The 125,913-nt window shown below is 36.0% G+C and overlaps 2 protein-coding genes across 3 annotated transcripts; both read right to left on the minus strand.

Moving 5' to 3' along the window:
• Positions 1-30,763: 30,763 nt before the first annotated feature.
• Positions 30,764-32,320, minus strand: LOC128862286 (transmembrane emp24 domain-containing protein B). Its single transcript, XM_054100829.1, has 4 exons — positions 31,968-32,320; positions 31,633-31,896; positions 31,286-31,453; positions 30,764-31,217 (listed from the first exon to the last, which is right to left on the minus strand). Exons 1-4 carry the CDS (start codon positions 32,193-32,195, stop codon positions 31,161-31,163), a joined length of 717 nt encoding a protein of 238 aa, XP_053956804.1. The 5' UTR covers positions 32,196-32,320; the 3' UTR covers positions 30,764-31,160.
• A 30,977-nt stretch (positions 32,321-63,297) lies between these two features.
• LOC128862287 (protein SCAI) lies at positions 63,298-108,315 on the minus strand. Of its 2 annotated transcripts, none has more exons than XM_054100830.1 (10): positions 107,042-108,315; positions 73,770-73,909; positions 73,520-73,702; positions 68,771-69,001; positions 68,556-68,678; positions 67,547-67,675; positions 66,889-67,202; positions 64,045-64,299; positions 63,777-63,980; positions 63,298-63,696 (listed from the first exon to the last, which is right to left on the minus strand). In XM_054100830.1, exons 2-10 carry the CDS (start codon positions 73,865-73,867, stop codon positions 63,452-63,454), a joined length of 1,782 nt encoding a protein of 593 aa, XP_053956805.1. In that variant the 5' UTR covers positions 73,868-73,909; positions 107,042-108,315; the 3' UTR covers positions 63,298-63,451. The 2 variants fall into 2 exon arrangements, with proteins under 2 accessions (XP_053956805.1, XP_053956806.1); XM_054100831.1 differs by lacking the exon at positions 107,042-108,315 and adding an exon at positions 74,008-74,174.
• Positions 108,316-125,913: the final 17,598 nt, after the last annotated feature.

The raw sequence follows: 125,913 nt of genomic DNA on the forward strand, positions 1-125,913 counted from the left end.
AAATGTTTTCCAAACTTTTGATATTTTTTGCGAGGAAATACACTTCCTGCATTTAGTAAGTAAAATATTAAAATCGCCTTTGCTTTACTTTTCTTTCGTTTTTGTTGAAAAATTATAAAATAAATTGCTTTTGAGGACTTACCTCTTGACTTGCTCTCGCCCACACTGACCGCTTCCATCGCACCTGGTGTGAGTGGTGGCGGTGCACTGTTCGTGCTGATGATGCCATGCTGGGAGACGGGCGAACAACCAGTCACCGGTTGCAGGCTATCCAAACGATAGCGTTGCCCCGTTGTGGCCGCTGAAACAGTGGTGATGCAATTGCCATTCAGCACTAAACCCGGCGTACTCGCCACCGAATTGCCGCCGGTATTGTGCACTAAGCCTATGCAGTTGCCACCGTTCGTCGTTTGGACATTAGGCAGTGTATCGCCGAGAGTATCACTCAGTCGCTGCGTTGAATAAATGTCACTAAATAATGAAAAGTAAAAATATTCTGAATTATGACAGAATTTATTTTTATATTGTATCATGAAGCAATAATTAAAGGTGATGTAAGTAGCCTAATTTTCACCCTGTGTTAGCCATCTTGAAGCTACTTAATAAATCCGTGTTGTCCTCTTGGAAAAGCTACTTTTTATTTCAGAGCAAATTCTAAAAAAAAAGTAGAAATTAAAACTTTTGCTGAAAAAGTTAGCAGGCAATACTGTTTTGCCTATTCCATTTTGCTTAGACTTTCGCATCTTTCAATTCTATTGAAAATTCTGTGAAAATCATTGTTTCAATGATGCCTTTTCAAAGAGGCATACAACTAAGCAACAAGTCGCTCAGGGACTTATATCGTTATGTTCAGGAAAAGTACTGCTTTCAGTACATTCTGACTTATCGATTAAATCAGGATGTACTGGAGCATTTTTTCGGGGCGATGCGTGCCAAAGGCGGGTTGTATGACAATCCTAGTCCTATGGAATTTAAATATAGATTACGAAGATATTTATTAGGTGAATGAATGCATATATTACTCATTTCTGAATAACTTAACGCTTTCTATTAACAGCACGAAATACTTCAATATTAGTTGATCGTGCCAATGTTGAGGCCGACGAAACTAACTGGCTCCGTCTCAATGATACTTCTTTAGAAACTTTACAAAGTTTGCTAACAGGAGATGAGATAGGTTCAGACGACTCTCTCTTCGCCAACGATTCATTAAATGAGGACGCTGACTTTGATAGCTTACACGAAGATGCCCTTGAATATATTGCCGGTTACATAATACGCAAATTAAAGTTGACCGATTGTTCATGCAATGAGCCTACATTTACTTGGGTTGACACTTTATCTAAGGGCGGATTAGTTAAACCAAGCACCGAGTTCTTGGACAAAACTAAAATGTTGGAATCAGCGTTTAACAAGTTCAACGGCAGGGAGCTTTACGGTGGGATATCATTTTTACAAAAATTGTTCACATTAAGTGAAAACGTGAGTTTACGCGATGATGTTAAACGATTTTTTTTAAATGCCAGATGCAATTTCGAATAAAGCATCTTAACCGGTGCAATAAACAAAAGAAGAGAACAATGAGCATTCGAAAAGATAATTATAAGTAAAGTATGCAATGCTTTGGACGTCTATTTGTGTTTCTGCGTATATATAAATTTATACTTTTTTAACATAGATTTTATACTTGTAACTTTGCAGGTAATCTCGTTAAAAAATCAAATGTATGATTAGCGGACGTGACGAAATAAAAGTGGTTTTTCCTCGTTAAGAGCTTCCACTATTCTCAAGTTGTTTTATTTATTACTTCAGTGTAGGTTTACAAGTGGCACATATAGATTCCAATCCGATGCATGGTCAAAATACATATATATATGACACAAATCCATGGGAATAGTTAAGTTAAAAATATAAATAATTAAGTACCACTTATAAAATAACATAAAATTATTCTATGGCTTACAACGACCTTTTTCAATTTTATACTACATTTTCAGAAAGGGGATAAACTTATGCCCTTTTTTCCCTTGCTTCCAAATTGCGTCAATGGATTAAGTAGCATCCGAAATCAGTTGTCAAACTTTACTTAACCTTGTATAATTGAATCATGATATTGTATAAAGTTTTTGTTTTGTTCTTATTATCAACGCCTACCTAAACGCACTCGAGGCTCCGAAAAACCCACTACGATCCTGCAACGCCGCTTTAGCCTTCTCAACGCTTTGTTTCAATTGTTCGAACGTGGACTGATGGAAGCGATATGTGGACCAATCGGGCGAACATTGCCCCAGCGTCAGACAATCCTCCGTCTTCACTTGTGCCAATGTGGGCGGTGAGACACGCTTTAGATCGAGTGCCGTTTGATACGAACATGAGTTTTCATACATGACGACGCCGTATGTCTGCGTAGTTTGGTCTGTGATCGCGTACCGGCAATGGTGGTGCTTCAACTGATCGGTGTGATGAAGCTGCTGTTGATGCTGATGCGACGATAGCTGAGACGAAGGCGGAACAACTGCTGTCCACTTGAGCCTATTCGTTTGAGAGAAAATAATACGAAATATATTTATTAAAAACCATGTAAAAATATATTGGGGTAATGTAATGGCTCGCACTCTTAAACCGGAGTTAAATCCCTATGAACTATGTATATTTAGAAGATAAAAATAAGCCTTAACTCAACGAACCTGTCATTAGCAAGGTCATGGCCGATCTTTCACATAATTTGTATTTGTACTTTGATTCTGCCTACTAATTTTGATCAAAAGTTGTGGCCGAAATTCATTATTACGAAAAGCTAGAAATGCTTTTGGCATTAAAAATGGTAGAAAATTATGCGAACAAATTCAATATAAAGGCAGCTAGCGACCTGCTGACTCAGAGTGTGATTTACGTAAATTATAGCCACTTTTTTATAGATGAAATAAAGTATTTACAGAATTGACACCTCTTTATCAGGCTATGAGAAAATACAAATAGAACAAGCGCGGCTGTGTAAAATTACGTTGAGAAAAACACGAGCCCCGTCAAATTGGGAAAGACCTCCCCAAGTCATCTGATACCAAAAATAGTTTCACAATTATACTCATACTCCTCATCTGATTTTGGAAAATATTGTTCGAACTGTGGTACTAAATTGCTCAAATACCATGTTTTATAAAAACGTAAGCTTCTGGAATCGGAAACCGGGCAAAACTAGGTATATCCTGTCATCAAATAAATAAAAAAACGAAGCGAAAGGGGGCTAGGTCAAGGATGATAGAATACATGTTTGGGCCTTCCGAATTCGGTGTATCGTCATGCCCTGAGAATATACAAACAAAGAGAAGGGGAATTACTTATTCGTGAAGTATTACACACACACACATTCTTGTCCCGGCGTCATCCGTACGAAAACGAAAATAAAGTTTATTGGGGGCCTAAATTAATTTGTGCTTTCACAATTTAACACCTGGTACTTCTTTTCCAATAGTTTATTTAGTTTAAATCTCACAAATCGCAATATTACCCAGCCATTCACTGAATTTTTAGAAGCATGTAATTTCTCCTCCTTTTGTTTGTTTTGTATTGGTAAGGGACATGTCGTCAGACTTGTCAAAACGACTAACGTCATCTTCAGTACTCCATTTGCTTGGACCAGAATGCAAACAATGCTTGTCATCAAATAACCAGTCAGCACCCTCCCGTCTCGGTACCCACATTTAGGGGAGTAAACATTTTAAAGTATCATAGTAAAGCACTTTGTTTATTTGTCAACGAGCATTAACACAGTCTTGAAATTCAACTGAGAGACCCTCTTACGATTATTTCCAATTGCTTGGACTGAGTAAGCAATTTAACAATTAAGTCTTCTTACAACAAGAGTCGACGAGTCTAAAGTCCTGTCGAATATTTTATTTCATCGATGTCGATAAGATAGTCGTTATAGGCCTCCTGAATAGATTCTACGTCTCCAAACCACCAATAAATTATCGGCAAATCCATTCCTTGAAGAAGGACAATTTTCTAGGTCATTACGCGCATCCGAGATAGTAAAGTTAAAATCAATTTTTTATCAAAATTAATGCCGAATGTTACTCAATTAAATGAGGAACTATTGCACGAGGGTTGTTATTTATATTTCTAGCCTAACAATGGGAAAATTAACATTGTTGGTTGAAAACGGTTTTATTGTTTTTCAACATTCTATTCTCCACTTTTACATGCGTATGAGCCAATTTTTGAAGAACTTTGCCCAGCCGCATTATTTAGACGTTTTTTTTAAATTATGTTAACAGTTTGAACACTTGTCCCTTGGGTTTCAGATCATCCGGTGTTTAAGAGAGTTATGGCTATTATATTTTCCACTTTTACATGCGTATGAGCCAATTTTTGAAGAACTTTGCCCAGCCGCATTATTTAGACGTTTTTTTTAAATTATGTTAACAGTTTGAACACCTGTCCCTTGGGTTTCAGATCATCCGGTGTTTAAGAGAGTTATGGCTATTATATTTTTGCTAATATTATAAGTGATCTTTCGACACCGACTTAGTGTCTCTAGTCAGCTTTGGCAAAGGAAAGAAATAGCGAGTAGCGAATAAATATCGGTAAAGTTATAAAGTAGGGTCGAGTGACTGTCAGTCATGTGACTTATTTAACATGATTCGATACCGATAACTATGGTTTGAGAACTGAGAATGGCAAACTGTGTTGACATTTCTCTTCAGTAAGGTTTGGCAAGTCATCATAAATCGTCTAACCTCAGAACAACGCTTCCAATTTGTAGAAATTTACTTTCAAAAAAAGAAATCTGTTCACGAAGTTCAGGGAGCGCTGGCGGCATCAGCGGTCCTTACTTCTTTCGAAATGAGGAAGAATATGCCGTTATGTTGAATAATGAGCGCTATCAATGACTGAATTTTTGCTTGAAAAAATTATTCAGCTAAACATCGACGACATTTGAATGCATTCCAACAATATTTCTGTTTTGTATTATACTTTTAAGTTCTCAAACTCTTAAAAAACCACCCATTATTATAAGAGCATACCATTGCTGGCGTATGTCAATGATATTGATATTATCTGGATCTAGAAACTGGATAATATCCTAGACAGACGGTGGCGTTAATCGGAACTAACGACTTCATTTCCGTTTTGCTTTTAAGATTAAAAATGCGTTTTTCATATTTGAGATGACAAGCAGAAAGAAAAGTTCAATCTGAACGGAAAGGAACGAGCAGGCACTCATAACCAAATGGGGAGAATGAAAAAATAAATAGTTATTTTTTAGTATCAGAGCAGCAAATACCAGCATTTGTCGCCTGCGATCTATCTTTTACTGACAAATTTAACCAATAATCAATTCAGGTGTTCACTAAAACTCGTAACAACTATCTGTTACATTACAATTTTAATAAAAATTAACGTCTGTCTAGGAGATGCGAAGCGAATGGGTTTGGTGGTGAACGAGGATAAAGCGAAATATATTATATATATGTATATAAACGAGGTGTGTTCAAAAAGTATCGCGAATTTTGTGTTTATTTATTTATTCATTAATATCTATTTTGTCGCCTTCAAAGTAATCCCCATGAGATATTATGCACTTGTGCCAACGTTTTTTCCAATCTTCGAAACACTTAAAAAAATCATTTTTTTATCTTGTTCAGCTCCTCCTTCGATGGCGTCTTTATCTCATCAATCGTAACGTAGCGTCGTCCTTTCATGGGCATCTTCAGTTTCGGGAACAAGAAAAAGTCACAGGGGGCCAGATCTGGGGAATACGGTGGCTTGGCATCATTAGTGTGTTGTTTTTGGCTAAAAAGTCGCGCACAAACAACGATGTGTGAGCAGGGGCGTTATCGTGATGCAAGAGCCAATGTTTGTTCTTCCATTAATCTGAGCTATTAGAAAAACCTTTTTCTTCATTTTCGTGTTTCACCGATATTCGAACCTACGTTCTCTCTGAACTCCGAATGGTAGTCACGCACCAAGCCATTCGGCCGCGCATATTTCACCATGGCTTAAATTCGAAATGGCCCAAATTGGCAGCTGTTTTCACTGGAATGACACTTTTTACCACAAATATGTCATACTGAACACCAGGCATTAGCATTAATTTTTATTTTCACATTCACATCTGGCCAAAAAGCATAGATTAATACTTTTCTTATGCCTAATTCCAATTCACACATAGTTTTATGTAAGTATATAGAAGGAATCTGTACGAAGCAGAGGCTTCAGTTGTTGCTCAACCTAACGAAAGTTTTTAATAACGTCTACATATGTTAGCACCCATAAACAGGGTCATGGGAAGGAAAGCCATCACTTGCTTGAATTAAATTGATTTTATTTATTAGAGAAGGATCCACTCTTCCGTTGCATATATATAATTATATTTCCATATGAGGTGAATAGCCTATGCTACAGCGTATACCATAAAAGGTTAATTACGTTAATCCATTTGGATTTCTTGCCGGTAGTTATTAAATAACTTACAATTCAAAGGCCAAAAAAGTGAACGTGAGTGCGGATTTGAACATAATCGGAATATTTAACACTTTCACAGGTTGTACCAGAGAGAAAAATTTAATGACCACCTTTGTTTTTTTTTTTTTTACTCCCACCCCATAGTGTTTTAATTATTCATTATTATTACTATTATTTATTATCGTTAAGTTAAATCTCCCATTTCCAAGTTCTCACCTCATCTCACATGTAAGCGTCATTGGAATACATAAAACCAATGCAAAATGCAAGTAATTTAGCACAAATATTTTGAACCGCAAAAATAAATTTTCATTCGCAAGTGTCTGAGCTTGAAATTATGACTGCAATTATTACAAAATTTAAATTGCAACTTTAATTGCAAACGTTTCAGCAGTGTAACAGGCAGTACTGCAGTTCTGTAACTACATATCGACAAACACATGTGGATGCCTGTGGTGGTGTAAGTGAATGTGCTGGTATTTGATAAATGTTCGCCATAGATAGGGAATGTGCATACTTTTGCACATTTTCATAGTTGTTATGTGAGTACCTGACAGACATAATTAACAACAATTTTCGGGCAATACTCCCCCACCATAAATAAATCATTCGTGCGTACTTACCGATGTAGTTCCATGTATGTAAATAATTATGCAGGAACTAAGTATTAAACATAGCCGAGATAAATACATAGACATTACATAACAGAATGATAAATATGCATGAACAGAATTATGCTCCTAAACTCGTATGTATAAACACCCTTTGAGGAAAAATTGAACCGACCGGAAAAATTTTTAGTTCCCATTAGTGCCTTGGTTTCCCTTAATTTTGAAGCGCTGTACACCCAACTGGCTTCACCAGAAAACTGTGTAGCGTTGTATAATATCACCCGTGGAAACTAAAGATATGACTCACTAAAGACATCTAGTGAAAAATATTCAAAACTTTTTACTTCACCTATTTATACAGTCGGAGTCAGAAAAAAGTAACCGCGATTATTCATGAAGTATGATATAAAAGATATATATTTAAAATTTGTTTACATGAAAGTATGTACGAAACTACGAGACGCAACTACTCAATAAGCCGTGTAGTCTTCACTGTTTTCGAGTATAGCCTGGCATCTTCTTCATGCTTTGAACCAGCTTTTCTGCGCAGCTCGTCGACAAACAGGACTCGATTTTGCGAACTTGACACACGAGTTGCTTTAAATCATGGACTGGCCTTCCAGCAAGATGCGTTTTCATAGTTCCCCACACATTTTCAATTGGGTTGGCGTCAGGGGACTGGTAAGGCCAGTCCAATACTGTGGCGCTATTTTCTTGTTTTGTTGTTTCTCAATGTTTTTCTGAGAGCAGTGGTTTTGATGATGTGGGACGGGAGGATAAGTTCGCTTCCTTCAGTCGACGTTCGATGGTGTTGATACTCATATCTATTCCCTTTTTAGTAAGAACTGATCGCATTATGCGTACTTACAAAGAAGGGATCGCTTAAAAAGTTTACTTTATACCTGATTCCACATCACAATAAACTTTTTGGATTTTCTAATCACTTTTGCAGATAATTTCGGCCTCTTCGAATGCCTGCATAAAAATACCGCCTTGAAACGCTTCGTGTACTTTTCACTCATTTTTATTTGGATGCGTTTACGGGAAAGTTTCGAACGACACTAACCTGAGTTAGCACTGTCGTCGTAGCCCTTGAGTGGGAAGTTACAAGAAAAAAACCGGTTCTTTTCTTCTGAGACAGACTGTATAAAGCGGAATGTACGAGTATACAGATGAATGACAGTACCCTGATACACCCAAGTCTCTTTTTGCACTGTCTTTTTTTTACACAATTTTGAAATAACACGGCTCACTAATAAGTCCTAAATCTCTAAATCCAAAATTTTCATTCTTGCATGAGTCTCAAAACAAAAAATGATTTCGTAAACAAAACATAATTCCTAAGCGGATGTCTCATTAAGTAAAAAATTTTCGTGTAAGAGCAATAAGTACATTTTGAAACTGACCAGCTACAAGTGTGCATTAAAATCTCAACGTAATATTTAGGTCGTGCCTAGTGGGATAACAAGTATTGCTCAAGATGCAACTTAGCTGGTATTGCAGCCTCTAATCTATTTTCATCCCCTTAACTCAATTATCAATTACGTTACCTTAAATATTTCAAATATTTGTGATTTTTAGAAACGCCGATGCCAGATTTGGAAAAAAGTTCTTCAAAACTAACAAGGTAAACAGCTATTGGAATTTTTGATGATTCTACCAATAAAATTTCTTGTATATCTACCATTAATTTCCTTAACAAAAAAAGCTGGGATACTGGGCACCGCAACAACTGTCTACATGAAATTTTTTAAAAATATTAGAAACATTTTTATGAGATTCAGATAAGTTTTTCTTATCGGTTTTGATTGTATTTCTTTTTTTTTCGTCTGGTGTAACGTAACATAATAGTTAGATACATATATTGCAAAACCACTGCAAAAACACAGGGGATGCTTTCGATTTCAATTCATCCGGGCTATTCGGGACATGTTTTTCAATTTCGATGTAACTCAAATATGTTGCTCTCTGGTCAAAATAATGAGACACGTATTTTTTTGTTCGACCGAAAAAAAAAATGTTTCAAGATTTATCGGCAATTTTGATTTTCGGCTCAAAATCGATTTTTTTATATATAAGAAAAAAAATGTTTTTAATTGCTCATAACTTAGTAAAAAATGAACCGATTTTAATGATTCCACCTCTGTACTTGACAACAAGCCAATAAGTGCAGGTTTCTTACCTGCCTTCTCAGTATCTCCAGCCTCAGTACCACCTCAGTCACATTGTTCACTAATCCATTAAGAGCCACAGAACCTAGATGTACGAGTCATTGTCTTGAGAGAGCTGCACATTCACAGAGAATGAACTCTAGGCTTTCATCATAAAACTCGCAAATACGGCAAATGCTTGTTTCCTCTAATTATGATTTCCTAAGTGATAGCGAAGACTACAATATCGCATAAAGTATCTAGAGAGATTTCCTATGCCTGCTCTAAAGTGAAGACTCAACGGTTTAACCCGGTTCGTTCCTGAACTCTGCCTTTTGCGGGTCGTATGAATTTCAGCCTTCCAAGTCTTTGATAACTTCCTTTAAGTGGACTTTAGTGGCCCCACAAAGAGATTTTTGATTCATGAAATTTTAAAGTAGACACTAATTTCGCTAAACAGTTCGCCTTCTTATTGCCATCATAGCATTCATGTAGAGGTACTTAGTCCAACAAAACTTAAAGACATCCGCAAGCTCCGACCCATCTGTGTCCCAGATTTCCTATTTAGGTTTGATGTATGGGGTATGTGTTAGGGATGTCCTCCCAACATGCCCGATTATAAATATATATATGCATATTATAGCCGCTTACGCCCCTTTTTTGAATATTTGTTAGGCATCCTGCTCGAATTTGTGAAGTGTTTTGTGATGTTTTTGCAAAAATGTTGGAGAAGCTTTTTTCATGACAGAAATCACTCGAAGTTTTTGCATTGCCTCTCGAGAGCGACTCCTATAAGAAAACCCTTTTTTAGTTATCTTAAAATTCCTAGAGATAGGGGTTACTGCATCGCGTAAAGCGCAACAGAATTCTTTTATGAATTATGACCTCTTATGACCTGTGAACTTTTCGATCCTTGGGATAGAAATATTATTAATTAAGCTGCAGTACTCTTTAAATAAGCTTCTTCTTTACCAAAATGGGGAAGATGGATGTTCCTAGAAGTACACCGAGTGTATTAGTGTTGCCAATAAAGCCGACGCACACCAGTCATAACAATTTACTTAATTTAGTTCCTACGGTTCTTCCCCTAGGCTTAGGCCATCTCACTAAGAAAGCAACAATAGTAAATGATGGTTTTTCAACAGTAGTAAATAGCCAGTCATTATGAAGCACAGACTTCATGTTTTACCAAACAGACATGTACAGGCGAAAAAGGCCGTTTAAGTGAAAATCCCAGGTGAGGACTCTGTCAAACACTACAGAAAGATATGTTGCTTCCTTAGATAAACCGATACTTATACTCCCTGTAATCTATCATTGATCGTTTCCTTCTTCCGATCAATGAGAGTAATGCTCAACTGATAATTTTTTTAGTAGTTTTCTTTAAAAATGTAAGACCTTGGAGTCATTCAAAATCTGCTGTTAAAAATACCCTATTCTTATAAATTCTCGATATTTCCCATCACTAGTTATAGCCATTCGTGGCTCATATTTTCGTTAACTGTCAGCTGCCATAGCGTACTAAATAATTATTTCTTCCTTTGCTTCTATTTACTTTTGTTGTTGTAAATTATACATTATTATTGTTGTTTTCACATAAATTATGCGTGTAATTTATGGGTTTTCCGAATTTACGGCATAACTGTAATGCGTAGGTGAATGCTTCATCCTGTTTGCAAGCCGTTGGTTTATATTCCTTGCTAACTAACAGGCGAATGCATGCACAGGTACGAATAAACAAACGTACATAAATACATATACACACACATATGTAATACCATGCATCGCATATTTTGGATTAATGCACAAACAATGCCCAATTCCAATTTATTCTATTATATACACATTTGTACATAGACAGGGTACAGATGTACGTATAAGTCTCGTTGTAGCATAGAATGCATTTCAGCTATCTATTTGCATATAAATGCATAGATACATAGATTCATATGATATTATATGTGTACCTATATTTCGTTCGCAACTAGTTAAGCGTGAATTTCTATTGCAACTGGTCAATATAGCCGAACCATTCACCTTCGGTGCACCTCTCATAAATTGTAGCGAACGCTAGACCGCTTAACTGCTGTATTCGGATTTATAGGCTCACCGTACAAATCACTGAAGCCTGAGACAAAAGCTGATGCAATGCGTACTATATGTAGATATCTGGTATCCGTTGAATGCTTTTCACATAAGGCTTAGCGTATCGGCTTCCCCAAGTGGATTTGCAAATAAACCTGTACGTATGTAAGCGCGTCTTCCGACCCATTTATTTGTTGGCTCAATGCATTGTTGGAGTGCATATTCAAATTTGTTTGTTCTCTAGATATCGTCGGAAGTGAGAAGTAGTTTGATTTATGCCTCCAAAATTCATACTGCCTACAAAGGCGTTACCAGGCTTAGTCATTAAATTAAAAACAAAAACCTAATAAGGGCCTATTTGATACATGTAATGTGTAATGTGGTTCACAATAATAATTAAAAACAAACTAAAACACTTTTCTCACTTCTCTCTTGGAGTTGTGTAACAACTTAGCTTGCGGACAAATTAAACTCCAGCTAACTTTTAACTTTTTAAAGTATGTGTTTTTGTTTACTTTTTCGGGTGTTAAGGATTGCGGAAAATTGATTTGGGACAGGGTGTTCCCTCTGATTCTCTGTGAGTTAGAAAATCCTAACATCACCCCAACCTTGCATAGCATTTGCTATTGCCAAAGGCAGTCTTTTCTTAGAGCGTAATGCTGTTTAAGCTAGAATATGCACCTTCAGAAACGACCGTAGTTATCTTGAAGGATAGTGAGAACTTTAGCACTTTCTTAAACGAGACTATTTATCGACCATCGAAACATTTACGCAAATGAGTTTATCGATAAGTTAGTTAGAAAGGCTTCCAGGATGAATACTTAATTGGACGCCTACCTCAATATATACATATAATATATGTATTTATAAATTATACATGCAAAAGGATTATAAAATTGAAATAAAACAACGAAAATTCAAATTGGATGGGCAACCTTTATCATTTTTGTGTAGAACCATTCATGGTATGTATTTTTTAAAGATAATCCAAATGTTGGCCACAACTGCGCCGTAATTCGGCCATCCGTAAACACCAATTTCTAGTAACTCACTGGAGGATTTCGTTCAGTTTTTCGTGAATAACTTTAGTAATGTTGGCTTCCAATATCTCAATCGAAGCTGGTTTATCCACAAAGCATTTAGACTTTACATACTGCTACCAGTAAAAGTCCAAAGGTGTGATATCACACGATCTTTGTGGCCCATCCACTGGTCCCAGACGAGAGATAAATCGCCTACCGAAACAACAACGCAGTGAATCCATTGTTTCATGGGCTGGATGGCAAGTACCGCCGTATTGTTGGACCCAAATGTGATGGAGATCACGGGCTTCAATTTCCGGCACCAAAAAGTTATTTATCATGTCACGATCATCTTCGCCATTCACTGTTACATTGGCGCCAGCCTCGTTTTTGAAGAAATATGGACCGCTGATAACCAACTTTTTTTGAGTGTTTGGCCGAGCTCTCCCTTCTATTGGTGGGGCGCGTCTTGATGTTGTTCCACAGCTGGAGAGACATACAGTTTTAAGCCGACACCTTTTACATGGTAGAAACACACTCTAAGGCCATTGCCTGCCGATCAACGACCGCCATTAAAAAACATTTTTTCTATTATTTGCGCACCAACCCATCCGGCTACAGTGACCGCCACAATATATATATATATATATATATATATATATTTGGCGCGTACACCCTTTTTTGGGTGTTTGGCCGAGCTCCTCCTCCTATTTGTGATGTGCCGACTCCGAACGGCCGGTATTTTTGTGAGGAGCTTTTTCATGGCAGAACTACACTCGGAGGTTTGCCATTGCCTGCCGAGGGGTGACCGCTATTAGAAAAATGTTTTTCTTAATTTTGATATTTCACCGAGATTCGAACCTACGTTCTCTCTGTGAATTCCGAATGGTAGTCACGCACCAACCCATTCGGCTACGGCGGCCGCCACAATAGGTTTATAAATAAGAGCATTTACCTGACCTACATTTGGCGAATTGATCTTAGCTGGCGTACAATGTCAGATTCAAAAATGACTGAACTAATATGCTTAAATGTAGTCTTCAAGGAACCTCACTTTGTTACTTTACAAGGCCCGTCGCCATTTTTAGTGAGCATTGGCTTATTGGCCCCCAGGCCAAATGAAAATGAACCTCTGTTCCGGCGATAGCTAATACGATTGAATCTGAGAAAAAGAAGCGACATTACCTTTCAACGGTATTTGGCTCTTAAATATACAAGCATGTACATATCATTCATGAAGAAAAATATTTTTCACACTCGGAATACGACAACGGAATAACAGCGTTTTAGTTCACACATTTTTTTCTTAATGTCTGTACTTAAAGAAAGCCGTTTGGTGTGATATCAAGGCTGTACGACGGATCCCATCATCAATCGATTTAATATTTTGACCGGACAAATGAATTCAGTCATTTTCAGTCGTTGCATTGGCACTACTTTTTTCTGATTTCTCTGAACATTTTTGATAAACACCAATGGATAAAACGAAGTTTTGACCAAACGACGTATGTACATACCATTTTGTTCATATGGTACAGTTGTGCATGACTAGTTATTCCAATGCAAAAGACGAAGAGCCGGAAAACCGCAAAACCGCAAAACCTATCGTCGAAAAGCCAATGCAGAGAATGGAGCGGCATCATCATTGACCCATTTTTCCTTTGAAAACGCTGCTGCATGCACAGTGAACGCTACAGAGAAATGGTAAACGACTTCTTGTGGCATTGAATACATGAACATGAACCAATTTCGGTTTCAGCAGTATTACACGCCAAGTCAATCACATGAATTAAGTCGTATTCCACAAAAAACCACTCCCGCTATTCCGAATAATCCAATTATATTATATCCAATAAACATTTATTTTTGTTAGCTTTTTAGAATTTATTAAAAATAAACCGCTCTGTACATGAATTTTTAATCAAGAACATTAGCTTTTATTAGCTGACTGAAGTTTTTGTAGTAAGCATCCGTCAATTGGTGCGTAATTCAATGCGAATAAGTCTTCATCTCGGCTAATGAATCACGGTTGGATTTTAATGTTCGTCAAACTAATGTTGTACTACAGAATTTATCGAATATTTCTGGGTTCAACAAAAAACAACAAACTTTTTCTGAAGCGTCATGCAATTTTTATGTAAGCATTTAAAAGAAGTCCGGTAGCAGAACTAGAAATAAAAATATTACAAAAAAGTTTATTTCAATAACTATTACAAATAAGAGAAGTGTGGATTTTATTTTCTAAAAATTATTTCCTCTAAATGTTGACCGTTATGTCGAGTACGCTCGTGGAATCTGGCCTTCGTACTCTAAATCACTCGCTGGATAAGTGAAGTCGGGATGTCGTTAACCTCATGAACGGTCCTTGGTTTGTTTCATACACTTTACTTTTGGGGAACCCAACAGAAAAAAATCCATAAGGGTAAGATCGAGCGTCCTGGGTGGCCAGAACATGTAACCTAAATGGCTTATCAGTTTGTTGGAAAAGAAATCACGCAGTATTGCTATGGTCAATCTGGCCATGTGTGGCTAGACGCCATCTTGCTAAATCAATGTATGTTATGTGTAATGAAAAAAGGACATTGCTGAAAAACTCGAAAAACTTGTTCCAAATGAAGTATGTTCCAAGTAAAACAAAAAACTATTATTTACTTAGGGAGCCTGCCAGCTTGCAACTCCCTTTAATATTTACTAAAATTACTACATATTTAATTTAAGTTATTCTGTTAATATTAAGTTAATCTGAATTTACGCATAAAGCGAATAAATACATAGTATCGGAAAATATTAGCTAAATAAGCCAAGGCGATGCACTTTTTTCACTTGGCACACATTTTCCAATCGAAGAATAGCAGAAGCCCACAACCGGCAAAGAGTATGAATTGATACTTTTTATAGTTCACGCGCAATTTAAATCATCAATGCATCCTCGCAACAACACCAACAACCACTTCCACTGAATGATAACGAAATTTTTGAATAGACCTATCAATTAAAGTTTATAAAGGCGCAATAACAAAGAGAAAAATTTGTATTTACCAACAACCAGCCAAACAGCAAACTTTCTATGCTTGCAATCTATCTTTTGACATTATAATAAACGGCCTGCACACGCCTCTGCCATCCCATATATCCCACCCCGTTTATCGTAGCTGTCTATTCAAAAGTTAAGCAAAAGTATCATCAGCCAATACCAACAAATATTGGAGAAGCTCTCATGAAAGAGAAGGAAGCCATCGTAGGAAAACGGTCATACAGCAGCTAATGTGTTCGGTTGCTATCGCCGTTCGCACCGGATGTTGCTGGCGGATGGCTTAGCGCGTGTTGCGTAACGAGATGCCGGCGATGCAAAGTAGCCAGTAAAAGCGTTGCTTGGGTGGCTGGTAAGATGGTGGTTAACGGTGTGATATTTGCGGCTCGATAAACGCAAAAAATATGTTTCTGAATTATCACTTGAACGTATACTTAGCTTTCAACGTGCCAAACCTCGTACTGTCCCACACACACCTTCCCACCCTAAACGTAATCATCTATTTAATCAGTACACTTTATTTTTAATTAACAACGATGCTGCGGTGGCAAAGCCTTAATGGTTTGTAATCTCAGTTTTACGACACTTAAAAGGGCGTCGTGTGCCAAGCTTCAATACGAAGTGGGTGATTGCATAAACAAATTAAGGATTTACTTGTGTTCAAATCAGATTAGTGCGCATTTCTTGGTTAAATTCTGACGTGCGTCTTTATGGAAAAAATATGTACTTTTATTTCATTAATATTACTTCCACTCATATACGTTTGCGATGTTAGGTGCACAAGGTTTGTTCATTTTTTACTTTCCATTAAAGTTTATTATTAATATATAATTCTGATTCTAACAAAAACAGTAGAAGTCAAAGTATCAAGGTTTTGAAGATAGTGTTCTATATCTTTTGCATACAATTTTTCATTCTATAAAGACAATTGCCAAAGTGGACAGCGAAATATCTCATTCTTATGTAACTTCTTTAATAGCAGCTACATCAAATGTGTACCATATTTTACATATTACATGGCTACGGACTTGAACCTTTGCTGTCAATGTGACAACTTACCGTAAGGGAAGAGCCCAAAGGTAAAGAGCTAAGGCTACGGAAATCAAGCAATCACCACTATTGTGTAGCTGAGCCAAGCAAAGTCCTTAATGGGTAAAAACAGACGAGGCTACTGGGTACAAACGGAAGAGATTTAAATAACTCATGAACCGCACGGTCATTCCTACTGCTCATTGAAGACTGCGAAGTCATCTGCATGGGCTCGAGCTAGCTATTTCTGTCAATTCTGCTATCTGTTCAAAGAAATAGCATCACACTTGCCTCTAGCGCTGTTACATTGATAAGTAAGCATCTCGGCCCGAAGATAACCGGATATGCTAAGCCCAGCCCAGGACCATCTTACATTTATTTAGCTATTGGGATTGCGGATTCACTCTTAGGTAGCTTCATTTAAATTTTTGGGTTTAGTACAAATGTAAACCACATTTTGTTATTTGATAGTTGGCAATTCAGCTGTCATTCAGTAAAAAAAGTTTTTTGATCGGTTGATCAGTACAACACGTGAGATTGCAGAGAAGCTTCATGTATCACATACATGCATTGAAAATCACTTAAAACAACTTGGCTTCAACCTCAAAAACTCGATACATGGGTTCCTCACGAACTGAAAGAAACGCATTTAATGCAACGCATAAACAGCTGCGATTGGCTAAAGAAACGCAATGCAAATGATCCATTTTTAAAACGACTGATAACTGGCGATGAAAAGTGGGTTGTTTACAACAATATCAAGCGGAAAAGATCGTGGAGCAGGCCAGGTGAACCAACTCCAACAACTTCAAAAGCTGATATTCGTCAAAAGAGGGTTTTGTTATCAGATTGGTTGGATTACAAAGGAATTGTCGACTTTGAACTCTTACCACCCAACCGAACGATCAATTCGGATGTCTACATTGAACAACTAACGAAATTAAACAATGCAGTTGAAGAAGAGCGGTCCGAATTGACAAATCGTGAATGTATTGTATTCCATTCTGACAATGCAAGGCCACACACATCTTTGGCTACTCTGCAAAAATTATTGGAGCTTAGTTGGGATGTTTTGCCACAACCACCATATAGTCCTGACTTTGCGTCATGTGATTATGTTTCGATCTTTATAAAACTCCATGAATGGTAAAAATTTCAATAATGATCATGATGTCAAATCGTAGCTGATTCAGTTTTTTGCTAATAAAAACCAGAAGTTTTATTATCGTGGGATTATGGGGTTCTTCGTACACATTGGTAAGTCAGTGTATTCCTAATTGGTATACGTTACCATGTTCGCAAGTAAAGATCAAAATCTAGTTAGTATATTAAGATATTGTTGGGATACAAAATTTAATACCAAAAAAAAAAAATAAATATCCACATAGCAACTTGGCTTTTTAATTTAAACTTAGCATACATATATATCGATACCTCATTAACGTTTTTGTAAATTTTCAGTCTCTTATCGCTATTGGATTCATGGTTACGCTATATTTTCTATATTTTCGACTTCAGAGGTGGATAGACAAAGTGACCGAGACAAACCATTAACCACAGCACGGTCCGCTTTAAGAAACATAAATTTCAGACAGACTTTTAAAAAATCCGTTAGGAAAGGGACTACTTCAAAAGTAGTTGACCTTGTAATTTATAAATGTGACCTTGTAATTAACTATAATGGTAGCAACTGATGGATAATTCTTGTTTTTACACCAAGACAAGAATTTATAATATAAACAACCACCACCACTTCTTCACAAGTCCAACAAAGATATTGAGAAAAAATGTTAAGGCTTTTTGCTCAAAAATTTGTATACAAAAAAAATTAAAGCCGACTAAATAAATTGAGCAAAAGCAACGAATCAATGAAATCCTGGACTTTCTTTCGAACAAATTTCAAAAGCTTGTAGAGGGAAACAACTTCAATTCCATTAGCACCAAACTGGAAGGGCAACAAAATATAGGGGTACTCACACCAATTTCGTTACTTTGGCGGTTTTTAGTTGGCACTTCGACAAATATGTTTTGCTGTGAATGACCTTATTGAATTATTTCTGTTAGTTTGGTAATGATCCCCTAATTTACAATATTTTCATTATATAATATACAAATACAATTCAAAACAAACAACAACAAATTCCGAAATAAAGCTCGAAAACAAAAAATATTAATAAATTAATAAAAAGCGCAGCGAAGAAAGTTTCTTTGATTGAAGTTAAAGTTATTTGTATATCTCAACTAATTGTGTAAAAATTCACCTAACAGTGCATATTTTCTATTCAATCCCACAAAATTTTTACCATACAAATTAGTCATTTTCTTTTTTTTCCTACATTTTTTTATATGGTATTGTAATACAATATATACAATTAATCTTCGTGCCTGATCTTCAGCTGATTATTATTTTGCCAACTACCAGTCGATTTGCTAAACTTGCCGCCACGGCGCTTCGTTACTTGGAGCTTAAGAGCTTTGCTTGGAAGGACAAAAGCAAAATATACTTAAAACTGCTAAGTAACGGGCTCGGTGTGAAAACTCCTAATTGTAAAATGTCATGTATAAAAGAGGCGGTATTCGTACGAATCTTACATAAGCACTGCCTTCAATCTAGAATATACTGTCTGTCTAATAGAAGTGGGACCGGCAAAATTCAAACTTAGAGCTACATTACAGAAAAAAAAGTAAAGGCAGTAATGTAAGCCTATCCTTATCGCAAAACGCGTTGTTCCATTTTTTTAATTTTGTGAGAAATTTAGGAAGCTTACGTTATATTTAAACGAAGTCCGCGTATGAAAAGCGATTTGAAGCAGTGTTCCTATGTGCTTACCCTAAAGCTCCAAAAATGTCACATGCATCAGTAGCAAAATATTTGTAAAAGTCGAGGACGTTCATAAATAAATGGGTGCAAATATATATATAATTGGCGCGTACTCCCTTTTTGGGTGTTTGGCCAAGCTCCTTCTCCTATTTGTGGTGTGCGTCTTGATGTTGTTCCACAAATGGAGGGACCTACAGTTTCAAGCCGACTCTGAAAGGTAAATATTTTTTATGAGGAGCTTTTTCATGGCGACCGCTATTAGAAAAACTTTTTTGTATTTTGGTCTTTCACCGAGATTCGAACCAACGATCTCTCTTTGAAATCCGAATGGTACTCACGCCTCAACCCATTCGGCTACGGCGGCCGCGGGTGCAAAGATATACCGAAGTTAAAAACGTTGGCAACTTCCCCGAACGAGTCCGAGAAAAAAATACCTCTGCAAAACAAGATCAGAATATAATTGATTTCTTTGTGACAAAACCGAACTTATCGTTGCGTGAAGCTGAAACAGTTTTAGGGAAATGTAGAGCTAAAACATCCAGAGACACATTCGAGAACGTTTACGTGCAGAAAACCTCAAAGTCTCAAGCACTTTGAAAAAACCACCTCCCTCTTTATCACACCTTGAAAAAGCACTCACATGGGCTAAACAAATTCAGAACGGAATTGAGCAAATGTAATATTCACGGACAAATTTGGGCGAATAGTTGCATATGATTTTTTGTTTGTTTTTGGTGTACTGATAATCGATAACTTCAACGAACTTTTCAGTATCCAGTTGAAGTTCATGTTTGGGACTGCTCTTCCGAAAAAGGATTTGGCCGTTTAATTGTGTTTACCGCTGACTTGAGAGCAGTTTGGTTAATTAAATATACCAAAAAGCATTACTCACTTCAGCCGCGATGATGTTTTGAAAAATTAGCCAACTTTTTATTTTACGAGAAGGCAAGGAGCTCAAGCATAAGCCAAAGGTGTATAGAGTGAAAACATCAAAATGGAATTGGAATGTTGGATAAGTCTTCACAGTCGCGTGATGCCAACCCTAAGGAAGTTAGCTAAAAACTCAAATAGTTTCTATGCTATGGCAAGAGATATTTTTATATAAAAGGACATTATTTCATATTTTCGCTTAAAAATAATCTTCTATCAAGGCTTCCAACAAGACTATATAGGTACGTTTTTAAGAACCCTTGCACTAGTTGCAGGGCTAGATCGTATGTTTAAAATTTACCTTGAAATGTTTTTTAGAAGTGGCAAGTCTGTATTATTATTATTATAAGGGGGTTCAGCACTACGACTTGAGAGACCTATTGTGTTCCTGCTTTGATTCAGAGTACTTCCTCAATAAATTTTATTTGTCCAATTTTATTGAGATTCAATTCATCCTCTGGTAAACTCTGTCTAACCAGAGGCTTATTCCGTATGCTGGACACCACGTCAGCACATATTTGAAAGTTTCCTCTTCGTCCCTGTAGAGCCTGCAAGGTCCACTGGAGTATATACCATAAGTGCTATATTCTCATGTTAGTAAGATGATGATTGTGTTTTGCTAATTTCAACTGGGATCAGTTAAATACCAGGGCGCTATTAGTAAGCAAACGTGGCCTAACGGAACATGGATCGCACTAGAAGTCTACTGAGAAATTAAGTACAAGGGTCTAAGAGCCGTAGTAAGCGTCCTATCTGGGAACTGCCTAATAGGAAGGCATGCTTGCAGATTAGGGGCACCATCCAATGACTATTTTAGAAGCTGTCAGGATATAGAAGAAGAAGATACAGTCAAACCCCTCCTATGCGGGTGCATGGTTCTGTGTAAAAGATGGTTGAGATTGTTCCGTCTCGCATTTCTAGACAACATTGCGGCTGTTGCGAAATTCTAACTAGCTAGGAAAGCCAGCTTTTTAAAGGCCGCATAATCGCTTAGAGAGAAAACGGTAGAGTACACATAGAATAATTCGTGTGGTATCACAAGTGGCTTCCAACTCGCCTAGGATAATGGTTTAATCAACTATACATTGTGTGATTCTAAAATTATTATTTTTTAATTCCATATAATCAAAACAACTTATCATTAATTCTCATTGCGATAAACCCGGTAAATTGTCCCAGAATGATCTTCTTTGTCCTTCCTCTACTTCCCTCACAAATAAGTGAGGAAAAGTTACCATTTCCTAGAGAGGTCGCCTTTTTCGGAGCTTACTTATCTACCATCTCATTTCCAGTAATTCCTATGCGCCCTGGAACTCATAGGATATGTACCTGAACTGTTTTGACCTAAGATATTCAGCACTTTATCAAGGCATCCCAGCAACAGTTATGATATAACCTGGAAAGGCTTGAGAGTCTTGATTGCTATCTGTACGGATTGCCTATCAGTAAAGCTAACTTTGCTGCTGTTGTTATAGTTGCGCTCAAGGTTAATGTGAGCGCATCTTTCTATTGCGCAGACTTGTACTTGAAATAGGCGTAGACATGTCTAGCCCTTCCGAGTACCTTTGTCCTTTGTACCTGCTACTGCACCTTCGTCGGTGAGGGATAGATCTGTAGTTGTGTGATAAGTCTTTAGCTTGTTTGAAAATCTTGTGATTGACTGAAAAATTGAGCTCACGCAAATTCATGCTTGTAAAAAATTTACGATCGCAGATTTTATGTAATTCGCTCTCAAAGCTACTCATTTTCATGCACGAAGCCCCGTTTCACAGTCTATCACGTGGAAAATGACGTGTTTTGCCCATTTCTAGTTATATGCTTTCTAAAAGTGTTTGAGTTTGTATTTCTGTTAAAAAAATATTGGTTTCATTACTATTTGTGGTCACGGCAGTGTGTTCTACTTTGCTGGCGCGGCCAGGATTTATATCAGGTCAAGGACTGTCACCTCAGCAGCATTGCCCTAACATTTAAGATTAATGCTTATGCAGTTACAACAACAAAAACATGTTTATTTTTAATAAACTCTGAGATGGTTCGCAGAAAAACGGTGCTTTAATTTACGAAAAGGTTTTAGCGTCATAAAAATTAGCGTTCTAGCCATGGCATTAAAAGAACCATCCTTGTGTCTACACACCGTAGACTGTTCTTAACGTTTTTATTTACTATCTGACTTCAAAGTGTTATATATGCTTTGAAACTCAGTTTTTGCTTCCGTAAAATTTAAAATTTTAATAAATGATGAAATGAGTAAAACACGATTTTGGCTGTTTTTAGTTAATATTCCTCTTGAAGTGCGATTTTTTATTGGGAATGTACTGTCAGATTTTACTTTACCTAATATTGGCTTAATTTGTATTACACGATTTGATGAAGAAAAATATGTACGTTCAAACACAAATGTTGATTTACTATATATTTTTTATGGTAGTTTTTAGAGGTTTTCTTAGTAAGTAGCATTAAAAGTTTTAGTTGTATTTTCAATTTTTATAGCAGTTGACTGTACTACACTGATTACACTTAAAAACAATTATTTCAAATCTTTAACTGGCATTAGCTTTGAAGCATTGTTGGTAGATTTTTGTTTTCGCATCTTTTATAAACCTTTTTAAGCACTTCTAGTATCAATATTTCTCTTTTCTACTAGTTAATTTGGCTAAGTGAGTATAATAATTGCAGATAAGTCACAAGATTATCATTCAACAGTGCGTATACGTAATTAGCAGTCCAGCAGTTCAACTACCGCCGCCACTTTCGATTTAACTTTAGCGGATGTAGAAAATTTCAATGCAACGCAAAGCAGCTGTTAAAAATAGTTTTCACATATATCAACACTTGCATATTTACACAGAAATCTATATGTGCATGCATGTATGTATATGTGTATGTTTTTGTTGAAACTTTTATTTCACCAGTGAGTATTTGTTGCCAGCTGACAAGTTCCGCGTATTTTGGTCAAAAAATACTGATACAGCCGAGCAAAATTCTTTCAGTTGATTTTCACAGTTTCCCGTTTTTTGTTTTTGTTTTGAATTTCACTTTAAATATTAATTATTTCCGTAAACAAAACATAATGGCGGACAGAAAGGAGTTTGGACGTACACTAATACACACACATAAGCGTAAAGGCGCGCGAATTCGGCAGCATCGTCTCGAGGAAATCAAAAATCGTAAATGGCAATGACCGAAAAACTACTGCAACACAGATCGACAGTCACACGAAAGAGTTTTGGTTGGAGACCGGACGCAAGCGATAACGAGCAACAAGCAGCCTTAAACAAAATGGCAAATTTTTGCACTACTTCTTTAAATAGAGTTTCGGCACATTTTCACAGCAATAATTTTCCTTTTATTCACACCTCGGCTGCGGTAATTGCCAAAATACCCATACAGGTCACGTCGCGTTCAAAGTATTTGCGCTGCAAGCCGCCAAATTCAATAGAAAATGTCCACCTACTATCCGTATTGATACATGAACTGTCAAACGTGGAAAACGGCGGTGAAATTTTTACGCTGCCTAGTCGTTGCTTATTTTCTCACACTAATGGCCAGGAGCCATTTGTTTACCATACTTTTATTTCATTGTACAAGTTTATGTGACGCGTTGCATATTTATTGGCGTTGGCTTCGTGCATACTTCTGCACATATATAGAGTACATGTAATTGTCAATGTATAACCGCAATTGTTGTAATTTGTTTTGGCCTGTTAGTACGAGCAGTCGTCTAATGATAATTGTCTTACTGGCGCGCTGTCCGTTCGTGCGACACTATGCGACTGCCATACACTATAAGTTATTTATTTGCTTCAACTCGTCCTGGCTTTCAACGCGCAACAACATTCGCTCACCAGTTCACTCAGTTAAGGATGGCTGTTATTTTTTTTTTTTTGTTTTTGTGTGGTTTCTAAATTCTTTATTTTAGGTTTGAGTATTTATACGTATTAAGGTCTTCAGAGGATTTGCGGTCGCTGCATCTGCGGTTGCGGTTGCAGCTGGGGATATGGATGTGGATGTGGCTTCCTCTGCTGCTGCTCTGACTTCTTCCTCTCCACACCAAATGCTGCTGCAGCGCTGCTTTGGGCCTGTTGTCGTCAGTGAGATTCAACCGCAAAATAACATAATTTACATCATTAGGGCCACAGCGGCGGTTGTGTTGAATATATTTTTGCACTTCGCTACCGCTGCTGCTACCATGTGTTTCTGTTTCTTCCTTTTTTCTGTATTACTTATAGGTATGTATTTTTTTTCTGTTGTTGTTGTTGTTGATGGTAGTGTTGTATGCTTTAGTATGCTTCCTGCGACACGTTGCAAAGCAGCAAAAGCGCATTATTTGGTCATAATGCATCGCTTATGTTGCCTTACGCGCATTCAAGCCACTATCGCAAAACTATAACGGTGCATATAAATAAATACTTACACACATACAAACATACATGTGAGGCGTAAGAGCGTACAAACAACGGTTGAATTTATGTAACCATAAGTAGATCATCCATTTCGTTTTAAGATGGCGTCTTACTTGCCACGCAAACACTAGCACATCACACACAGACACGCACACTAATGTGAATATTAAAAGCTGTGTGCGCTTTCGTCCAAGCATTTGCCGTGCAATATACTCCTCCCACAACTTGGCGCACTTGCTGATGTCGTATCTGCTTTTGCTTTCAGAGTCGCAGCTGCCACTGTGGCAGCAGTTACCACCGGCGAGATTATCGCAACCAGAAACCACAGTTGTTGCTGCTCTTCCTTTCCTATTTTTACTTTTTGTTGCTATTCCATCCTTGTAAGGATGCGATGGATGTTAACCCTCTGCACACATATTTGTACACAAACGTACGTGTATACGTAAATGCATGTATATGTATATACATACTGTGTATTCTCAAATGGCTGAACTTATATTTGTTCGCTATTTGAATGAGCGCATGCGCTACGCAGCGTTGATAAGCGGACAAAATTGTTTGCTAGCCAACGAACGGATGAGCAACAAAACACTTACACATACATGTACACAGACACAAACACACAAGTATTCACATACACATTTGCAACTTCCATAACCACAATTTTGTTTTTATCTCTTCATTGTGGGCGGAGTTTACGCACTTTACGCGCATCACACTTCGGCGGTCAGGGTGCAGGAATGAAACTGCAAGCAATGGCGTGGTGATGTTAGGACTTCTCCGCCATACCTTTATGGTTGTTGTAATTATTTTTTAAAACTTTTCAGGTTCGGTAATGGTAGCACATAAAATCAGCAGTGCGTCAATGAGATTTCGTGAGAATCCTTCAAATACTGTATATGAGCGCATTGACTCGGAATTATGAGCAACAAGATTTATATTCAAACTATAACAAATACATACAGAAAGGTTAGTTAAAAACTCACAGTTATGTAATCGTTGCAATAAATAAATATCTTTCGTTAGTCCAGCATAAATCAAATTCATGAACACTATGCAGAGCCACTGTACTTAAGTTAACTGTAGGCACCGTACTAAACTTTATTTTGAAAATTGGGGAATAATTCAGCAACATTTTCTGTTTATATATTTTATTATAATAATGTGCCCATATAACGGTTGTATGCTGCAGCATAGGTAGGTAGGTTAGATGGCAAGCGTACCACGGGTACACTACAAGTAGCTCTAGAGCGCCGTTTTGATACTGTAATGCAGACGACTACCTTCGAAAAATTTCAAAACTTAAAGGAAGAAAAACCATCTGAAGCTATCCAGTGCTGTTGATGGAGCGGAGCAGAGAAACGGCAGAAGCAGGCACACTAAGGAACCTCAAGCGTCTAGCCACCAGACTCAGACATTTGCAAAGAAAGTGTTCAACAGTCTCTTTCTCTGTGGGATCCCGTCATAGCTTCTGCCACGGGGGTTATACGGAAGACCACGCTCAACCACATGAGTTCCGATCACCCAGTTACCAGTGATCACCGATAAGAGCTTGGAAACTAAATGGCGGGAGATATCCAGCACTTTAAGCGGCCTGTTTCCATCATACTGAGACGAAAGTGGTTTTGGGATAGCTCACGATAAGATAGAACTGCATCTGCATTAGGCTTTTTTAAGAAACAAATTTTGCAGTTTCCCTTTAAAAACGGTCAAGGGTACACCGATGCCTGAAATGGGGACAACCGAAACGAGTTCTGTCGACCCTTTGCTGGCAAGAGCATCGGTCATTTCATTTCCCTCAATGCCCTGGAACGCAGATAAGAGAAATGTTTCCTGCACATTCAAGACGTTTGATCTTCTTCTTACAGGAGTTTACCAGAAGAGAGCTGCAACATGGCGACGACAGGGCTTTGATCGCAGCTTGACTAATGGAAAAGATATTTAGGTATCCTTCCCAACAGCAGAATGGCGAAAACTTCTGCTAGAAAAACATTACTGTTTCCGGTAGTGATATTCCTCTGCCTAAAGAAGTACGTCAATCTGGACAACAAAATTTCGATAAACGATTTTTTCGAGGTCTTTACGCCGCATCATAGTACCTGAAAACACTAGCACGAGGGTTGTTTGAAAAATGCCTGCATAAATAAAAACAAGTTAGTTGTTTGGGGCCTCCACAGCCGAATGGGTTGATACGTGACTACCATTCGGGCGACTGTAGGTTCAATTCGCCGTGCATGAACATCAAATAATAAAATAAGTTTTTCCTGTCACCCTTCGGCCGGCCATGGCAAGCCTGCGAGTGTATTTCTGCCATGAAAAAGCTCCTCATAAAAAAGTAGTTGCCGTTCAAAAACGGCTTAAAACTGTCGATTCCTCCGTTTGTGAAACAAAGAGTAATCCGAGGGATCGAAAGAAGCCAAGTCTGGAGAATAAGGGGGTTGTAAAACTCTATTTCCACTAATTTCACAACTACTGAGGCGTAATACAACAACGCACCAGCGTTTTGGAAGAGAATCACTCGACTTTCTCGATTCAAACGAAGCCCAAACGCAAAGAAATGTACCGATCTGGCTAAATTCGGTGTGTGTTCTTCCAAGAGATGCTACTAACTATACATAACCTCGATGTGCATCAGTAGTGTCATCTGTTGTTGTTGTAGCAGCAATACTAAACCCTGCCAGTGTAGTGTACATCACCGGTCGTCTTCGTCTAACTCATCTAAAGGTATACCTAGGAAACTTGCTGTTTCGACAGATGGTGAGGGGTGTTAAATTAGTGGGTTTGGTGGGGCATGTGGAAAGATGGTTAGAGTCATGAGGGGTGCCTTCACTCGCTGAACAATGTATGTTTGATATGTCGGGGTCAATTCTGATAAGTAGGAGCTTAACGTGCTACAATATCCAGAACGTAATTGTGCCAAGGTTACGCGGCTCTCACGGACAAGCTGGAACTCTTCATCTGCTGTAGGTGGTGGTTGGACTCCGATTACGGCATTCGAGAGTCGGATGCTTAAAAAGGTGGTAAGGGTCTCCCGATGAATGTCGTTTATTGTCTGTCTAAGCACTGTCCGGTCCAGTAGTTGTCTGTTCGTTTTGTCCTGAATCTCGTCGGCGTAATTAAAGAGGTGCCTCCTGACGTGCCTGGGAGGTAGCTCTGACTCAAGCAGGTGCACCCTAGCAAAAACTGAGGTAATGGTTCACTTTGTCGCACAGGCCATCAATGTCATTGCCCGACGCCATTATCACGCAATCGTTAGCGTAGCAGGCCAGAGACACTCCCTCTGGTGGCAGGGGGAGCTTCGATATATAGAAGTTGAGCAGCAAGGGTGAAAGGACACCACACTTCTGAATACCTTGCTTTATCTTCCTCTGCTTAGAGATTTGGCCTCGAAAAATCACTGACAAGTGACTAGTGCCATCTCTCTGACTTTGCAGGATTTTTCAAACAACCCTTATATAGCGAAATTAATCTAGTAAATGACTGCTTCTTCTGCTTCAATGCAAAGTGGACCACTAAATAGTTTAGTTCAGATTTTTGAACGTTTCAGGGTTTTTTCATATGATTTTTATAAATTTAAAAAAATTGAGATATTGGTCACATTTTCTTTTCTGAGTTGGCAGATACCTGTACCATCCGGCATTGTTCACATGACACAATCTGACACATAGTGTGTGGGAAGTAAGTTTTTAAGCAAGCCATTGCTTGTAGTATTCTGCAAATTCTACTCTATTGAATTTAGTTGAGCAAAGAGTTTGTATCAAAATTTTTGTTTCTAACAAGATGTTGAAAATTAAAACATTGAACATATTAGCGGCCGGTCGTTCCGGTCGTCCATCCAACTAGGTGAAATATAACTGGTGCGGTACCTTATGAACTCCCTAAATATGTTTTTAATCGTTCAAAGTTTCCGATTTAAAGCAATATGGTACCTACGTGCCTTTGTGAATACCCCTAATACGTTAATGTTCCGCTTCACATTTTCATTCTTTCTTTTCAATTAACGGTATAATTGCAATGAGTTTACTTGTAGTATTCGAACTGTGTGCGATTTAAATAAATTAACAACAAATCCTCAGGAAATAGAAATCTGTAAAATAAAAACATTTCGCCTAAGCTAAATAAGTTGATTCCATTTTGCTGGCTTGTTAACACCAAACTCCAGCGATAATTAACAGGTCAGCCTTAGCGGTCACCATCATTAACTTTTAATTCATGACAGTCGCGTGAAAAAGAGTGAAGGCAAGTTACCTAAATTAATTAATCTGTCTAAACCTTTCCCCTCAAAATTCATTTTTCCTCTTTTCATTAATTGTTACCAAGTTGTATATTGCCGATTGGCGTTTGTGTATTAAATAAATAAACAAATAAATATTGTAAATATGTATACGAAATTACGTGTCGTTTACAGGCCGGCGGCATAATCGGTCCTTATTTCTTTCGAAATGAGGAAGGAATTGCTGCTACGGTGAATGGCGAGCGCTATCGAGCTTTCAACCATTGTTTCCCAAAATTAATCAGCTACTAATGCCAACAAGGCGGCCACTGACGCCATACGACCAGATTTGTTGGAAAAAGTAGTCGAAAACTAGATTGATGGCATGGTCCATGGCTACGAGTTGGCCACCGCGGACATATGCCGGATATCAGATTCAAAAAATAAATGCAATTAAGTTGTCTACCAGATTATAATAAACAAATTGATTCCAACAATATTTATGTTTTGTATTATCATTTTAAGTTCTCAAGCTCTTAAAAAAACACCTGATATTTCGAACATACGTACATAAATATATATGCTGCATTTCTTAAGTTCCACGAGGGCCGGTGGATTAAAAAAAATTTATTAAAAATTTAAATGTTAACGATGTTTCTAATTTTGAAAATTCGCGGTATCCAAATGTAACTTTGAATTTTCTAAAGATCTCTGGGCCTTTTGCCTAAAATATTATTTGGAATCTCTCATAATAATCCAAAGCAAATGACCTAGTCCAGTTACTTCCATGAATATTTAAATTTTTTCTAGTTTGATTTATGCAATGAACTAAAAAATTTTAATTCATATAATTGTTTTAGGCTTTTTCGCAAAAATAAATAAGTTTTCTAGTACAGATTTGTGCATGAATCCTTAAAAGGTGCTTAAGCCAAGATTACCTTCCGATGTGGGGTGTACGCGTTGATGGTGTTATTCAAATGGAGAAATGTGAGCTTCCACTGAACGGTAGATGGTTTTTGCATGGAAATACATAAATGAAGAGATATTCATTTTTTTTATTGCGATTTAATAGAATACGGAATTCAAAGATTAAAAGAAGAGTTCACAAAATATCAGCTTGTCATCATTTAGTTTTTTCTTATTTGTTTATAACGCTTTGAACAAATTGGGTATTAAAATCTGGCTTATGTCGAGTGATTGTGACCACAACTCCATAAGTTGGACTGTTTCCATAAATATTTTTGATCGTTATTCTGCATTAATTCGCCCGCGAAGTACTTCCTATTTTGCGTAAACCCTTATTATAGCTTCTAATACATTGGCATAATCAACCGCGAACATTGAACCAATGGCATCTTCCGACAGGCTACAACAACACATGATTGAACTTCCCTTGCGCTTAATTGACTTTTTGCTACTTCGGTTCAAAGGCTACGTTCGTGAATCCCTGTTATTATTTGAGCAATTTACGAAACCCTGCTTAGATCAGTATAACCATCAGACGTCGGCGATATCATCAAACGGTAGACGGATATTAAACGAATAAATTTTTAACGGCCATGTGAAGAAATGGTTGGTGTCATGTGGGTACCTTTACATGCCGAGCAGATGTAGAAGTTTAACATACACAGCATTCGACACGTAATTGTAGCTGAAACTTCTTGTAGTTATTATTGTAGCAGCATAAACATTTCCCATTGCATGTACAGGGAGTCTTTGGCCAGATATAAATCCGGGTCGGGGACTGCCGTGGCATCGTCAAACTCTTATGTAGACTCTGATGATGACATTTCGAAGGCGAGAGTCTATACAAGTAGTTATAAAGTCGCGATGAATGTCGTTCACGGGTTGCTGGTGTTGTTGTTGTTGTGTCGGGAAGTACAGTCCTTGGCCGGATATATAGTAAATCCGGGTCGTTCCGACTGTCAGGTAAACGTCAGCCAGCCAGAACACTTTGGAAAAAGGAGCACATATACAGTAATTCTTTCGTTAATTATTTTTTTTTTGTTCAACTTTTTTATTTTACAAAAATACACTCATTCACGCTTGCATACATACATATTGAGATATACGTATGATATAGTACATAATTATTTATGTGATAAACTGCCAAAAAGAGCACGTTAGTATAAATTTCAAAAGAATATCTAAACAAGTCTATTCATTTCCTTTTCTCAATCTAAATATTATATTAATGCCAGGCATATTGGAACATTTTAAGTGCAAAATATGGAAATGTTGAGCTTAAAAATTGGCAGAAAAAATTACTCTTGCTTGCATATAAAATGTATGTAATTTTCCATGGTTGGTATGTTTGTTCGTAGTTCACCCACTCAAGGTCTCAAAAGTGATTAAATTTACAAGTAGAAAATGCATCAAGTGCTAGTACTGAAAAATTCAAATGCGTGTTTTGGATGATATCTTCACATCAAAGAGTTTTCGTACGAGGAATACCTATCAAATAAAAATGTTGTGAAATATTTAAGAAATTGTTTGAATTAGAACTAATAATTGATACAAACCTGTACAGAGCATGCTAGGATGATAACCAGAATTTGGCATAGGGAAAATGTTTGTATGTAACCGTTGTTATCAATTAGCAAAGCATAATCACGGGCTTCGCGATTTCGACTATAGGATTGGTATGACAGCATATCGTTAATGTTTCGCTCCACGGTGCCGAGGGTAACCTATAGAGAACAATTTTATAAAAATGTAAATGCACTAAGATCGGTCCAGGCACACATATTACAAAATAACACGCTTTTTAGCATTACTGGTTTGCAATACTGTATATTTGACAAAAATTAAACCGGTTGGTGCGTTTTGTAGGCTTCGTGACGTGTAGAACCATTATCATAATACTCACTGTGAAATTTTGCAAATTCAGCTGTAGCTCTTCAATTTCTTTAGCATATTTGTCCCATGCATCATATTTCACAACCGTGATATAAATGTTTACCAATTTGCCGGCAAAACGGGAGAACTGATTATCAATGCACACGGAGTAATAGCCTCCAGGGGAGACTTGATCTGTATAATCTGCAGTGGCTTGCCATTGATATGGTTTCACTATCTGATTCTGGGGATTACGCACAGCAAACCCAGCCATGCCATCACCACCACGCACAACCTAAGAAAATATCCATAATACACATATTTACTGCATTTCCTAATCCAAACAAAAAGAACTATTGTACTCACACTAAATGAAACGTAAAATGTGGCACCCGCCTGCACATACTGATAGTAGCAGTCCTCTTTACCAGCATCGATGTGTACCTTGTAATCCATGGCTACCGCTGGTAGCTTCTCATACCAAGGCTTGTGGATTTCCTGCGTTTCGGCATTGTTGGTCGCAGTATATGTGAGGAAACAAATTAAGAAAAATACCGATAGTAATAAACTTGCGTGCCACGTCAAAAAACTCATCTTTTTGTTTTTGACTTTCACTTGCTTTGCTTGATGGCTGAAGGCGCTATGCTTAAAAGCAAAGGCAACATAACGACAAAAACAACAACGAGGAACGCGAATATGGGAAGAAAGGCAACCAGAAAGCCGAATGTCTAAAATAACAAAAGAAATCACTGCACAGCTGCATTTTTGCAGCACAAACACCAATGTAAATAAGAGTTGCCACATATGGCGAGATATACTTAAAACGTAACGAAAACATAAATAGTATTTACGTTCTCCAGCTGAGCATCCTCACATCTATGCCTATATGAATTATGTGAAAAAAGATCTTTTATGTGAAATATATGTAAATGGCAGGGAGAGACAGTGAATTTCATTGTTGAAATATATATTCCTTAACAAATTTCGTAGTTTGACAACTCAATTTACATATCACTGCGCTATTTGAATGCGCGAATACAGTGATCTGATATACTTGATGCCATTTTGAAAATGAAATGTTACGACAGCAAGTCAACCCACATGAGAAGGCGAAAAAGTCAAAACAGATTGACTTTGACAGAAATTGACAGATGTTAAAACACTATTAGTATAAGGTGTAGATGTGATTTAAACAAATGACAAGCCCACTCAAGTTTGAGTTCGGTATACTAATTGGATGAGTGGTTGTACCTATGATGCATCATTCGTTTTTTTTTCTTTTTTGAGAATTAGTAGGAGATTTTCAGAAAAACTTGCAGAATATGGTGACTTAGAGTTTCTTTCACAAAATTAACAACATCAATATTCTGTTAATAACAGTTTTTTTTATTATTATAGTTGTTTTGTATATATTACGACGAATCATCAACATTGGTGGAGAGTTTGACAGCAATATCGAACGAATGAGGAACTAAAACCCATTAAATATTAATGTCACACGACAAAGCAGTAGTTCCGAAAAAATACGAGCTGCAACAACCAGAAATTACGATAGCATTAAGTACAAGTATATAAGCAGAAGTGCCTTATATTCAGTCTTAAGCCGAACGTGTGAACGTGCAAGCGTGTAAACGTATAAAGTGAAATAAAAATAGTTAAAAGCTACAGAAAGAGTGTGCAGCCGAACACCATTTGCTATTATGCCAGAAGTGTAAGTTTTACAAGTTTACATCTTTTAATATATATATCATGTTTATATATATATTTAAAAACACTATAAACTTTATTTTTAAAAAATACCTAAAAGTCAACTCCACGCAAAAATATTGTGCCTAACCTGTGTTGGACTGATGATGTTTGGTTACGCATGAGAGGAAACGAGTTTCAAAAAACAAAAATACTTCGATTTTGACCGCTTTTATTCGACACGACTCCAAAGGCAAAGTAACCTGCTTATTGAATTTTGAAAGTTATGAACGAGACACAATGGTATTGGCCTTCTTCTTCATTTATTATCTTCTAAAGCGTTTTTGTATTTTTTTACGAGTGTCTGGCAGCACGTAGCGTACACAAAATTGAGCAAAACTTATCCCGCAGAAAAAACTGCTTGCTTTTAGTAACATATTTACGCAACACATCGGTTTGTGTGTGGTTGTGTTTGGTTGTACACCGAAACAATGTTGCCATTGATATTTTTGTATACATACTTCTAAACACATCCGCGTTATCAGTTACAATTTTTCATTTTATAATATGCCAAAGTAAAAAACCAACAAGTGCAAATAGTTCGTTTATTTATAATTAACATTATTCAACATTGTGTTTAAGTTATTTTAATAACACATAAAATTTTTCCAAGTTTATTGTATAAATGATTTCGAAATATACTGTTTGGCAACACTGTGTGGTGAGAGAACAATCAGTTGACACGATTCTCCGGAAACTATTCGAAATCCTATGATAAAATCTACGATGCTACGGAACGGAAGGGTAGTGTGAATTCATTTACTTGGGGCTCTTATTAATTTCATCGCATCAGCGTATGCCTGCGTTTACGTAGATAACTGTGTGCACCATATGTAATTCCGAAGTTTTCGTAGATAGTGTTGCCAACCACTTGTATGAAATTCGAATTAGTGTAACCAACTTTTTAAATGAAGCTCAGATGATTTCTGTTTACATGTTTGATCATTATTGACGTAGAAGGCATTATTTAAAAAAATATGTTATTAAATAAAACAACGATATTTAAAATTAAAATGGATTATATTGCTTCAATAATTTTATTAGTAAAAGAGGAAGGTTATGCAAATCAGATTTTTACAAGTAGAGCGCAAAATGATAAAAGATGATTGTAATCCCTTTAATTTGGGCGGTTAAACTTATGTCGTTATAAAAAATAACAGTATGGAATTCACATTATTTAGTTTTATTAAAGACTTCCTAGTAAAAATTTGTACACTATGTAACTCAAACGAAGAAGAAGATATATATCACTTCTTAGGAAGGTGCCCTGTACTGAAGGAAATCAGACAAAGATACTTAAATGCAGAAAGGCTAAACGACGCTGAAGCAATATACATACCTATGTATGTATGTATATACTAAATGACCAAAATTGGAGAACGCTAACTGATTTCATATACTCATAGAAATTTTCTTATAGCAGAGTTCAATTATTAATTAATTTAAGTGCTGTGACAGACAACATCGTTACACACATTTTTTTTATTTCTTTAATTACTTTAATATGCCTATTAAATGAATTAATGTATGAACCAAATCAATTGTTAACCATAATTTTTACAAATTAATTAAAGAATTCCTACTACTACTACTACTAAAATACATCTTAAATAATAAACATATTTATTTTTTTATTATGAATTATTATGGTGGAGAAGGCTATGGAATAGAGCCCGATAGTTTGCGTAAGAGACTTACACGGAATCTATTAAGGTTTCGGGACGTTCATTCAGAGCTGTATCACTTTAGTTCTATGTTATAAATTTGCTGCTACGAGCAGGTACCGCATCCAATACATTCAGAGATGTTGTTGTTGTAGCAGCATAAACATTATCCATAACATATCCTTGGCCGAACAGTTTGACGTACCCAGCATGAGCACATATAAACTGTTTTTTTCACCGTTGTATTTCAAGACACACATTATTAACGATGTTAATGATGTTTTTCCACTGCTGTCATCACTCAACAAGCTGGAAAAGTGTTTACTCTATAATTTAAATATGCTCTGAACAGAATTCACAAAAGCACTAACTTTTTGGTAAAATTTTCTACCCTCTATCTTTTTTCTTCGAAAAATACATATCTCTTCCCTTTCTCAACCTACTTATGCATATGCAGCGATCCCACACTGCTCGCGTTGTGCTCGAACGCAGCTTGGTCTTGTCGAGCTGTTTCTTCAACTGCTCTCTCGATGGTGGTGCTCTTTGTTTGAGCAGTACTCTCAGAACAAAAGCGAGGAGAAGCGGCTATTGCGAATGCAGCTTATTAATGACGATTTTTCTTTGTAATATGAGACCCACACTTAGGATGTTTAGGGGATCTGGACTGAAATAAAATACTGATCTGGATACAAGTTAAGTTGTTGTTATTGTTATTGTTGTAAGAGCATAAACATTTCGTTGTTGTTGTAAGAGCATTGTTGTTGTTATAACATCATTAACCGTAGAACTAACTATCGTATGGTTCACGTCAGCTCCTCGGATACATATACAATTCGCTGGAAGCATAATTCAATAATAAAAGGTTATTTAAAGTTTGACAACTGATTTCGAATGTTATTTAATCTATTAAGACAATTTGGAAGTAAGAGAAAAACGGGCATAAGATGGTACCCTTTCTGAAAAGGTAGTTAAAAGGTAAAGGGAAGAATAATTTAATGTTATTTTATGAATGGCACTTAATTATTTATATTTTTAATTAAACTATTTACTACCGAGTTCTTTATATAATATATTTCATGGAATTTTTGATTGTAAACCTTTAATTTAGAGGTGTTTCGCATATTTTCTATGGGTTTTTTTTCAGATTTTAGAAACATAAGTATCCGAATCCAAAAGCTCATAGTTTCCAAACAATTGTGTTAACCAAAACCATACGGAAATAAAATACAACTGAACTTAAAATTTTTAACTTAATTGCCGAATTTCAACAATTTCTGCAACTTTTGATACGTTTCACAAAAGCTTTGACAACCCATATCTGAAAAACTATAAGCTTACTGCAAAAAAAGATATTTTTCCCATCCTCAGAAGACCTACCTGTGACATAGCGCTTAATAGTTTTTGTTGGGGCTTTCAACTGTTTAATCTTCCACTCCGAAAGTATTTGACTGGCGTTGGATTTGAATTTATTCCTTAAGATGAGCCAATTCTTTTTCCAGATGCAACACACGACAATCAGTATATGATCTAGATAAAAATTCGTTTCCTCAAGATCTCGGTGGCCAATTGTGATAACCTCTTCGAGAGATAATACGGTCCGGAAACTTTTCCCGTAAAAGATCAATGGTTTCGTTGCTTGTGTGGCACGTAGCGCCGTCTTGTTGAAAATAAACGTTGTCCAGATCAATAATATCCAATTCCGGTCATAAAAATCGTTAATTATCTCTCGATAGCGCAGTCCATAACAGGTGTTATTGGAAAACCCAATATAAGTAGATGATCTATTTTTTTCCTGCTTTACTCCCAATCCGTAATTAAAAAGCGAGATTTCCCATACAAAATTTCTCTGCTAAAATCTGAGATTATAAAATAATCCTAGACAATTACCATACTTTTTGACATACAATCCTGGGTTTTCTGTGTAATAGATCATTATTTTTACGCGTGTAAAGAAAAACGTGAAAGTAACAACTATAATAAATAAAATGCATGCCGGCAAAGAAAACGGGTCTGTAGACATAGGCCCCTATTATGAGTTGCATTCGATCTTCGATATTCGTTGGTTGTCGAAGATCGAAAATCGAATGTCAATTTGGTATTATGAGCGGTGCAACGCTGTCGAAATTTTCGTTGTATACCGAATTTAGAGTCGAATGCAATTTTGCTTTCGATTGTGTAGCGTATTGTGGGAAAACTTGTTAAAATGTAAGTTGTTTGCGATTATTTATTGTTTTATAGTAACCAAATAATAAATATATACTAATTTTGTTAATATTATGCAGGAATATGTTAATATATGTTAATATTTTGCGAGGAATTTACAACGGAGCTGAATTGCTTGGGACCACCAGTTAGAACGGCAGCAAAATGGATTAAGGTTAATAAAGTTTTTTTTTGTGATGTTTATAGAAATACATTTTTATTTTTTTATTATTTTCCCTTGGCAGGTATGGGCTGAAATACGTAGAGGAACTGAAATACATATTTTTTTCGAATGACGAATAATTGAATAAAGAAAATTTATAACAAAAATAAAACAGAAACTGTGGCGTAAAGGTTTCTATTTAATACTTTTTAGATTTTTCTATAATATTCTAAGAATTTCATTTCTTATGTTTTCTGCTTCTCCGTTATTTGGCTCCACTTCAATATCTTCAGCATCATCGTTGAATGTCTCATCGGATAACTCTTCATCCGGAAGTTGAACATTATAAAACAAGCAAATGTTGTGCAAAGCTGCACACGCATTAATAATTTGTGTTGCTTTTTTTGGAGAATAGTGAAGAGCTCTTGGCTCGGGTGCACTGCTGCAAATGGTTTTTTGTACTGGACAGTAGGTTCATAAACGGCTCTTTAGATAATCTAAAGTTCTTTAAAAAACTGTAAGGAAATTTCTGTAATATTATGTACGTCAACACATTTTGAAAATACTAAACTTACTCAGTGGAAGCCATTTCAAGGGGGTTGGATGCGCCCCTCAGCTGTTTTCTACATCTAGCTAGTTCCACTAATCTTTCATCGAGCGTTGAATCGTCGAACCACAACTCCGTTGTACTCCATTTTCACAAAAAATACTTGTTTTTAACTTTTAAAATTGTTGTTAGCAAAGAATTTCAACACAATCGGTTTTTCTTTTATTTTGATTTGCTGTATCAGCTGAGAAAAATTATCTATTGTAAATGCGTCGAGCGATCGAAATTCACAATAGTCCTATTCTTCAACGAATGAGCACCATAATACCAAATGAAAATTCGTTCGATCAGCACTTTCGACTACAGTCGAAGATCGAATGTTGCTCATAATAGGGGCCATAATTCTCATAATTTTGTTGTTAGGTATTATTAATTATGCATTCATTTAACAGAAAAACGCGTATAGGATGAACGCTTGTCCTCTTATTACTTATTATAAAATGTAATATCGAATTTCGAATGCGTATTGCTGCCATAATTTTTTTAAACCTCAGTAAACGTCGCGTACGGATTTCCTTCAACTGTTTATTACTAGTAGCCAATTGCGCAATTAAATTAGCTATTCCTTCTCCTTGCCTGTTCTTTATATATGTAGTTAATAATAATTGAGCAAACTAAAAACTCCAAAATATTCCACGACAGCAATTTATATGAAGAAAAACCTTTCAAAGCACTATTGACAGCTGTTTGTCAATTTTTTAGGTAATCTACCATATGTGAACGGGTAAATTATTTTGAGGATTTATTTTTTGATGATTAATGCATATGTGAACGTGCTTTTAGGGCATGAAAAAACTTCTTGCCGTCCTCTTTTGTCCAAGTTTTGTGGCCCAACAAAAACTGTATTACCTGCTAATTTTTTTTAGCAAATGTTTTCATTTCTGTACTTTCAAGTACTTTTAAAATTTGCTCTGAAATAAAGAGTAGCTTTCCCCATCTGATTTATCACCTGTTTATTAAGTAGCACAAGATGACCGACGCAGTGTGGAAATTAAACATCCTTCTTCTTCTTCTTAATTGGCGCGATAACCGCTAACGCGATTTTGGCCGAGTTTAACAAAGCGCGCCAGTCGTTTCTTTCTCGTGCTAACTGGCGCCAATTGGACACACCAAATGAAGCCAAGCCTTTCTCCACCTGATCTCTCCAACGCACCATTCTGCTACCACCAGCTGGTATCGCATCGAATACTTTCAAAGCCGGAGCGTTTTCTATCCATTCGGACGACATGACCCAGCTATGTCCCAGCGCTATGTCTATGTCGTTGTAAAGCTCATACAGCTCATCGTTCCATCGCCTGCGATATTCGCCCTTGCCAACGTGCAAAGGTCCAAACATTTTACGCAGAATCTTTCTCTCAAACACTCCAAGCGTCGCTTCATCGGATGTTGTCATCGTCCAAGCTTCTGCGCCATACGTTAGGACGGGCATGATGAGAGCCTTGTAGAGAGGTAGTTTTGTTCGTCCAGAGAGGACTTTACTACTCAGTTGCCTACTTAGTCCAAAGTAGCACTTGTTGGCAAGATTCTACGTTGGATTTCTAGGCTGACATTGTTATCGGTGTTAATGCTGGTTCCTAAATATACGAAGTCTTTTATATATATATATAATTGGCGTGCACACCCTTTTTGGGTGTTTGGCCGAGCTCCTCCTCCTATTTGTGGTGTGCGTCTTGATGCTTTCCCACAAATGGATGGACTTATAGTTTTAAGCCGACTCCGAACGGCAGATATTTTTATGAGGAGCTTTTTCATGGCAGAAATACACTCGGAGGTTTGCCATTGCCTGCCGAGGGGCGACCGCTATTAAAAAAATGTTTTTCTTAATTTTGGTGTTTCAACGAGATTCGAACCAACGTTCTCTATGTGAATTCCGAATGGTAATCACGCACCAACCCATTTGGCTACGGCGGCCGCCAAGTCCAAGTCTTTTACAACCTCGAAATTATAACTGTCGCGAGTGCGCCGACTGTTTGTTTGAAGACAGGAGGTACTTCGTTTTGACCTCGTTCACCACCAGACCTATTTACTTTGCCTCTTTATCATCGGCATACGCCAACATCATCGGCAATTAGACATCCTACATCACCTTTAATTATCACTTCGTGCGCTGGAGCATGCCTTCCAACTATCAAGTTTTTTGTTCAGTCACAAATAGTCGGGATAAAATATAAATATTAAAGTAAGAAACTTTGTATATTTCTTTCGAACAGTGTGCTTTATTTTTTCTCGCTTTTTCATCTGTTTTTACTCGTTATATTGTATAATATTTTTGCTGTTTTGTTTTTTGTTTTTGCCGTTTTATTATTACATTTTATTCATTTGATTCGCTATGCTATTTACCTTTTATCATTTCGTTTTCATTATTACTTATACCTTTTTTATATATGTGTATATGTATATTATTGTTTATAATTTTTTTGTTGTTGCTTTTCGAGTTATGAATTCGATTCAAATAGATGTTTTCTTATTAATTGTTGCTTTAAGAAATCTTCTTTTCCCCTCTACCGATTCGTTTTGCTAATGATTATGAACATGATAATGATGTTACAATAAATGTGCATATACATATGTATGCATGTTGTTGTAATGCATGCACATACATATATATTATATTTCAACTTGATTTGCTCCGAGTTCGTTTTGATGTGTGACATTAAATGCATTAACAATTTGATGTTATTTATGTATGTAATACTCATTTATGCCTTACTATTTGCAATGTGTATAGTATGTACTATGTATTTATTTGTGTATGAATAACTGGAGCCTTTGGCCGGAAAATTCGGCAGTGAACCCCAAATTTATACTACGTATTTATGCATGAATGAGATTCGGGGGTACAAATGGATGAAAGCGCTTAAATTTTATATTCAATTCGTAAGAAACTAGCATTATCGTACTGGACTTCTTAGTGTTTTGCAGAAAATAGTTGCACCTATGTAGTATGTATGTAAATGCTTGCAATGGCTTCGTATATCAATATGTTAGTTGATTAAATGCAGAGTATTGTTTATTTAATTTTTGCGTTTGCTTGACTGCAGATTTTATTGGTTCGATACTTGCAGTTTGATACTTTGAGATTTTATTGAATTTACTAAAAACCTATTTACCAGCTTCCAGTCAAGACTTCATTCAATGAACGCCAACCGGTTTGCCGACGTGCCAGTTAATTACAAAATTTAATATGTATATATATGTACGTATATTTTTTAATATTACATTAAGTTGATCTATAATTGATTTATTTTATTATATTTTATTTCAAAATGATTAAATAAATGTAGGTGGAAAGTTTGAAACTCTTATGGCGCGGTTTTCGACAAAAGGAAGATACTTAATGGTTATTTACTTTAGGTTTTTGGAATTATAATTACTTAAGTTTTTGATTTGTAAATTTTTGTTCGCAATCAGTATATAAACAACGGCCGTTTAACAAAGCGTAATTAATTCGAACTTCAAATTTTGTAATCAATTTTTGAGTTTGCAGTATATTATATAGGGTTTAAAATGTTAGGTAACTATAAAAAAGTCTGGCAATTTTAGGCAAAATTTTCTAGCGAGATAAATATCTTACAATGAACTGAGGGTGAACTTTGAACAATAAACGGTACATTTATTTGAAGAAGCAACAAAATCATAACGCAGTTTAAAGTAAAACATTGGATTAAAAAATGTCTTTAGAATTAGCGGAAAAAATTTATAAAATTGAACAATTTCTGGCATTTAAACTCGGCATATTTTTTTTATATACAGGGAGGTTCTGTAATTCGCTTCCGAGTAAATTGAAACAAAAATCACTATAAGTCCGATAAAAGGTGTTCTGTGTTTCACTCTCACTTATGCATTTCCATTTTTTCTAAAATGAATTCAAAGTGAATTCGGATATTCTGAGAAACGAATGCACAAGAAAACTGTCTGTTAGTATTCAATTCAATTCAAATTTGCATGCGTGCAACCACACTACGCCCAATTGCAATATAACTATCTTTTCCCTTATCCTTTTGAAGGCCACCTAAGATCATAGCGTTTTTATATTGTATTTTCTTTTATTTTACAACGATTTGTTTGTTGTTTGGCAAAGGGTAAGTTTTTATTCGATACAACTTGTATTTTTGAGATATTTAATTTTTTATTAGTTTTGAGGCTTAGAAATGCAAAGCCAAATCAATGGACGTAAAACTCAACCTTTTCGACATCACGTCTCGCGGGGGAAGGTCTTCTGAATTCGATGAAGAACATCTCAAATCACTTTTGAAGAGAACGGTCGCCAAAAAAGGCGTGAATTGGCGGAAAAATTAACCGCGATCATAAACGATTGTCAATCAATGGAATTTACCTTACAAGCTCAACAAAAAAAGCAAGATAGTCACCTTCAAATTGCTTCCCAAAACGCTATCGAGCAACTTGCAGTCGTACAACGCTTTTTGTACCGAATCGTCACTGGAGATGAGAAATGGTGCCTATACATCAATACAAAGAGAAGAAAGGAGTGTGTGGCTCCTGGGCATACGTCAAGGACGAGAGTCAAGGCGGATCTTCATCCAAAGAAGATCATGACATGTGTTTAATGGGACTGGGGGGCATGGTGTACTGGGGAATGCTCGTAAAGAATGCCACGATCAACAAGGAGCCCTACATTGTGCAGCTTCACCGCGTGAATGAGGCTATTCGACGGAAAATACCTAATCGACATGGTTAAACCATACTCCTTCACGACAACGTCATAACTCATGTTGCACAAGTCGTCAAAGCCGCACTCCAAGAGCTCGAATACAAGGTCCATCAGCATCCGACGTATTCTCCGGACCTTCCACCGACCGATTACCATTTTTCCGCTCCCTGTCAAACCATATGAAGGGCGTCAAACCATGTGAAGGGCGTTACCTTCGATAACAAAAAGGTCCTTAAAAAGTGGTTCAACAACTTCTTTGACATCAGACCAGGCGATTTTTGGCGGAATGGCTTCAACAAATTAGTCGAGAGATGAGAACGGCGAATATATACATTATTGATTAAATTATTCATATAATTATTGTTTTTTGTCTAAATAAAAGTGTTCGATAAAACGCTACGAACCTATTCCCCAATCTAATAATTCATTTCCAGGGTGAATCAAAAACGGGTTCAGAAATGAAAAAATAATTCGTTTTTCAGAACACTAAACCTTAAATCACTCGTATTTATATTAATTTAAAAAAAAGCTTTCTCAAGAATTTCAGAATCTGCCGGCGGCTAAAAAGTTTTAGACCTGTAAGCCTGACATCGTTTATGCTTAAGGGTCTGGAACGTATGGTGGAGAAGCACATTAGGACGAGGGTTCTAAGTCGAAACCCTCTCAACGTCAGACAACACGCGTGGGAAATCTTGCGAATCGGCTCTGCGCGAGTGCGTTAGCATAATCAAAAAAGGGCTGGAAACAAGAGAGTACACTCTTGGTGTGTTTGTGCGGAAGAAATCATTATCAGATGGATACTATGGATAGAGAAAGCGATGAAGGAGTCAGGGTTGAGGTGAAGAAGGGTTGCCCACAAGGCGGTGTACTCTCTCCCCGACTTTGGTGCTTCATAGTGGACTCTCTTCTTACGACAATGTGTGAGTACTAATCTCAGGACGATCACTTGAAGTTATATGCAATAAAATGCAGATAGCTCTAAATAAGATTAAGTATTGGTGCGAATTCCTTGGTCTTTCGGTAAATCCTACAAAAAGTACCTTAGTGCTTTTCACTAGGAAACGCAATATGGAAGGCCTGTTACTACCCACATTGAAAGGGGTAACACTGTCTTCTGAGGTTAAATATTTTGGAGTAATCCTAGATAGTAAACTTACCTGGAAGAAGCACGTCGAGCAGAATGTCTCTCGAACACTAAAAGTCTTCTGGCAGTGTAAGAGAACCTTTGGCAAGGCATGGGGCCTAAGACCGGCGATAGTACACTGGCTGTACATCACCCTGATTAGACCCATTATTACATACGCCTCTGTAATATGGTGGAAAGCCACAATGGTTAATTTCAGAATAAAACCCCTAAACAGACTACAGAGAAGAGTGTGCTTGGGTGTCACAAATGCCATGAGTACGACATCTGGTAGTGCCATTCTAAACTTGCAACCTCTAGATCTTCAAATTCGAAAGGAAGCAATGAGGGCGGCGTACAGGCTCAAGTTAAACGGAATCTGGGAAAATGAAGTAAGCACTGGCCACAATCAGATATATACCACCAGTTGTCAGAGCGGTGCACACTGTTCTCGATGCCGGTGGACAATCGGGTGCCTGTCGTTGGCTTCGGTAGGAAGTATTACGTTTTGATCCCAGATAGAGATCAATGGTTAAGTGCAGAGAACCTATTAACGGGATATCAGCCCACTTTCTATACCGACGGATCCAAAACCAGTGATGGAAGCGGATCTGGAAGGTACTTAGACGAAGGCACTAAGAACTCTTATGCCACAGGACAGATGGCTACGGTATTCCTTACGGAAGTCTATGCCATCTTGAAAGTGGCATACTGGCTAATTGAGAAAAAGTGGCGAGGCAACAGTATTGGAATTTGTAGTGACAGTCAAGCTGCACTGAAAGCCCTTGCTAACCCACGCTGCTCTTCGAAGATAGTCGGTGAATGTAAGACAAAACTGAACAGTGTTGCAAAACACAAACAAGTTAGTCTTATTTGGGTGCCTGGACATTGTGGTATTGCAGGGAACCAGTTAGCTGATAAATTGGCAAATGAAGGCTCAGCAAGTATGCCACTACGCCCTGAACCGTTTCTAGGCGTCAATTCCGCATCGATTTCATGAGGTGTACCCACAGTGGTCGTTGGTCTGAGTTGAATTCGTGCAGAGTTGCCAAGTGATTTGTGAAAGAACCAAACAGGATAACAGCGACCTTGCTCCTAAAACTCAGCCGGTAGGACCTGAGAGTACTGGTGGGTGTAATCACAGGGCTCAACGTCTGTGGTCAGCATATGGCTACCATGGGGGTCGTGGACAGCCCGATGTGCCTATCCTTTCTTGAAGATGACGACACTGCAGAGCATTTTCTCTGTAGCTGTCCTGCATTTTCCAGAATCAGACTTAGGATATTGGGTTGCGATACACTGAGTATGGACAAAGTTCATACTTTTCCTCTTCCGGATCTCTTAAAGTTCATCAATGAATCCAAGAGATTTGTGGAAGGTTGGCCTCAAACTAATTTATCCGTTTTTACCATCCACCTTTTATCTTTCCTATCACTATTCCTTCTACTGATATCTATCCAGGTGTAGTACAATGGTCTACTGACTGAGTGATTGGACTTGTCCAGCCCCCCACAAATCTAATCTAATCTAATGTATTACCAGATCCCAGTCCTGAACTCTAGAACTGGATTTGACGAGCCATTAATGAAGTTAAGTGAATGTCTAAATAACAATAAAAACACCAGAACATTTCAAATAAATACTACGTTTTTGTTTCAATCTTTAAAATAGGCGGCATTAATGGCACACCCTGCGTTTATCTCAGCGAAATCGGATCCGTTATTTACTTCCGTTACACTTCAACACTTAAGATATTTCAACATGGTACCCTTCGTTAGTGCGAGAGGAAAGAGAAAGCCTCTCTGTTTGATGAGTTCCATGTCGAAGATTTAACTTTGGTAACATTGCTGCTTCTTAACAACCAATCGGAAGCAAACGAAGGTGGATCTTTCTCTGTAATCTTGTGAAAAAAAATAAAATATGTCAATGAAGATCTATAAAATTGTGATTGTTATTATTATTTTTTTGATTTCTGAATGCGAATAATTTTCACATTGACTTGAGTTATTTCTTCTCAATTTTGTAGGTAATTAGGAAGGTTTCGAAAATTTTTTTCTAAAGCAAAGATTTTAATAAATAAACTATTTGGAATCATTCAAATATTTTATAAAATTCTCCCCTCAGTCGCATTGTGGAAAATTTGCATTTACAAAAAAAAGCATTGGAAGATGTTTGTGATTAAATGAATGCAGATACACAGTTTTCTAATAAATTCTCCCCCACAGTTCTCGATTTTTGGTAGGAAATATAATACATAGTTTTGCAAATTTTTCGAATTTTTGCTATCGTTTGTTTGTTTTTGCAATATTATAGTGGATTTCAATGCATATTATAATTATTTGTTATATTTAATTTTTTTATATTTCATATGCTCTTTTGTAATATAAAGTTCGTTCATCTATTCCAATTTGCTGCTCATTTGCCTATTTAACGCTATTGATTTGCTTCTTTCACTTATTTTTGTATATATGTATCATAATCCATAAGTATAAATGTATTATTTAGATATATTTATAAGTATGTGTGTATGTATCGCAATTTAAATTTATAATTATCTTCATTTTTTTAATTTACTTATTTGGTTTCATTGCATCGTATAAAATCTTTCCCGCAAAAATATATTATAAAATGAGTATATTTTTTTATGTATGTATGTTATTTATCATCTCATCAACGTATCTATAGCATTATATATAAGTATTATACATAAATCTTGCTGTGTGGTCGGTCATTCACACAAATCTACCGCGTTTTTTATAGTAAAAATACAGTTTACCTCGTTTGGTTTTTTGGTTTTTTGGTTTTTTGTTTCTTTTTTTTCTCGATTTCATAATTCTTCATCATATTTCTTTGCTTTATATATTATATTTTAGATTTAATGCTTATTTTTTATTTGCGTATAGAAAGTGAGCTAAATTTAATTTTTTTTCTCGATTTCTTTTACTTGTATTTTTTATTTCTTCATACGTTTCTGTTTTTTTTTTTTTTTTTTTTTTGTTTTTTTTTTTTGCTTCCTCTTTATTCGTATCTGCATTTAAATACATTATTGGAAAAAGCAATTCGGTGTTCAACTGTTGTATATTGTTTGACCAGTCATGAGCATAAAGGACATTTTAGTTGCCTTTTGGGTGGCAGAAAGACTAGTTAAATAAGAGGTAGAGAACAACAGATTTACGTACTTAACTGAATAAATTGCAGCTTTTAAAGCTTCATCTTAACTATCAGCATTGGATGCTATGGGCATCCTAGTATTTAAAGCTTCTATACTCATACCGGGACGCAACAACAGGGATTGCTGTGGTTAAATGACTTCGCCATACATATGAACATATGAAATTTGGCAGCACAAAATACTAATATATACATACATATGCCTTTAGGACTAATAAGACAATGAAATAATTAAAAATAAAATTGTGATTATGAAATTAAATAAAAATCAGATTTCGAGAAAAAAAAGTTATTTCAGCGAAAAACTTATTATAGAAAAGTTGCTTAATTTTAATACAATATTAAATTGAAAAGTGATACAATTTTTGGAGTTTTACTAACAGTTTCTCAATTTAAAAACTTATATTTATGTTCAAAATAGTTTTCAATGCTCAACTTAGTTTGCAACAATAAAATAGTTTTCCATACTCAACTTAGGCTCTCATTCATCATCACAGTCAAGTTGATAAAACAGCATAGCAACATCAAAGCTTCTTAATCTGTGTAAGTTTGAAATTCACTGGAAAATTTTCAAAATATTTATTTTAGATTAGATGTCGACACGCTAATAAGCTACTTAAATCGCATAGACTGGATATATTCATGCTGTAAATAATCGTTAAACAAGTTGCTAACGAGGATGTGGCAACAAAATTGTGCGGAAGCGCTGGTTGGATTCTGAATGAATCACCACTTTAGTCAACCAAGCAAGGTTAGGTTAGTTAAAGTGGCTGTCTTACGACGCACCTCGGCCAAATATGTAGAGGCCCTTGTGTTGCCACCGAAAATATTTATGTTTTATTCATTTATTTCGTTTTAGAGTTCATTTATTAGTTTTGTAGTTTATAAAGTTTAATGGTTTCTAAATGAGTTTTGTTTAAAAATACAGCTGGTTGTCATTGGTAAACCCTACATCCTGCTTCTTAAACTTCTCAATAAAGGATAGGCGATAAATGACTCGCAATAAAAAAAGAAAACAAAGAAACGTTTATCTGTAAACCCTACAAATCCTGTAAGTCTAACTCGTAGCTTACATTCTTTACATTCCAGACAAAAATGCTGCCCCTTATGTCCAGCAAAAATATATGTTTTAGATTGTAAACGAACAAATAAATTCTAAAATAAAAAAAACCAATGAAACTATCGAATTAGCCTCGTTTTATAAAAATGCCAGGCTAATAGCCCTAGAGGCTAGTTGCCTTACTACTGTAATGTAGTTATTTATAATTATACTTCATATAAATAAATAAATAAATAAAAATCCTTATGTACAGCTCCTGTAACCATCAGTGGTCGACGAACCTGAAATAAAACAAAAATTAGCAGTTTGAGTTGCCTATGTTGTGTTGAAAATACTTAATATTTCTGAAATTTAACAGAACTCTTAATGCTAGTTCAGCTCTTAATGCAAATAGGCTGTAATGTGCAGTGTTTGCTTTAGAGAACGTCATTAGGGAACAACCGGACTTTTGTTTCAGCCTCAACCACGTTCGGTCACAAAAGTTCAGCTGCGTTTCGGTTAGGCTTCGGTAAAATCTCAAAAAAAAAAAACAGGCTTTGGTCGAGCGTTACTTAATTTTTATGTTTTCAGCGATAAAAATATGATTTGCAACAATAATACATATTTAAAACAAACGGTTTTTCATTCAAAAATAAATTGGCCACTTATCTGAAGAATATCTGCAGCCTAGAAATTCTGAAATTTTTGAATACCTGTATCAAAAGCCACATTTTCTGTAGGAAAAAGTGCTTTCAAATATATATCTGCTTATCTTTTATCGACTATATTTCTTGAACATTTGTTTAGGGCTGTAAGTCAGTTTTTGTTTTTACATTACAGCGTAAAATTATTCAGATATTCGTACTAAATAATTACTATATGGCGCCCTATGCCCCGCTAGGATTCGAGGAAACAATGATGGCTGCATGTATGGTACACAAGTAAAATTTCTTGTTTCATTATTTTTACAAACATATCATTTTGCTTAATAGCTTAAACTAATGTAATTGAAAATTATATACCATTTTTTCCTTTTTTATGAAGAAAAATACTGGGCTTTTAAAAATTCATTGCTTATTTATTACTTGGGCACTTGAATATGTTCGGTTCGGCTTCGGCGAAAATTAATCAAAGTCCTATTCGGTTCGGTTCGATCCAGCCTTAAAAACTGGAGTTGGGTTGTTCTCCAAACGTCATATTAAAAATGATATATACATCAAGTAAACTCGGCTTTTTTCGAGTTATTATTGCTCAGTATTGCTTCCTGTCGTTTCCACGGGAATCGGTTCTACGTTCCAATCGGAGTTAAAGAAAATTATACTAATATATATTGTATATATATTAGTTTATATATATGTTTATATATATAATATATATAAACTAATATATTATGAGCAAAACTAAATCCATTATGTTTGCGTAAACTTTTTGCGCAAATGGTTTAAAACTGTTTTATGGTCGATCTTTAGCTCCTGGGCAATGCTACGACTCCTAACATGTCGGTTAACTTCGATTATTTTTATGATTTTATCGTCATTTTCGACATTATTGGCATTTTCTTTTACATCAAAAATGTCTGAACAGAATGTACGAAATCGAAATTACACGTAATTGGCTGTTACAGTATCGGTATCATTAAGACCATTTAAAATTTCAGCGGCCTGGCTTGCATTTTTACCTTTATCAAAGAAAAACTATAAAATGTACCGAATTTTTGCTTTGTTACAAAAACATCAACGACAACGTATTAGTTTCTAATGAGATAAAGTACAGTGCAACGCTGTCGAAATTTTCGTTGTATACCGAATTTAGAGTCGAATGCAATTTTGCTTTCGATTGTGTAGCGTATTGTGGGAAAACTTGTTAAAATGTAAGTTGTTTGCGATTATTTATTGTTTTATAGTAACCAAATAATAAATATATACTAATTTTGTTAATATTATGCAGGAATATGTTAATATATGTTAATATTTTGCGAGGAATTTACAACGGAGCTGAATTGCTTGGGACCACCAGTTAGAACGGCAGCAAAATGGATTAAGGTTAATAAAGTTTTTTTTTGTGATGTTTATAGAAATACATTTTTATTTTTTTATTATTTTCCCTTGGCAGGTATGGGCTGAAATACGTAGAGGAACTGAAATACATATTTTTTTCGAATGACGAATAATTGAATAAAGAAAATTTATAACAAAAATAAAACAGAAACTGTGGCGTAAAGGTTTCTATTTAATACTTTTTAGATTTTTCTATAATATTCTAAGAATTTCATTTCTTATGTTTTCTGCTTCTCCGTTATTTGGCTCCACTTCAATATCTTCAGCATCATCGTTGAATGTCTCATCGGATAACTCTTCATCCGGAAGTTGAACATTATAAAACAAGCAAATGTTGTGCAAAGCTGCACACGCATTAATAATTTGTGTTGCTTTTTTTGGAGAATAGTGAAGAGCTCTTGGCTCGGGTGCACTGCTGCAAATGGTTTTTTGTACTGGACAGTAGGTTCATAAACGGCTCTTTAGATAATCTAAAGTTCTTTAAAAAACTGTAAGGAAATTTCTGTAATATTATGTACGTCAACACATTTTGAAAATACTAAACTTACTCAGTGGAAGCCATTTCAAGGGGGTTGGATGCGCCCCTCAGCTGTTTTCTACATCTAGCTAGTTCCACTAATCTTTCATCGAGCGTTGAATCGTCGAACCACAACTCCGTTGTACTCCATTTTCACAAAAAATACTTGTTTTTAACTTTTAAAATTGTTGTTAGCAAAGAATTTCAACACAATCGGTTTTTCTTTTATTTTGATTTGCTGTATCAGCTGAGAAAAATTATCTATTGTAAATGCGTCGAGCGATCGAAATTCACAATAGTCCTATTCTTCAACGAATGAGCACCATAATACCAAATGAAAATTCGTTCGATCAGCACTTTCGACTACAGTCGAAGATCGAATGTTGCTCATAATAGGGGCCATAATTCTCATAATTTTGTTGTTAGGTATTATTAATTATGCATTCATTTAACAGAAAAACGCGTATAGGATGAACGCTTGTCCTCTTATTACTTATTATAAAATGTAATATCGAATTTCGAATGCGTATTGCTGCCATAATTTTTTTAAACCTCAGTAAACGTCGCGTACGGATTTCCTTCAACTGTTTATTACTAGTAGCCAATTGCGCAATTAAATTAGCTATTCCTTCTCCTTGCCTGTTCTTTATATATGTAGTTAATAATAATTGAGCAAACTAAAAACTCCAAAATATTCCACGACAGCAATTTATATGAAGAAAAACCTTTCAAAGCACTATTGACAGCTGTTTGTCAATTTTTTAGGTAATCTACCATATGTGAACGGGTAAATTATTTTGAGGATTTATTTTTTGATGATTAATGCATATGTGAACGTGCTTTTAGGGCATGAAAAAACTTCTTGCCGTCCTCTTTTGTCCAAGTTTTGTGGCCCAACAAAAACTGTATTACCTGCTAATTTTTTTTAGCAAATGTTTTCATTTCTGTACTTTCAAGTACTTTTAAAATTTGCTCTGAAATAAAGAGTAGCTTTCCCCATCTGATTTATCACCTGTTTATTAAGTAGCACAAGATGACCGACGCAGTGTGGAAATTAAACATCCTTCTTCTTCTTCTTAATTGGCGCGATAACCGCTAACGCGATTTTGGCCGAGTTTAACAAAGCGCGCCAGTCGTTTCTTTCTCGTGCTAACTGGCGCCAATTGGACACACCAAATGAAGCCAAGCCTTTCTCCACCTGATCTCTCCAACGCACCATTCTGCTACCACCAGCTGGTATCGCATCGAATACTTTCAAAGCCGGAGCGTTTTCTATCCATTCGGACGACATGACCCAGCTATGTCCCAGCGCTATGTCTATGTCGTTGTAAAGCTCATACAGCTCATCGTTCCATCGCCTGCGATATTCGCCCTTGCCAACGTGCAAAGGTCCAAACATTTTACGCAGAATCTTTCTCTCAAACACTCCAAGCGTCGCTTCATCGGATGTTGTCATCGTCCAAGCTTCTGCGCCATACGTTAGGACGGGCATGATGAGAGCCTTGTAGAGAGGTAGTTTTGTTCGTCCAGAGAGGACTTTACTACTCAGTTGCCTACTTAGTCCAAAGTAGCACTTGTTGGCAAGATTCTACGTTGGATTTCTAGGCTGACATTGTTATCGGTGTTAATGCTGGTTCCTAAATATACGAAGTCTTTTATATATATATATAATTGGCGTGCACACCCTTTTTGGGTGTTTGGCCGAGCTCCTCCTCCTATTTGTGGTGTGCGTCTTGATGCTTTCCCACAAATGGATGGACTTATAGTTTTAAGCCGACTCCGAACGGCAGATATTTTTATGAGGAGCTTTTTCATGGCAGAAATACACTCGGAGGTTTGCCATTGCCTGCCGAGGGGCGACCGCTATTAAAAAAATGTTTTTCTTAATTTTGGTGTTTCAACGAGATTCGAACCAACGTTCTCTATGTGAATTCCGAATGGTAATCACGCACCAACCCATTTGGCTACGGCGGCCGCCAAGTCCAAGTCTTTTACAACCTCGAAATTATAACTGTCGCGAGTGCGCCGACTGTTTGTTTGAAGACAGGAGGTACTTCGTTTTGACCTCGTTCACCACCAGACCTATTTACTTTGCCTCTTTATCATCGGCATACGCCAACATCATCGGCAATTAGACATCCTACATCACCTTTAATTATCACTTCGTGCGCTGGAGCATGCCTTCCAACTATCAAGTTTTTTGTTCAGTCACAAATAGTCGGGATAAAATATAAATATTAAAGTAAGAAACTTTGTATATTTCTTTCGAACAGTGTGCTTTATTTTTTCTCGCTTTTTCATCTGTTTTTACTCGTTATATTGTATAATATTTTTGCTGTTTTGTTTTTTGTTTTTGCCGTTTTATTATTACATTTTATTCATTTGATTCGCTATGCTATTTACCTTTTATCATTTCGTTTTCATTATTACTTATACCTTTTTTATATATGTGTATATGTATATTATTGTTTATAATTTTTTTGTTGTTGCTTTTCGAGTTATGAATTCGATTCAAATAGATGTTTTCTTATTAATTGTTGCTTTAAGAAATCTTCTTTTCCCCTCTACCGATTCGTTTTGCTAATGATTATGAACATGATAATGATGTTACAATAAATGTGCATATACATATGTATGCATGTTGTTGTAATGCATGCACATACATATATATTATATTTCAACTTGATTTGCTCCGAGTTCGTTTTGATGTGTGACATTAAATGCATTAACAATTTGATGTTATTTATGTATGTAATACTCATTTATGCCTTACTATTTGCAATGTGTATAGTATGTACTATGTATTTATTTGTGTATGAATAACTGGAGCCTTTGGCCGGAAAATTCGGCAGTGAACCCCAAATTTATACTACGTATTTATGCATGAATGAGATTCGGGGGTACAAATGGATGAAAGCGCTTAAATTTTATATTCAATTCGTAAGAAACTAGCATTATCGTACTGGACTTCTTAGTGTTTTGCAGAAAATAGTTGCACCTATGTAGTATGTATGTAAATGCTTGCAATGGCTTCGTATATCAATATGTTAGTTGATTAAATGCAGAGTATTGTTTATTTAATTTTTGCGTTTGCTTGACTGCAGATTTTATTGGTTCGATACTTGCAGTTTGATACTTTGAGATTTTATTGAATTTACTAAAAACCTATTTACCAGCTTCCAGTCAAGACTTCATTCAATGAACGCCAACCGGTTTGCCGACGTGCCAGTTAATTACAAAATTTAATATGTATATATATGTACGTATATTTTTTAATATTACATTAAGTTGATCTATAATTGATTTATTTTATTATATTTTATTTCAAAATGATTAAATAAATGTAGGTGGAAAGTTTGAAACTCTTATGGCGCGGTTTTCGACAAAAGGAAGATACTTAATGGTTATTTACTTTAGGTTTTTGGAATTATAATTACTTAAGTTTTTGATTTGTAAATTTTTGTTCGCAATCAGTATATAAACAACGGCCGTTTAACAAAGCGTAATTAATTCGAACTTCAAATTTTGTAATCAATTTTTGAGTTTGCAGTATATTATATAGGGTTTAAAATGTTAGGTAACTATAAAAAAGTCTGGCAATTTTAGGCAAAATTTTCTAGCGAGATAAATATCTTACAATGAACTGAGGGTGAACTTTGAACAATAAACGGTACATTTATTTGAAGAAGCAACAAAATCATAACGCAGTTTAAAGTAAAACATTGGATTAAAAAATGTCTTTAGAATTAGCGGAAAAAATTTATAAAATTGAACAATTTCTGGCATTTAAACTCGGCATATTTTTTTTATATACAGGGAGGTTCTGTAATTCGCTTCCGAGTAAATTGAAACAAAAATCACTATAAGTCCGATAAAAGGTGTTCTGTGTTTCACTCTCACTTATGCATTTCCATTTTTTCTAAAATGAATTCAAAGTGAATTCGGATATTCTGAGAAACGAATGCACAAGAAAACTGTCTGTTAGTATTCAATTCAATTCAAATTTGCATGCGTGCAACCACACTACGCCCAATTGCAATATAACTATCTTTTCCCTTATCCTTTTGAAGGCCACCTAAGATCATAGCGTTTTTATATTGTATTTTCTTTTATTTTACAACGATTTGTTTGTTGTTTGGCAAAGGGTAAGTTTTTATTCGATACAACTTGTATTTTTGAGATATTTAATTTTTTATTAGTTTTGAGGCTTAGAAATGCAAAGCCAAATCAATGGACGTAAAACTCAACCTTTTCGACATCACGTCTCGCGGGGGAAGGTCTTCTGAATTCGATGAAGAACATCTCAAATCACTTTTGAAGAGAACGGTCGCCAAAAAAGGCGTGAATTGGCGGAAAAATTAACCGCGATCATAAACGATTGTCAATCAATGGAATTTACCTTACAAGCTCAACAAAAAAAGCAAGATAGTCACCTTCAAATTGCTTCCCAAAACGCTATCGAGCAACTTGCAGTCGTACAACGCTTTTTGTACCGAATCGTCACTGGAGATGAGAAATGGTGCCTATACATCAATACAAAGAGAAGAAAGGAGTGTGTGGCTCCTGGGCATACGTCAAGGACGAGAGTCAAGGCGGATCTTCATCCAAAGAAGATCATGACATGTGTTTAATGGGACTGGGGGGCATGGTGTACTGGGGAATGCTCGTAAAGAATGCCACGATCAACAAGGAGCCCTACATTGTGCAGCTTCACCGCGTGAATGAGGCTATTCGACGGAAAATACCTAATCGACATGGTTAAACCATACTCCTTCACGACAACGTCATAACTCATGTTGCACAAGTCGTCAAAGCCGCACTCCAAGAGCTCGAATACAAGGTCCATCAGCATCCGACGTATTCTCCGGACCTTCCACCGACCGATTACCATTTTTCCGCTCCCTGTCAAACCATATGAAGGGCGTCAAACCATGTGAAGGGCGTTACCTTCGATAACAAAAAGGTCCTTAAAAAGTGGTTCAACAACTTCTTTGACATCAGACCAGGCGATTTTTGGCGGAATGGCTTCAACAAATTAGTCGAGAGATGAGAACGGCGAATATATACATTATTGATTAAATTATTCATATAATTATTGTTTTTTGTCTAAATAAAAGTGTTCGATAAAACGCTACGAACCTATTCCCCAATCTAATAATTCATTTCCAGGGTGAATCAAAAACGGGTTCAGAAATGAAAAAATAATTCGTTTTTCAGAACACTAAACCTTAAATCACTCGTATTTATATTAATTTAAAAAAAAGCTTTCTCAAGAATTTCAGAATCTGCCGGCGGCTAAAAAGTTTTAGACCTGTAAGCCTGACATCGTTTATGCTTAAGGGTCTGGAACGTATGGTGGAGAAGCACATTAGGACGAGGGTTCTAAGTCGAAACCCTCTCAACGTCAGACAACACGCGTGGGAAATCTTGCGAATCGGCTCTGCGCGAGTGCGTTAGCATAATCAAAAAAGGGCTGGAAACAAGAGAGTACACTCTTGGTGTGTTTGTGCGGAAGAAATCATTATCAGATGGATACTATGGATAGAGAAAGCGATGAAGGAGTCAGGGTTGAGGTGAAGAAGGGTTGCCCACAAGGCGGTGTACTCTCTCCCCGACTTTGGTGCTTCATAGTGGACTCTCTTCTTACGACAATGTGTGAGTACTAATCTCAGGACGATCACTTGAAGTTATATGCAATAAAATGCAGATAGCTCTAAATAAGATTAAGTATTGGTGCGAATTCCTTGGTCTTTCGGTAAATCCTACAAAAAGTACCTTAGTGCTTTTCACTAGGAAACGCAATATGGAAGGCCTGTTACTACCCACATTGAAAGGGGTAACACTGTCTTCTGAGGTTAAATATTTTGGAGTAATCCTAGATAGTAAACTTACCTGGAAGAAGCACGTCGAGCAGAATGTCTCTCGAACACTAAAAGTCTTCTGGCAGTGTAAGAGAACCTTTGGCAAGGCATGGGGCCTAAGACCGGCGATAGTACACTGGCTGTACATCACCCTGATTAGACCCATTATTACATACGCCTCTGTAATATGGTGGAAAGCCACAATGGTTAATTTCAGAATAAAACCCCTAAACAGACTACAGAGAAGAGTGTGCTTGGGTGTCACAAATGCCATGAGTACGACATCTGGTAGTGCCATTCTAAACTTGCAACCTCTAGATCTTCAAATTCGAAAGGAAGCAATGAGGGCGGCGTACAGGCTCAAGTTAAACGGAATCTGGGAAAATGAAGTAAGCACTGGCCACAATCAGATATATACCACCAGTTGTCAGAGCGGTGCACACTGTTCTCGATGCCGGTGGACAATCGGGTGCCTGTCGTTGGCTTCGGTAGGAAGTATTACGTTTTGATCCCAGATAGAGATCAATGGTTAAGTGCAGAGAACCTATTAACGGGATATCAGCCCACTTTCTATACCGACGGATCCAAAACCAGTGATGGAAGCGGATCTGGAAGGTACTTAGACGAAGGCACTAAGAACTCTTATGCCACAGGACAGATGGCTACGGTATTCCTTACGGAAGTCTATGCCATCTTGAAAGTGGCATACTGGCTAATTGAGAAAAAGTGGCGAGGCAACAGTATTGGAATTTGTAGTGACAGTCAAGCTGCACTGAAAGCCCTTGCTAACCCACGCTGCTCTTCGAAGATAGTCGGTGAATGTAAGACAAAACTGAACAGTGTTGCAAAACACAAACAAGTTAGTCTTATTTGGGTGCCTGGACATTGTGGTATTGCAGGGAACCAGTTAGCTGATAAATTGGCAAATGAAGGCTCAGCAAGTATGCCACTACGCCCTGAACCGTTTCTAGGCGTCAATTCCGCATCGATTTCATGAGGTGTACCCACAGTGGTCGTTGGTCTGAGTTGAATTCGTGCAGAGTTGCCAAGTGATTTGTGAAAGAACCAAACAGGATAACAGCGACCTTGCTCCTAAAACTCAGCCGGTAGGACCTGAGAGTACTGGTGGGTGTAATCACAGGGCTCAACGTCTGTGGTCAGCATATGGCTACCATGGGGGTCGTGGACAGCCCGATGTGCCTATCCTTTCTTGAAGATGACGACACTGCAGAGCATTTTCTCTGTAGCTGTCCTGCATTTTCCAGAATCAGACTTAGGATATTGGGTTGCGATACACTGAGTATGGACAAAGTTCATACTTTTCCTCTTCCGGATCTCTTAAAGTTCATCAATGAATCCAAGAGATTTGTGGAAGGTTGGCCTCAAACTAATTTATCCGTTTTTACCATCCACCTTTTATCTTTCCTATCACTATTCCTTCTACTGATATCTATCCAGGTGTAGTACAATGGTCTACTGACTGAGTGATTGGACTTGTCCAGCCCCCCACAAATCTAATCTAATCTAATGTATTACCAGATCCCAGTCCTGAACTCTAGAACTGGATTTGACGAGCCATTAATGAAGTTAAGTGAATGTCTAAATAACAATAAAAACACCAGAACATTTCAAATAAATACTACGTTTTTGTTTCAATCTTTAAAATAGGCGGCATTAATGGCACACCCTGCGTTTATCTCAGCGAAATCGGATCCGTTATTTACTTCCGTTACACTTCAACACTTAAGATATTTCAACATGGTACCCTTCGTTAGTGCGAGAGGAAAGAGAAAGCCTCTCTGTTTGATGAGTTCCATGTCGAAGATTTAACTTTGGTAACATTGCTGCTTCTTAACAACCAATCGGAAGCAAACGAAGGTGGATCTTTCTCTGTAATCTTGTGAAAAAAAATAAAATATGTCAATGAAGATCTATAAAATTGTGATTGTTATTATTATTTTTTTGATTTCTGAATGCGAATAATTTTCACATTGACTTGAGTTATTTCTTCTCAATTTTGTAGGTAATTAGGAAGGTTTCGAAAATTTTTTTCTAAAGCAAAGATTTTAATAAATAAACTATTTGGAATCATTCAAATATTTTATAAAATTCTCCCCTCAGTCGCATTGTGGAAAATTTGCATTTACAAAAAAAAGCATTGGAAGATGTTTGTGATTAAATGAATGCAGATACACAGTTTTCTAATAAATTCTCCCCCACAGTTCTCGATTTTTGGTAGGAAATATAATACATAGTTTTGCAAATTTTTCGAATTTTTGCTATCGTTTGTTTGTTTTTGCAATATTATAGTGGATTTCAATGCATATTATAATTATTTGTTATATTTAATTTTTTTATATTTCATATGCTCTTTTGTAATATAAAGTTCGTTCATCTATTCCAATTTGCTGCTCATTTGCCTATTTAACGCTATTGATTTGCTTCTTTCACTTATTTTTGTATATATGTATCATAATCCATAAGTATAAATGTATTATTTAGATATATTTATAAGTATGTGTGTATGTATCGCAATTTAAATTTATAATTATCTTCATTTTTTTAATTTACTTATTTGGTTTCATTGCATCGTATAAAATCTTTCCCGCAAAAATATATTATAAAATGAGTATATTTTTTTATGTATGTATGTTATTTATCATCTCATCAACGTATCTATAGCATTATATATAAGTATTATACATAAATCTTGCTGTGTGGTCGGTCATTCACACAAATCTACCGCGTTTTTTATAGTAAAAATACAGTTTACCTCGTTTGGTTTTTTGGTTTTTTGTTTCTTTTTTTTCTCGATTTCATAATTCTTCATCATATTTCTTTGCTTTATATATTATATTTTAGATTTAATGCTTATTTTTTATTTGCGTATAGAAAGTGAGCTAAATTTAATTTTTTTTCTCGATTTCTTTTACTTGTATTTTTTATTTCTTCATACGTTTCTGTTTTTTTTTTTTTTTTTTTTTTGTTTTTTTTTTTTGCTTCCTCTTTATTCGTATCTGCATTTAAATACATTATTGGAAAAAGCAATTCGGTGTTCAACTGTTGTATATTGTTTGACCAGTCATGAGCATAAAGGACATTTTAGTTGCCTTTTGGGTGGCAGAAAGACTAGTTAAATAAGAGGTAGAGAACAACAGATTTACGTACTTAACTGAATAAATTGCAGCTTTTAAAGCTTCATCTTAACTATCAGCATTGGATGCTATGGGCATCCTAGTATTTAAAGCTTCTATACTCATACCGGGACGCAACAACAGGGATTGCTGTGGTTAAATGACTTCGCCATACATATGAACATATGAAATTTGGCAGCACAAAATACTAATATATACATACATATGCCTTTAGGACTAATAAGACAATGAAATAATTAAAAATAAAATTGTGATTATGAAATTAAATAAAAATCAGATTTCGAGAAAAAAAAGTTATTTCAGCGAAAAACTTATTATAGAAAAGTTGCTTAATTTTAATACAATATTAAATTGAAAAGTGATACAATTTTTGGAGTTTTACTAACAGTTTCTCAATTTAAAAACTTATATTTATGTTCAAAATAGTTTTCAATGCTCAACTTAGTTTGCAACAATAAAATAGTTTTCCATACTCAACTTAGGCTCTCATTCATCATCACAGTCAAGTTGATAAAACAGCATAGCAACATCAAAGCTTCTTAATCTGTGTAAGTTTGAAATTCACTGGAAAATTTTCAAAATATTTATTTTAGATTAGATGTCGACACGCTAATAAGCTACTTAAATCGCATAGACTGGATATATTCATGCTGTAAATAATCGTTAAACAAGTTGCTAACGAGGATGTGGCAACAAAATTGTGCGGAAGCGCTGGTTGGATTCTGAATGAATCACCACTTTAGTCAACCAAGCAAGGTTAGGTTAGTTAAAGTGGCTGTCTTACGACGCACCTCGGCCAAATATGTAGAGGCCCTTGTGTTGCCACCGAAAATATTTATGTTTTATTCATTTATTTCGTTTTAGAGTTCATTTATTAGTTTTGTAGTTTATAAAGTTTAATGGTTTCTAAATGAGTTTTGTTTAAAAATACAGCTGGTTGTCATTGGTAAACCCTACATCCTGCTTCTTAAACTTCTCAATAAAGGATAGGCGATAAATGACTCGCAATAAAAAAAGAAAACAAAGAAACGTTTATCTGTAAACCCTACAAATCCTGTAAGTCTAACTCGTAGCTTACATTCTTTACATTCCAGACAAAAATGCTGCCCCTTATGTCCAGCAAAAATATATGTTTTAGATTGTAAACGAACAAATAAATTCTAAAATAAAAAAAACCAATGAAACTATCGAATTAGCCTCGTTTTATAAAAATGCCAGGCTAATAGCCCTAGAGGCTAGTTGCCTTACTACTGTAATGTAGTTATTTATAATTATACTTCATATAAATAAATAAATAAATAAAAATCCTTATGTACAGCTCCTGTAACCATCAGTGGTCGACGAACCTGAAATAAAACAAAAATTAGCAGTTTGAGTTGCCTATGTTGTGTTGAAAATACTTAATATTTCTGAAATTTAACAGAACTCTTAATGCTAGTTCAGCTCTTAATGCAAATAGGCTGTAATGTGCAGTGTTTGCTTTAGAGAACGTCATTAGGGAACAACCGGACTTTTGTTTCAGCCTCAACCACGTTCGGTCACAAAAGTTCAGCTGCGTTTCGGTTAGGCTTCGGTAAAATCTCAAAAAAAAAAAACAGGCTTTGGTCGAGCGTTACTTAATTTTTATGTTTTCAGCGATAAAAATATGATTTGCAACAATAATACATATTTAAAACAAACGGTTTTTCATTCAAAAATAAATTGGCCACTTATCTGAAGAATATCTGCAGCCTAGAAATTCTGAAATTTTTGAATACCTGTATCAAAAGCCACATTTTCTGTAGGAAAAAGTGCTTTCAAATATATATCTGCTTATCTTTTATCGACTATATTTCTTGAACATTTGTTTAGGGCTGTAAGTCAGTTTTTGTTTTTACATTACAGCGTAAAATTATTCAGATATTCGTACTAAATAATTACTATATGGCGCCCTATGCCCCGCTAGGATTCGAGGAAACAATGATGGCTGCATGTATGGTACACAAGTAAAATTTCTTGTTTCATTATTTTTACAAACATATCATTTTGCTTAATAGCTTAAACTAATGTAATTGAAAATTATATACCATTTTTTCCTTTTTTATGAAGAAAAATACTGGGCTTTTAAAAATTCATTGCTTATTTATTACTTGGGCACTTGAATATGTTCGGTTCGGCTTCGGCGAAAATTAATCAAAGTCCTATTCGGTTCGGTTCGATCCAGCCTTAAAAACTGGAGTTGGGTTGTTCTCCAAACGTCATATTAAAAATGATATATACATCAAGTAAACTCGGCTTTTTTCGAGTTATTATTGCTCAGTATTGCTTCCTGTCGTTTCCACGGGAATCGGTTCTACGTTCCAATCGGAGTTAAAGAAAATTATACTAATATATATTGTATATATATTAGTTTATATATATGTTTATATATATAATATATATAAACTAATATATTATGAGCAAAACTAAATCCATTATGTTTGCGTAAACTTTTTGCGCAAATGGTTTAAAACTGTTTTATGGTCGATCTTTAGCTCCTGGGCAATGCTACGACTCCTAACATGTCGGTTAACTTCGATTATTTTTATGATTTTATCGTCATTTTCGACATTATTGGCATTTTCTTTTACATCAAAAATGTCTGAACAGAATGTACGAAATCGAAATTACACGTAATTGGCTGTTACAGTATCGGTATCATTAAGACCATTTAAAATTTCAGCGGCCTGGCTTGCATTTTTACCTTTATCAAAGAAAAACTATAAAATGTACCGAATTTTTGCTTTGTTACAAAAACATCAACGACAACGTATTAGTTTCTAATGAGATAAAGTAAGCAAATGCCGCCATGAATTTATTACACGGCATAATTATCCCATTGGTATATAATTTTTTTATTAAAAGTTCAAAATTTTGCTTAATAAATATTTAGTATGCCTTTTGACAAACACTGAAAGTTCAAGAACTTTCATGCCAAGATTCAATCACGCGTCAGTAGTCACTTCAACGATTAGTGGGCACTAATAGTAGTCCCCAAATAAAAGCTCCAGTGTGAATATTGTTACTAGTCTGTGAATATAATAATTCTCTTTTCAAAAATCAAGAGTCTCAACTTAACATATTTCACAGGATGTACTTACATATGCATGTACATATGTATATAGTAAGGAATAATAATTTGATTAAGTCATTTAAGCACAGCAACTAGAAATTTGTATACACTTTTTGTCAAAGCGTTTACTTTTGATGAGTTTCTGTCTATTTTAATATGATTATAAATATATTTCGGCCTTTATATTAACTTTTTTCAGCGATATACAAATGTTTGCATATACTATGTATGTCTCTTTGAGACTTTTCGTAATTTTTTGCATCAATTGAAGCTCAACACTATTTTCTAGCTGTATTCTATAGTAATAATATTACCGGTTTTCTTTTGCTCAGTTGTAAAATTTGTTAGCTGTAATAACCGTTAAAGTATACCTACAATTTATTATAATTAATAGCGAAAAAGAAATAAAAAATTAATCCATTTCTATTACAATTATGAAATTGGAATTTTTTTTCTCATATTTGTCTGCATGTACTTAAGTATGTATGTAATTATGTAAAAAAGTAGTTATAGAACCTATAAAAAGAAGAAAATAAATATTAATATTTATATATATATTGTATAGAAAATTACAGTAATTTTATCATAATAAATACACAATAATTAAATATACTCATTTTGCTTTCAATTTTATATCCATTGCTAATAATATTACAATTACATAATTTTCCACCAGCCGCCACTCTTAATCTCTTTGCTAATGCTGTACTACTAATTACTATTTTATGTATTACAAGTAAATTTAAATAATAAATATTTTTATAAGTATTACTAAAAAATCATCAGTCGCATTCAGGTCCATCGGAGAAATGACCGCGCACATCGAGCGCCGACGCTAATTGGAATATTATATGCGACAATGATGGATGATCCAGTAACTCATTGGATGGCAGCGGTGGCTCGCATCGTGGTCTCATATGTCGTCCACGAAAGCCACGATGCAATCTCAGTACAACATCACAGAAGACGAAACGTAGAATTAGCGTACGTAAAAAGTCATCACCGAAGAATTGAACGTACGACGAGTCTATAAATGGGCAACAAAACCAAAAATAAATTATTATTAATATTTTACAAACATACAGCTATTACTTTACTCGTTCATACCTATAAAACCTATGCCTTGTTCGATTTCATCGATGCGACAACGCGTCACAAGTCTTGATGCCTCTGTTATGAAACGATCTACATGTGATTGGCAGCGCTCCCAATGATGTATGGGCACATCACCGACATTACAAATGTAGCAGAGCGCCGTGAGTGGGGAATGCAGGAACAGGGTGAATAGCGATCCATGATGTTGCACATCAGCTGTAATGAAGAACAATGTAGATAATGATTCATAAATGAATTTACGGAGAAAAAATGTAGTTACCTTGAAATGCGGGCGGTACATCTTGTGGTGACATTAAGATGACTAATGGTTGACCAAAGTACCGGGGAATGTGTTGAAAAACAAATGAATTATCAGAATCGATGATAATGAACATTGGTCTTCGTGTAAAGGGATACAAATCGCCGGGATACAAACAATGGTTCTCCTTATAGGATTTCCCTCGGCATGCGATACCACCGCCTTCGACACCATCACGCTTAACGCTCGTTGCAATGCCACCCAATTCATAACCATCTGTAAATGGAATAAGAAGTGTGGTTGATTGAATAGCTTAACAGATTGTATTGTTTTAATTATAAATTTAGATGATATTATTTTAATTATTAGGTGCGAAACTAAGTTCTCGCTGTTTTTTTTCGATGAAAATACAACTTTATTCTGAACAAATGGTTACAAGTGAATCATTGAAAGTATTGCCCATCGCTGGCTACTACTTTTTTCCACCTTTCTGGTAGATCTCGTATACCGTCGCGGTAAAACTGTTCATCTTGAGAGACTATCCACGGTTCAAGTCATTTTTTGATGTCTTCATATACATGGAACTGCTGGTCAGCTAGACCATGTGATCGGACCACCGATCGGAACAGGTGATAATCGGACCGCGCAATATCTGGAGAATATGACGGGTGGGGTAGGATTTCCCATTTCAGTGTTTCCAAGTAGGTTTTAACGGGTTTGGCAACGTGAGGCCGAGCGTTGTCATGCTGTAGAATCACTTTTTCATACCTCATCGCGTATTGCGGCCGCTCCTCGCACAGTGTTCGGCTCAATCGCAATTGAAGTTGATGGTTTCGTTTGGTTTTAACACTTTTAAAAGACGACGACGTAATGTGTCGAAGCAGTTTGTTTACCATACATATGTCTAAGCTTGGTTTTTGACGTTTAGGTTAGGTTAGAATCTAGCACACACTGCTGGCGGCATCTATTGACAAACAGCGGGAACTTAATTGCGCACTTAATAATAATATATTAATTATAAAAGGCCTTTCAAAAGACGCGCCTAGATGTTGCATTAATTTAAGCATGTAAAAACTTAGATTCTTTCAAGTTTTATTATCTTTATTCAAAATATGGCTCTTAAAAATTGCATGTGAAAAATGGTATTATTCAAATATCCACCATAAGCACGTCTACAGTTAAAATCCACCAAACAGTCCATTCATGAGTTGTTGAGAACGCCGATATATCGACGTTGAAAGTTGTACAGCAACACTTTGGGCGCCAGCCGCAATATTTTCAACAGAACATTCAGTTTTTTGTTTGTCAGTCCTTTTTCTATACTCGAAAGAACCAGTTATTGAAATTTTTTCACCAACCTTTGAATTTTCGACGCATTCGAGCGATTATTTCCAAAAAAAAAAATCACGAAAATTTTCATAACAAGTTGCAATAATTTTAAAACCTGCTCTATGGTTTGAAGTCGCACATATGTACATCTGTCTACTTCACCAATGTCAAAGATGACATAAAAACAGGTACCGTCTAGCAATTATTCACTATTGAAATCTAGGCGTCGCTTTTGAAAGTCCTTTTATTTTGTGTTACACCAACAGACGTGACACGAGCATACTTGGCAAACAGAAGAGTATCTCGTGTGGTGAGCAACGCAGCTGTGTGTAGCACCTTGACAAAAAACTATTGGTAAATGGCGAATTAAATGGCGGTCTCCACCAAACTTTGGGATAAACAAATTTGTGAATATCTTTTATTTAATTGCTGTTAAACTTATTTCCTTCTTTGTCTAAACTGCCTTCGGAATCAAATCTCAAATCTTCTTTTAAAATCATCATATTTTGATGTTTCATATCCATCTGAAGAAGTTTTGGCTTAAAGGAATTCATTAGTAAATAAAATTAATTTTCTCCCAGAAAGGTTTTTTTTTGGAGCATAGGGCCTCGACAAGACTTGTCTTGCGTTGGTTTCGTTAATCTATTTGACAGGGTAGGTAATTAGCCTGCCGCACAGAAAGGTTATATCATCAAAAATAGAGATAATGAAAACAATTGCGTCGAGAATAGACTACTGAAAATTTCTAGTGTTAAAAGCATTTTCGCAATAGATTTAGCCTACATCTGCTATTTATTTTAGAGACATCGACAAATAGAGAGAGCGGATTTTTTAATAATAAAAAATTAATAATAACTAAAAATTAAAAATTACCATTAATATCCAGTACAAATCCCAAGAAACATGAAAAAGTCGATGCTTTTTTCGAATTTACCAAAAATCTGTATGTTTTAATTAAAAAAAATTAGAAATGTACTGAGAAAATCAGAAAATCTGAAACCTGATCCAGAAAAGCGTTACGCTCACCACCTCATAAGCATTCAGATAAATCGTAGCCTAAGCCCTTAAGGACCATATAAAAACGGTCCTAGTAGCCTATAGCACTGTCAGACTTCGAATGCTCGTCACTTTGCCTAATCTGAGGCAGTAGCCAACGAATTTTCTGAATGTATTCATCAAAAACATTATGAGATGAAAATTTAAAATCGCGTTTCCCCCCACTGTTGATTAACTGCCACATCACGAAACTAACTCTATCCACCAGAGCGTTTGATGAATATTGGGCCGGATTCAGCCTTGGAAATCATGTATCAGGTCCTTTGCGACCAACTTTATGGCATCACGGCGTAATCTCAAATCATTAACTACAGTACTTTTTGATCAAGGTGGTATGTATGTTTGATGAGATAATTAACTCTCATCTTGCTAACACCACCCGTGTTATAAGCTGAAATTTATACGCATCAGATAATATAAAAAAATTCTTAGAACATATACATATATTCGCTTTTTATGAAACTAAATACAGATACTTACAATCCTCTGGATGCTTTGTAGTCGAGAAACAACCGTCAGCTGACATATATAAGAGTAATGCGCCTCCTGGAGGCAATTCTTTAAATCCGCTAGCTAAGAACACCAGAAGTTGACTAATAGAAGGCTTGTATAGTAAATATTTGTGAGGATTGTCTCGATAATGACGGCCATTTTCTAAGTAACCCTTAGAACCTGGAACACCATATGGTGGTATGCGGCTGGCAGCCGGGCTGGCATCGTGCCCGTGCATGCCATGTGTAATGCTCATCGGATGCGTTGATTCCGTTGGCTCCCTTTCGAGTGTTTGTAACATTCTACAACCAAAAAACAATACATTAGTCAATATATTCTGTAATATGCATACATTTTTCAATAACATTTTTTAATTTTCTATACATATCTTCCGCCTTATGCCAGAAACTGTATCACACTGAACATATTCGGAAATTAAGTATAAACGTTTACAGGTATTGCACACGTAAAAATAGAAGATTTGGTTTCTGATGAAAAAATTTACTTGTGACCTCTTGAGTATGCGTAGTATTCTGGGTTTTGGTATAATCCAAGGCTAATCGAGGCAACCCATTAACTCAAAATTGGAAACTTTTCACATTCCTGCTTCTGACATAAGGAGACGATAAAATAAATTTCAATTTACCTAAACATGTCCATTGTTAACTCGGAGAACTTCGCCTGTTCGCACGCCGAACCTACAATGAGTATCTCCTGCAGGCTCAACGTCATGTGGGGCGATCGTTCACACGGTGGCGTCGTTAGCGGCGACAACCTAGAACCGGAACCACTGAATATCAGTTGGTGAAGTCAAGCTATTCTAAAGAGACGACAGTGTGGGCCCGTGCTTTCACAGAAGAATTGAGAATGTGATGCTATAAATGGTGTGTGATGGGGTGATGGTGAGTGTGGAGGATGTGGTGAACGTGCTGCAATGTGCGGCACGCAGTGAATATGAATATAGTGGTGAAGGGATTGCTGGAGTGTGATATAGAGGTGATGGCTTGACTGATCAACTGACTGACATGTGTGTGCAAGTGACGCGTTGATCGGTGAGATGGAGATAAATTAACAATAATAATAACAACAACAGTGTCATCAGCAACACAACGAAAACAAAAAATCACTTTGAATATGGAAAAAATTTAAAATGTAAAATTTATGTCAAAGGAAAAATTTCATGAATCGTAAATAGTTTTTCAGTGAATTAATGAACAATGCTGAATTATTGATTAGCGATTTCGCTCATGAATGCGAAAGTTTATGAAAATAATGAATGCACTGATGACCTTGATGTTGTTATATGATTGTTTCGGATGTTTCAAGTCTTCTGTGATAAGCACAATAACCTATATATAAATATCGTATTAATTCAAACTAAAAATATTATTAATAACCATAATTTAACATGTTAACTTAACTTATTTTTAAAGAAACTTATCCAAATCAAATAACGTCCAAATTAAATTAGTAACCAGAGTACCTCCCAAAAAAAAAATATGTACAATTCAACACTTAGTATTTCTTTTTTAATTAGTTAGTTAGTAAATTAGTTTTTTTAGGTTTAATTAAACTCTATTTCCTCCCACAGAAAGCACGGGCGACGGTGACGGCGTTTTCACGGCGTCCGTGTACAGTTTTGCATTTAGTCTCACCTGTGTGAAAGTATGATGGGGTTGGAATCCGCATGAAGAACAGCCACGGCAGCTTCAGCTTTTATAAAACCTTTTATCTCTTCTAAAACTAGTGACCATTCTAAATGATCTTCTGGTTCGTAACTGCAATAGTAAAAGTAAATTGAATTTAAATTGATTTTTCTGCTAATTTATAAACTTAAAAATATGTTTTTTGTTGTGACATATTTATTTACGTTGCTGTGTATTCCTGTATTTGGTTTTCTAGCTCCGTCACTAACTCACGAACCAGCTTCATTTTCTTCAACAGCAAACAAACAACAATAAATCGCGCATAATAACGCAACTTCTTCACCATTAAATCGGGCCGATCCTCTTTGATCGCACGCGAATAATATGCTCTACCCCTAATAGCTGCATAAAATTGATAAGCTTCATTCAGGTAGTTCGTTTCGCTGGTTCTTAAGCTGTAAACGAAATAATCCAAAGAATAGGACGCATTAAACAGTTATTCACAAAGAAGCAAGAATATAAAAATAGGTGAAGTAATGCCTAAACTCATGGTCCTGCTGATAATCAGATTTCGGGATCTTCATTGAAATAATAACCAAAAAAAGGGATGTGATCAAATTGTTATTTGACTTTTTATATTTTATGTATTATTAACGTGCCCGGCTGCGCCAATATAAAAACCCTATTTGTATAATAAGTTACTTCATTTCAGTGCGTTTGGGTACGCACTATTTTTTATCTTTCCATCTTGTGTAAAAATGAATAAAGTTTTCGAGTTTCCACACGAGAACATGCCACATACGAACAATGATTTTTGAGATATAATCCACAAACTCTCGCCGTGCTTTATTTGCCGACATTCAGAAAGCAAGACGAGCGGGAACTGCAAGCGTTTGAAATTAAATTGCATATCATTTGAGATGCTAGATATTCTTGAAATCTGAACAAATTCTCCTTTTGATTCACCATTAAAACGCAATACCAAGAATTATGCGTCGACCCGGGTGATTGAATGAATTGAATGATAAAAACAAATCTGCATACGATAAAAACACTGCAACTGGCAAAGGCAAACACTCCAAAAGAAAAATTTAATACAATATTTGCGAAGGAAAAATAATTTTACAGCAGAATGGATCACTGATGGCTCCAAAACGTACCACAACACCTCTTTTGCAGTAACAAGAGAAAATGGACATATCATCAGCCTAGGTATACTACACCTCATATGTTCCGATTTTACTGCCGAACTAGCAGCCATACTTCAAGCAGTGATGTTTGCCAAGCGCAGTAAGGGCAAGTTTATCATTTGCGCCGACAGTAGCTCATGCATTGAAGCTATTGAATCCCCACTCAATGATCAAAATTAAGTAAATATCATCCGCAATACACTATTTACCTCTCCGAGAAAAATCAGACTGATGTGGACTCTTGAACACGTTGGAATCAAAGGCAACGAGAAAGCAGACACTACCGCTAAAAGCGCTGCGATGACTCCATCTGTAATGTTCACTTACACAACAAAAAAATATATCTTCGCTGCAATTGCAAGGGAGAGATCCAGACAGCTAATTATCGACTGGAAAATTTACAAAACATCACTATTCTGATATCAATCCATCCAGAACAAAACTCAATCTTCCTGCTGGTATCCCTAAGATAAAGCCTTTCATCCGTCTACGCTCGGACACACCATTTTAACTCCTAGACATATTTTTCTACGTGCCCCTCCTAGCAAATTCCCATTTCGCGATGAGTATGCATCGATAATACACATATTGGTAGAATGTCAAATCATTGACACACTCCGACACGAAATCTTTAACGCACTCGACCCTCTCAATCTTCTGAGAGAGACCACCACTGGAAACATTAATAAGCTGTATGAGTTTCCGAAAAAGACTGATCTGTTAAGATGAATATAATATCAATCACTAATCTATTATAAACCTAGTATTAATTTAGAGACAGCCGAAGGCCTTTGTTGCTAGCGCTGCTCAGCAGTTATTTGTTAAATGATTTATTATTGTACAAATGTTTAAAAATAAAATTAAATGAATAAATAAAATAAATTGCATATCATTTGAGATGCTATATATTCTTGAAATCTGAACAACTTCTCCTCTTGATTTACCATTAAGACGCATTACCAAGAAGAATTGACGAGCTTAATCGGACAGTTAACAATCTGAATTCATTTCGCTGTCAACTGACTTGTAGGTCGAACACTCTCCTACAACTTGTCCTTAGCCACATTGTTGATTGCGCGGACGCCATTGTTTTTTACAGCCAATGATGACGATGTTTGTAGTTGAGTTCAATCCGTGGAAACACTTTTGAAATTGATGCAAAATTATGCGAAATACATTTTGTTTCTAGGTCAATTTGAACTTTACGGTGACCAATATCTAACAGTTGTTTTGAAAAGGTCACATAAATAATATATGTCCACTCACATATATATATAAGATATATATAGTATACCAAATATTGTAAATTTGGTAACTTTCTCGAATAAGGCGTAGCACTGCTCCCTTTTTCAACATTGGCTTTACCCTCGCCCAAGGGACATATGTATATGCAAAATAGAATACATTGCGTCAAATATGTATGATCTTCTTCTTATTCTTTATTGGCGCGATAACCGCTTACGCGATTTCGGCCGAGTTTAACAAAGCGCGCCAGTCGTTTCTTTCTCGTACTAACCGGCGCCAGTTGGAAACACCGATCTTTTGAACGCAGAAAAGGCTTTCCTCTTCCTCTGCTACCATCAGCTGGTACCACATCGAATACTTTCAGACCCGGAGCGTTTGTTTCCACGACACGACCCAGGCAACGAAGCCGCTGAACCTTTTTCGCTCCGCTATGTATATGTCGTCGTAAAGCTTATGCAGCTCATCGTTCCATGCCTGCGATATTCGCCGTCACCAAAGTGCAAAGGTCCAACAAGCGTCCGCAGAATCTTTCTCTCTAACACTCCAAGAGACGCTTCACGGATATTATCATCTTCCAAGCTTCTACGCCATGCATTAGGAGGACATGATGAGAGCCTTGTAGAGTGTTAGTTTTGTTCATCGAGTAAAGTCCTCTTTACTACTCAATTGCCTACTTAGTCCAAAGTGGGACGTGTTGGCAAGAGAGATTCTTTGTTGGATTTCAAGGCTGACATTGTTATCGGTATTAATGCTCGTTTCAAGATATACGAAGTCTCTTATAACCTCGACAACATAACTGTAAACAATGACGTGGGTGTCGGCGAGCCTATGATCTATCGATATGATCTCTGATTAATCTATGAACCAAATATTGTGCATTTGCGTCAACGGTTTACCAGATGTGCCATTCACTTCCTTCGCTAGAATTTTAGCATGCCTTTTGCTGGCATTCCTGACATTACAAATGTGTAGAAGAATTTCATCGGTTGTGCTTTTTTTCTGTTTATTCCTTTGAGGAGCATGGGACCTATACAAAGCTCCTTCAACGTACGCAGTTACTCTTTGTTTATGGAGGATAAATCATGCAGGATGGATCTTTTGTAGGTGTTATTTAGTCGGTCACGGCTTCTGCTTTCCTGAGAATTCTCATCTAGGGCCATTCTTGTAATACTGTAGGACGATTTTCTCAGAGCGTGGCCTATACAACACCATTTCCTGTTTGTTAGATGATGTAAGATGGGTACCTCATTCGTTTGTCCACAGTTCTACGACACTTATTATGTTGGGCCAGAATATTTTATTATTATTATCCCCAAGCATTTGGGGGCGAAGCATTGGAATTTCCGCGTGATCGTTTTCGAAACAAGTCACGTTTCACTTCCAGCGTCGACTTGACACAGCCGTTGAATATCCGGAGTTTGGTGTTTCTGGACATTTGCGAGTTTGCCCAAATTTTCTATAAGCACTCGGAAATAGCCCTTGATTTGCTCAATCTATTGTTAACGTCTTCCTCTTCCCCGGGGGCCACTGCTATAGTGCAGCATAGATAGCAGAAGCTATATGCGAACTCTACTTCTTTGCCATCCATCATTACGTGGTTATTGTTGTTGTGGTTGATTATCATATATATATAATTGGCGCGTACACCCTTTTTGGGTGTTTGGCCGAGCTCCTCCTCCTATTTTTGGCGTGTGTCTTGATGTTGTTCCGCAAATGGAGGGACCTACAGTTTTAAGCCGACTCCGAACGGCAGATATTTTTTATGAGGAGCTTTTTCATGCCAGAAATACACTCAGAGGTTTGTCATTGCCTGCCGAGGGGCGACCGCCTTTGGTGTTTCACCGAGACTCGAACCTACGTTCTCTATGTGAATTCCGAATGATAGACACGCACCAAACCCAACCCGGCTACGGCGGCCAGAACATAGTCGTGGGTTATTCCATCTGCTCCTTCTTGCTGGAGTTATTTATTTTCAATTATCTTGCTTGGGATTTCAGATTACGCTGCTTTTTTCCAGAATTTTTACCCAAGAGAATAGAATATTGTAAAGCAGAATTTAGGGAGCGGAAGCGTTAGAGTAGACAAAATGAATTTGATTTAGGGGCATAGCAAAATGAGCAAATGAGTTCGCACCTAAAATTTTATAGTTAACAGCCGCTGGAGTTGAGAATATTTGTACATGAATAACAATCGGTTGATCCCTGGTTCGATACCAACTGTGTACGTGAAAATTTCGGCATTCAATCGCACTCCCCCGATTGTATTTATGTATGGGCAAAGCACCTCAATAAAAATCATCCACCGTTATAGATCCCTCCATTTAAAAACAGAAATGCATGAAGTCTCTAAGAACTAAGTAAGTAATAGTTTTTTGATTGTACCGGTAATTTTCTAAAGGTTTTTAGCAATTCATTAATTTAAAATTGCCGTTTTCAAAAATGGTCACTTAATTACTCTACGTGCATACCTACATGTAAAGTTACAATCCTACTATACTCGCCTCCACTTATTTTCATGAGCTTATATTTATGCACTTACTAGTAATGATAATAAAGCTGTCCAATTTTGCTTGCAATTTCACCGATTTGCCATCGCTTCAATCCGTATTTCGAGTCCAATACCATACGATGCTGTTGTTGGAATTTCCACAATTTTGTATACACATCAAATGTACGCCCGAAATACGCCTGCCACTGTCTGTGTCCATATTGTGGCAAGTCTCTACAGAATAAAATATAAAATTTAGTAAAAGTTGTATAAAATTTAATTAAGCAATCATTTCCCTCACCTGAGGCCATTGAACAGTTGCTTAGATTTCTCGAGCAAATGGCAAAACTCCAATACTAACTTTCGATCCTGTTCTTCTGTGGATTCCATTTTCACCATACCGTTTCAATTGTAATGTGCTATGTGTATTTTACCAAGGAGCTGAAATCAAGAGTCAAATGCAGAAGTCAACGAGTATGAATAAACTGTTTAAAGATTAATTGAAACGATTTTGGTGATTGGAAAAATATCATACATACAGCTAAAATATAGCAAACCAACTGTATTCCACCATACGAATAAAAAGTATTTGAGCGCTGAAGCTTTTTAATTCAATTTCGTGTTTTTTCCTTTGTTTTTACAACAACTTTCTAATTGTTTTGTCCACTCATAGCTACCGAACAAAATCAAAATCTCATTGCGCTCTTTCACATTTGCCTACTGAACTATGAAATACTGGCATACTGAATGGGAAAGAAATATGATTGTAGCGGCGTCTGTGGCACACTTACCAAAGTGGTGCCCGTTGAAGGGGTGTGCCAGCCGCAACGGGTATCTATGAGTGGCACTCACATAGAAAAAACGATTAAGCACTTGAATGTATCTAATATTCGCCTAGAGTCGTTGCCAATTAAATCATTCAATGCAAAGCAGGGTTAATATGCGGATGAAAGCGGTGGAGGGGAGTGAGCAAACAGGGTAGACGTCAGAGGTACAAATAAACAAACTGAATCATCTTTTGATTCAATAATCGCCACTGAAGGCATCATCGACGCCAAACTTGGCGGCACCAACACTACGTAGTCTGCTATCATCATCATCATCAGTAGCAGCATCTGCTGTATAGTACATCTTTTCGTACTTATGTCGCCGCATACACACTTATTCACAAGAGTGTGTCTATGTATGTGCATACAAATAGTTGCATATACGACTACCGACTATATACTCTATACTATATGTAACTACATATCTGATTGCACTTGAAATACAACGAAATATAGGATTACAAAAAAAAATCGAAAATATGAAAATCTTCATTCAATGACAAGCTACGTACCGAGGGATTCAATTACATACTTGTACACAAGTGTACACACGATGATTGGCGGTGATGTATGCATTGTAGGTAAGAGCGGAGGAGAGGATAGACTGGCAGAGCCGGTAATACAGTATCGTACGGAATCTAAGTGGCACACTTGACGTGCATAAAGGGGGTGAGAATTGGCTTTTGGGGTAACTTAGTACAAGAACTCAATGATTTTTCTGCTAGATGCACCGATAACTGTAGGGTAATTGTAAATATTTTCGTAGTCTATAAAAATGTGCACACTGCAAACGACAGTCACACATTCATATTTAGCAACTTAACAGGGGGAGTAATTTCACGCAAAGCGGTTAGCAAACTTGTGGCACAATGCTACAAAATTAGATACAGTTTGTATAGGAAGTGTTTTAACATCTACCAATCCAGCGAAACTCAGACATTTTGCTTAAGAAAAAATTTAGTATCTTATGATATTCTTTCGATCTTTGTTTTCATTTGGCTAATATTAGTCCGTGAAAAAAGAAATCTATTATTTTCTCGGTAAATCGGTAGTGATCGATAAATAAGTGTTTAAAGTTTATGCTCGTTGACAAGGTTACATTTCACATTAAACAAATTCTTTTGCTGTTTTTTTTTTTTGTTTCATTCAGTTGTAAGCTACAGGGTGTTAGTAATGGAAGTCAACAAAGAGGAAATTCGGTACATTTTACAGTTTTTCTTTGATAAAGGAGAAAATGCAAGCCAAACCGCTGAAATTGTGAATGGTGTTTATGGTCCCGATTATGGTTTCCGTTAAGGCATTTTTTAAAGTTAAAGAAAATGTCGATAATGTCGATAGAATTTCAGAAATATTCCGGATTGATCGGCATGTTAGAAATCGTAGCATAATCGACGATAAAACAGTTTTAAACATTTTGCGCAAAAATTTTACGAAAAAATAATGTAAATGAGTCTTAAGGGAAGAAGTCCATGTAAAATTTTCAAAAAATCGATTTTTTTCATGCGAAAATTCCTAATATTATAGCTTCTATAGCCCACTAACTATGTAGAGAGCGGTCCGCGCGCTCCTGTACCTAATACTTTAAACTCATTTATCTCGAAACGGTATTTTTAAAAACTGCTCGTGTTGTAACATAAAAAGTTATCGACCGATTTGTTTGAAGTTTGGTGAGGCCTTTCTGTACATAAACCTAAAATTTCAGATATTTCCGGTGGATAAATTACTTTTTGGGGGTTAAAAATTACATAAAATAGCCCTAAAAGTCAGAATTTTTAAAGGCTACTTATAATTAATTTTATACTTGTACTTTTTAATTTTATAGGTTCATCCTTTCCGGTAATATGTTATAAAAAAAAACAATTTCATTTTTTTGTTTCAGATCGATAGATTAAGAGTAATAAATGGAGAAGTTTGGGACCTCGCGCCGTAAGCAGCCGACAAGAAATGATTCTGAGCCGCCATTTTCGAAAAAAAAATGAAAAAAAAAATTTGTGTACTCTCGAAAGGTTAAATAAAGTTGTGTTAAAGATTCAAAATAATACAACTATTTTATCATATCATATTTTAAAAAATTACCGATTTTGAGGCTTCTACATGGACTTCACCCCTTAAGCCAGCATTTTAAACCGAATAACAGTATCTTCGTTATTCGGTTTAAAATTAATACAAAAATAAAAAGCAAAACCAATATTCACTTCAAACATAGCTGTCGTGAAAGTATTTTACATTTGCAGTTAATAGCCTCTATCGACTCAAAGCGGCGTGCGCGGAGTGGCAATTTAAGTTTTGGAAAAAGGAAAAAGTCACAGTGGGTTAAATCTGGTGAAGGCGATGGTTGTTCGATGATATTTGTCGAGTTTTTTGTCAAAAAAGTGTTCACAATATGATATCTTCAGCCATCTTCTTCCGATGATTTTTTGAAAGAAATTCAACTCTCTTGGAACGAGTCAAGCAGCCACGCGTATCATGCCCAATCGATGGTGTAAAATGTTGCGCATTGATTAATGAGACACGCTAAGGTCATGAGCTACCTCCCTCAAACTTAAATGATGGTTTTCCAGCACCACCTCTTTGACTTTGTCGACGTTTTCATCCGTTGAAGTCGTTGATAGGCAACCAGATCGGGGCAAATCTTCCAAGACTTCTCGGCCCTCTGCAAAAACCGTATACCACTCATGGACCCATGTTTTTGATAAAGCAAACCAGCCATAGGCTTTCTACAAGATTTTCTACGACTCGACACACGAAATCCCGTTCACAGAATTGAAGACAAATTGTTTGTTCGATATTTGTATCCATAGTGAAGATCGCAGAGCACACCTGCGGTTGACCGATATAATTAAATGCCAAAAACAAGCTAATTGACAGATCACGCTCAAGCTCTGTGACACTATGGAGGACAGTTGTACCAACATTCCAGCAACGTGTTCAGTAACGTGTTTTAGCAATATAGCATGTTTAGTTCGTTTGTGAGAGGCATAAATAAGACAAATGTTTTGCAAGTTCGGCGATTTTCTGCTATCGGAAAAAAATTCATCAAGGAAGTTGCATCAAATTTTGTGTAGAAAATGGAATTAAGTGCTTAAAAACTCTTGAAATGTTAACAGTGGCATACGGTGAGAGTACTCAGAGTCAAAAAAATGTTTACACGTCGTACAAGCTTTTTACAGAAGATCGAGAAGATGTGACTGACGACGCTCGCTTTGGATGCCCCAGCACATCAACAACCGATGAAAATGTTGAGAAAGTGAAGAAAATTGTTACGGAGAATCGATGTCGGCATATCAGTTGGCTCATGCCATACAATATTTTTGGAAATTTTGGGCAAAAAGCGTGTGGCAGCGAAGTTGGTACCAAAATTGCTTAATTTTAACCAGAAACAACGTCACATGAGCATCGTTCAGAAATTGTTGAATGATGTCAACGATGATCCAGATGTGCCTAAAAGGGTTATAAATAGTGACGAATCATGGGTATACGGTTATGACATCGAGACTAAAGCCCAATCATGCCAGTGGTAGAGTCCAGAAGAGTTAAGGGTCGCCGAACACGCAAAACAATTGTCTTATTTATGCCTCTTGAAAACAGACGAAATATGCTATATTGCTAAAACCCTGAACATATCTTGGGGACTAGTGTACCAACATAAAAAAACTCATCGAAAGTTGAATGCACGTAACCCGCGAAATTTGAAAGTTCACCTTATTTTTTTTTAACAAACCTCGTATATATTTATTTGGATGTCTGTGTGGCACTTAAGAATATTATGTTGAAATCAGACTATGAGGGGGAGTCAATTATTCGATGTGCTACAAAATACAAAAAATGCGTAGGCATGGCTGTGTGTCCCACCTTTCCTTCATTTTATTTTTATTTATTTCAAGAAGTCTAGAAAACTTGATTTCAAACCGACTACCATTACTCAACAGAACTACTCATTCCTTTTACCTATATATTTTTTATAAGGTGTTGAAAATAAAATATAGTATTTTTTTTAAATAAATGACTCCAACTGAACTCTAATAAACGTATTCTACTAGGCATCAAACAAGAAATGTAGTCTCATATATTCCTGCGAGAAACGTGTTTAACATCTTTAGAGATTTATAAATTTATTTTAACTTGCATTTTTGTATTCCATCATAAAAAACTCGATATTTAGAGATATTTTCAACACTATCCGGCTCATTTGAGTTGTATTGTTGTTAAACCATAGTTCAATAATTCTCCGAGCATGATTTTGGTGCAGTCTATGTTATGAAATCCTTCGTTCCCTGAATCCCTCTTAATGTTAAAGTGAGCTGAGTGTAAGCCCAGTTGGTATTCTTTGAGCAAGAACGATAACTCTATATTTCCAAAACCAGCGTAAATGCCTAATTTAACTCCGTGAGACTTCGGGTTTGGGGTCTATAGAAAATACTCAAAGCCCCTGCGTGAACTCGAAGACGTTTAGGAAAACGACAATTTTGATAATTTGAAAAACAGCAAAATACAGATTAATTTGAAGAAGATGAAATAAATTTACAAGACTTTTGAAAAGCACTTTTTTATTTGAGTAGCATCAGCAGCATAACTGAATCGAATTTATAAAGAATCTAACTTTTATAATTCGCTTGTTAATTTAGGCAAAAAAAAAAAAAATATTTCAACGTGATTATTACACGTACAATTTATTTTAGTAAGTGAATACAACTTTTTTTAGCAAAAAATAATTAATCGATGTAGAATGGTATAAGTAAAACAATATTTTTAAAATAATTTTTTTGACGATCGCTTCCTGTGAAATGCTCCATTAGCACATATTTCCATATGTGGCTCATTACTGTCCTCAACGTCTTACGCTGTATTTTAGTACTATGAGGCCACTATTGACTTCCATATTTCAACAACATACATACACACATACGTACATATGTATGTACTTGCATACATACAATATGTGCATAAACATAAAACGTAAGAGTAGGCAGAAAGATGTAATAAAAAACAACTGCAATGGGGCACAAATGTGCACACAGTTATACACAAATGCAAGAAAATGCATTCCATATGGTTTTCGTGAGTATGCGCGTGCTTAAATATTGACTCAAGTGCGCGCAACGCGTCACGCGCGTCATATGCAATGATGCGAGAAAATATTAGTAGCCAACTAAATAATGCAAAAAAATATACGCGCACCTATATACACAAACAAATTACGAAAATGTGAAAATGGGTTAAGCTAAGACTTGTAAATATGTGTCTATGTGCATACAATGCATTCGAGTTCATTTGTGTGCGCGTGAATGCTCTGCTGTGCTCTTGGCTTCTGTTTTAACAAAAAGTACGTATACGACATGGGTGCCAAAAGCAGACGTCCATACGGCGAACGGCACTTTCAATTGTATTCGGATTTAAAAACAGAGGAAAAACAAAATTAAAAAACAATAAGCTATTTACAAAAAATTGTCCCAAACAGCGTTCTTTAAAGAATTAGTTTTTATGTTTGCTACTATAGTTATTATATACATACATATAATGCTTAGTAATTTTATGTATCGTGGAAATTTTGGCAGTGTTAGGCTTTTGCGCACAAAATTTACGCGTCAGCGTGATAATCAAGCATATTTATATTAGATATTATTATTTCCACCGACGTAGCCGAGTTGGTGCTTGAGTACCATTCGAAAGTCAGAGAGAACGTAGGTTCGAATCTTGATGAAAGACCAAAATGAAGAAAAAGTTTTTTCTAATTGCGGTCGCCCCTCGGAAGGCTATGGCAAACCTCCGAGTGTGTTTCTGCCATGCAAAAGCTCCTCATAAAAATATCTGCCGATCGGAGTCGGCTTGAAACCTTAGGTCCCTACATTTATGAAACAACATCAAGACGCACACCACAAATACGAGGAGGAGCTCGGCCAAACACCCAGAAAGGGTATGAGCGCCAATTATAAATATACATATGTATTTATATGTATCGATCACAAAATCTCTACAAAACATGATCGGTAATACATACCCTATGATCAGAAAGCACTGGGAATGTTTAAATAAAACAAAACAGAGCCCGTCTGAAGCAACACACATGTGCCAACGTTTAACCCAGTCCTCCATGCACCCTTGGTAGACCGACGAAGGATGGCCTTCAGCTCCTTCGTAGCATTTTCTTTGATCAGAGGAGATCGACTGAAATCTCCTTCCACGAAGTGGTAACTTCAATTTGGGAAACAAAAAGAAGTCGCTCGGGGCAATATCCGGCGAATACGGTGCTTGCACAATGGTATTTACTTGGTGTTTGGTCAAATAATCCAGCACAATTTGGGTTCGGTGCGATGACGCGTTATCATCATGCAAAATCCCAGAATTGTTTGCTCACATTTCCGGCCGTTTGCGACGTACGCCAAAATGCAACCCTGCGCTTTATAAATTTTGACGGAGTGGCAGTGAGGAATTGTAGATTTTCCCCCGTTTCCCTGTATTACAGAAGTATTAGCACCAAGAAAAAAATTCTGAAAATTTATTCTATAAAGGTTATTTAAATCGGTTTTTGAATATTTTTATTTTCATAAATTAATGGCGTACTGAAGTTATGTACGTAAGTGTAAAAGATAACTTTCTTACGGATTACTATCGTGGAGCATAGTTTTTTATAAACGATGAGTGAGATAATAACTGTTAAACACAATCCTTAGAGGCTATTATTAGAAAGCTTTTGACTAATTTGCATAAGTATGTATGTATGTATGTTCTCCCTCTTGAGATTGCTGGAAAGAACTTTTATTATTTGTGTACACATAAATACAATAAATGAAGGCTACGCAAATACGCATCCATATTAGGGTGCATCTTATTTTTCAACATTCAAAAAGTAGTACCCGTCAACTCCCCATTCGGTGCTATCGCCTAAATGACGAACACATAATTTTTTATTTTATTTTATTAAATTGAGTTTTAGTGGTCGCTCCCACGTTTCATAGGTTGTGAAAATAATAATATGATTTTCTATAAATTGCCGAATGCAAAACACTTGAATTACACTATTGGAAAATTTAATAGCAACAGTACATTTAAGTTTTTCGAATTTACTGTGTCACTTAGGTATATGCAAATTGTTTTTGGTAAGATTGTTTACAATATGTGATCAGCGGTTTCTTGTTTTATGTAATATTTAATCTTCAATTTTGTCTCACTCTTATTTTGGATACACTTTAAAAAAACAAACGAGTTTTGGGCTTGAAAAAAGAATAGAAACGGTAGCTATTTGGTGATAGCAACACATTTTGAAAGTTATAAATTTCACTTAACCTCCCTTAAAAATAAAATTAATTAACTAAATTTAAGTTATAAAAATAAGTAAATAAGCAATGAGCCGCGCTAAGCATTGTACGAAGGAAGAAGCCATGAAAAATTTAAGAAAGCAAGGAAAACAATGGAACAAACAGCAAAATCAATGAAATATTGAATGAAAAAAGCGCTTAATGCTATTCATAATGTAACAATAGCTGAAGCTTAAGAAAGAAAATTTAAAATTATTTAAAGAGAAAAACACTCATTATAGCAAAAGTAAACTCTCTTCCGTCGAAACTAGATAAATGTGCTATGGACGGATTCAACAAAACTAAATATGTTTAAATCTGACGGAAAACAATATGTGCGTCGTGCCACAAGTGCAGCATTTGATACCAGATATACGAAAAAACAGTAAAGCCCGCGGACAAATCAATAATGGCATAGAGGTGCTCCTCCGAGAAAAAATCCAATATTTTCGATAAAAGATAAAATGTGTGCGGTGGTGGACTATGTGAGAATATTGGATATGTTGATGGGAGTTTAAGCAGGATAACGATCCCCAGCATTTATAAAAAATTAGCAAGGCAGTGGTTTAAAAAAGAAAGAGTGAATGTTTTAGATTGGCTGTCGTAGTCTCCTGACTTAAACCCAACGACTTTTCAAAGCTATAAATAAAGAAGAAACTCAAAAGTCTTGGGACCCCACTTCAGATAAATGTGCAAATTTAGTAAATTCAATGCATCATAGAAGTAAGGAAGTCATAATAATTGAGAAATAATTAATAATAATAATTAATTGTCCATATGTAACCTTTTTTCAAAAACACTGACTTTTGTGGCAAAATATTTTGTTTCTATTATTGTTTCCAGCGATCTTTTCTTAAACTCGATGAAATTTTTATTAAAATATAGAATATATAGAAAACAGATTTTTATTTTCTTAATTTGCAATAATTGTTTAAACTTGTAAGGCATAATATATACGGGGTTCTCATAATTTAGAAAAACTTGTCAAAAATTAGATGAAAATATTTATTTCTATTATATTTCCCAACGAACGGCAGCCGTAGCTGAGTGGGTTGGTGCGTGACTACCATTCGGAGCACGTAGATATGAATCTCCGATAAACACCCAAATGAATAAAAAGTTTTTCTAAAACGGTCAGCCCTAGACAGGCAATGGCAAACCTCCTAGTATATTTCTGCTTCGAAGTCGACTTAAAACTGCACGGCCCTCCATTTATTAAAAAATATCAAGACGCATACATAAATAGGAAAATATGGTCGGATAAATAGCACAAGCTTCAATTATGTATATATTTATATTTCCCAACAGTTGTAGTAATAAATAATGCCATTGATCGTCTTCTGGCGGAGGGGTTAGTTCTTATTCCTTGGTAAGCCCCAGACAGCTCTGTTCTGTCGCACATTGGCAAAGTACTGATAAAGAGTGCAAGTGAGTTTCGCTTTGCCGGATAATTACAAGCAAAATGCCTTAATACATTAATTGCTTGTCTTCTCTTGTAATGATTGCTTCATTCATGTTACATTCTTCTTCTATAAAATTTTCATTTGCTGATAGCTTAGTTTAAAAATTCGAAAAAGAAATAACTGAACATCTTTTAATGTCTTAGAATAGAAACAAAAATATGACAGAAATTAAAAAGAAAAGTTGAGGTCAAATAGAAGCACCCTAATACTTGTGTATGTAAGTACATAATTACAAATATAAACACTATAAATAAATGTGTGTGGTGCGGCTACTGCAGGAGTTTAGAAAATACAATACCAAAATAATGGATCCCCTATGTAGATAAGTGTATGTATGTAATGTGGGCCACATTGATTTTTGTAAAGCAAAGTAGGTCGAAATTGAATGCCAAAAATGGTTTTTTCAAGTCTAATTCAATTTAAAGATTAACTGCAAAGTTTATATTTATATACCTTACAAAACGGAAATTTTTATGACACTTATAGTTAAAAAGTTTGCTTAAGCGGTTATATACAGTTAGAATTTTCAAAAAATCAATTTTTTTTTTTAATTTCATTTTCTTAACGTACATATATTTAAGAATACAAACAGAAAATTTAATATCGTTCCGTTGAATATTTTCCAAGTTACACGCAAATTTGAAAAGGCATTTTTATTATATGTAAAGTGCTTTTCAAACTTTAAACGCGATATTCTCAAAATGGTGTTTTCAAAGTCGGTGGCCAACATTACTCGAAAAGGGCTAAATCGATTAGTCTCAAATTTTAACACCAGCTTCTTAAATATATTTTTTAGTAATAAATCGAATATTTTTTGTTACCTACTATATATATATTTTTTATAAACAGTTTAAGGAACCAACAGAAATTTTGGTCAAAAAACAATTTTTTTTTGTGAGAAACGGCCATTTTGTAAAAAAAAAAAAGTTTGGCTTTGCTTCGATTAATTACTAGATTTAACATTACTTTAACGATATCCGTTTGGTTTTTCAGTTCAGAGATATAGTGGTCACCGCACAATGTCTTTTTTGAGAGGAGCTCCCGGAGATCAGCTTTGGCTCCATTCCGAATAAATATTTTTTCTAATACTAAGTTTTAAAATACAGTTAAAAGATAACATAATATGTGTACAAATTTTTAGATCAATAAATTTAAAAGTTTTCTCAGCAAAAAATCTGGAAAATTCGCGTTTTTTTCCCTTCTAACTGCACACCTTGAATTATTTAAAAATTAAATAAAATATCATAATTCGAGTATGGAGAGAATTTTCTTTTAGACAGTTTGATTTAAAAAATAATTTCATATTTTCAAACTTTTTTAATTTGTTTGCTTTTTGCAACTAACTAAACAAAATAACACACATTAAAATTTATTGCATTAAAATTTTATAAAATATATACCTTTCTTACATACCTTTCATACATACATTAAATTAAAAAGTAAGCAGTAGCCTTAGACGAATATTCCCAGTGCTAATTTTGATTTATATTTTTACATTTGATACGTAACCTACATAGATATTTACGTATATATATTTTTATTGGGATTTATCTTAATTGGAACTTACATAATGTGTGTTATGTGTACTTATAAAGGGTTGATCACAATTGGCCACCGTCCGGAGTCAACTTAAAACGATCGCCGATGCCACTTAGACCACGAAATGAGTCCGTTGTGAGCATAAATATCGACCCCTAATATAAGTTAAAATTAAAGTGATGTTGCCAAATATTAAGTAAAATGATTTGATAGAAACGGGTATACGAAGAGTGTACATATACAATATTTAGAACTATGATGAAGTCAAGGAAAATTGTATCGCTAAATATTTAAGATTTGTTGTACGAAAAGTCAAAACATTGATTGAGGAAAAATTTTTAAACTCAGAAATTATGGTTTTTGAGACCTTTGATTTGGCAAAATGTGAGTGGATTTTTCTTATTTTTCTTCTTCTTCCTCTTATTTTTTCTTCTTCTTAGCATCACAGTTCTTGATGAACCATTGATTCATTCACAACCACATGCCATCTCTCCCTATTCAAAATCAACGCCGCAGGCTTAGCTTCTTAAAGTCTGCTTCCACATATTCGAGCCATTTTTTTCTTGGGTCTTTGCATTACGTGACCGAGGAATATTATCCTCTGGGGCTTAATAAACTGTTTCACGGTTTCGTTTTTAATTATTAACTCCAATTTATGATTTCGACTGCAGCTTACGGCTGTCGAGGATATTTAAAATTTTTAAGTGCGAAAATTTTTGATTTTTTAGTTTGTAAGATGAAAACAAACAAAGCCTACTCTTAAGTGACAAAAATGTCATTTTTCTGCCGGTAAATGAATATGAAACATCATCTGATTGAACGATGTGTTGACTTCTTAGATAAGATTTTTAGATAATGTATGCCGGCATTTATGTATTAACTTCACTGGTAAAGTCGAGAGAGAATGGCTGAGTTCATCGCTGAATTTGTATCAGCCGCACGTAGCTCCTTTTTAATCAAAAATACTATAGGAGTAGGCAGTTAAATAATCGATTATGACAAATTCTGGTGCAAAAACTGCTTTATTATAATTTTTTTAATAGTTACTTTATTTATTTGTTGCTATAGAAAATATTAATTTCTTATCAAGTTAAAACATACTTGCTTTTTTTCTCATATGCCCAAACATAACAGCACGCACTGTTGAAGTAGTTAAAACTTTTTACAATTATTACTTTGATTTCCGTTGTCTGAGAACCGGAAATGGAAAAATACAAATATAAAACACCTCAGTACATAGCAACAAGAAGAGAATAAAAAATGCAATCACAATACAATGCTTACACATACATAAATATAGCTATCAAAGAGCATTGCAAAAGCAACAAGAACTTTAGCAGTGAATACTTGATGGGGTACTATAAGCGCAGTAGCAAACAATGTGAATATACGCCTATGTTTGTGTGTTAAATAATGCATCAGAAGGTAGACAGTTCGGCAGACTGGTAGTTAAATGTTTAGGCTCACAGTTTTAAAATTTTCACTGTCATTCCCTGCAATAAATCGAACTGCTTCATGACTAGCGCAGAACCAACTTATTATGAAATAAGGCTTGTCCGCTCCAAATTGGCGTAAATTTGCAATAAGTTCTACATATAGGTATGTACGACTATATTGATTTCTTTCATTTATTAATTTTATTCAATATATGTAAGATTTTGGAAGCCCTATGTTCCACCTAGGAGCTAGTGAAAAAAAATATATATGTACATATATGTAAGATTCTTTTGGACTAGAAGCAAGCCACCCAGCAAAGCGGTCAGCAGTCAGGCGTCCATAAATGATTTTCGCTCGCATTGTACTAAATCAATTATCATTACAAATTTCAAAGAGTAGATATAATATATAGGGTATGCCTAAAATCTTCACCTATTATGTATGGGACATCGAGGTAAAATGCATCGGAATGAAATCAAGAATGCTCCTGTTGCAGATATGCTGAAATTTGTCCGCAAGCGAAAAATTTACTAAATGGATTTGGCGTTCAGCCAATTCCCAACAGAAACAGGGAACATCTCCTTTATGGGGGGAAGTACCTTTAGAGGGCCGAAAAAAACCAGTTTTTCGTGATTTATTTTTGGGAAAATGAAAACAGTGCACATGAAATTAATATGATATATATTTAGGGCAATGCTCCAAGAAGAAAAAAGCGTATTTAACATTATTATAAATAAGCAATTAATTGAGTTATGGCGGTTCACGTAAATCGTGTCGCCGCTGACATCGAATTCGGCGAAAGCGATCCTGACCGCAACTTTCATCTGAAATCATAAAATCAAACATTATTTTACTCAGGAGGATTTTTTATCCTAGATAGACTACAATCTCTAGCAAATTCGAAGATTAACCATTAAAATGAGGCTTCAAAAAAAACTTTTGGTTTTTTTTGCAAAAATTTTCAAACAATTTTGTGTTAAAAAGTATCTAAAAATTATTTTTTCTTTTCGTCCGTAGTCTACCTAGAGTAGCTTTTTATGCCCTTTAAAATGAAACCTTGATGAAGAAAATTGGTTCAATACTTTTTCCGTAATCACTTACGCCAATTTGAAAAACATGGTTTCGAGAAAACGCCGTTTAAAGTTCGCGGTCAAGGAAAAAGAAACTTACCAAAGTTGGACGCTAATCAGCACCACCAGAGTATTTTAAGAATGTAAGTTTAGTGTAAAGGAAAATAAAACAACACGGTATTCCGGATTACGCGCGCAACGGGGATCCTTGACGCCAGGGGCGCTCGGTCGGCTCGGCGCGCGCCACTTTCAAGTGGCATATCTTCCATAATTTTCAAGATCGGCTTTTGAAATTTTGCAATAATATTCTTAGAGCATATACCTGTCGGTTAAGACAATAAAAAAAAAACGATTTTTTGAAACGTCTAAAGGTACTTCCCCCCTTATGTTAGGTTAAAGACTACCTCATGTAATACATTAAATGGTAGTAGGGCCAGTGAATAGGACTAACTACTTCTAAAACATGTAGTAGGACGCAAAAGATCTTTTAGGTTGAAGTGGCGACCATTAGGCACACTACAGATACTAATTTATTATGCTGTTGGACACAATAGCATAAGGAGTAATAAAGGGCTATCCGATGAAAACGCTTATCTGCACGACATAATCACAGTGGAAGTAGCCTACCCCTACAAATAATTAAGCAATCGCTCCAACTGCATATCTGCCAATTAGAGGAAACGAACGCAAGGTTGTATAGTTGCAAAAACCAAAAATAAATCGTAGGCCAGTAGGTTCATTACCTTTATCAACTATGTATATCCTAAAAGCATGTACGTTTCCAAAATGGATCGTACAAGGTACAAATAACATAGGAAATGTGGACTGCAAAAAAGAACCCTTGGTCCACATACTATGCCTGGGCACAGCACTGGCATGGATCAAACTGAGGCTGCTCATTAGAGAACATCTACAAGGTCCGAAAAGAATACATTAGTCCACCAAATGATGCTTTATTCACTCCCATACAATCGAGCAAGATTAATTTATCCACCGTTGGAGAGGCAGTTCCTTCAAGTACATTTAGCTGTCCACTAAATACACCACGCATGACGTACGGACGCATGCCCATGTGAGTTTTCTCAGAATATTTGCGTTGACATCGAATAAATGTTGTTTTTATTGCAGTTACATATGACATGCATACGCCTACAGGATTGTGAAAACTTAAACCTGCCAACACGCAAATGCGTGCATACAAATGGTAACTGCGTAATAGAGTAGGTAATTGCTTAGTATAGAAATTTATTTATTTATTGATTTCAGTCTACATAGAAAAGTTCTTACAGACTAAATGACAAATCTAATTAAATAAAAGAAAGAAGCATAATTTAAACCTCTATAAGTTAGCATTGAACTCAATAGAATTACAATAGGTATTACTTATGCGCAGGCATCTCGCTATTGTCTCATTGCAAGAGTAATGAGCCTTGAGAAAAGTTAGGAAAAACAATCGCTTATGCATAAGATCTCTTTCAGAACTATAAGCGATTTCCTTCTGTCGATATAAGCAGGAAGATGATCGAGCCAGTGCAACTTTAACAAAGCAATTCAAAGTGCTTCGTATGAGTCCAAGCATAGCGAATGACTTAGAAACACCATAATCAACATGCTTTAAAATGAAAAATAATAATACGAAAATAACTCCTAATTCGTTTACCTCCTGGCTATGAACACAATTATTTCGTTTATTACAAGTGTAAAACATAATTACTGTTGTCATAGATGTCGTAGAGCTAATATAATATGAGCTCAAATTACAACACCTATTGCTTTCTTGAAATAAGTAACAACGCAACATTTTAATATTAAGGTATAAATGGTTGTTAGCATACCAAATCTCAAATACGATGAGATCTGATTGGGGATCGATGCAATCTGCCATAACCAGAACTTTTTAGAATGACTGACGTCGCACAGTGCGGCCGATTCCCGAAAAGCTGGCCAAAACTCAAAAAATTAAGTAATTGATTCAAAATTTCTTACTTAGGGGTTTTCGGGGTCGCTGATTACGAATTTGATCTTAAAATTTTGAAAATCCACCCCCTTCCACCCCTATTGGCCACCCCCTCACGTGAAATAGCGTATATTCTAGAACATAATCAAGATGCATGTTAATTTATGTTTTCAGGGTCGCTGATTACGAATTTGATCTTAAAATTTTGAAAATCCACCCCCTTCCACGCCTATTGGCCACCCCCTCACGTGAAATAGCGTATATTCAAGAACATAATCAAGATGCATGTAAATTTATATGTTTTCGGGGTCGCAAGGTAGCAAGTGGTAGCAGCTGAATCTTGTTTTATTCAGTAACCATTACTTTATTGAGTAACCTTTAATAGGTTTCAAAGCAGCATATGACGACGTTGTATTACTATACAGTTTGAAAACTCAAATTTTATAAAAAAAATTGCAAAAAATGTATCTACGTATTGCTGCAGCTAAAAATTTTGTGTCGGGGTATTGATATGTACTAAAGATTTCTCGTATTTTACTAACCTTCCGAAGATGATTCCATTTGGTTTTGTTCAATTTACTCCATTACAAAATCTTTCAAATGTGTACAACTTTCACTATTCATCGACAGTAATACGATGCTCAAACGAAGGCCACGTTGCGACTGAAAATACAGAGGATACTTAGGGTACAGGACGTTGCTATGAACGGTTTTCACTACTCAAGCCATTACTGTAGCCAACCCAAAGACAAAAAAACTCTATCTAGAAACTTTTTTTTTCGACTTTTGGCCAGCTTTTTGGGAATCGGCCGCTCTGTGCGTCGTCGACATTACTAGACTGTTCAATAAGTTTTGCGGTTCGATAAGATAAGGACGTTGCTACTAGCCAAAATTTTTTTTTGTATCAACGTATGGAAAGTATCATTTCAATCTGTCAATTCATTCTTTGTTTACAAGCCATTTCGAATCGATTTGAAACAATATTTTCTAGAAAGGAAAAAATCAAGTATCCTGCAGTGATTGAATTTTTATTTTTGGGAGGTTTAAAAGCATAGGAAATTTATGAATGAATGTATAAGTGTACAAGGACTTTTCGCCAACAATTGGTACAGAAGAAAGATAGGTTGCTGAATGTATACGTGGTCGTAGAAGACGATCCACGTGAAGGAGGTCCAAAACCAGCAACAATACCAGAAATCCTAAAAAATACAGAATATCATATTGGATAATCGTCGAGTGACTGAAAGAGATTTAGTGGGAGCCTTATGCATTTCATTGGGCATTGGGTATTGGGAATGGAGCAAAAGCACATTCGAATTCGACTTTCTCAGCACCATTTAGAGAGTTTTCAAAAGGATAAAGTTGATCTTGTGCGTCGATTCATCACCATGGATGAAACATGGGTATATCACTATGATTCTAAATCAAAAATGGAGGCTAAATAGTGGTGTGAACCTGGTTCTTCGGCTCATGTTCTGAAATCGGCCAAGAAGGTGTTAGCATCAGTTTTTTGGGAAAGTTATTGAACAACCTAGTAAGCACCGAAACTACACATTTTACCCGAACGAATCATATGATTAAGCATATAGAACGCCTTGAGGAATTGAATAAGAGTTAGTACGGCTTCTGTTGACTTACCTGGAAAAACTCGTTGTTGTTCCTCTGAAATTGAACTCCGAATATGTTCAGATAATTTATTTTTCATTATAAAGTTCGTCAGTGGGCTCTGTTTGATAATGGGTCTACAATTATTGTCATTACGATTGCCAAATTTGAAAATGAAAGCAACTGATCTATCTATCACCTCTGAAAATATCTTAAAAAATATAAGAGAGTTCCTCTTTCTCGGTTTTGGAACTAGATTTCACTATGGAAATCGTAGGTAAACATTATTTGTAGAAACGTCAAAGCTATTTATAGTATTAGTAGAGAAAAATTAAAAATTTTTTTTCCATGCAATAACAGTGCCTCTTATTATACATATGTGACAGATCTAGATTTGAAAATGGAAGATTTAACACGCTCTTTTTTAAAGCACACCCTTCGACATCATGCGACCGAAATTGTCACAGGTCACTACTGCCTATTTGGCGCGGCTTCCTATAGAACGGGTAAGCTGAATTCATCGAATGGCATTATTTGCACTTTATTGCACAATCTTGTTCGACTTTTAGAAAAGCGGTACGTCAGTAACTGGCCTGAGCGGTGATATTACGGCGGATATTTTTTGAAAATGGATGAAAACGCTAGCTATAATTTCAGCCAACCTACCCATAAGTACGTTTTAAACGTTTGGGTACTCAGTAATACACCACTAGTATGGTGACGAATTTACTATTCACTGGGAAATCATGCCTATTTATTAACCTACACATTTTCCACCCACACTGCACACATACATACGCATTTACATTCCCTTATGTATATATATATGCATATGCCTTCTACCATTCATCTTTGCTTGTTCATGTGTGGACATGTTCACATGCTATTACGTCGACAAATCCAGACAACTTAGAGTATCATGCTCTAGGCCTACGCATAAAGCATGCCACCGTGGTGCAAATACACATGCATGCATATACACATAGGATGTGGCACAAAGTAGGTACGTGCTGACTGGAAAATCCACCTTAGCTGTTTGTATTTGTATAAAAAGCGAAAAAAACGCACAAAAAATATTCAAGCAGTACGAAAAAATCACATTCGCACTTGCAGCTCATGAACACGTTCGTGATACCGTACTTCCAACTTGTGAACGCGCCTTGAACTATGTAGCATTTTTTCGCAGCTGCCGCTGAATACACTATCCCATTACGAACTGTGAGGTAGATATTTCTTTTATGCTATTTTTGATTTATTTGAAAGCATATTTTAGTTTTATTAGAAGTTTTATTTCTTCTCAAATGGGAATACATATGAAACCAAAATAAACCTTTCTTAATACGAATTACGCAACAAACGGTGCCATCGTCAAGTATTTCATTTCGATAGCATGATGTTTAAATGACACTATTGCATCCTAGTCTTTCGATGCTTCTTGCTTAGATCATTGTAAAAGCTATAATACTGTTAGTTCAAGTCCTTGCGCATATAATGCACGAACATTTTGATTGCTAGACTTTTGCCTACAGTACCTATAAAACCAAAAACAAGGGTAGAAAACCAGTAAAACAGACCTATACCAATTCCATAATTTACAGCTAAAAGTATGTTCACATATGCAGTGATTAGCAATTAATCCAGACAATTGTATCTAAGCATTCACATATCTCAGATTAACTGGAAAATGGGCAATCAGCTGTCAAGACTGAAAAGTTTTTCTCCATAGAAATTGGTTTGATGGAATATTTTATTGCTTTGGTTCGTTTAATTATTATTAATGATGTGATGAAACCACAAAGAGAAGTAGAAGTTAACTTTATTGCGTAATTTACTACTAGTAAGAGACAGCTGATATTGATCATCGGCCTTAACTGCCGCGCTGTTAGTTCCGCCTTTTCCGAACTGCATAAAGAGGCAAAGCGCATGGGTCTTAAGGCTCCTAACGTATGGCGCAGAAGCGTGGACGATGACAACATCCGATGAAGCGACGCTTGGAGTGTTTCAGAGAAAAATTCTGCGTAAGATTTTTGGACCTTTGCAGGTTGGCAACGGCGAATATCGCAGGCGATGATACGATGAGCTGTATGAGCTTTATGACGACATAGACATAGCGCAGCGAATAAAGATCCAGCGGCTACGTTGGCTGGGTCATGTTATCCGAATGGATACAAACACTCCGGCTCTGAAAGTATTCGATGCAGTTCCAGCTGGTGGTAGCAGAAGAAGAAGAGGGTCTCCTCTGTGTTGGAAAGATCAGGTGGAGAAGGACTTGGCTTCACTTGGTGTGTCCAACTGGGACCGGTAAGCACGAGAAAGAAACGACTAGCGCGCTTTGTTAAACTTGTCCAAAATCACGAAAGCGGTTATCGCGCCAATTAAGAAGAAGAAGAATAAGAGGTCAAAGTGTCTCATGGACACACGCTTTTTTCTGTAATATGAATACATATATAGTTCATAATATCTATCTAACAAATTAATAATATCTAATTTTCCAGTTTACTTAGTTTAACTTTTACTTTTCTCTTTATAATAATATTTATCGTAAAGATAATTATCGATAACACAGGGTTGTACAGCAAAAAGTACATTTATAATCTGAAATTATTTTATAATCTCGGATTACGGGAGAGAAAGATTGTATGGGTATTCTGGCTTTTTAATTAGGAATTGGAAGTTAAGCTCGAAAAAGTAGATAACTTATGTAGTTATGTATATGTGAACCTATTATAAGTACTCTTGGTATATCACATTTCTCACTAATTATATCTCTGTCCATATGACAGCAATAGCAGTAGGTCTACCCTTTCCAAAAGTAAACAATTAATCTGCTTTTAACAACAATATCTGCTTACAGAGTCTTATACTGACTTCAGATGAGATTTCGTTTTTAGGCTCTTATATATGCCCCGCTAAAGGTTTTCTCATGCAGAGTCCGATCCAAATTATTCTATGGTGAATTATTCTATGATATGAGTGTGTGTACGAGTATATAGGCACATCTGGGCATTGGGTTGCGTGAAGGTTCATTTTTCAGCATGCGGCTTATGTAAACACATAAGTGGCGCCCACGCACACTCCTTTCTTCTGCGGAATCCTTGAACAGAGTGCAGAAAATCCCTGAATCTCCAGAAGCGCAGGATGTTTATAGACCATCAGTCGAAAAAATGCCTATTGTTATATATATGTGTGTGTAGATTTATATATGTAGTTATTTATAGTATGCGTTGTTGGTTTGCTGTTGCTGTCGCTGCGATCACTTCATACATCTTTCTAGCTGCTTGCTGCTGAATGTATACTTTCAGCCTAAACTGCAGCAACATGGGCTGTACAAGCTGCCATTACTGTCTGCTGTCTATCCATGATACTATTTATCCAGCGTTCGTCGGTCTGTCTGTACATATATATGCACATATACACATATCTCTGTGTAGCTCATTGTCTGCGTCTGCCATTCAATTGGCTAGTTGGACGATTTATGTAAATAGCAAATATTTAAGATTTTATGAGTTTTCTCGGCATATTTGCGTTGGCAGCGAATAAATGTTGTTTTTGTTGTTTTGCAGTTGCATATGACACGCATACGTCTACAGGCGTATGAAAACTAAAACCAGTCATCACGCAAATGCACACATATACATATGTATGTATTCCCTCGTATACCGATGCACTTCTGAATCAGTGAAAAATATCTATGTGTGTAATTTTAGTTTTATACACGTCCATTTTTATTTCAGATAAACATACGAATGCACGATCTGTAGGAAATTGATCAACCAAGCATATTTGCTGACTTTTTCGTCATGTTTTTATTATCCTCATACAGCACAATAATCTCTACTATAAAGGGACGAGGCATGTTTCTCTTATTGTACGAGGTGGGGCTATCAAATAACACTGGTGACGCTGATTTGATGTGCAGATAATAATAGAAAAGATAATAGGCCTCTTCTATTCGCCACTTCTCTGCTCGCTATCTCTTCTCTACACCTTCAACGTTCTAAGCGAATATGGTATTCCATTTTTCGAAACAGTACAGGAAGTCTTCATATTTCCCCTCATTCATGACATATGTCGCTTCCTCTAACACAGCTTCAATGGACCCAAGTCGTGCTTCATTTAACGTAAACCTCATTTTAGTACACAGATAGATCTCACACAGTGCAAATATTCGCCAAAATAGATAGATAGTATAATACTAGGATGCCATATTTGACTGGAAACCTCTCAGTAGGCAATGAGGAATCAGGAATACATTCCATATTGTTTCGGTGAAGCACGCAAGTTTTTCTCTTATACAATTTAAGTATTTTCCCACTTGTTATTTCACGGAGCTCGGAAGGAACGATAGACAAATAATTTGACATTCAGAAACCTAGTGAAGATGGCTTTAATTTTTTACATGGAGCTGTGATCCCGGCGTGAATCATCTTCATGCCTTATCAGTCCTCTTATAAACTCTGCTCTATGAGTTTTAAAGTTGCAGTAGCTTTATGCTTAAACAACGTTGGGAAACATTACAAACCTATTTTCAAAATCAATGTTGTGTAGCCTAAGCAGTGAGTTTTTTGCAAAGAAACTTTGTCCTACTGTTCACAAGTTTATGCAAAAAGTTTTTGAGACTGTCATACTATATTAGTGGAGCATCATCACAGACCCCTTCATTGTACGGTTCGCACTTATGAGAATATGGATGCCATAAGCGAGAATATGTGACTCAATCCCGGAACATCGTCTCAACTTCAACTTCATCGTCTCGATTTCAACTAATCAACATTACACGCACCAGCCTGATGCGAACTTTACCCAGAAGCCTCACAGTATTTGCTTACAAGTACTAATTACCTCAGCAAAGCACACGACCTTTGAGCAGCTCCTGATGGACCATGATTTTGATCGAAAGACTATCTTTTCTGATGAACCGCATTTTCATCGCGGCGGACCTGACCGTCGCATCTTCAAAAATTGGCAGTTTGGTAAACATTCGTGAGCGGTGACATCATTTGTGCGTTTTTCTTTAAAATGGTGCGCTATACGGAGGCATGATAAATAATTTTTTATTCACTTGGTGCAATACCGCACAGCCTACTCCACAATCGATATTTTGCTTGCCCAGTTCAGTAATCGTGTTATCAGCTGTCTCGTCAATGTCAATTCACACCGTTAGACTTTTTTGTGAGAGGCCGTGAGCCGCCCATGTTATGCGAACAATTCAATTTAAGGCAAATATCGTCTAAGCCATTCGTGAGACTCGAGTTTACCAGGATACCGTTCCCAAGTTCTTTTGAAAACTGGGTTAACAGAATATGCTACTGCAAAGGCACTCGAGGTAGCCGCATTATAGTAATCGTATTCCATAAATAATGGGAGTATATTTTCTTTCGAATATATCAACAAAATGCCGAAAGATTTATTTTTGCTAAATTTTTTGAATTTTTAAAAAGAAGTCTCTAATGGTTGCATATTCTCTTTTATTATTTTTTTTTTTCCAACATAGGTACACTCGTTTTTATGAAACGTCTTTGGCCAGAATTTAAAGGGAACGCTCTAATTGCTTCCAAAAATAATAATTCAGGTCATTTGGCATTTGAGTGCGTTTTCTAGAATACACAACTGAACTCGATGCTCACACAAGTGTGTGTATGCAGATTTATAAGCTTATAAAGTATGTATGTGCGAAAGTAGATGCATACATGCTTACATACTTGTGTTTACTCGTATGCAAATATGTACTTGTGTGTCGACCTAAAATTAGGTTAATTTTAAACATTTAAATATACTTTTAAACTTTTTTGCACATTGAGCAAATGGTAATGGAATGAATGAATGAATGGTTAATGGAAATGCTCTGCATATGAAGGACCAACTTATAATAAAAATAAGTTCAATTAATACAAATTATAAATATAATTAATACAAATAAGTTCGGCAAAATCTATAAGCACACATACATACCACTTTGATCGAAAAGTTCCCGGAACAACCCCCAAGTGACGCTCTAAGCCAACTGATTCGAGTTCTGTGTTTTTGTTAGGTTGCTATGTACATCTGTGATTAACATTCTTAACAAAATTTTATCGCTTGTGCTTGACATTTGTAAAAGTTACACCGTCTTGAGTAAATCTACCTCTGCACGTATTTTCGATTTTTTACGTTTTTAAAAGGGGGCTTAAATTTGCAACAACTAATTTTTATTAAATTTCGCGTTAAAAATGGGTTCAATGGGGCGACAACTGTGGCGCTTTTTCTGTAATGATACTCTAAAGAAAGCAGCCGTTTACGGGTGACATTAACGCTTCAGAAAAGATGGTGAGATCATCTATTATGACGAAGTTAGTGACAGGCCGTCAAAAACTGATGAAGACAGCAATAAATCTGGCTAGCAAGACGTTGTAGTTAATGTTTTGGGTTTGCACCGTGGCGCTGCAAAGTTTGTCTCAAAAGATCTGAATTTCATATAAAAAAGGGATCGCTGAAGACATGATTTTCAAGGTGAAATCCATCCCAACATTCATCAAACGCATCATTACAGGAGTGAGTGAAAAGCTCCGAATGAATTAAGACCAAAGAACTCACGTCGTTTTCAGTCAAAAAAGAAATTTCACCAGAAGGTCAGACATGATGACTATTATATGGGCGTTATAAGACGCTTACGTGAAACAATTCGCGAAAAACGAAAGGCTTGCGGGTAAACAACTCGTGGATTTTGCACCCTGATAACGCATCGTCGCACAGTGCCACCATTATCCGTAATAAGAGGTGATATTATGATATTCAAAGAAAAATGCTATTTTTTAATATAAATGATCGGATGTTTTTTTCATTATAAGGTTTGCAGTTAATAGTGGAAAATAACATCAAGCAAATGACCACCACGACCACGCTTAAAGACAATATCCTTCTCATGAAATTTTCCATAACCGAATTGCATAACCGGCTACCCTATGTCCTCGATAGCCTCACGAATTCCATCTTTGAGGTCTTGAATCGACCCTGGGCTGTTGGCGTAGATCTTTTGTTTCACCTGGCTCCAAAGAAAAAAGTCACAAGGTGTTAAATCACAAGATCTCAGTGGCCAATTGTGATCACCTCTTCGAGAGATAACAGGGCCCGGAAACTTTTCCTGTAAAAGATCAATGGTTTCGTTGCTTGTGTGGCACGTCTTGTTGAAAACAAACGTTGTTCAGATCAATACCATCGAGTTCCGGCCATAAAAAATCGTTAATCATCTCTCGATAGCGCAATCCATTCATTCATAACCACTGTTATTGGAAAACCCTTTACATTGCATATAACAAAATCTATAAATATTTATAAATGGATAGATATTTATGTGTATTGCTTATTACGTACAAAATACTTTTTTTAATTTTTTATTATTTTTATATACCATTTGTTATGAACTCGAAGTCTTATTGATTAGATATTTAAATAATTGAGAAAAATATATATATTAATCGAGCAAAAAGAGCATTGCATGGCAATAAAAATTACTTTATTAGCACGCAATCAACTCAGAACTGTGCATTGACCTCTATAATTTTATATAGACTTAATTTCGGTACACTGCAGGGAAAATGTGAAGCATATACAAAATTTACAGTTCAGCAATTCACATTTTTACCAGTTGATCAGAAAAAAGTGAAGCAAGAGAAGTACAGCAGGAAGGGCGAAGTCAAGCTTTATTCATATACACGGCCCACTTTTTTACTTAAATAAGCCGGATTTCTTCATTCATTTGAAAATCAAGGATCCCGCAAATAGTTTCAAAAATTTAGCTTGGTTTAGGATCGTATTATTACCTGAAATATCTCCACATACTCGTATACTAAAAAATAAAATGGTCATAAATTTTAAAAAATAAATCGAAGGTTTAAATTGATGATATATTCGTTGTGTATTATGTAGCAGTTTCTGAACTAAAATCCTCAGAGGAGGAACTTATCGTTGATGGAAAGAGTTGCATGCTATTATCTGTTTCGTCATTTTCAACAATGTATTGCTTAAGATGGCAGATACCTGGTAAATTTCGAAAAAAAAAATTTTTTTAATTCCTTTAAAAATAAATCAAAAATACTTAAATTTAAGTATTTCTTATATTATAGATCGTCAACCGTGACGACTCTATTCTTTGCGTTCGAGCGCTGGGAGAGGTATAGTTACGTTGCCGACTATAGACGCGATTTTCTCAAAACTATATTTTTCGAATTGGCGTACACGATAACGCGAAAAGTTTTTAACCGATCTCCCTCAAATTTTGCACGCATATTTTTTATGGTATTACTTTCTATGTGAATTTACAATTCGAAAATTTTTCGAAAGAATAATTTTTTCGAAGCAAAAATAGTAGGAAAATTCGCCCCAAAATTCATTTTTTTTTTTTTTGAAGTATTTTATTTCGCGAATTTTTTTTTCATTTTTGCGACGACCTTCCTGGAAGAATTGAGTGTACTTCCGCCATTTTAAATGATTAAAATAAAAAAAAACATTTTATATTATTTTAAAGTATAAATAAACTGTATGCCAGTTTTGAAAAAATATATTGGCTTTTTCATTTTAAATAATTTTAATGAAAATCAAGGAAAATATGGCCGTTTACAGGTATCTGTCCTCTTCATACTTAAATCGGAACCACTTGAAAATTTGTTTTCTCGTTTTAAGTTCCTTCGAGATAAAGCTAGTGGATCTGACGATAATAGCAAATGAGTCATTAAATCTTTATTGGTATGCGTCGAGTTATTTTGAGTATTATAAAACCAATATTTTAAATCTTTTGTATGAACTTTCTAAAGCTTATTCAGATAATAAATCTGCCAAAACAGTTTAACACAAATAGTTACTCAAATAAATAAATAAATAGCTCACGAAATATTGATAAATCAAATAACTTAATTACATGCATCGCATTCCTGCAATAAAATTGTATGCACAGAACTAGACAAGTTGTATTAAATATAATTTCTGAGGTATTTTGGTACCCAAGAACTCATCGATTTTTATTTATTTCCCACAAGAGAGGACTACTAGCAACAGAAAAATTGTAAATTAAAGATTTAACCAGACAAGTTACATAAAAAATAAAATAAATAAATAATTTACGCATACACTTCTGTTAGGTATTTGGCCGAGCACCTCCTTCTAATTGTGACGTGCGTCTTAATGTTGTTCCATAAATGAAGGGACCTACAGTTTTAAGCCGACCCCGAACGCCAAATGGTTTTTCATGAGGAGCTTTTTCATAGCACAAATACACTCGGAGGTTTGCCATTGCCTTGTTTAGGGGCGATCGCTATTAAAAAAAACTCTACCTATCACTTTTCTACTTCACGCAACGAGCTTCAAACCTACGCACTCCCAATCGTAGTCACGCATTAACCTATTCGGGTGTGGCGGCCGCCATAATTTACATAATTTGAGTATAATTTATTCAAATTAGATTTTCAAAATAGGTGGTGACCTTTTCCAAAAACATATTTAAACGAAATCTTTATAAAACTCTTCAGTTTGGAACCCATATTGTAATACGTGAATTATATAAATATATTTCAAGTACCAGTTTTCAAGTAAAGTTAAGTTAAATTTCACTTTTCTAACAGAGGGCAACCCTCTTTAAAATCAAAAATATGTTAAAAAATTTTACTCAGAGTTAAAAGTGTGCCAAAAATCATCTAAATCCATCTAACGGTTATGGAGTGAAGATAAATCTCTCATGGCCTCGGTTTTCAATTTCATCAACTTTCAAATCACCCTGTACCACTAAATTGTGTTCTAACTTCCAAAAATAAATAAATGCACACAACTGGTCAAGCTCTTTAATTCAATATCTCACAAACAATGCAGGTCTGACGACATTTACAAAAAATGCTTTCACATATTACAAATATAAATATATTATACATAGATAATCTAAAACAAATGCGAAAAAGGGCATGTATGTAGACACTTTTTCAAAATGTAATATTTTCGCTAGGCGGAAAAAGGCGGAGAAAAGTTTACTTTTCCCTAGTAATAGAGGGTTTACGGCAACGTCAACCATAAAAAAAATGTTAGAACGTTTTTTTATGTCCCTAAATTTTCTCAATTTCGGGGTTTTAGCATCTTCGAACATTTACTTAATATTTAAACAAAATTGTTTTTAATTTTTCTCATGAGAAGAAAAAAAATGTAATTATATTTTTAACAAATCTTTAAATATAAATATAAATATATAATTGGCGCGTACACCCTTTTTGGGTGTTTGGGCGAGCTCCTCCCCCTATTTACATTAACAAATCTTTTACCAACTACTTTTGTATGCCAAGCGTGGGAGTGAAATGGTGTGTACAAATTACTTCTGATTTGAGGAGATGTAAAAGGCATAAAGTCTGTTTTATCACAATATAGGCAAGCAATTTCTATTAGTTGGAGTTTTGGCTTTCAAATGATACCAAAAAGTTCTAGTTCTAGTTTTAAGACTTTCGATTTTTGCATTTTTGCCCATTTTCTGAACACTGTGTGTCGCAAGCATTTTTGCAGATTCGTGGCGTTGTTAGTATGTAATAGCTAGCACTTAAATCAATAAAAGAAAAGAAGTCACGCAATTTAGCTAATGGCACTGAAAAACCACGCTTATAAAACTTACTGCAAGTGGTATACAATATTTGGGGATATATATATTATAACAAAAGTAAACTTTCATTTGTTGTCTTTGATTTTTTCCCGGTTTCGAAAAAAACTCAAAAACAAGTCTTAGCCATTCATAAATTCATTGATTGTTTTTTATGAAGTAAATAAAGTGAAATTACAAAAATATTAAACAAACAACTGTAATAAAAAAAAGACATTAATGAAATTCTACATTACGAAAGCTGCGACATACTTGTTCCACATAAAAATTATTTCTCCCTCCTCGCCGTTAGCAGCTTTTGTAGCAGAAATGCTTTCGGAAAAGGCATGTTTCCTGTGTGTCCCTATTGATCAAAAGGCTGTAGTATATTTCGGCGGCCGCTGTTTGTGCGTAGCTACAATTTAGAAGTGCGAAACACCGTGCGGGAACACCAATTGATGGAAAAAGTTTCTTCTAATCGCGGTCCCTGCGAATGTATTTCTGCCATAAAAAGCTGCTAAAAAAAACCATTTGCCATTCGGAAACATTTGCCATTTGTGAAAAATATCAATTCGCACACCACAAATGGGAAGACGAGCTCGGCCAAACACCCAACAATACACCCTTTGCGCCAATTATTGGTTATTGGTATCAGGTCAGTCCATAAGTTTACGTGTTTGAGTCCGTGCGTTTTTTAAAGGTGGTTTTAAAATTAATAAAATATATATTTAAAGTTTTTATTAATCAATAATATATTTTTCTTCATTATTTACAATGTCTTCCCAACATTTAGGCAAATTTTTATTTCCCTGTTCCAAAAATTTTTTGTCTTTGGACCCAAATACGCTTCGATATCCCTTTTTATAGCTTCTTTTGAAAAGTAGTTCTTGTTACTCATATGGCATTGAAGTCCACGGAAAAGGTGATAATCACAAGGTGCCATATCCGGAGAGCGGCATTATCTCCCATCCGATCTCGTTCAGCTTGCCTAATGTTTGCCTTGCGGTATGAGGTCTTGCGTTGTCGTGCTGAAACAAAACTTCGCGTCTATTCACTAAAGGCGGTCGATTTTTTTTTAAGTGCCTCATTCAGGTTTGATAGCTGATGGGAATAATAATAAGCAGTTATCGTCTGGTTTGGTTTCAGAAGTTCATAATAAACATTACCGGTCATATTCCCCAAATAGACAGGAGAATCTTCTTGGGGTGAAGGTCATCTCTAGGGGTCGGTTCTGATGTTTTATCTTTATCTAACCATTAGCGTTTGCGAACAGGATTATTGTAAAGGACCCATTTTTCATCACCAGTAACGATACGGCTCAAGAAACTTTCATTTTCAAGCCGTTGCAGCAGCTGAGAACACACATTCACTCTCTGCTGAAGGTGGGCGACGGAAAGTCTATGCGGAACCCATTTTCCCAGCTTTGAACCTTTCCCAACTGAACCAGGTGCCTGTGAACTGTTCCGTGCGATGAATTTAACTTCTGAGCTATCATATCGACTGCCAAATTTAGCTCAGCTTCCAAGAGTTCGAGCAAGGCCTCGGAGGTAAAGACCCTAGATCCACATCGCAGTTACCACTTCGGAATTTTGAAAACCACTTTTGCGCAGTCCTTACACTCACGGTATCCTCTCCGTGAACAGTGTTTAATGTGTAAACCATGTTTCCTTATTTATCATGTAAATAAGGAAACTTTAATGTTTTAGGTATGCCCCTATTATTATTATTATTATTGTAGAAGGCCATTACGCACTGCGACCAGAGCTGATCTATTGTGAAAGACCTATTTTGTAACCCTAGAGATTTAGGCTTTTTAAAAATTTTGTTGTTCAGATATGCCCCTAAATATATGCTTTATTATTGATACTGAATTATAGCAGTGCTTTGAGGATAAAATTTAGATTCGGATCAATGTAAGGATAAAGGGAAAGCGGTGAATATGCCGCCGTATATGAATGGTTGGTCTGTGGCTACATTCGGAAGTGCGTAAGTTCGAATTGAAAAGTGCATGAAACACCAAAAAAGAAAGAAAAAGTTTATTTCCTAATATTTCTGCCATGAAAACGCTCCTCATAAAAAATGTGTGAATTTAGATGATTTCTTTATTCTAAAGGCACTAACAAAAATAAAAGCAAAGATATGGAGCATAAGAACAAAGATGAAGTTAAATTTCAATTTTAAAAACAGCATAGAGAGAGAGGGACTGAGAAAAAGTTAAAACGAAAAAACTAGCCAAATAAACACTGTTATTGGTGGAATTTTAGGCCATGAGGGGTTCTAGATTATTTAAATTATTTGAGAGAATTTTACGTTCTTCCGAACTAAGTAAACAGTCTCATTTTTTCTCAAGTAAACAGTCGCATCTGCAGTCTAAACTGAAGGAATGCGCGACCATTCTTTCAGGTCCCAAACTAAATATTAAGAAAACGAATATAAATATAAATGCTACCCAGCCTAATAATATTACCATTTCTGGCCAACAGGTGGAAGAACTTGAAGAGCTCACGTGTTTTGGTGGCCCAATTACTGCATACGACAAAGCGCTTTCGCTGATATAACAACAAAATTAAACAAAACAAAAACAACCTTTGCAATGCTCAAAAAAGTATGGTATTCCAAGCGGCTTACGGAGAAAATGAAAATACGTATTTTTTATTCTAACATCAAACCGGTCATATTGTATGGTTGCGAATCCTGGCCAACATCAGTGGAGATTGTATTTAAACTGCAAGCGTTTGTAAATCGATGCCTCCGCACAATAATACGCGCTTGATGGCTAGAACACTGGATAGCGAACGCTGAAATGCAAAAAAAGGTCCCATCAAGTTACAATGGACGTCGAAATTAGTAAGAAGAAGTGGGCGTGGATCGGACATACCCTCAGAAAACTAACCCAAGACACACCAACGATAGCTTTACAGTGGAACCCACAAAGTATAGACGCAGGGGTAGACCAAGAGGATCCTGGCGAGGCAGCCTGCATGACGAAATAGCACACAACGATCTTACCTGAACTCAATTGAAGCAAAACGCGAACGATATAAATAAGTGGAAATCATTAACTTTGGCACTATGCGCCACATTATCAGCGCATAAGCAAACTATAATAATGAGCGAAATTGTAAGCATAATTAAAATTCTGAAATTTCCCAATTTATTTTGTGCAGAATATTTCAAAATCTCTTTTAACGATGTAAATCTTTGAGCATAACAGATCGTTAAGTATGTTGCACACTTTATTTAGGTAGTTGGTAGAATTTTATATACATACATACATACATAGTATAGTAGTGCAAATACATATATTTCGTTGCCTCAGAGAATACTATATGATTGTCAAATTTGTAGGATTGTACATAAAAAACTATGCAAGCATAAATGAGTAAATAAGCTTTCACACTTCCACGCAAACACTTATTTATATAAATATTATATTAATTACATAGTTGTATGAATATATGCCTTAAATTATGTATGCGGAAATACGAGTGTAATGGCCTACTTTTAGGATGCCAAGGCGTTACTTTTTTGTTTTAGATGACGGACTTTTGGGCATGTAAATTGAGAGGACATGTATGTGTTCACCATGAGCAGTACTCTTTGTATATATGCATAATATATACATATATATTTAAGCACATGTATGTATGTATATCGAAAAGCAAATTCATACGCATTTATATTTAGTTTTTAGATTTGCTAACATAATGAGTACTTCGAGAGTACAAATTGTGTTAGCTACAATTTTATTCATTCAACTCTCAAATAGATTATTCCGCACGAAAAATTGCAAAATTTTGCGCGAAATATTTTTGTTAAATGTAAGTATATTATGCAATCTCATGAGTGCTCCTCCTTATAGAACTTTTTTTGCTCTTTTCTCTATAAATGATATTTTTGGTTAATAAATCATAAGAGAGTTAATATATTTTAAAGAATGTATATGGTAAATATCAGATTGTCACGGAATAGAGGATTTGAACTAAATGAGTTAATATTGTTCGCTTATTCCTCAATGATATGAACTATATACACAAATGAAATTTAATTTATTATTATTGGCCTGTGATTCTGGGCGACTGCGTGACTGATTTGTGAGTTAAAAGTCACTTATGCGAAATATCTTAAGCCAATATGACACTGTCGGCTGCATAAAAATACTAAGTAGAATCTATTACGATGCTGTGGTGGCACGAAAACACGTTTGCTTCATAATGGCATAGTTTTGCGCCGCTTTATTTGCGACAAAATTTATTTAAAAAATAACAATTTTTGTTGAGTTTAAACAGACTTTCCAACATGAAAAACTTTAAAATATAGTAATAAAAAATGAAAACAACTATTATTAACGCTTTTCTCAATAATAATTTTGGTCCATGAAGTACGTAATTTTAGCACTGGAGTTAAATAGAACTTAGAGAAATTTCGTTCGTTAATTTTTATTCTTGGCATTCCACTCATCTTGTTCATGTATGAATTTACTCTCATTGCGCTTACCTTTTTAATGTTGCACAGCGTTATTTATTTATTTTTTTTTTTTTTAGGTTTAAAATAAATACTGTTTGTGGGGTTTCAATAGGTTAATTATATTTTAGTTTAAGAAAATGTTGGTAAATATTTGTCTTATTATTAATTCATGTTTTTTAATCAGGTTTATTTTATAATTCTTGCTTAATATATTAATATTTTCGTTTAATTTATATATATATTCTTTTCAATATTTTTTTTTTTTTTTTTTGGGATTGAAATTATAAAGTAGTTGGTTTTTACAAATTTTCAATATTAAATATTTGCCTTTTTATAGTTTATCGTTCGCGTAAATTTTTAAAGTACTCTTTTAAGTTAAATTATTTTTTCATTAATATTTCCAACAAATTAGAATAGGCTTTATATTCCAGATATTTTCCATGAAATCTTCATTATTTTATTAAATTTTATCTTCTTTTTTTATATTTTCTTCATTTAAGTTTTTTTTAATCTTTAGTTACATAGTCAACTTATATTCACATGCAGATTTCATACACATACATATATACGCATGCAAACTTTTACCTTCATTCACTATTACGGCATTTTATATATGCACATACATATATATACATAAGTAAATATCCATACATTACTTACCATTATCGACCTAGTTTAATTCGATTTGCATTTTTAAAAACTGTTGGCAAGATTTGACAGCCAAAATTTACATATGCCATGCCACTCAAGGGCCTCCTTTGCTACGCACACAACTCTCCTAGTGTACACTACAACTACAAGTATGCGAATTTCCATTTCCGCATCTACATTTTGCATCAACATAGATTGTAGTGGACAATCTATTGTACTACAGTATAAGTACAACATTGACTGCGTTTACGATTCGGGCTCGTGGACCCATCGTAGTGGAAATGTAGTTTTGTAATGGGAGCAATTTTTCACAGACTATACACAAAACTTCATTCAACGAATCTTCAAACACAACACAAACAAGACCACACAAACTCATACAATGCATGGTTAACCCGAAAAATTGCAATGAACATTGCTAGTAGGAAGGAAATACAAATAATTTGCACATTCTTCGTGGCACTTTGATTACATGCATTTAAAAGTTTCACTTTTGATCTAATTTAATCATTTCAAAACACTAATAAATAAAATAATGATGCATCGTTTTTGGCGCTTCTTTGACCACAGCCACACAATTCGACTACTAACCTAACCCACAGTCGCCATTTCACTACTAGCGCCTGCAAGTCCTGCGCGTAGCACAATAAATACGGAAGCAGTGCAACACTCGTTTGTACCTTTTTGTGAAACCGCAGCTCATTGTTTTCTCGTGCTTTTGCCTTTTGCCATTGTCCACGTCGTCGCCGCCGTTGTTGTCCGCCGCACTGTGTGTTGCTAGCGCAAAAACATTTGCTGCTACTCCCACTATTCGACTACTCCAACATCCACAACAACTATCCGCGCGAGCTCCCTCTGACTTTACTATTAACTAGCTTTTCTTTGTTGGCTTTTGTTGCCGCTACTGCTTTCTTATTTTTCTCTTTTGAATCGAATTCGTTTTCTGCACTTCTGTGCTTCTTTCGTCCTTTTCGCTCTTTTTAGTGCTCCTTTAAAGGTTTGCTTGCTTTAATTCAACGTGACTTCGCTATTTCATATGTACATACGTACGTATAAGTACTTTTCCGCGCTTGTTTGCTCCTTTCTTTGTTTGAAGTAATTTCTTGCCCTGTACGGCAGTCAGTCACATGTTCGCTTTACAAATCTGCAGTGTGTTTTTAGGCGTTTTTCGCATTGGTCACTGGTCACATATGTACCCTAGTACGTTTATATGTGTGTAGTTAATGATACTTAACACCCACTCGTTTTGGCTTTTGCTAATGAAAAATGCTGTTAGTCTGGCCTGTTGTTGGCTGTATTCCATTAATGGGACCACACTCTGTGTCATTTAATAAAATTCAGCATTTATTTGCTTCCGGCTGATAAACGTGCATATTATACACACAGACGTACATAAATATGTAAGTTTGTGGGATTTTACTGAAAACTGGAAACCCTCCACGGCCTTAAAGAAAATCAACACAAACACTGCATACGCGGCAGTTGTAGCTCCATTAGCAATGTTGAATAGCGCTTACAGTTGGTCGATTTACTAAGGCTCCCCTTGCTCCTGCAGCCACTGTACACGCGTTCCTCTGTCCAGTATCTCGATGCTGCGCCTGGCAGTCGGAATCGTCCTCGAACTCGGACGCAAAATGTGTGCCTTTTCTGTCTCTGCCTTTGCTTGTACTGCTGCCGTCCAACTCCTGACATATGTTCGTATGTGCGGATTCGCCGGTTCTGCGGTGTTCTTTCGTTCGGTGTTCGCTTTTTGGGTAGCTCACTATTTTACTGACTAGCTACTTGGAGTAAAAATTTTTTTGCTCAACAATTTATCAACTTTTCATCATTATTTTGAATGAAATTTCTATCGTTTTCAATGACTACACGTTTACACTACACGATTATTTAGTTTTCATTAATTTAAAACTAGTTTACTAGCAATTAATTTACGATTTTTTCCTATTTAAAATTGTGCTCACTTACGTCTACGTATTGTTTCGATATTGAACTTTTTCGGATTTACATTTTTAACGAAGGGTGGTTTATTGATTTTTTACACGCACACGCCACAACGACCTACAATTGCGTGCATGCGCAGTGAGTACAATATTCTCAGTTGCTCGCAAAGGCAGGCAGAGTTTACTGCCTCAATGCTTTGGATTAGGGTGATTTCCAAGTACTTTGTGTGGGTGATTCTTAGCGAATGTGCTCACAGTGTTACATTGTTTTTTTCTTCATTATGTATTTGTTGTAATACGTTAAATGATGTCTCTTCGAATAGGAGAGCAAATAAAGGTGGTAGCTCAATACACGCTTGCTTTGTTGGTTTTGCTTTTACAACTGTCAAAACATAATAGAAATGCAAAGTTCATACACTACTTGGTAAATGGCAGCATTGTCTCACGCTCTTCAAATGCTTTAAAGTGTCAAATAACGCAAAGTTATATTTGACAGCGCTTTTTCAGTTTTCATCATTTCATTTTAATGCGTCACTTCGTTAGCTACATAAAATCTTTCAAATTAAAGCAGAGCCAGTAAAGCAACTCAATGCTAGCGCCTTAATTGCGCCATTCCCCGCAAAAGCTATATGGTATCAAGTAAAAGATATTTTATACTTGTGATCGCTTTTCTACGAACTGTCAAATTCAGGATGCGACAACTACTTTGTCAAATTTGCTTAGAAGTCAACGAAGAGAGATAGTGGAAGAAAAGATATAATAATAATTTATAATAATAAATAATAAAAAGTGTCAATTACAAATATTACCAAAGCAAGAAACTATTAAAATTTAAAAATCACCTCCACTTTCTCATGAGATATCTTTCATCAGATTTGTCTTTAGACGGTTGTTTCCATAACTCTACGAACGGGTAGTCCCAAAGAATCAGCTTTACATGCTCCTCCTCCTCAATAAGATTTTATATTTTTTTCAATCGCTTAATTGCACTAACATAGCTCAACGACATAATTAAAATGAAACGAAAATAGTATCTATCTATTTAATTGACTCTGTCTATGTGAGCGTCTCCATAAAAAAACAAGTATTCAGCTGTCAAAGCGCAGCAAATGGCAAGGCGACGCCAAAATTGCGTAAAGACGAGCCTTAAGCATTTTGGAGAATAAAATATGTACTCACATAACTGCAACTCACTGATTTACAATAATGGCAGGGTGAACCAAATGAAATTGTTTTACAGATTTTGAATTGAAATTGTTTTTAAAATTACTGAATATATGCGTTTTATGCCATATGAATCCGAACTTATCAGATTTTACTAGATTTTTCCAAACTTTATTTGACGGATCTCCGTATGCAAAAATCTAGAAATTATAGTGCATTTGAGAGCAAAATTGAGGTTCCCTCTCTATAGATACTACCAAATAAAATATTAAGTTTAATGAAATTGTAATATTTAGTAGGCATTTCTTTTTGCCTGTTTAAGTTATTCATGAAGTATATTTGGCATACAGTTAACTAATTTTTTAGTCTCATTTGGACTAAAGTTTCGCCATTCCTATTGAAGTACCTAATTTATTTAGTGTTTTAGTTTTTTAACGACACACCTACCGAATTCATCCGAAAAATGTTCGATAGGATTCAAGTCTTGAGACTGTAGTGGTGTGGGAAGAATGTAAGGCTCATGATGTATGATCCACATACGCACATCGTGGGCAGAATGCTTGGGCTCATTATCTGGTTGAAAATAAAAGTTATTTCCAACACTCAGTTTGCAAGTTTTGTTATAAAAAATTAAGGTAAAGTGATTTATCCATAATAGCCTCAATAAATACAATACTACCCACGCCTGCCGTTGGCACGTATCCCCACACCATTACACTCTCTCCACAACGTTTCACTGTACATACTCAATGTATTTCTTTTTTCGAATTCGGTATTGGGTTTTCTCCAGACTCGAATCCTTCCATCCGATTGAAAAATATTGAACTTACTCTCGTCGCTAAAAATAACGTTGCCCCAGAAATCAAGTGGCTTATTTTTATATTGTTTTACGAACTCTATCCTCTTATTTTTATTAACTTTGCTGATGAGTGGTTTCCTTGGAGCCATTCGCGAGCTATACCCGGTACGTTTCAAGGCCCTGCGAACTGTTCTTTTTATTTTTCTTGTTATATGGCGTTCATCCGGTTCAACCGGTTCCGAAAATTGCGGTTCTTTAATGCCTCGGCAGCAACCACGATATATTTACATAAAAATACTCAATCTCATTGCTCTACTTAAAGAAAATATCTTCGTTAATTTTTTAACGCTTTAGGGGCCAACTATGTGCATAACATCGACGTTGTATTAGACAAAATTAATGAAACTAATAACATAATGAAATATTAAAAGTTGAGAGTTACACAATCATCTGCCTTGCATTAGCATCAGCATTGTCAATGCGAACAGCTTCATATAAATGTATGTGTTCACCCCCACCCTGTTGAAATGAAGCTGAAGCAAACCCAATTGCAATCTAAAGCTGTATGCGAACGACCCTTAAATACGAGTATGAGCGCTTTCGTCTGTTATAATTCAGTTGAAATTAATGTATGGTTTTTGTGTTTGCTATTTCAGCGCTTACCGATAACTGATTCAGCGGTAAAATGTAACAATTTGATATGTATAAAGTTATATTAGGGCCAGTTCTCAGTGCTAGTTCAATTATGCTTTCCTATTAAAATAAATTAAAAAAACAAAATTTCAACACAGTTCAACTAGTACTGAAAAGTTGGCCCTAAATACTTGTACAAATACATTCGCATTGGGACATGTGTAGTAAAAATTGTGACAGGGTTACGAACAAGATATTAGTTTCCTAATGCTTATTAAAAGCCGTAAACCTTTAAAAACTATAATTTATGTTTAGACTAGCTTTAACCCGCAGCCCCGCTCGCGTAGGAGTAGTTTTGAGGGACATCAGGATATGTATATTATATAAAAAAATTACAAACAATAATTTCATAGAAAATAATTTCAATCAATACCCGGCATCCGTTGCTATGCCTCGTTGAATAAAATCAAAACAACCAATCAGAAAAATATCAAACAAAATTATTTTTATTAATTTTCTATCTCAAACCGTTTTTGAACTTTGCATTTGGGTCATAGTTGAACAGCTTATGCGGATTATGAAGTCTAGAGCGTGCTATAAATAGTGGGAAATAGGAAAAACTAAGATTTTTTAGATTAAATTTAAGCAAATATTCGATTATTAGTGACGATGGGTGTTGTCGTTTCGTAGTGATGCACGGACAACGTACAGACATTCATCTTTATAGTATAGATATGTAATTATAATGAAATACCTAAGTAAATATGATTCCTATAATAACTGAAACCTATTAAGGGAAGTCTGTCCGTCATTTAGATATATGAAAAAATACAATGGATCATATTACGATCATTTAGGGGATATGCACACAAGACACTACATAGGCCCAACATGTTAATGAGCGCAAATTAGCTATGCTTAGTAATGTAAAAATGTAAAATTTGCTTTTTGAATCAGCTATAAAAAAACCTAATCAATATTTTTTCAAGCTTTTTTTTTTATTTTGAAGACTGAACATTGTGATTTATGAATGAAAAATAATATCGTTCAAATGACTGCCACGACTGGCTTTACAGTAGTCCATTCGATCATCCCAATTTTTAAGCACGTTTTCGATTGTTTGGGCTCCAATTTCATGAATGGTAACTTCGATTTTATGTTTTAAAGCATCAATCGTCTCTGGATGGTTCGCATAGCATTTGTCCTTAACGGCTCCCCACAAAAAATAGTCCAACGGGCTTAAATCACAGCGCTCCGAGGCGGCCAATTGATATCGGAATTTCGGCGGATTATTCGGTTTTCAAAAACGGTAGCCAAAAGTTGGAGTGTAACTTTGGCAGTGTGACAAGTTGCACCGTCCTGTTGAAACCAAATGTCGTCCATGTTCTTCTTCTTAATTGGCGCGATAACCGCTTACGCGATTTTGGCCGAGATTAACAAAGCGCGCCAGTCGTTTCTTTCTCGTGCTAACCGGCGCCAATTGGACACTCCAAGTGAAGCCAAGTCCTTCTCCACCTGATCTTTCCAACGCAGAGGAGGCCGCCCTCTTCCTCTGCTACCACCAGCTGGTACCGCATCGAATACTTTCAAAGCCGGAGCGTTTGAATCCATTCGGACGACATGACCCAGCCAACGAAGCCGCTGGATCTTTATTCGCTGCGCTATGTCTATGTCGTCGTAAAGCTCATACAGCTCATCGTTCCATCGTCTACGATATTCGCCGTTGCCAACGTGCAAAGGTCCAAAAATCTTACGCAGAATCTTTCTCTCGAACACTCCAAGCGTCGCTTCATCGGATGTTGTCATCGTCCAAGCTTCTGCGCCATACGTTAGGACGGGCATGATGAGAGTCTTGTAGAGTGTTAGTTTTGTTCGACGAGAGAGGACTTTACTGCTCAATTGCCTACTTAGTACAAAGTAGCACTTGTTGGCAAGAGAGATTCTACGTTGGATTTCAAGGCTGACATTGTTATCGGTGTTAATGCTGGTTCCTAAATACACGAAGTCTTTTACAACCTCAAAATTATAACTGTCTACAGTGACGTGGGTGCCGATACGCGAGTGCGCCGACTGTTTGTTTGAAGACAGGAGGTACTTCGTTTTGTCCTCGTTCACCACCAGACCCATTCGCTTTGCCTCTTTATCCAGTTTGGAGAAGGCAGAACTAACAGCGCGGTTGTTAAGGCCGATGAAGTCAATATCATCGGCGTACGCCAGCAATTGTACGCTCTTATAAAAAATTGTGCCTGAGCGATTAAGTTCTGCGGCTCGTACGATGCTCTCCAACATCAGGTTAAAGAAGTCACACGACAGCGAGTCACCCTGTCTGAAACCTCGTTTGGTATCAAACGGCTCGGAGAGGTCCTTCCCAATTCTGACGGCGCTGCTGGTGTTGAACAACGTCATCTTACATAGCCGTATTAGTTTTGCGGGGATACCAAATTCAGGCATCGCGGCATACAGGTAACTCCTTTCCGTACTGTCGAATGCAGCTTTGAAGTCGACGAAAAGATGGTGTGTGTCGATTCTCCTTTCATGGGTCTTTTCCAAGATTTGGCGTATTGTGAATATTTGGTCTATGGTAGACTTTCCAGGTCTGAAGCCACACTGATAAGGTCCAATCAGTTGGTTGACGGTGGGCTTCAGCCTTTCACACAATACGCTCGCTAGAACCTTATAGGCGATATTTAGAAGACTAATCCCGCGGTAATTGGCACAAATTGCAGGATCGCCCTTCTTATGGATTGGGCAGAGCACACTTAAATTCCAATCGGCAGGCATGCTTTCATCCGACCATATTCTGCATAGGAGCTGATGCATGCACCTTACCAGCTCCTCGCCGCCATGTTTGAATAGCTCAGCCGGCAGTCCGTCGGCGCCCGCGGCTTTGTTGTTCTTTAGCCGTGATATTGCTATTCTCACCTCGTCATGGCCGGGTAACGGAACGACAATTCCGTCGTCAACGATTGGGGTATCGGGATCTTCACATTCTCTATGACATGCGCAGCTGTCACCGTTTAACAGGTTCGAGAAGTGTTCCCTCCATAATTTAAGATTGCTCTGTACGTCAGTCACCAGATCACCGTCTTTGTTCTTACAGGACAACGCCCCGGTCTTAAAACCTTCTGTAAGCCGCCGAACTTTCTGGTAAAATTTTCGGGCGTTTTTCCTATTGGCCAGCATCTCAAGCTCCTCGCACTCACGTATTTCGGCCTCTCGTTTCTTCTTTCGGATAATACGTCTCTCTTCCTTTTTCAGCTCTCTGTAGCGATCCCACATGGCTCGCGTTGCGCCCGATCGCAGCGTGGCTCTATAGGCGGCATCCTTTCTTTCTGCGGCAGCATGACATTCCCCGTCGTACCAATTGTTTTTTCGGGCTCGCCGGAATCCGATTTCTTCTTCGGCGGCGGTACGTAGGGAACGAGAAATGTTGCTCCATTGCTCGCGCATGCCGGTTTGTTGGGCAGTGCTCTCCGAGAGCAGGAGTGAGAGTCGAGTGGCGAATCTTCTGGCTGTCTGTTGTGATTGCAGCTTTTCGATGTCGAACATTCTTTGCGCAGGTAGATGTACGTTTTTTGCTGCACAGAGGCGGGTGCGCAGCTTGGCTGCAACAAGGTAATGATCCGAGTCGATGTTGGGTCCTCGGATCGTGCTTACATCTAATACACTAGAAGCGTGTCTTCCATCTATCACAACATGATCGATCTGGTTTCGCGTTTTCCGATCAGGAGACAGCCAAGTAGCTTGGTGTATCTTTTTATGCTGGAATCTGGTGCTGCAGACTACCATGTTTCGGGCCCCGGCGAAGTAGATCAGCCTCTGTCCGTTACCGGATGTTTCGTTGTGCAGGCTGAATTTTCCGACTGTGGGACCAAAAATTCCCTCCTTGCCCACCCTGGCGTTGAAGTCGCCAAGCACGATTTTTATGTCGTGGCGGGGGCAGCGCTCATAGGAACGTTCCAAGCGCTCATAGAAGGAATCTTTGGTCGCATCGTCCTTCTCTTCCGTCGGGGCGTGGGCGCAAATTAGCGATATGTTGAAAAATCTGGCTTTGATGCGGATTGTTGCGAGACGCTCGTCCACCGGAGTGAACGACAGTACTTGGCGACGAAGTCTCTCTCCCACAACAAATCCGACACCGAATTTGCGCTCCTTTACATGGCAGCTGTAGTAGACGTCGCAAGGTCCTATGGTTTTCTTACCTTGCCCCGTCCATCGCATCTCTTGGATGGCAGTGATGTCAGCCTTTACTCTCACGAGGACATCAACCAGCCGGGCAGAGGCACCTTCCCCATTAAGGGACCGGACATTCCAGGTGCATGCCCTCAAATCATATTCCTTATTTCGTTTGCAGGGGTCGTCATCAGTAAAGGCTGTTCTCATCCGAGGCTTGTTAATTCTTTTCATTGGGGGTGATTTTTAAGTGGCGGGTCCCAAACCCAGCGCACAACCAGCTATCCTGGAATGCTTCGCCTTCTCACGTTAGCTCACTCCCAAACGGGTGTTCGGAAGCTACCCAGAGGATACGTGGGCTAATCCCGGCCGTTGTGAGCTGCTTGAACCATATGTAGAAGAATCGTCCTGGCCACTCCCAAGTGAATGGCGATCAGTAACTTTCCCCACTTGCGTGGACTTCTACACATGGAACCATCCTCCATCGTCGTCCATGTCATCCTCTTAAATTTTTGGAAACAAAAACTCGTTGAGCAGGTCACGGTAACGCTCGCCATTTACTGTAACCGCGGAAGAAGAAGAAGACTCCCCACTTTGGAAATAGGTTTTCAATGTCATATTTTCGATATGATATATTTCTTTTGTTTTTTAAGCTTAATAATCACGTGTGCTAGTAGCTTGAGACAAACTCTCACCAGAGCATCAAACAGATGACAAAGCAATAGTTTGTAAGTATAGGACATTCCCCGATGTTTCATTTCCTCCACAACCGCTTTTAAACATAGTGGGAGGAGTGGATACTATCGATGAAGTAAAGTCTCCATACGTCCACAGGTGTGGAACCTGTTATGAAACTATGATATTATGTCAACAAAATTGCCCCACATACCATTGGTGTGACGGCACATTTAATAATGGTTCTGACATTTTAGTTTCAAGCTCCTTACAAAAAAACCCCAAGTGCGGTTAGTTAAGCGGCATGAGACGGCATCGAAGATTTTCTCATCATCTCTACAGATCCCTCATAAAATTGTTATAAACCAAACTAGATAATGATGTAACTGATAATCCAGTGATTTATTGGTTTTCCAGTAAAAATAATGCAATGTAAATGTATGTTAAGTGATATGTGTTAACGGGCCTCTTCTTTTCGCCAAACGTTAGAAAGTTGCGAATAGATGAAGCAACTGGTATAAATGAGCAACACAGGAATAGAGCCGCCTTAAATTAGAGGTGTTTGTATGAGCATGAGTTATACCAGTCTAATGAGCTATAACCGTACTCGATAACTTTGTTGTTGCTGCATATAAATAGCGAGCTGGGAAATGGTGAATAGAAGAAACCTAATGTATGTTTTGTGAAATTTCAATCTGTTAATTCATTCTTTGCTTACGAGCCATTTAGTATCGACGTGTCACAGTTTTTTCTACAATGCAAAAAATCAAGTCTCACGCAGTGATTGAATTTTTATTTTTGGAAGGTTGGAAAGCAAAGACAATTTAAGAACGAATGTTGCTGAATTTATACTTGATCGTAAAAGCCTTGAAGAAGATCCAAGTCAAGGAGGTCCAAAAATGGCCAACACACCAGAAATCGTAGAAAAAATATAAAGTTTTGGATTAGAGAATCATAGAATGGTTAAAAGAGATTTAGTAGAAATCCTGGGCATATATTTTGATTGAAGTATTGGGTTTCAAAAAGCTGGTCATAAGAGGTGGCGAATTCGCTAACAATGGAACAAAAACACATACGAATGGGACCTTCTTAGCAACATTTAGAGCGTTTTTGAAAAAATAAGGCGGATTTTGTGCATCGATTAATCACTATGGATGAGACTTGGGTCTACTACCATAATACTATATTAGAACAATAGGCTAAAGAGTGGTGTGAACCTGGTTCTTCGACTCCGAAACTAGTTCGTGTCAAAATATCGGTCAAGAAGGCGTTAGCATCAGGCTTTTTAGGATGCGAAAGGAATTTTGTTTGTAGTTCTTAAATCAATAAATTCTGAATATTGTAACCTTTTAAGCCAGCTTGAAGGAAAAATTTCGTGAGAAAATACCGAGTATGCAAAAGAAAAAAAATATTTTTCACATAAACAATGCACCGGGTCACAAGAGCATGTTGAAAATAGTTAAAATCCATGAATTAAAGTTCTAATTGTTAAAAAAGGCATGCGTGGAAAGCGGTTTTCATCACATGATGAGGTCGTAAGAGCTATGGAAGCGCAATTTGTAACCCTTCCAGATTCTCACTTCAGGGATGAAATTCATAAATTGTAAACTCGTTGGAAAAAGTGTATTCATGTTCAGAGAGACTATAGTCAATAAAACATTGCATTTCAAACCAAAAAAATAACATTGGTCCATTCTTCGATATTGTAATTTTTTTATATTTTTGGAAATGAGTGGGTGCCCGTAAATAAAAAGAAAAGGTAGTTGGGCTCGAATATTTTGGTGAAAGTATACGTATATGTATTTGAAATATATCCAGGGTACATGAAAGAATATGAATCGAGGTGAAAGTCTGCACCGAAGCTTGCACCTCTGGCTTCACTGATGGTTCCAATATGGAATCGGGAGTCGGAACAGGGGTTTTCTCTAAATCAGCCAATTTATCTATCTCCTTTAAACTGCCGAATACTGCTAGTGTTTTCAAGCAGAAGTCTTTGCGATCCTGCAGGCATGCAAAATGCAATGGAGGTTACCATTTAACCCCTATTGCAGAAGCTGTGGAGACTTTTCAGAGAAAGAGACTTTCTCTCTAAATATCCAGGTTTGGCACCTAGACGATTAAGGTCACTGGGTGCTCCTTTCTTCGACAGCCTGGGGCAGTGCGCCAACCTAAATCCCATCAATCCATTATATCAACAGCTCTGGCTGGCTGAAGATATGTGTCTGTTGGAGGTCTCATAATGGTACCAAAACGGCGCTTTATTGCTACGTGAGGAGTGCCAGACTATCACTTCAACCATTTCACCTACCTACCTACCTGCATGAAGGAACATACATACATATATCCTTTCCTCACTTGAAAGGTATAAATTAATAAACCATTTTATTTTTCTGACTAGCTTTAAAGTCAGCTCTATAGAACGCATTTTTTTGTAACATCTCAACCTTTACGTAAAGTTGACCGCTCAAAATGTGAATAAAATATAAATAAATATGAGTAAAATATTACCCAGTTCGCGTAAGATGCTCCTCCAATAGATGGATTCATACAGTAGATGAAATTACATATTATTAACATTTAGTACCCCTTCACGACCTATGTATGACAAAAATATATTTAAAAAAATAATCCAAAAGGTTGATAAAAAATGTTTACTACTTTTATTTTATTTAACACAATTTTATTGGTTGTAATTATTTCATATTAAACATGTATCCGTATTTATATTTCACACCTTTGGCGCCAGTTTTATAAAGACGTGTATGGTTAAATATATGTATAGGTGCTATATATGATGTATGTATGTGTATATTTGGTTTAGTTGTTTACTCTTTGAAAAATAAATGTGGCATTTTTACGTGCTTAAAATTATTTTTTAACTAATAAATGCGAAATTACTGATTACACTGATGTGACGATACACGCATTTACACATACATATACCCGTACATATGTGCGTTATATATTGTGACACTTAGCTCACGTAATCATAGAATGCTTATAAGGGTATAAAAGTAATATTTAAGTATGTGCTGATTTATATCACAATGCTTTATTTAAATAAAATTAAGTATTTATATTTTCCTTTTAATTGTAGTAATAAGAAAATTGTTGTCACTAACTACTTAAAGAAATTTGTGTAGTTACCTAAAATTTGGTGTGCAATTCAGTCTTCTATGAAAAACACACGAAATAATTTATTCATTAATGTCTAGGTAAGTAATTAATAAACTCACTGCGTCCAGTATTGTGCATGGCGCATACAACTTTTTCCTATTTTTAAGGTTAGCAAAGCTAGAGTTTTAGACCAAATAAAATAGTACTTCTACCAAATAAAACTAACTTTTAGAACTTTAGAAAAACTGCAGTATTTTTTCGGGTGATATTTTTTGCCATTATCCATATTGATACACACAAAATATTTATGTAGGAATTCTGCTCACATTAATGTTTCCACTATTCATCGCTTACCACCTCAGTCGTCATAGAATCGAAATAGATTTACTCAAGGCACACCAATAAGGTACATAGCAGTACTGAAGCAGCTGATTTCACTTTCTTAATTTTATGCGTTTTCTAAATTGCTAAATTTGCTTATGTTTTACTTTATTGCTTTCTGGGGAATTCAGGCAACAACAAAATATAATGTTTTTGCTCTACTACTGTTACCCTACTGATTTACCCTTCATCAATATTAAATCCGTGGAAAATCGATCAAATCCTAGTAATTTTGTTGTAGAAACAGTTGAGAATTTTAAAGAACTTTTGAGAGATATGCTTCTGTTCATGTACGGATCGAAGAAGCTTCTAAAACTAAAAATGTCGCGCCTCTCGTTGGTGGTGAGTATCCTAACCGCATATTGTCCGTTATGTATTCATGCACTGAGATTTAATGTAATCAAGTTCCTTTCGCGTAATTTTCCCGCCACTATCTTTAAGCTCGATTAACTTAACGAAAAATTTGCATGCGAAAACAACTACAAAGTTATCGAGAAAGATTCGGCGCTACTGTGTATGGTCATACCTGGTTAGACTGGTTTAAGCACTGTCGTGAAATTGAAATTTGAAAAGGGCGAGCCAAGGAGCACCAGGAGATTTGGTGGCTCCTAAAACACTCACGCTAAAACGCCCATTGTATTTAAAATTCTGGAAAGAGGGTAGATAGGCAAGGAGGGAAGGAGAAAAGTATCAGAGAAAGAGATAGGAATAGAGACAGATATAGAGATAGTTAGTCCTGTGAGAATTTTTCAGATTCTTTGGCAAATTTGTAAATATCCTCCAGTTTTAGAGATCGAATATTACTCACTCTCACGACATCGGAACCCAACACTCGTAGTCGCGCTCTAGCAAAGGCAGGACACTCACAGAGAAAGTGCTCAGTGCTTTCCGCCTCCTCCAAGCACGACATTCACATTCGGTCCTCAATAATTCCAATTGTGCTCATATGCTGACCCCATGGGTTGTGTCCTGTAATGATAGCGAGCACAGTCGTACACACACATGTAATTTAAAACCGCTCTACTCACGCATTGCCAAGATATGTTCATTTATACCAGTAGCATCATCTATTCGCCACTTGCTAAAGCTTGGTGAAAAGAAAAGCCCTATTACATATAGGCAAATAACTAGATGCGATTCGGGCGACTATCTTGACTTTGACGACTTTGTAGATATTACAAGAAAAACCCTTTTAGGAATGCGCAAAAAGGGTTAAAACTTTGCTAACTTCTAAAGACAAGATCAGATGTAAACTTCCAACTCTTCTACTCTCTCTTGTCTCTTGTTATTTTGAAAAAATATTAGATTCTTATGTAATAGAAATATTACATCTATAGAAAAAATTGTGTCCGTATAAATACAACAGGTGGTGTAAGAGACTACATCTTATAATTAAGACTAGGGTTGTATTCTTTAGTGACTCTCGCTTTAACCATTTCAAAAGTACTGAACTTTATTTATACGTAGGAATAGGGGAAGAAATTACTCAAATGTGTTGCGCTGACATTTATAAGTATCTTATCACTATGAGTATCTTCTATTTTAGAAAAGGTTGCCAGCTTAGGAGAAAAAGTTGCCTATGTCTTGCACAATACTGTACGCATTTTAGTTTATACCATGTTTTAGTAATTAAATTCGTATGGATTGCATTTGAGTGTCACGTAATTTTCTTCATTTAATATTAACAGTAATAAAGCAAGTTCCATTAAAACTTATTTATTTCTTTGGTTAATTGCGAGCAATGTATATAAAATATTGCAAATGTAAGTTTATTTTAATGACACTAAAAAAAATATATAAAATTTTCGTCCCTTCACTACATACTCGCAAACGGAACACTTTTACATGGCAAATTTATTCTTAATTTGGCTGTTTGAACTTCTTAGTTGTTGCATTGGAACTATAAATTTGAAATTGTTTTTTGTTGGGCTATTCGTTTTTTTATTAATTAGTACTGTTTTACACTATTCAAATATGCCACGCTTGTACTTAATATAAACTTACACCACTCCTTTATTGCGTTAATTACACTTTTGAGTCTTCTTTCCTCTACTAAAATGTTTAAAAAATGCTCAAAGCTTGGCTCGTATAATGTTTCGTTTCTGCATATCGATGTATATAATGGATGAATAAAAGCTTAATAGTCATGTGTGCGTGCAATGCATACGTATATAGTAGGATGGTTAAAAAAATCCAAAAAGGATACTCTACTACTCATTAAAAATAAATAAATCGGACGTGAAAACTCCCAAAATAAAAAAATTAAAGAAACAAGAATATTTATCTTGTTTTTTCATCTTATTTTGGTGAGAAACTAAGAGAAAAGATGAAATAATATCGATCTGCAAGCATTTAATACCAAATTTACGGAAAAGTGCATTTTTGTTATATAGTATTTTTCAGAGGGTTGGCGGCACGGGTAAATAATACAAAAAATTATTAAGACAGGTGTCTCATTTTTTGGTCATTTTTTTTACACATCCTAATATATAGCTTCAATATGTTTCACGCCACACAGATCTTCTAGATAATAAAAATATACCTATATATTTATACCTATGTGCATGCGCATGAACTTGTATATATAAGCATGTATGCAACATATATAGATTAAGCGTTAAAACTGATTGGTACTTCCTAATAGAGGTGGAAAAATATCGACGACGCTATCGATATATCGATGGCTGGCTTTTCTAAAAAATACTCTCTCCGACTTAGGACTATCGACACTATCGGAACCGCCTTAACTATGTAAATAGCTATCAGAATCAATAAAAAGTTGGCACGTATGAACACAGCCTAAGGAGATTGATTTAAACACTTAATTTGCAAAGATAACGGGTATGTATGTGCGAAGACAGATTAACTTGAGTAGACTGCAACAATTGAGCGCGTTTTTTTTCCTTCGTAAGACTAAAATGTTGATTCTCCACCAAACAAAAAACAAAATAAAATATCTAATGTTTGGAATTACTTTACAAAGGCTTAGGAAAATAAATTCATAGCAATTTGTTCATTCTGCAAGAATACTTTCAAATCGAGTGGAAATACTAGGAAATAATGAGATTACTTGCAGGGGTGCTCAGTTTGTATGTCTTCAAAAGAAAAAAGGCAAGCCGCACAGGTTCTATTACGAGTGAGCAAAGTCTGCAACCATTCAGTATAGTGAATGATACAGGTTTCACTTGTTTAATTGATGTTTTAGATCCTTGATATCATCCATCTTCCATCTAAAACAACTTTTAAAAACATTTCATCAAATGAAACATTTAATCGATGAAATACATAAATTAGAATAAAAAAATTAACTTAAATCAGCGGAATACGTTGTAGTTAGTTTTGATTTATGGAGCTTGCAGGCTATGGAGTTCTATATGTCTGCTACTTGTCATTTTATTGACAGCGAATTTAGTGTAAAATGCAAAATCTTGTCAACCAAAGTCCGGCTTGACCAAAATATACCATACTGCTGAAAATATTGAGGCATCACTGTTTGAAATATTCGTAGATAGGGGGCTTGAGCGAAAAATTCATTTGTATTGTCACAGCTAATGCATCTTTAATGCTGAAGGCTTGTGAGCTTCTGAAAAAGCGGCATCTACCAAGTGCTGCACATTCAGTTAACTTAGTTGTGCAAGATTGTTTAAAAATACACAAAGTTTTCTTAGTTTTAAAAAAATTTTAAGATATTGTAAGATTTTTTAAATCAAGCACCACTTCAAATGTAGAACTTTTCGCAGAACAATCCACTGACAAACCTTTAAAAGATATTCAAGAAGTTTCAACCAGGTGGAATAGTTGCTATGCAATGTTTGTTTGAATTATTAAACTTATTAGCTTCCTACCCAATGCATCTCTGTCCATAGCCATACTACGGTAGTTCAGCGCTCATATGCTTCTTAGATCGTCCTCAACGGCGTTTTGCCATTTTTTCCTCGGACGCCCTCTTCGCTTTTCGTCATACATGCGTGCATTCAAAACTTTGCGAGGTATTCTTTCATCTGGCATTCTGCAAACGTATCCTAGCTATCGGATGCGCTGCGATTTAACAAACCGCACGACATTCCAGGAATTCCTCTAGCTGGTATGCAATCAATTTGATTTTCAAAGAACAACAATTTTCTAGTTCAAAGAAAGTGAATTCATCTCTTATAATCCCACTCATACGTGGACTACATTTACAGCTTCAACAGCTTTCTAACGAAATCAATACAATTTTTTAAAACCAGTAGTAAAACGATTTTTTCTCTGTGAAGAACGAACTCTGCCCCGGATATGTACAATATTGTATGCATACTTCAAAAAAAAAAGGCTTTAAATTGAAGAAAATGCTGAACAAGCATCGAAGGCGTTGGAATCCGAAATGTTAATATCTGCTTTTTTGAAGCTAGCAAATAACCAGTCCTTTATTAGGTTTCTATGGCAACGAGTAACCAACTAAAACAATAGAACACTAACATTGACTGCAATTGACACAAAAAAAAACAATACAATACAACTGCAAATATAATTCTGATCCATTAATGTTTTGGAGGCTAACATAATGAAGGCAAATTTTCCAAACAAATTATGAAATATCTGCTCTCTTAAAACATTATAATGATTTGCTGTTTAAACCATTACCATATTCTACAATGAAATTGATACCTTAGCGTGCCAGTTTCATCTGTCGAAGAAAGAGGATATTCAGCAAGACCCGGTTAATTATCAATGATAGACACCCCAAACTTAAGTTAACAACAGTCGACAAGCTGAATTTTCACAAAAAAATACTGTTTTGTAAATACATAGTACATATGTACATCGCAAAAGCATCCAAACAAATTAATATAAAGTCATAAAAACCTTAATATGTTGATTTAAATTTGGTCGATAGTATCAATATATCGATGGAGGGTGTGAATACTGTCGGCAAATATTGATGTTGTCAATACGATAGTTTTCCACCACTACTTCCTACCAATATCTATTTCCAATAAATGATTATTTCTCTATGCATATATAATTTCTGTAGACATAAAAACTTCTTTCTTAATACCTGTCCACTATTTTCAAAGTCTTTATATGTATAGAAAGCCGATTTATACATATAAAGATGGCTACTTATAAAATTTATGTTCTCATATTTCTTTACAATTTTTTGTTTCTGAAGATTTATACGAGTATGTGCACCTTCTACATAACCCAACCTGGGACAATTAACAGTCATCCGTTATTATTCTATTCTCATCATGTCTCACTCTTTCCTGCTATCTACAACTCATGGACTTTAATTTGGGTCAGACGAATTTATTTTATTAAATATAGGCCCAATTAAATATGTGGAGTAACCACATAATAATAATAATAAGCATGCCTACTTGTAGTCTCCTTAAAAACTTTTTCAAAATAATCCCGCTCTCTAGGCCTGGACTTTTTAATAAATTACTAATCGGTAGTGAACCAGGGTATTTTTTTCGACCTTCTGACCTTGGCTATTATCAAACAGAGTTAGAGTGATACTTTCTAATACAATTTTCCAATGCATTTTCACATTTCTAAATGCATCCTGGTAGTATGTCCAATTCTTCTAATTCCCGTGGCATGCCTATAACTGTCCTGATTATGGTGATTATAGTAGCTCACTTGGCGATACTCATTCGGATATTGCTGCTTGCTAGAACGGTGTTCTTCTTGCCATGTTTTGCTTATTCGATTGCTCCAAAGTTCTATTTCTGCTTGTCATCAGATCAAATTTGTTTTATATTGTCTCTTTAAATAATTGTTGCAAAATACGAAGGCAATTTAAAGATTCCCCCGAGGCATGGTTTGTAAGAGTTCGTTGATAGCTATTTCCAGATAAAAATTTGAAGTCTCTTAAAATAGTTCCGTGACCATTTTTAACCCGTTGCAACATGCATGCTTTCCATCAGATTATCAATGCCATCAAAGCAATTTCTATGAATCACTATGAAGAGCTTTGTAAAAAGTTCGCTATTTAGTAGCAAATGCGATCTAAACGTGGCAATGCTATTTTTCCCATCGAACCATATACCTATTCTGTATATGTATATGTATGTATCTTCATATTCTCTATCTAAACGAAATTATTTTTAGGATGGGTGTGTTTTATGTAAGTTGTCATGTGAGCAGGTTGTGATTGGTTGCTTATGGGCAGAACAGAACTACAATGAATGATCCTCCGTTCGGAAGTAAGCAGTGAAAGAGTGTGGGGAAGAGTAAGTAGCCTGGTTGACTCATACAGATTTACAGCTACTTTTTCTTTTCTATGCAGTTGCCTCTCTCTTCGTCGGAGTCGGAAGTTTGATGAAAATCTCCAGATTCACCTAATTAGTGTATACAGCAATTTACCGACATTGTCTTTTTGAGTAGGCCTTAAGGTTGGCTTCGGCGATATTTTTTTAATCTAGTCGAGCTTTCCATCAAAGCTTTCTGTTTTTTATTGTGCTTTCCATAGTTTTGTAAGGCGTATATATATATATACGTATATGTATATAGTCCACCCTTTTTTTGGGTGTTTGGCTGAGCTCCTCCTCCTATTTTGTGGCGTGCGCCTTGATGTTGTTCTACAAATGGGAGGCGTGTATATTTCATGATGTAAATAATAATGCTAAAGAATCCTTGAGTTCGCAGTTTTAAAATTGAGCGAATAGTTCTTCGCTTAAAGCGG

Source organism: Anastrepha ludens, chromosome 4 (assembly GCF_028408465.1).
Source record: "Anastrepha ludens isolate Willacy chromosome 4, idAnaLude1.1, whole genome shotgun sequence".
NCBI classification, from domain to species: Eukaryota; Metazoa; Arthropoda; class Insecta; order Diptera; family Tephritidae; genus Anastrepha; species Anastrepha ludens.

Bases quoted from the DNA above. Each gene is read 5' to 3' on its own strand.
- LOC128862286 (XM_054100829.1), bottom strand. From the start codon at position 32,195: ATGAGTTTTTTGACGTGGCACGCAAGTTTATTACTATCGGTATTTTTC. The intron at 31,897-31,967 runs GTGAGTACAATA...ATATTTTCTTAG, and splicing joins CATTTTACGTTTCATTTAGT to GTTGTGCGTGGTGGTGATGG. The intron at 31,218-31,285 runs GTTTGTATCAAT...TTTATTTGATAG, and splicing joins TCCTAGCATGCTCTGTACAG to GTATTCCTCGTACGAAAACT.
- LOC128862287 (XM_054100830.1), bottom strand. From the start codon at position 73,867: ATGGTGAAAATGGAATCCACAGAAGAACAGGATCGAAAGTTAGTATTG. The intron at 63,981-64,044 runs GTAACTACATTT...TCTTCATTACAG, and splicing joins TGTACCGCCCGCATTTCAAG to CTGATGTGCAACATCATGGA. The intron at 63,697-63,776 runs GTATGAACGAGT...GCCCATTTATAG, and splicing joins ACAAGGCATAGGTTTTATAG to ACTCGTCGTACGTTCAATTC.